Source organism: Semicossyphus pulcher, unplaced genomic scaffold, assembly GCF_022749685.1.
Source record: "Semicossyphus pulcher isolate SPU_LCO1_2020_fin unplaced genomic scaffold, fSemPul1.0.p SCAF_6, whole genome shotgun sequence".
Taxonomy (NCBI): Eukaryota; Metazoa; Chordata; class Actinopteri; order Labriformes; family Labridae; genus Semicossyphus; species Semicossyphus pulcher.
Genome location: NW_027211737.1, coordinates 25515369 through 25648841, shown reverse-complemented (window position 1 = coordinate 25648841; position 133473 = coordinate 25515369). Strand labels below are relative to the sequence as shown.

Genomic DNA, 133473 nt, shown 5'->3' with positions numbered 1-133473 from the left:
TTGTGGCATCCTGATTCCCAGGAAATTACAGCACTCAAGTGTTGACACACGAGTCGATTTGAGGGGCTCTTCTAAACAGTCAATGTTTTAAAAGTCTCTTTCTGAGGTCAAATTCAGTGTGCTGTCTCTGTGTGCATTATTTAGGGGGGAAGTCTGGGATCACGACACATTTCATAAGTTCTTGTAGTGTTGAATAAATCAGTGATGTGTCTGCTAACTTGGTGTTAAACAGCATTGTGAGGGAAAAACAGTTCAAGCCTAAGTTTCTACATAGACAGGAGGACGTAGCCTTTTAGTTTATAAAGTGAAGGCAAAACGCAAGTGCCTAAATCTGCATTATTTCTTATAGCCAGCAGGGGGCGACTCTGCTGGTTGCAAAACAAAGTCTGACCATATGAAACCAAATGAGAAAATTACTGTTTTTTAACCTCAGTAAACAATAGTTTAAAGCTTTCCTCAACACAGCATGATGTTTATTTAGCAAATCTTGCTCCAATTTAGAGTTACATTGAGGATAAAGCAGGGTAAGCTTTAAGGCATGGCTACCTGTGATTGACAAGTCACTAACATAGAGTCACTGAGAGCCGCCAAAATGCCAAACTTGAGGCTTCAAAATAGGAGTTCAAAAACAACCAGATGACCTCACAGTTGCTACGTCTACTTTTTATATACAGTCAATGAGTTTCACTTATGTGACTCATAAATAGAATATATCAAATATAGAAAAAACAAACAGAGGGTGTTTTTTGCTGTCAGGCTCATTTTATCTTTGAGAATAATGTCGGGAGGTCAAACGCAGAATATTTCTTGCAGAAAGCCAAACTTGTTTTCGACTCTTGACAGCCTCTCACACAACCTACCAAACTGTTCTCCAAGGGCAGCTCGGCCCCTCAGAGTGCTCTCAGAGATCCTTGTCCACATAATTGACGGTGTTTCTTCCGCTGCCTTGGTCTGAAATGACCAAAGCACACTGTCAGTCCCCTCTTTCACTAAAACATCCTTCCTCTCACCTGTCAATGCTTTTAAAAACGCCCCTGAATGAAGAAGAAGTGTTCATTCTGTTTCAAAGAAAGGACCTCAGAGGCCGGAGGTGCTGTCGTACTCCAGCTCCTCGACAATGGGTGGCACTTAAATGATTGTACATTGTTAGATTTAACTGTTAGGGGTCCACGGGCACATTACTGCACTATGAAATGAAGCTCAGCTGAAGACAAACACATATAAATGAGGGCCAGACTCTCCTGTGGAGCAGTTCCACAAACATTAGCATCTTGGCTCTCTGCATTTTAATTTAGAGATTCACATACAAGCTCCAGATCACAGGAACAACATGAACCACGTAGCCAGCCAGAGCTGGCCCCAAGCTGTTGTGTTGAGCATTAAGATCCACATTTTGCCTGCATTAATACTGTACAAAGGACATAAAATACATCATGTTTTGTGATGTTCCCATGTAGTAATAACACTAGCTTAAAATGCTTTTTGTTGCTTTGTCCCTGATGAATTTCTCCTCCCTGCCAACGCTTTTAAAATGAGGCTTCCAAATGTTAAAAGACAGAGTACACTTTAAATGTGTATACTGTGCCCTATTATCGATATGTTACAAAATGAATTTCCAGTTAAATCGTTACACGCAATGATGCGAGACAAAGTCATCGGCCTCGTGCCCCTCAGGTCCCTTGTGAGAAGGAACTAATCTTTTTGTTTTGGCAGATGAAAAGGTCAGAGGGAGGGAGACGGCTGCCTCTGGAATCCTAATCGTGGCATTATACATACTAACATCTGTAGGTCGCTGTGAACCAACAGGCCGCTCATCTGAGGGTCAAACACAGAGATCGGGTCAGTCGATACTTCCACGATCTCTTATCTTTAAATTCAATTGTCCCAATGGTTCTGCCTCGAATAGGGCGCTTCCTTCCTCGCATCTGTGAGGGAGGGTTTATGTCAGGGAGCGTTTCCTGGTTTTATCTATTTATTAGTTTGGATATCGTAAAAGCATAAATGTTGTGTTCATGACACAAACCTGTGTTACACATTTAATCCTCTAAAGAGAATTCGAAGTGAAACATTTCTGCGTTTCACAGCTTTTGAATTAAATCTAGAAATATTAATTTTATTCAGCAAGATATTTCAGGGCCTCAATTTCCTGTGTCTTCTCTATAATACACACACACACACACACACGCAGAATTTTGGCTTGCATAACAGGCAGACTTGACTGCCGGGAATAGAAACCCCCTGATTAGTGTCGGCAAGTTTTTCCTCAGGATTAGTTTTGTTGTTGCATCCATGTGCAGTCTTTACGAACGATAGATAGATAGATAGATGGATAGATGGATAGATGGATGGAGAGATAGATGGAGAGATAGATGGAGAAATAGATGGATAGATAGATAGAAAGATAGATGAGCAAGGATTTTTTTAATCTCTGTAATCTCGCCCTGACAATTTAGGATTCGGCCTCTGCGTCTGACCCTCAATTTCCTTCGGTCAGGAGGAAAAAAGGAAAGACCACAGCCGGCTTTTGTTGCCTGGTTACAGCTTCCTCGGGGGTTTCAATGGGTTTCCTTCGAGCTGCCACAGAGCACCGAGCTATTAGAGGCACTTTATTAAACACTGACAGAGGGGCTGAAGCTGCCCGCTCCATTAGATGGTTCTCTACCTCAAAAAAGAGGAAGACAAAGAAAGTGAGAGATAATATTTACTGCTGGGGATCCTTGTTGACACATGCAGTATGTTTCTTTTTAGCCTGATTATCAAGGTGGTGCAATTGAGCAATAAAGTCAGAGGCTTCTTTAGAGGGTCACAGGAGGAAAAGCACAGGTGTAACAAATAACCTTAATTATGGCTGTATGCCATTCAGGTGTGCAGGGGCCATTTAACCATGCATGTTGATTCCCCAGTACGTTAGCTTCTGTACGCTACACAATGGCAAGTGCTGATATAGGGGTAATTCAGCCATACATGTTCGAACCGGAAAGTGTTTCAGAAGAAGAAGAGGAGCAAATTTGACAGGGTCGCATACAAGTGGACGTATCAGAATGGTAATGTATTTTATGTATCGCTCTCTAACTTGTTACGTTACCAATGCAAAATGCAACGGCGCAACTACGTTATCAGTAGCTTGAAATGTAGTAATTAATAGTAGTAACGTTAAAAAAATGCAAAAATTACGTTCACGGTTACAGCTGGCTCGTGCATTGCCGAAGTGGTTGCCATAGGTTACACATAATGATATGCACAGCGTCGCCCCCGTCCATTAACGGGATTGGCTCCTTAGGTTTGTGACGTCTCAAACCTGCCAATCTGAAAACGTGTTGTTCAGCCTGTCCTTGGTACACTGCAGTTTAAAAGCAGACAGGCCCAGCCATGGAGACGACTGCTCATGTTGTCCCTGATATTTCTTGTTGCACTTGAAAAACACCACATGGAGATGTTGTTTTCACAGGAGGGGGGCGTAAGGCTAAAAATTAACTTGCATGATAAAACTCAGTTGTTTAGGTTGTAGATGAACGTAGTGTAAAAACAACAACTTCGCTGACCCGCTTTTTACAGGGTGTGTTATGTTGGCTACAGAGAGTATGTCTTGACAGGGACGGATGCTAGGTAACGTGTGGAGACTTTTCAAGACTTAGAAAGTAAAATGTAAACAAATTATTTTAAACATGTTAATTACTGAGCTTTATAGGTACTGGTTTCCTCTCTTTATGCTCAGCTAACCAGCCACTTATGGCAGCCTCATCTTCTGAATGGTACCTTTATTAAGCTTCAAATTATCAAAAAGAAGAGGTTGGCGCTAACCAGCTGCCGATGACAGCTTCATCTTTATCGTTCAGACTTAAGGTTTCATTCTACTCATGTAACTAACTGTGTCTTTAAGCAAAAAAATAACTACACTTACCAGAAAGTAGAACTATTACTTTGATTAAAGTTGCCACACACGTGGTTTGACAAGTATAAATATCAGCTGTTAAAAAGCTTGAACGTTAATTTATCCTCTTGAGTCTTGAAATATTGAGCGCGAAACATTTATTACGCCTCCACTGCTGGGCTCTACTTGGTTCATAGCCCCATGTCCTCTTTCATTCCTTCACTCTGTGTCCGCCTGGTCTCCGTGAGACTAATTAGATGTGACCTGGTGGACCGACAGCTGACAGTGTCAGCAGGGTCGGTGCCTCCAACAGGTATTTTCTTTATTAAAGAGCCTGTTTGAAACCTCCACAACCCCACTACGCTCCTTCTTAAAATATCTCCTGTAATGACACAAGGGAAGGACTGCTTTGATGTTTCCACTTGTTAATGTTAATAATGCTCCCTGCTGTTGTTTCTAATCTTTGGTTTTAAAATGGAGAGCAGATGGGACAGAGAGCTACTGTTCCTGATGGTATTGATCCTGAGCAAATATTGTATGTCCTGCTCGGCTATTGCCTTTATTTATAGCTTATCAAATAACTCTCAATAAAGGACCATACTTGACCCATATGGTAGTAGTTGCAATCTCATGATCGAGGTGAAACCCAACAAGGTTATTTTCTGGCGCGTGTGTTTGCTGAGTGACAGCAGAGTGGCGGACAGATTGAACCACCTCCAAAAACACTCTCCATTAATGATAAGGGCAAGGCCACACCATATGGTCATTATCAGGATATTACAGGCTGCTGTAAAACTGCCAAGACCCTATGATAAATGTTCTTCGATTGGTTAGTCAGTGTGTTTAAACTTCATTCACTGTTGGCAAACACACACGTGTGTCTTCTGGTCATTTTAATGTTGCTTATCAAACCACGAATAAGCACTTTAATTATCTAAACAAGATTGTGTAGTGTGCGAGAAGCTAACAAAGAGCCATAACAATATAATACATTTGATACATTTCCTCAATGTGTACACAAAAGTACAGTTAAGGAGAGTTTTTAAATGTTGTGATCAACATTGATGGAAAAAAATTGCTGATAAAATATCGGCAGCACTGAGAGAGTCTGACGAGGTTCTTCAAACTTTGTTATTAAATGTATCAGTAAAATACTGAAGTCATGAAGGAGTAGAAACGTTCTGCTGTTTTGTGGTGCCATCTGGTGGCCAAACACCAAACTACTGTTCATGTAACCTTTATCTGCTGTTTGGCTCCTTTTCAGATTTCACTACAAGAAAACCTGAAGTTATGTATTGTCCCGAAGGCCCACACATATTAAACACAAACGTTATTCCTTCCTCTGGTGTTAGGCGGGTCAGTTTGACTGAAGCAGACAATTTGTACACGTCACAACAGGAGGAAAAAGAAAAAGCAAGGATGTAATTACAGCATTTACATGTGCTCTGTTTGAATGGAAAGAATCCAGAAATGTTTATGTTTGTTAAATGTTTAATCATTTTTATCTGTGGAGTCATGTACAACAAAAAATAAATAAATCTAAGTGCCAACTTTTAAACTTTTGAATTGGAGATGCAAAATTAGCGATATACCTGAATCAAAGGGACAAACTGCAAGCTGGGCCTAAACTTGATGTTGGCCACTGGCAAGGCCACTGGGAACCTGAAAAAGTTGCTGCTGCTGAGGGGATATTATGCCGTGTGTCAGTACTTGTCTTGGCTGAGTGTTATTTGTCTGAATATAACATCAATCTGGAAATGGCTTTTACCAAAAATCTTACAGAGGTCGCACTCTTGTGATCAATAATCTAGTGTCTTCTGCTCTGTGGCACCGGTTATCCTGCGTCGATCCCCCAGTTTCTCTACTGTCACAAATAGAGTTCTGGTTGATTTCTTCCGGGTCAGACTGTCCACCCCCCAGGCTGTCCCCCCACATTTTAGGTGTCTCTGGAGGATGCCTCCAGAAAGACCCTGTATAAAATGTTGGTCAAAATGTTGAATCAAAGCAAGCTGGACGGGCGCAGTGACACGGTATGGAGGACTCACCAGGGGCCTCATTTACAAAACCTGCAGACGGATCAAACACAGGAAGTGCTTGTTTACAAAAATATTCTGATTTACAAAACAGTGCTAATGCATGTCCTACACCTGTTTCCCTTTATAAATCACCAACTTGAAATGCGGCGCAGCTTTTGCGGTCTTCATGTGACACCCATTGTTGCATACATAGTCAGTGAGACAATCCTATTTAATATTCATTCACACTGACAGCATGCGGACATCATCAAAAGACAAAGATAATACATTTCACCCAGTGTGCAGTTGAAGTTGAGGTCAGGAAGAAAATGTTTTGAGGACACAGTGTGGGCAACACCAACGGCAAAAAGTGGATAAAGTGGCAGCATGTGGCGGACGGTGTTCGCCTCAGAGGGTCGGACCGTGGCTGAAATAAAAAAAAGGGGTCTGACATAAAAGTGGAGGCAAAAATCAAATGCTGCACATCGGAGGAAAGGGGACCCCAGAGCTGACACCCCTTGATGAAAAGCTGGCAGCAATTATTGGGGAATCCATCCTGAGTGGCATGGTGACAGAGGCGTAGGGTGACTAAGGTACGTTGTTTGTATTCCATTTTTTTAAAATGAGTATTCTTTAACCAAATGCATAAAGCTGAACACATAAATGTACAAAATAATTCACTTTAATCACAAAATTCTCAATTCATTTTTAGTAGCTGAATCTTCAAGCGGGGTCAGTGGTACTGCAGATGAGGAGCTGTGTGGGTCCAGCGTCTCAACTGCACGTCGTGCGTCGAAGCCCTCAACCAGCAGCCGTGTCCTCACTGATGCAGTCCTGTAAATGCAGGGAGACACAAATGTTCTATCTGACATTAACTCCACAATGAAACAACAGTTAAATAGTTATTTGTTTCCAAACCGCTCTTGTTTTTACGATGCATCCCATCCACATGCTGGTGCACGGCAGCAGCTTGTTGTGTTTGGTGATAGGGGTTTTGGGTCGGGGTCAGGGCCACCACAACCATCATGAGGAAGTAATGCCACGTTTCTGATCTGTGCCACATTGTGTAGCACAGCACACGCCCTTACAATTTGGCACACCATTTCAGGCTTGTAGGATAGCCTTCCTCATGTGGCATCAGGAAACGCCATCTACCCTTAAGAAGCCTGATGGTACGTGTGACCGAATCAATGCTACTTTGTTGTCTGACAACACCACCTAGTTTTAGCCTAGGAACCCTTGTATAAATTACATGTTTATACAAATTTTTTGGTTCAACAAGGGAGAGCAGTGTTGCAGCCCAAGAACAGGGACCAGAGCAGAGTGGAGGAAAAAAGAACAATGTATTTTTTCACAAAAAAAACCCTTCCACATTACAGAGGAAAAAAACAAACAAAAAAAACACTTGGCAGGCGAATAGTTAATTAAAACTAATCTATGTATGAAATAAAAACAAATAAATACACTAAGATGGGAACCCCAATTAAAACTAATTAAAATTGAAACACAGTTTAAAATAAATATAATAATAATAATAATAAAAAAGTCCAGAAGAAGAGGGCCAAATCTACTATAATGAATGCAATCAGTGCCAAGCTATGCTACCTCAGTCCATCGCAATACACCTTTCTTGTTAGCAATCGTGTCAGTCTTTCAGTGGATATCTACTGTCGCCCCCAAGTTTAATGAACAGTTTAGATAGTGTGGTAAAGAAAAAAAAAACAATTTATTTAAGATTTCTAAATACACTGAACAAAAATATAAACGCAACACTTTTGTTTTTGCTACCATTATTCATGAGCTCATGTTTCATGTTTGGGATGCTCTGGATCGGCGTATATGACAGCGTGTTCCAGTTCCTGCCAATATCCAGCAACTTGGCACAGCCATTGAAATGGAGTGGACCAACATTCCACAGGCCACAATAAACAACTTGATCAACTCTATGCGAAAGAGATGCGTTGCACAGCTTGAGGCAAATGGTGGTCACACCGGATACTGACTGGTTTTCTGACCCTCCCGGACCCCCCCAATACAGTAAAACTGCACATTTTAGAGGGGCCTTTTATTGTGGCCAGCCTAAGGCACACCTGTGCAATAATCATGGTGTCTAAACAGCATCTTGATATGCCACACCTGTGAGGTGGATGGATTATCTCAGCAAAGGAGAAGTGCTCACTAACACAGATTAAGATACATTTGTGAACAATATTTGAGAGAAATAGGCCTTTTGTGTACATAGACAAAGTCTTAGATCCTTGAGTTCAGCTCATGAAAAATGGGAGCAAAAACACACTGACATACTGACAACACAGCCAAATACACACAATACAATCAAACATGCAGACAATACAACCAAATACACACAACACAACAAATACACACAACACACTCAAACATATTGACAACACAGCCAAATACACAAAGCACAATCAAATACACAAAACACAACCAAATACACACAACACAACAAATACACACAACACACTCAAACATACTGACAACACAGCAAAATACACACAACACAATCAAATACACACAACACAATCAAATACACACAACACACTCAAACATACTGACAACACAACCAAATACACAAAACACAATTAAATACACACAACACTGCCAAATACACACAACACAATCAAATACACACAAGACAACAAATACACACAACACACTCAAACATACTGACAACACAGCCAAATACACATAACACAATCAACTACACATAACACATTCAAACGTACAGACAACACAGCCAAATACACACAACACAATCAAATACTCACAACACACTCAAACATACTGACAACACAGCCAAATACACACAATACAATCAAACATGCAGACAACACAGCCAAATACACACAACACAATCAAACATGCAGACAACACAACCAAATACTCACAACACAACAAATACACACAACACACTCAAACATACTGACAACACAGCAAATTACACAAAACACAATCAAATACACAAAACACAACCAAATACACACAACACATCAAATATACAGCATGTTTGATTGCATGTTTGATTGTATTGTGTGTATTTGAGTGTGTTGTGTGTATTTGTTGTGTTGTATGTATTTGATTGTGTTGTGTGTATTTGGCTGTGTTGTCTGCATGTTTGATTGTGTTGTGTGTATTTGGTTGTGTTGTGTTTATTTGATTGTGTTGTGTGTATTTGGCTGTGTTGTCTGCATGTTTGAGTGTGTTGTGTGTATCTGATTGTGTTGTGTGTATTTGGCTGTGTTGTCAGTATGTTTGTGTGTGTGTTGTGTGTATTTGTTGTGCTGTGTGTATTTGGTTGTGTTGTGTGTATTTGATTGTGTTTTGTGTATTTTGCTGTGCTGTCTGTATGTTTGAATGTGTTATGTGTAGATGATTTTGTTGTGTGTATTTGGTTGTGTTGTCAGTATGTTTGAGTGTGTTGTGTGTATTTGTTGTGCTGTGTGTATTTGGTTGTGTTGTGTGTATTTGATTGTGTTTTGTGTATTTTGCTGTGTTGTCTGTATGTTTGAATGTGTTATGTGTAGTTGATTGTGTTGTGTGTATTTGGTTGTGTTGTGTGTATTTGATTGTGTTTTGTGTATTTTGCTGTGTTGTCTGTATGTTTGAATATGTTATGTGTAGTTCATTGTGTTGTGTGTATTTGGCTGTGTTGTCTGTATGTTTGAGTGTGTTGTGTGTATTTGTTGTGCTGTGTGTATTTGGTTGTGTTGTGAGTATTTCATTGTGTTTTGTGTATTTTGCTGTGTTGTCTGTATGTTTGAATGTGTCATGTGTAGTTGATTGTGTTGTGTGTATTTGGCTGTGTTGTCAGTATGTTTGAGTGTGTTGTGTGTATTTGTTGTCTTGTGTGTATTTGATTGTGTTGTGTGTATTTGGCAGTGTTGTGTGTATTTGTTGTCTTGTGTGTATTTGATTGTGTTGTGTGTATTTGGCAGTGTTGTGTGTATTTGGCTGTGTTGTCAGTATGTTTGAGTGTGTTGTGTGTATTTGTTGTGTTGTGTGTATTTGGTTGTGTTGTGTATATTTGATTGTGTTTTGTGGATTTGGCTGTGTTGTCAGTATGTTTGAGTGTGTTGTGTGTATTTGGTTGTGTTGTCTGCACGTTTGATTGTATTGTGTGTATTTGGCTGTGTTGTCTGCATGTTTGATTGTATTGTGTGTATTTGGCTGTGTTGTCAGGATGTTTGAGTGTGTTTTGTGTATTTGGTTGTGTTGTGTGTATTTGATTGTGTTGTGTGTATTTGTTGTCTTGTGTATATTTGATTGTGTTGTGTGTATTTGGTTGTGTTGTCTGCATGTTTGATTGTATTGTGTGTATTTGACTGTGTTGTCAGTATGTTTGAGTGTGTTGTGTGTATTTGGTTGTGTTGTGTATATTTTATTGTGTTTTGTGGATTTGGCTGTGTTGTCAGTATGTTTGAGTGTATTGTGTGTATTTGGCTGTGTTGTCAGTATGTTTGAGTGTGTTGTGTGTATTTGTTGTGTTGTGTGTATTTGGCTGTGTTGTCAGTATGTTTGAGTGTGTTGTGTGTATTTGTTGTGTTGTGTGTATTTGGCTGTGTTGTCAGTATGTTTGAGTGTGTTGTGTGTATTTGGCTGTGTTGTCAGTATGTTTGAGTGTGTTGTGTGTAGTTGATTGTGTTGTGTGTATTTGGCTGTGTTCTGTGTATTTGATTGTGTTTTGTGTATACACACAATACAATAAAACATGCAATCAAACATGCTATATATTTGATTGGGTTTTGTGTATTTGGCTGTGTTGTCAGTATGTTTGAGTGTGTTGTGTGTATTTGTTGTGTTGTATGTATTTGATTGTGTTGTGTGTATTTGGCTGTGTTGTCTGCATGTTTGATTGTGTTGTGTGTATTTGGTTGTGTTGTGTTTATTTGATTGTGTTGTGTGTATGTTGCTGTATTGTCCGTATGTTTGATTGTGTTCTGTGTATTTGATTGTGTTGTGTGTATTTGGCTGTGTTGTGTGTATTTGGCTGTGTTGTCTGTATGTTTGAATGTGTTATGTGTAGTTGATTGTGTTATGTGTATTTGGCTGTGTTGTCAGTATGTTTGAGTGTGTTGTGTGTATTTGTTGTCTTGTGTGTATTTGATTGTGTTGTGTGTATTTGGTTGTGTTGTCAGTATGTTTGAGTGTGTTGTGTGTATTTGTTGTGTTGTGTGTATTTGATTGTGTTGTGTGTATTTTGCTGTGTTGTCAGTATGTTTGAGTGTGTTGTGTGTATTTGTTGTGTTGTGTGTATTTGGTTGTGTTTTGTGTATTTGATTGTGTTGTGTGTAATTTGCTGTGTTGTCAGTATGTTTGAGTGTGTTGTGTGTATTTGTTGTGTTGTGAGTATTTGGTTGTGTTGTCAGTATGTTTGAGTGTGTTGTGTGTATTTTGCTGTGTTGTCAGTATGTTTGAGTGTGTTGTGTGTATTTGTTGTGTTGTGTGTATTTGATTGTGTTGTGTGTATTTTGCTGTGTTGTCAGTATGTTTGAGTGTGTTGTGTGTATTTGTTGTGTTGTGTGTATTTGGTTGTGTTTTGTGTATTTGATTGTGTTGTGTGTAATTTGCTGTGTTGTCAGTATGTTTGAGTGTGTTGTGTGTATTTGTTGTGTTGTGAGTATTTGGTTGTGTTGTCAGTATGTTTGAGTGTGTTGTGTGTATTTTGCTGTGTTGTCAGTATGTTTGAGTGTGTTTTGTGTATTTTGCTGTGTTGTCTGTATGTTTGAATGTGTTATGTGTAGTTGATTGTGTTGTGTGTATTTGGTTGTGTTGTGTGTATTTGATTGTGTTTTGTGTATTTTGCTGTGTTGTCTGTATGTTTGAATATGTTATGTGTAGTTCATTGTGTTGTGTGTATTTGGCTGTGTTGTCTGTATGTTTGAGTGTGTTGTGTGTATTTGTTGTGCTGTGTGTATTTGGTTGTGTTGTGAGTATTTCATTGTGTTTTGTGTATTTTGCTGTGTTGTCTGTATGTTTGAATGTGTCATGTGTATTTGTTGTGTTGTGTGTATTTGGTTGTGTTGTCTGCATGTTTGAGTGTATTGTGTGTATTTGGCTGTGTTGTCAGTATGTTTGAGTGTGTTGTGTGTATTTGGTTGTCTTGTCTGCATGTTTGATTGTGTTTTGTGTATTTGGCTGTGTTGTCAGTATGTTTGAGTGTGTTGTGAGTATTTGTTGTGTTGTGTGTATTTGGTTGTGTTGTGTGTATTTGGCTGTGTTGTCAGTATGTTTGAGTGTGTTGTGTGTATTTGTTGTCTTGTGTGTATTTGATTGTGTTGTGTGTATTTGGCAGTGTTGTGTGTATTTGTTGTCTTGTGTGTATTTGATTGTGTTGTGTGTATTTGGCAGTGTTGTGTGTATTTGGCTGTGTTGTCAGTATGTTTGAGTGTGTTGTGTGTATTTGTTGTGTTGTGTGTATTTGGTTGTGTTGTGTATATTTGATTGTGTTTTGTGGATTTGGCTGTGTTGTCAGTATGTTTGAGTGTGTTGTGTGTATTTGGTTGTGTTGTCTGCACGTTTGATTGTATTGTGTGTATTTGGCTGTGTTGTCTGCATGTTTGATTGTATTGTGTGTATTTGGCTGTGTTGTCAGGATGTTTGAGTGTGTTTTGTGTATTTGGTTGTGTTGTGTGTATTTGATTGTGTTGTGTGTATTTGTTGTCTTGTGTATATTTGATTGTGTTGTGTGTATTTGGTTGTGTTGTCTGCATGTTTGATTGTATTGTGTGTATTTGACTGTGTTGTCAGTATGTTTGAGTGTGTTGTGTGTATTTGGTTGTGTTGTGTATATTTGATTGTGTTTTGTGGATTTGGCTGTGTTGTCAGTATGTTTGAGTGTATTGTGTGTATTTGGCTGTGTTGTCAGTATGTTTGAGTGTGTTGTGTGTATTTGTTGTGTTGTGTGTATTTGGCTGTGTTGTCAGTATGTTTGAGTGTGTTGTGTGTATTTGTTGTGTTGTGTGTATTTGGCTGTGTTGTCAGTATGTTTGAGTGTGTTGTGTGTATTTGGCTGTGTTGTCAGTATGTTTGAGTGTGTTGTGTGTAGTTGATTGTGTTGTGTGTATTTGGCTGTGTTCTGTGTATTTGATTGTGTTTTGTGTATACACACAATACAATAAAACATGCAATCAAACATGCTATATATTTGATTGGGTTTTGTGTATTTGGCTGTGTTGTCAGTATGTTTGAGTGTGTTGTGTGTATTTGTTGTGTTGTATGTATTTGATTGTGTTGTGTGTATTTGGCTGTGTTGTCTGCATGTTTGATTGTGTTGTGTGTATTTGGTTGTGTTGTGTTTATTTGATTGTGTTGTGTGTATGTTGCTGTATTGTCCGTATGTTTGATTGTGTTCTGTGTATTTGATTGTGTTGTGTGTATTTGGCTGTGTTGTGTGTATTTGGCTGTGTTGTCTGTATGTTTGAATGTGTTATGTGTAGTTGATTGTGTTATGTGTATTTGGCTGTGTTGTCAGTATGTTTGAGTGTGTTGTGTGTATTTGTTGTCTTGTGTGTATTTGATTGTGTTGTGTGTATTTGGTTGTGTTGTCAGTATGTTTGAGTGTGTTGTGTGTATTTGTTGTGTTGTGTGTATTTGATTGTGTTGTGTGTATTTTGCTGTGTTGTCAGTATGTTTGAGTGTGTTGTGTGTATTTGTTGTGTTGTGTGTATTTGGTTGTGTTTTGTGTATTTGATTGTGTTGTGTGTAATTTGCTGTGTTGTCAGTATGTTTGAGTGTGTTGTGTGTATTTGTTGTGTTGTGAGTATTTGGTTGTGTTGTCAGTATGTTTGAGTGTGTTGTGTGTATTTTGCTGTGTTGTCAGTATGTTTGAGTGTGTTGTGTGTATTTGTTGTGTTGTGTGTATTTGGTTGTGTTTTGTGTATTTGATTGTGTTTTGTGTAATTTGCTGTGTTGTCAGTATGTTTGAGTGTGTTGTGTGTATTTGTTGTGTTGTGAGTATTTGGTTGTGTTGTCTGCATGTTTGATTGTATTGTGTGTATTTGGCTGTGTTGTCAGTATGTTTGAGTGTGTTGTGAGTATTTGTTGTGTTATGTGTATTTAGTTGTGTTGTCTGCATGTTTGATTGTATTGTGTGTATTTGGCTGTGTTGTCAGTATGTTTGAGTGTGTTGTGTGTATTTGTTGTGTTGTGTGTATTTGGTTGTGTTGTCTGCATGTTTGATTGTGTTTTGTGTAGTTGTTGTCTTGTCTGTATTTGACTGTGTTGTGTGTATTTGGCAGTGTTGTGTTCATTTGATTGTGTTGTGTGTATACACACAATACAATCAAACATGCAATCAAACATGCTGTATATTTGATTGTGTTTTGTGTATTTGGCTGTGTTGTCAGTATGTTTGAGTGTGTTGTGTGTATTTGTTGTGTTGTGTGTATTTGGTTGTGTTGTGTGTATTTGATTGTGTTTTGTGTAATTTGCTGTGTTGTCTGTTTGTTTGAATGTCTTATGTGTAGTTGATTGTGTTGTGTGTATTTGGCTGTGTTGTCAGTATGTTTGAGTGTGTTGTGTGTATTTGTTGTCTTGTGTGTATTTGATTGTGTTGTGTGTATTTGGCAGTGTTGTGTGTATTTGATTGTGTTCTGTGTATTTGGTTGTGTTGTCTGCATGTTTGATTGTATTGTGTGTATTTGGATGTGTTGTCAGTATGTTTGAGTGTGTTGTGTGTATTTGATTGTGTTGTCAGTATGTTTGAGTGTGTTGCGTGTATTTGTTGTGTTGTGTGTATTTGGTTGTGTTGTGTATATTTGATTGTGTTTTGTGTATTTGGTTGTGTTGTGTGTATTTGGCTGTGTTGTCAGTATGTTTGAGTGTGTTGTGAGTATTTGTTGTGTTGTGTGTATTTGGTTGTGTTGTGTATATTTGATTGTGTTTTGTGTATTTGGCTGTGTTTTGTGTATTTGGCTGTGTTGTGTGTATTTGGTTGTGTTGTCTGCATGTTTGATTGTATTGTGTGTATTTGGTTGTGTTGTCAGTATGTTTGAGTGTGTTGTGTGTATTTGTTGTCTTGTTTGTATTTGATTGTGTTGTGTGTATTTGGCAGTGTTGTGTGTATTTGATTGTGTTTTGTGTATTTGGTTGTGTTGTCTGCATGTTTGATTGTATTGTTTGTATTTGGCTGTGTTGTCAGTATGTTTGAGTGTGGTGTGTGTATTTGTTATGTTGTGTGTATTTGATTGTGTTGTGTGTCATCAATCAAACATACTGACAACACAGCCAAATACACACAATACAATCAAACATGCAGACAACACAACCAGATACACACAACACAACAAATACACACAACACACTCAAACATACTGACAACACAGCAAATTACACAAAACACAATCAAATACAAAAAACACAATCAAATATACAGCATGTTTGATTGCATGTTTGATTGTATTGTGTGTATTTGGTTGTGTTGTCTGCATGTTTGATTGTGTTTTGTGTATTTGGTTGTGTTGTCTGCATGTTTGAGTGTATTGTGTGTATTTGGCTGTGTTGTCAGTATGTTTGAGTGTGTTGTGTGTATTTGTTGTGTTGTGTGTATTTGGTTGTGTTGTCTACATGTTTGATTGTATTGTGTGTATTTGGCTGTGTTGTCAGTATGTTTGAGTGTGTTGTGTGTATTTGGTTGTGTTGTCTGCATGTTTGAGTGTATTGTGTGTATTTGGCTGTGTTGTCTGCATGTTTGATTGTGTTTTGTGTATTTGGTTGTGTTGTCTGCATGTTTGAGTGTATTGTGTGTATTTGGCTGTGTTGTCAGTATGTTTGAGTGTGTTGTGTGTATTTGTTGTGTTGTGTGTATTTGGTTGTGTTGTCTACATGTTTGATTGTATTGTGTGTATTTGGCTGTGTTGTCAGTATGTTTGAGTGTGTTGTGAGTATTTGTTGTGTTGTGTATATTTGGTTGTGTTGTGTGTATTTGGCTGTGTCAGAGACAGACAGCCTTTCGCACTCACTCCCACAGCTATTTAGAGTCACCAATTAACCTGACGAGCATGTCTTTAGACTGTGGGAGGAAGCCGGAGACCCCGGAGAGAACCCACGCATGCACGGGGAGAACATGCAAACTCCACACAGAAAGGCTAAGGTTGTCCAAACCAGGGTTTGAACCAGTAACCTTCTAGCTGTGAGGCAACAGCACTAACCACTGTACCACCGTGTAGCCCTGTCTTATAATGTGTTGTCTGTATTTGACTGTGTTGTGTGTGGGCTACATGTTGGATGGATTGTGTGTATTTGGCTGTGTTGTGTGTATTTGGTTGTGTCGTCTGCATGTTTGATTGTATTGTGTGTATCTGGCTGTGTTGTCAGTATGTTTGAGTGTGTTGTGTGTATTTGTTGTGTTGTGTGTCATCAATCAAACATACTGACAACACAGCCAAATACACAAAATACAATCAAACATGCAGACAATACAACCAAATACACACAACACAACAAATACACACAACACACTCAAACATACTGACAACACAGCCAAATACACAAAACACAATCAAATATACAGCATGTTTGATTGCATGTTTGATTGTATTGTGTTTATTTGTTGTGTTGTATGTATTTGATTGTGTTGTGTGTATTTGGCTGTGTTGTCTACATGTTTGATTGTGTTGTGTGTATTTGGCTGTGTTGTCAGTATGTTTGAGTGTGTTGTGAGTATTTGTTGTGTTGTGTGTATTTGGTTGTGTTGTGTGTATTTGGCTGTGTTGTCAGTATGTTTGAGTGTGTTGTGAGTATTTGTTGTGTTGTGTGTATTTGGTTGTGTTGTGTGTATTTGGCTGTGTTGTGTGTAATTTGCTGTGTTGTCTGTATGTTTGAATGTGTTATGTGTAGTTGATTGTGTTGTGTGTATTTGTTGTCTTGTGTTTATTTGATTGTGTTGTGTGTATTTGGCAGTGTTGTGTGTATTTGATTGTGTTTTGTGTATTTGGCTGTGTTGTCAGTATGTTTGAGTGTGTTGTGTGTATTTGTTGTGTTGTGTGTATTTGATTGTGTTGTGTGTCATCAATCAAACATACTGACAACACAGCCAAATACACACAACACACTCAAACATACTGACAACAAAGCCAAATACACAAAACACAATCAAATATACAGCATGTTTGATTGCATGTTTGATTGTATTGTGTGTATTTGGCTGTGTTGTCAGTATGTTTGAGTGTGTTGTGTGTATTTGTTGTGTTGTGTGTATTTGGTTGTGTTGTCTGCATGTTTGATTGTATTGTGTGTATCTGGCTGTGTTGTCAGTATGTTTGAGTGTGTTGTGTGTATTTGTTGTGTTGTGTGTCATCAATCAAACATACTGACAACACAGCCAAATACACACAATACAATCAAACATGCAATCAAAGATGCAGTATATTTGATTGTGTTTTGTGTATTTGTCTGTGTTGTCAGTATGTTTGAGTGTGTTGTGTGTATTTGTTGTGTTGTGTGTATTTGGTTGTGTTGTCTGCATGTTTGATTGTATTGTGTGTATTTGGCTGTGTTGTCAGTATGTTTGAGTGTGTTGTGTGTATTTGTTGTGTTGTGTGTATTTGGTTGTGTTGTCTGCATGTTTGAGTATATTGTGTTTATTTGGCTGTGTTGTCAGTATGTTTGAGTGTGTTGGGTGTATTTGTTGTGTTGTGTGTATTTGGTTGTGTTGTCTGCATGTTTGATTGTGTTGTGTGTATTTGGTTGTGTTGTCTGCATGTTTGAGTGTGTTGTTAGTATTTGTTGTGTTGTGTGTATTTGGTTGTGTTGTGTGTATTTGGCTGTGTTGTCTGCATGTTTGATTGTATTGTGTGTATTTGGCTGTGTTGTCAGTATGTTTGAGTGTGTTGTGTGTATTTGTTGTGTTGTGTGTATTTGGTTGTGTTGTCTGCATGTTTGAGTGTATTGTGTGTATTTGGCTGTGTTGTCAGTATGTTTGAGTGTGTTGTGTGTATTTGTTGTGTGTATTTGGTTGTGTTGTCTGCATGTTTGATTGTGTTGTGTGTATTTGGTTGTGTTGTGTGTATTTGGCTGTGTTGTGTGTAATTTGCTGTGTTGTCTGTATGTTTGAATGTGTTATGTGTAGTTGATTGTGTTGTGTGTATTTGTTGTCTTGTGTTTATTTGATTGTGTTGTGTGTATTTGGCAGTGTTGTGTGTATTTGATTGTGTTTTGTGTATTTGGCTGTGTTGTCAGTATGTTTGAGTGTGTTGTGTGTATTTGTTGTGTTGTGTGTATTTGATTGTGTTGTGTGTCATCAATCAAACATACTAACAACACAGCCAAATACACACAACACACTCAAACATACTGACAACAAAGCCAAATACACAAAACACAATCAAATATACAGCATGTTTGATTGCATGTTTGATTGTATTGTGTGTATTTGGCTGTGTTGTCAGTATGTTTGAGTGTGTTGTGTGTATTTGTTGTGTTGTGTGTATTTGGTTGTGTTGTCTGCATGTTTGATTGTATTGTGTGTATCTGGCTGTGTTGTCAGTATGTTTGAGTGTGTTGTGTGTATTTGTTGTGTTGTGTGTCATCAATCAAACATACTGACAACACAGCCAAATACACACAATACAATCAAACATGCAATCAAAGATGCAGTATATTTGATTGTGTTTTGTGTATTTGTCTGTGTTGTCAGTATGTTTGAGTGTGTTGTGTGTATTTGTTGTGTTGTGTGTATTTGGTTGTGTTGTCTGCATGTTTGATTGTATTGTGTGTATTTGGCTGTGTTGTCAGTATGTTTGAGTGTGTTGTGTGTATTTGTTGTGTTGTGTGTAGTATTTGGTTGTGTTGTCTGCATGTTTGAGTGTATTGTGTTTATTTGGCTGTGTTGTCAGTATGTTTGAGTGTGTTGTGTGTATTTGTTGTGTTGTGTGTATTTGGTTGTGTTGTCTGCATGTTTGATTGTGTTGTGTGTATTTGGTTGTGTTGTCTGCATGTTTGAGTGTGTTGTTAGTATTTGTTGTGTTGTGTGTATTTGGTTGTGTTGTGTGTATTTGGCTGTGTTGTCTGCATGTTTGATTGTATTGTGTGTATTTGGCTGTGTTGTCAGTATGTTTGAGTGTGTTGTGTGTATTTGTTGTGTTGTGTGTATTTGGTTGTGTTGTCTGCATGTTTGAGTGTATTGTGTGTATTTGGCTGTGTTGTCAGTATGTTTGAGTGTGTTGTGTGTATTTGTTGTGTTGTGTGTATTTGGTTGTGTTGTCTGCATGTTTGATTGTGTTGTGTGTATTTGGTTGTGTTGTGTGTATTTGGCTGTGTTGTGTGTAATTTGCTGTGTTGTCTGTATGTTTGAATGTGTTATGTGTAGTTGATTGTGTTGTGTGTATTTGTTGTCTTGTGTTTATTTGATTGTGTTGTGTGTATTTGGCAGTGTTGTGTGTATTTGATTGTGTTTTGTGTATTTGGCTGTGTTGTCAGTATGTTTGAGTGTGTTGTGTGTATTTGTTGTGTTGTGTGTATTTGATTGTGTTGTGTGTCATCAATCAAACATACTGACAACACAGCCAAATACACACAACACACTCAAACATACTGACAACAAAGCCAAATACACAAAACACAATCAAAAATACAGCATGTTTGATTGCATGTTTGATTGTATTGTGTGTATTTGGCTGTGTTGTCAGTATGTTTGAGTGTGTTGTGTGTATTTGTTGTGTTGTGTGTATTTGGTTGTGTTGTCTGCATGTTTGATTGTATTGTGTGTATCTGGCTGTGTTGTCAGTATGTTTGAGTGTGTTGTGTGTATTTTTTGTGTTGTGTGTCATCAATCAAACATACTGACAACACAGCCAAATACACACAATACAATCAAACATGCAATCAAAGATGCAGTATATTTGATTGTGTTTTGTGTATTTGTCTGTGTTGTCAGTATGTTTGAGTGTGTTGTGTGTATTTGTTGTGTTGTGTGTATTTGGTTGTGTTGTCTGCATGTTTGATTGTATTGTGTGTATTTGGCTGTGTTGTCAGTATGTTTGAGTGTGTTGTGTGTATTTGTTGTGTTGTGTGTATTTGGTTGTGTTGTCTGCATGTTTGAGTGTATTGTGTTTATTTGGCTGTGTTGTCAGTATGTTTGAGTGTGTTGTCTGCATGTTTGATTGTGTTTTGTGTATTTGGCTGTTTTGTCAGTATGTTTGAGTGTGTTGTGTGTATTTGGTTGTGTTGTCTGCATGTTTGAGTGTGTTGTTAGTATTTGTTGTGTTGTGTGTATTTGGTTGTGTTGTGTGTATTTGGCTGTGTTGTCTGCATGTTTGATTGTATTGTGTGTATTTGGCTGTGTTGTCAGTATGTTTGAGTGTGTTGTGTGTATTTGTTGTGTTGTGTGTATTTGGTTGTGTTGTCTGCATGTTTGATTGTATTGTGTGTATCTGGCTGTGTTGTCAGTATGTTTGAGTGTGTTGTGTGTATTTGTTGTGTTGTGTGTCATCAATCAAACATACTGACAACACAGCCAAATACACACAATACAATCAAACATGCAATCAAAGATGCAGTATATTTGATTGTGTTTTGTGTATTTGTCTGTGTTGTCAGTATGTTTGAGTGTGTTGTGTGTATTTGTTGTGTTGTGTGTATTTGGTTGTGTTGTCTGCATGTTTGATTGTATTGTGTGTATTTGGCTGTGTTGTCAGTATGTTTGAGTGTGTTGTGTGTATTTGTTGTGTTGTGTGTATTTGGTTGTGTTGTCTGCATGTTTGAGTATATTGTGTTTATTTGGCTGTGTTGTCAGTATGTTTGAGTGTGTTGTGTGTATTTGTTGTGTTGTGTGTATTTGGTTGTGTTGTCTGCATGTTTGATTGTGTTGTGTGTATTTGGTTGTGTTGTCTGCATGTTTGAGTGTGTTGTTAGTATTTGTTGTGTTGTGTGTATTTGGTTGTGTTGTGTGTATTTGGCTGTGTTGTCTGCATGTTTGATTGTATTGTGTGTATTTGGCTGTGTTGTCAGTATGTTTGAGTGTGTTGTGTGTATTTGTTGTGTTGTGTGTATTTGGTTGTGTTGTCTGCATGTTTGAGTGTATTGTGTGTATTTGGCTGTGTTGTCAGTATGTTTGAGTGTGTTGTGTGTATTTGTTGTGTTGTGTGTATTTGGTTGTGTTGTCTGCATGTTTGATTGTGTTGTGTGTATTTGGTTGTGTTGTGTGTATTTGGCTGTGTTGTGTGTAATTTGCTGTGTTGTCTGTATGTTTGAATGTGTTATGTGTAGTTGATTGTGTTGTGTGTATTTGTTGTCTTGTGTTTATTTGATTGTGTTGTGTGTATTTGGCAGTGTTGTGTGTATTTGATTGTGTTTTGTGTATTTGGCTGTGTTGTCAGTATGTTTGAGTGTGTTGTGTGTATTTGTTGTGTTGTGTGTATTTGATTGTGTTGTGTGTCATCAATCAAACATACTAACAACACAGCCAAATACACACAACACACTCAAACATACTGACAACAAAGCCAAATACACAAAACACAATCAAATATACAGCATGTTTGATTGCATGTTTGATTGTATTGTGTGTATTTGGCTGTGTTGTCAGTATGTTTGAGTGTGTTGTGTGTATTTGTTGTGTTGTGTGTATTTGGTTGTGTTGTCTGCATGTTTGATTGTATTGTGTGTATCTGGCTGTGTTGTCAGTATGTTTGAGTGTGTTGTGTGTATTTGTTGTGTTGTGTGTCATCAATCAAACATACTGACAACACAGCCAAATACACACAATACAATCAAACATGCAATCAAAGATGCAGTATATTTGATTGTGTTTTGTGTATTTGTCTGTGTTGTCAGTATGTTTGAGTGTGTTGTGTGTATTTGTTGTGTTGTGTGTATTTGGTTGTGTTGTCTGCATGTTTGATTGTATTGTGTGTATTTGGCTGTGTTGTCAGTATGTTTGAGTGTGTTGTGTGTATTTGTTGTGTTGTGTGTAGTATTTGGTTGTGTTGTCTGCATGTTTGAGTGTATTGTGTTTATTTGGCTGTGTTGTCAGTATGTTTGAGTGTGTTGTGTGTATTTGTTGTGTTGTGTGTATTTGGTTGTGTTGTCTGCATGTTTGATTGTGTTGTGTGTATTTGGTTGTGTTGTCTGCATGTTTGAGTGTGTTGTTAGTATTTGTTGTGTTGTGTGTATTTGGTTGTGTTGTGTGTATTTGGCTGTGTTGTCTGCATGTTTGATTGTATTGTGTGTATTTGGCTGTGTTGTCAGTATGTTTGAGTGTGTTGTGTGTATTTGTTGTGTTGTGTGTATTTGGTTGTGTTGTCTGCATGTTTGAGTGTATTGTGTGTATTTGGCTGTGTTGTCAGTATGTTTGAGTGTGTTGTGTGTATTTGTTGTGTTGTGTGTATTTGGTTGTGTTGTCTGCATGTTTGATTGTGTTGTGTGTATTTGGTTGTGTTGTGTGTATTTGGCTGTGTTGTGTGTAATTTGCTGTGTTGTCTGTATGTTTGAATGTGTTATGTGTAGTTGATTGTGTTGTGTGTATTTGTTGTCTTGTGTTTATTTGATTGTGTTGTGTGTATTTGGCAGTGTTGTGTGTATTTGATTGTGTTTTGTGTATTTGGCTGTGTTGTCTGCATGTTTTAGTGTATTGTGTTTATTTGGCTGTGTTGTCAGTATGTTTGAGTGTGTTGTCTGCATGTTTGATTGTGTTTTGTGTATTTGGCTGTTTTGTCAGTATGTTTGAGTGTGTTGTGTGTATTTGGTTGTGTTGTCTGCATGTTTGAGTGTGTTGTTAGTATTTGTTGTGTTGTGTGTATTTGGTTGTGTTGTGTGTATTTGGCTGTGTTGTCTGCATGTTTGATTGTATTGTGTGTATTTGGCTGTGTTGTCAGTATGTTTGAGTGTGTTGTGTGTATTTGTTGTGTTGTGTGTATTTGGTTGTGTTGTCTGCATGTTTGAGTGTATTGTGTGTATTTGGCTGTGTTGTCAGTATGTTTGAGTGTGTTGTGTGTATTTGTTGTGTTGTGTGTATTTGGTTGTGTTGTCTGCATGTTTGATTGTGTTTTGTGTATTTGGTTGTGTTGTCTGCATGTTTGAGTGTATTGTGTGTATTTGGCTGTGTTGTCAGTATGTTTGAGTGTGTTGTGTGTATTTGGTTGTGTTGTCTGCATGTTTGATTGTGTTGTGTGTATTTGGTTGTGTTGTCTGCATGTTTGAGTGTGTTGTGTGTATTTGTTGTGTTGTATGTATTTGATTGTGTTGTGTGTATTTTGGTTGCGTTGTCTGCATGTTTGATTGTGTTGTGTGTATTTGGTTGTGTTGTGTTTATTTGATTGTGTTGTGTGTATTTTGCTGTGTTGTTTGTATGTTTGATTGTGTTGTGTGTAGTTGATTGTGTTGTGTGTATTTGGCTGTGTTGTCAGTATGTTTGAGTGTGTTGTGTGTATTTGTTGTGTTGTGTGTATTTGATTGTGTTGTCTGCATGTTTGATTGTATTGTGTGTATCTGGCTGTGTTGTCAGTATGTTTGAGTGTGTTGTGTGTATTTGTTGTGTTGTATGTATTTGATTGTGTTGTGTGTATTTGGCTGTGTTGTCTGCATGTTTGATTGTGTTGTGTGTATTTGGCTGTGTTGTCAGTATGTTTGAGTGTGTTGTGAGTATTTGTTGTGTTGTGTGTATTTGGTTGTGTTGTGTATATTTGATTGTGCTTTGTGTATTTGGCTGTGTTGTCAGTATGTTTGAGTGTGTTGTGTGTATTTGTTGTGTTGTGTGTATTTGGTTGTGTTGTCTGCATGTTTGATTGTATTGTGTGTATTTGGCTGTGTTGTCAGTATGTTTGAGTGTGTTGTGTGTATTTGGTTGTGTTGTCTGCATGTTTGAGTGTGTTGTGAGTATTTGTTGTGTTGTGTGTATTTGGTTGTGTTGTGTGTATTTGGCTGTGTTGTCTGCATGTTTGATTGTATTGTGTGTATTTGGCTGTGTTGTCAGTATGTTTGAGTGTGTTGTGTGTATTTGTTGTGTTGTGTGTATTTGGTTGTGTTGTCTGCATGTTTGAGTGCATTGTGTGTATTTGGCTGTGTTGTCAGTATGTTTGAGTGTGTTGTGTGTATTTGGTTGTCTTGTCTGCATGTTTGATTGTGTTTTGTGTATTTGGCTGTGTTGTCAGTATGTTTGAGTGTGTTGTGAGTATTTGTTGTGTTGTGTGTATTTGGTTGTGTTGTGTGTATTTGGCTGTGTTGTCAGTATGTTTGAGTGTGTTGTGAGTATTTGTTGTGTTGTGTGAATTTGGTTGTGTTGTGTATATTTGATTGTGTTTTGTGTATTTGGCTGTGTTGTCAGTATGTTTGAGTGTGTTGTGTGTATTTGTTGTGTTGTGTGTATTTGGTTGTGTTGTCTGCATGTTTGAGTGTATTGTGTGTATTTGGCTGTGTTGTCAGTATGTTTGAGTGTGTTGTGTGTATTTGGTTGTCTTGTCTGCATGTTTGATTGTGTTTTGTGTATTTGGCTGTGTTGTCAGTATGTTTGAGTGTGTTGTGAGTATTTGTTGTGTTGTGTGTATTTGGTTGTGTTGTGTGTATTTGGCTGTGTTGTCAGTATGTTTGAGTGTGTTGTGTGTATTTGTTGTGTTGTGTGTCATCAATCAAACATACTGACAACACAGCCAAATACACACAATACAATCAAACATGCAGACAATACAACCAAATACACACAACACAACAAATACACACAACAAACTCAAACATACTGACAACACAGCCAAATACACAAAACACAATCAAATATACAGCATGTTTGATTGCATGTTTGATTGTATTGTGTGTATTTGGCTGTGTTGTCAGTATGTTTGAGTGTGTTGTGTGTATTTGTTGTGTTGTGTGTATTTGGTTGTGTTGTCTGCATGTTTGAGTGTATTGTCTGTATTTGGCTGTGTTGTCAGTATGTTTGAGTGTGTTGTGTGTATTTGGTTGTCTTGTCTGCATGTTTGATTGTGTTTTGTGTATTTGGCTGTGTTGTCAGTATGTTTGAGTGTGTTGTGAGTATTTGTTGTGTTGTGTGTATTTGGTTGTGTTGTGTGTATTTGGCTGTGTTGTCAGTATGTTTGAGTGTGTTGTGAGTATTTGTTGTGTTGTGTGTATTTGGTTGTGTTGTGTATATTTGATTGTGTTTTGTGTATTTGGCTGTGTTGTCAGTATGTTTGAGTGTGTTGTGTGTATTTGTTGTGTTGTGTGTATTTGGTTGTGTTGTCTGCATGTTTGAGTGTATTGTGTGTATTTGGCTGTGTTGTCAGTATGTTTGAGTGTGTTGTGTGTATTTGGTTGTCTTGTCTGCATGTTTGATTGTGTTTTGTGTATTTGGCTGTGTTGTCAGTATGTTTGAGTGTGTTGTGAGTATTTGTTGTGTTGTGTGTATTTGGTTGTGTTGTGTGTATTTGGCTGTGTTGTCAGTATGTTTGAGTGTGTTGTGTGTATTTGTTGTGTTGTGTGTCATCAATCAAACATACTGACAACACAGCCAAATACACACAATACAATCAAACATGCAGACAATACAACCAAATACACACAACACAACAAATACACACAACAAACTCAAACATACTGACAACACAGCCAAATACACAAAACACAATCAAATATACAGCATGTTTGATTGCATGTGTGATTGTATTGTGTGTATTTGGCTGTGTTGTCAGTATGTTTGAGTGTGTTGTGTGTATTTGTTGTGTTGTATGTATTTGATTGTGTTGTGTGTATTTGGCTGTGTTGTCTGCATGTTTGATTGTGTTGTGTGTATTTGGCTGTGTTGTCAGTATGTTTGAGTGTGTTGTGAGTATTTGTTGTGTTGTGTGTATTTGGTTGTGTTGTGTGTATTTGGCTGTGTTGTCAGTATGTTTGAGTGTGTTGTGTGTATTTGTTGTCTTGTGTGTATTTGATTGTGTTGTGTGTCATCAATCAAACATACTGACAACACAGCCAAATACACACAATACAATCCAACATGCAATCAAACATGCTGTATATTTGATTGTGTTTTGTGTATTTGGCATTGTTGTCAGTATGTTTGAGCGTGTTGTGTGTATTTGTTGTGTTGTGTGTATTTGGTTGTGTTGTCTACATGTTTGATTGTATTGTGTGTATCTGGCTGTGTTGTCAGTATGTTTGATTGTATTGTGTGTATTTGGCTGTGTTGTCAGTATGTTTGAGTGTGTTGTGTGTATTTGGTTGTGTTGTGTTTATTTGATTGTGTTGTGTGTATTTTGCTGTGTTGTCTGTATGTTTGATTGTGTTGTGTGTAGTTGATTGTGTTGTGTGTATTTGGCTGTGTTGTGTGTATTTGATTGTGTTGTGTGTATTTGGCTGTGTTGTCTGCATGTTTGAGTGTGTTGTGTGTATTTGATTGTGTTGTGTGTATTTGGCTGTGTTCTGTGTATTTGATTGTTTTGTGTGTATTTGGCTGTGTTGTCTGCATGTTTGAGTGTGTTGTGTGTATTTGATTGTGTTGTGTGTATTTTGGCTGTGTTGTCTGCATGTTTGATTGTGTTGTGTGTATTTGGTTGCGTTGTGTTTATTTGATTGTGTTGTGTGTATTTTGCTGTGTTGTCTGTATGTTTGATTGTGTTGTGTGTAGTTGATTGTGTTGTGTGTATTTGGTTGTGTTGTGTGTATTTGGCTGTGTTGTCAGTATGTTTGAGTGTGTTGTGAGTATTTGTTGTGTTGTGTGTATTTGGTTGTGTTGTGTGTATTTGGCTGTGTTGTGTGTAATTTGCTGTGTTGTCTGTACGTTTGAATGTGTTATGTGTAGTTGATTGTGTTATGTGTATTTGGCTGTGTTGTCAGTATGTTTGAGTGTGTTGTGTGTATTTGTTGTCTTGTGTGTATTTGATTGTGTTGTGTGTATTTGGCAGTGTTGTGTGTATTTGATTGTGTTTTGTGTATTTGGTTGTGTTGTCTGCATGTTTGATTGTATTGTGTGTATTTGGCTGTGTTGTCAGTATGTTTGAGTGTGTTGTGAGTATTTGTTGTGTTGTGTGAATTTGGTTGTGTTGTGTATATTTGATTGTGTTTTGTGCATTTGGCTGTGTTGTCAGTATGTTTGAGTGTGTTGTGTGTATTTGTTGTGTTGTGTGTATTTGGTTGTGTTGTCTGCATGTTTGAGTGTATTGTGTGTATTTGGCTGTGTTGTCAGTATGTTTGAGTGTGTTGTGTGTATTTGGTTGTCTTGTCTGCATGTTTGATTGTGTTGTGTGTATTTGGTTGTGTTGTCTGCATGTTTGAGTGCATTGTGTGTATTTGGCTGTGTTGTCAGTATGTTTGAGTGTGTTGTGTGTATTTGGTTGTCTTGTCTGCATGTTTGATTGTGTTTTGTGTATTTGGCTGTGTTGTCAGTATGTTTGAGTGTGTTGTGAGTATTTGTTGTGTTGTGTGTATTTGGTTGTGTTGTGTGTATTTGGCTGTGTTGTCAGTATGTTTGAGTGTGTTGTGAGTATTTGTTGTGTTGTGTGAATTTGGTTGTGTTGTGTATATTTGATTGTGTTTTGTGCATTTGGCTGTGTTGTCAGTATGTTTGAGTGTGTTGTGTGTATTTGTTGTGTTGTGTGTATTTGGTTGTGTTGTCTGCATGTTTGAGTGTATTGTGTGTATTTGGCTGTGTTGTCAGTATGTTTGAGTGTGTTGTGTGTATTTGGTTGTCTTGTCTGCATGTTTGATTGTGTTTTGTGTATTTGGCTGTGTTGTCAGTATGTTTGAGTGTGTTGTGAGTATTTGTTGTGTTGTGTGTATTTGGTTGTGTTGTGTGTATTTGGCTGTGTTGTCAGTATGTTTGAGTGTGTTGTGTGTATTTGTTGTGTTGTGTGTCATCAATCAAACATACTGACAACACAGCCAAATACACAAAACACAATCAAATATACAGCATGTTTGATTGCATGTTTGATTGTATTGTGTGTATTTGGCTGTGTTGTCAGTATGTTTGAGTGTGTTGTGTGTATTTGTTGTGTTGTATGTATTTGATTGTGTTGTGTGTATTTGGCTGTGTTGTCTGCATGTTTGATTGTGTTGTGTGTTTTTGGCTGTGTTGTCAGTATGTTTGAGTGTGTTGTGAGTATTTGTTGTGTTGTGTGTATTTGGTTGTGTTGTGTGTATTTGGCTGTGTTGTCAGTATGTTTGAGTGTGTTGTGAGTATTTGTTGTGTTGTGTGTATTTGGTTGTGTTGTGTGTATTTGGCTGTGTTGTGTGTAATTTGCTGTGTTGTCTGTATGTTTGAATGTGTTATGTGTAGTTGATTGTGTTGTGTGTATTTGGCTGTGTTGTCAGTATGTTTGAGTGTGTTGTGTGTATTTGTTGTGTTGTGTGTATTTGATTGTGTTGTGTGTCATCAATCAAACATACTTACAACACAGCCAAATACACACAATACAATCAAACATGCAGACAACACAACCAAATACACACAACACAACAAATACACACAACACGCTCAAACATACTGACAACAATGCCAAATACACAAAACACAATCAAATATACAGCATGTTTGATTGCATGTTGGATTGTGTTGTGTGTATTTGGTTGCGTTGTGTTTATTTGATTGTGTTGTGTGTATTTTGCTGTGTTGTCTGTATGTTTGATTGTGTTGTGTGTAGTTGATTGTGTTGTGTGTATTTGGCTGTGTTGTGTGTATTTGATTGTGTTGTGTGTATTTGGCTGTGTTGTCTGCATGTTTGAGTGTGTTGTGTGTATTTGATTGTGTTGTGTGTATTTGGCTGTGTTGTCTGCATGTTTGAGTGTGTTGTGTGTATTTGATTGTCTTGTGTGTATTTGGCTGTTTTCTTGTAATTCTTGTGCTGAAAAAGGCCGACATGTTGCTCCTTCAGGTGTCTGATGTTCTGACCTGTGTCCTCTCTCACTCTCTCCTCAGTGTCCTAATCCGCTGCAGGCCTCCTGTTACATCCTTCAGTAGCATCACAATCCTGCACTCTCCTCCTAAAAGACAGAAATGTGCAGTAAATGTACTTTTACATGCAATGTCAAATAAAACAGTCAATGAATGCAGCTTCTTAAAGACACACACACACACACACACACACATACACACACACACACACACACACACACACACACACAATGTGGCTTCAAATCTTTCACTCTTTTCATCTTTTGTCAGAGAAATTCAGCTTTACACTATAAGCTGTACTCAAGTTGTGGAGGAGTCAAGGTCATACTGTACACGTCTCTATCCTGCAAACTTGTGGTCAAACTGTCAGAAAGTTCTGTCTTTTCTCTGCACATGGAGTCTGTTATCGGGTTTTTGAATTGAACTGAGTAACGTGTCCTCAGGAGGAGCTTTAAGAGAAACTGCACGTTTCCTTCACAGTACATCAAACCCTACAAACTATCACACCACTCTGACACACGTCAAGGTCGACTGAATTTGTTATTGTTTAATTTGAAAATTAAACCACAACACTGTCTTTGTACAATTCAGCCAGAACAATGAATTCATTTCCATGAATCTCGGTACAAATTGCAATAAAAAGTGCAGAAACATGATCAGAACTACTGTGAATCAGCCTTCACAATAACCTCTACAGTGCAAACAACTTTAAGCAAATTGTTCAGAGTAAGACAGCATCAGTTTGGATTCTCAAAGAAAATAAATGTCAAATGTATCTTAAATCTGAAGAATAAACCCTCCTGTAGTCCTAAAATCATTAACTTATTCAGATACGTCTTAAATTCTCACTGTAGACAAGACAAAACATTTTAAAAAGTACATCTGTGGAGATAATTGCAGAGCTGAACAACTTAAGTTTACTTTCAGGTTTAACTTGGTCAAATGAGAAAGTCTTACCTTGTTTCCTCTTCTGTCTCTGCTCTCCACGTCACAGATATCTCCGAAGATAAAGAAAGACGTCCTGTATCTGCACAGGATCTGGTTTTAAACCTCCTCTGGAGACAGCACTGCTCCTCTGTCCATGCTCTGGGTTCAAGTGATCTGTCTGTGTGCAGCCTGGAACTCTTGTAAGTGGTTCTAGAATGAAAGAAGAAAGGAATAAAGGATGAAAGGAAGAAAGGAATAAAGGATGAAAGGAAGAAAGTCATGACATCACTCTGAGGCTTCTTTGTGATGATTTAAAACCACTGGTTTCCATGGCAACATAATGCTGTATTAGAAATCATATAACACAGAAACCCAGCCACAGAAATGCTATTTAATTTATAATTGAAAAGGTAAAAGATGAATGAAGCTAACTCCTGAACAGCCGAGGGACTGAGTCAGTGTTTCACAGGTCAAAAGTGAAGTCTGGGCCCTCCAGCCATTACACACAAGTTCCCAAAATCAGGAGGGCACAAAAGTATACTGTCCATTCATATTCCTTTAATTTAGTATTACACCAGAGGTCCGTTTCACAAAGAAGGTTCAACAAACTCTGAGTTTTCGGTTCCAGAACAGCTGATCAGAGTTAGTTCAATCAACTCTGAGTAGGTTCAGCCGGAGTTAAGTGCGTGCACGCTGACTGTAAAAAGTCAGCATTAATGGAACCCCGATACCACGATTCACCATGGCAACGGTACACAAAAAGAGGTCCTCCTACGTCACACCAGTGGAGCTCGAAATCCTCACGCGGACGTTCAGCGAATACGAGCGTGTTTTTAGAAAAATAAAGTAACACGGCTGCAGCTGCAAAAGAGAGAGAAGCGGCGTGGGAAGAAACTGCTGCTCGAGTAAATGCGCAAGTTTAAACTGGTCTATTTATTTTATACTTAATCACGACCGGAAGCTAAAATTTATATGAATTTAGGAGCAATCCAGCGGGAGAAAAAAACTTACATGGAAGCACTTCAATCATATTTTAAATATTAAACAGATTAAATATCATTCAGTGGCTGTTTTAATGTGCATTAGCTTTATCCCTAACATGATGCTGACTTCACATACATTATAATTCATGTTTATTAAATGAATGTGTTAGTTTAAAAAAAAAAATCCAATAATTTAAGGTGTCTTATCTGAGTGCTCTCGGCAGTGGTGGTGGAAAATCTACAAATGATGACTTTGACACAGATTTGTCTCTTGATTTTTTTAATCATAATTATAAAAGACTTTTGCAAAGCGGTCAGAGCAGCACAGAGAGGCAACGTTTCTTCTTTTAATTCGGTAACCGCTCAAACACACGCGTGAGACGGGCTGAATGAATGAGGAAGTCGAATGAGGGTTTTATCTTCTAGAGGGAGGAGACGGAGCGAAACTCTGAGTTTCCTGAAGAAAACCTGCTCGCGACCAGGTTAGGTTCATAGAGTCTGTTACTACGGTAACTGACCGAGAGCTTAAGTTACCTCCCTTTGTGAAACGGAAAACTCAGAGTTTCCCTCATTTCAGGGTTAACAGACTCAGAGTTTTCAATAAACCTGCTTTGTGAAACGGACCCCAGGTGTATACAAAAGCTTAGACTGATCAGAGTGATGGTAAATGGTAAATGGACTGTACTTATATAGAGCTTTTCCAGTCTTTGCGACCACTCAAAGCTGCTTTAACACTACATGATGTGATGATAATCCCTTATTTATAAGTCACAACCATAGGGGGGAAACTGCTGATCGCTGTCAAACAGCCCAAAAAGGACTAAAATGATTTCTCCTTTTGACTTTAAGTATCATCTTAGTTTTGTTATTTTACTGTTTTTTGTGCTGCTGGATTAAAATAAAACTTAGCCACCAAAGTCTTGCAATTCGTGAAAAATGAGAAAAGACTCACAGTTTAAGTAAATAAGTTAAAATTAAAACACACAACTAAAGCTGTGCTGTCACACTCAGGGCCCGATCAGGCAGAGCACGTTTTGCAGGCTGTAAAACGTGAGGCGCACCCCACTGCCACTTTTCTGTTGAAGCAACGCAAAAGCAGTGCACAAAAAGCGTCCCTCTGACTGAAAACAATGACAAAAAGCCGCCCCTGCTGCTAAAATGCATTCTGTCTGATCGGGCCCTGAAGATGTTTCAGATGTTTCAAGCAAGCAGCCTACTTGAAGCAGTTATGTCGACAAAGCCATTTTACCAAATAAAACCCATTCTTCTTAATCACATGGCGGCCATTTTCCTCTGACATCATGCTCAGGTTGGGAAGCTCAAGTGCTGTTACCATGTCGCACTACTGCATATATATTAAGTCATATCTATTAAGGAAACCTGACAAATTATTATAATTTCAGAACTTCAAGATTAATGAGCAGCCGAAAAGACAATGGGTCTCATTCATGAAACGTGAGCAGAACGAATTTGTGTGTAAACTGTTCGCAGACGGAAATTTACGTGTATCTCCGCATTCATCAATATTTTAGTAGCTCTTATCTTTTCGTAGCTACTAACAAAATCTACACATGCTGCTGACCACGCGTAGTGCTTGTGTAAATTTAAGAATGGACATAAATAATGCTTGTCACTATTGGAAATTACAATTTTAATTCATATTGCGCTCTTTTATGTACACAATACGCAGATGCCTTTGAAACACGTGATATAGCCTAAACATGACAAACGATTAAAAATATAACACTTTTAGTTATATTAGTTGGCAATTGGCAGGTTTAAGATCCAGATTAGGTTCATGATTGTGAATTATCAATGTAAATCGACTCAATGGATTACACGTTCTTTCTACATGTTGAATGATGATGATAAAAGTATAGGCTAATAATAAAATCACAGACATCACACAATACTGACAAGATAAGACTTTATTTTTGAGGGCGCAAGAGTGCCTCGCAGATTCCCTTCAAGCTGGTGTTAATTTCTTGGAGGGATGTGTTAATTTGGTTAACTGCTGTAAGTAAAGCCTCTTGATTCCTCAGGACCTCATCCGTAAGGACAGCCGGATATGGCCGTGGGTGCGCAGGGGGAGAATCGTCATCCTTCTCAGCCATAGCCATCATTACCACCACTAAATGAACGGCCTGATCCGAGTGACGTTTGCTCTACATTCAACCACGTTTAACCACTTATTCAAACCACACGCAGAACTACACAAACACAGTTTATTGTCTTTCAGATTTTAGAAAAGAAAAGAAAATTAATGAGCTGACTTCAGAGCAAAAGTAACGAGAACATTCATAGAAATGTAGTGGAGTCAAAAGTACAATAATACTCAAGTAAAGTACAGTGTACAAAAATGTACTTAAGTAAATTTACCTGGTCACTGTCCACCCCTGATGACTACAGATAGAACTTCAAAAATAAGTGAAAATCCAAAGAAAAAGAAACAAATTGGACGCAGATGAAGGCAAACAGTCTGAAAAGGAAAGCGACCGTCAGAGAGGAAAATCAAGAGTTACAACCGGAGCCAACCGTGGACGTCCGGTTATCTGAAGAAATGTTTGCCCTGGAAGATGTAAACAAAGGTAGGGTGCACTTATTTGTTTTGTCTTCCACTTACAGAGCCCGTGCTGTTGTCTGCACACTACATTACCTGTCACACATTGTAGTGAATTTATCTTTTAAAGTTATGTATTGTAGATTTGATCTTTAGCCTTAAACCAAATCAGATTTTTAATTCTGCAACAGACAAAGGGCGATCTTTAGAGCCAGTTTGAATATAATCTGCTCAGTGATACTATTTCTTCCATGCCCTCAGGAAGCTTGAAGCTGCTGGGACGTACATCAAAATCAAGTTCTCTAAGACATTGAGGTAGAGGTGAAAAAATACAATGTTCCTTAAAATAGCACAGAGAGAATGAGAGACAGAGGAGAGAACTTTAGGTAAAGTGAAAGAGTGATCTGGATATGAAGCTTATCAAGCAATAACCACAACAGCTGTGACATGCTAACATAACCATTTATTGTAGAAGCAAATCATCATCATTGTTTGTATTTTCTGTGTCCTTCTTCCCTCTCACTGACGCTTCCCTGAAAGAGAACAGGGGATCCATTTGTGAGAATGAATATTTCATCAAAACCACGGCAGTATCGACAGATGCAACCGCAGAATAAAAATGTACAAAGAATTACAAAAGAGCAAAACTTACGAGAAATCCTTTCATTCTGCACGGTTTGACAACAGGATCCTCCTCACAACCCAGAACACTGCACGGCCTGTCCACGTGTGGGAACCCCTCGACTATCTGTCGAAGTAAAAACATCACAGTGAATATGTGCAAAAGAAAAGAGCATCAACTAATGCTTGGGAAAGTGTGAGCAGCAAAGAGACAGTTTGTACATCGTCCAGAGTGTCTGAGAGGGTGTCCAGCTCCCTCTTCCCTCCTGGGCTCAGTCCATACGACCAGTGCTGACAGCAGCCCGATGACAACACAGCACCCAGGAGAAGCAGCCACAGTGCTAACGTTTGTGGAGCCATGCTGAGGAAGAAAAAAAGTCTTATATTAAACATTTTATATATTTGTAATACAAAGTTCTCAGCCCAAACCAACACTAAAAGATTTAAAGCGTTTACCTTGTGTGCATAGAGCAGGCAGGCTTCTCTGCTTTGCTCTTCTCTGCTGTCCTTTGTGAATCCTTCTGCACACTATTTTCCAGGGTTTATATAAGCCTGTGCTGCTTTCTTTCCTGTAAACCCAACACTTCACTACTGGGGGTCACAAAGTGGGATTAAGAAACACTTACAAGGCGACCTGCAGAGCTGTTTCAAAGATTAGTGGGTGATTTTTGCTCCTCCACAAACACAAAGTTAAACGTGGGAGGATTTGGCCCCAAACTGTCAATAATTTCACCGATTTTTGTCATTTTCTTTTACAAAAGATTTACAACTAAAATGCAACAAGTCAATAAAAACCAGGAGACTTCACTTCTTCATAGCAGTTTATTTATAACAGTCATTTATGGAAATATATTTTTCCACGGTCGAGTGCAATATTCATAAATAGGGACACATTTCCAACTCCCTGCCTCAAACCCAAACCAGCCTTTGTCCCATATTGCATTTAGTGAGATGTACTAAAATAAATAACCATAGCTCTTCCATTGATTTCACACAACATGATTGCCTTCATCATTCATTCTCACAGGCTGGGTACCTACTGTTGTACTGAGTGAATAGTATTGCATCAGAGCAGCTTTGAGCTACGGCGAGAGAAGACGAGTAAAGCTCTTCACACATGCAAACGGACTGAGGTGAGATCCTCGACAGGACAGCTGACGACACCTTCCTAATCTAAGAACAATTCTTTTGGAAGTTTTTTGGAAACACTGGGTTTGATTTACATAAGATAACAAGCACCAAACATTTTTGGTGAGAAGGTATAACATGTTACGAGTTAACATATATTTGTGCAAAGAAGTTCAAAGCATGAGTAAGTGATATACGTCGATACATGGTGCAGGTTTTCAGGCGAACCCGCTTTGACAACACGTGTCCTCCTGTTAAAGCACAGCGAGATGGATCATTTTCTCATAATGGGAATCGCAAGAATAATGAATGTCATCATACATAAACATTACATTAAATGCATGCAATAGTGGATCACTCACACAACGGATTAAAAAAAGAGGTAGATTCACATCGAGCAAAACAAGGGAAAGCTTTGTAAGAACAGGAGAAACCTCACAGCTGTAAATCACGTATTGCATACCCAAGCTGTGTGTAAAACTAGCCGGTCGCATAGTTTTATGTTGCACTAACAGCACGTTTAGCCTTTCAGACTGTGCTATTGCTATGGCTTTGGCTTGCATTGCTTTCTTAAGAATATGTCGAATCCAGCAAAATTAAGTTACACACTTAAACAGGAACAAACATCGACACAGGTATTTGTGAGTGACCCCTTCTGGTTCTGCTACAGCAGCATCAGTGAAGTTCTGAACTTCACCCCACACAGATTATCTGATTCAGACTCCCAATAACATGTCAAGTAATACAAAGAGAATATAAATTATGTCAAACATGAAATGTGTGTAGTCATTGGATCGCATCCTGACACATCTACATACACGAGGAACATTATTTTGTTTTGGTGATATACGCAGCTGAACATTTAAAAACATGATCCTACCATACAAACATACATGGACAACCCTGAATAACTTCTAGTGCAAGATATTTAAAGCTAACATAAGATAGGTGGAATGCCAGGGATGTGCATACAGGTACCTGTGCTGCAGACAGGTACAGAGAGATTGAAAGTAGGAGAATATATTGGAGGAAAAGAGCATAAAGCAGCCAGCTGTGGCCCACAGTGGACCTGCAGGTGTGTAGTGATTTATCTGACACTCTGCGACATGTGCAGAGGGGTCAGCATCTCTTCAAAAATGGCTCCTTTCACATTGGACCCTCTCAGGTTGGCTTCTTGTAGGTCACAGCCGGACAGGTCACAGTTCTGCAGAGACAGGAGGGTTAAATAATTTCATTCATGTCAAAGTGCAATGTAAGGCTGCAGCTGATGAATATTTCTATTATTGCTAATTAGTTTAGTTTCAAAACAGGTAATCGTGTCCCAAATCTTAAATTGAAATTATCGATTTTTATCCAAATAACCTGAAGATATTGACTTTAAAACTTTAAATATTCACATAGGCAAAGCTGGAAGCACTTATGTATATGAGCACAAAATTCCCAGACCTGACTTAAACAACTTTTAAATTTGTTGGGATGCTAGTTTAGCTCAGTTGGTGGAGCAGGCGCCCCATGTGCAGAGGCTACAGTCTTCATCGCACTGATTGCAGACTCGACTCCCGGTCTGCCGATCTATTTGGTGCATGTCAACCTCTACTCTCTCCTCCCAACATTTCCTTTCCATCTTCAGCTGTCCTATCTAATAGATATAACACCATTTAGCAGACACTATTCAGATAAAAAATGTTATCTACTTTGAGCACAAGTCCCATAAAATATGTGCTCAAATTAATGTTGAATAAAATCGCAGTGATATCACTAGTTAGAACTTCAGTCTGAAACAACGTGAGGCAGAAAAACCATTTCATTCCAATAAAGACGAGAAAGACTGAAGTCATTGAATCCAATGTGTTCAGTGCTTATTGATTAACAGGAAGGTAAACCATTAATAGTGTAAAATGTGGGAATCCTGCTGCTGAGCTGTGTGATGAATCCGTTAAGCAAAAGCTCTGGGATGCACCACAAACATACAGTCTACTAAAAAACTATATACAAAACAATTTATTCAAATCTGCATCTTCTTCCTTTTTGTAACTGAGTTACAACGTCAGTCAGATGGCCAGTTGAGTCAACAAGAGTGTTTTAATAATCCCTCCTGATGGCTCAAACTCACCTCCAGGTCGGTCCCTGCTAAAGTGGCTCCCCGCAGGTTACAATTCTTCAGCTTTGCATTTTTCAGAGTGGCCACACGCAGGTTGATCCCGGTCATTTGGCTTCCTTCCATGTCGACTCCTTTCAGGTTGGCACCTGATCACAAAAACATTTGGTTAAAACATATTTTCAAATGTGAAGCTCATTTCTGATTAAAGGAGAAATTTGCCCCTGGAAAAAGCCACTGTCAGTCAAAGCTGGTGTTCTCTGTAATCGATAGAAGCAATAATATTTGAAATTGGTGCCATAGCTGTGGAGAAAGTTGTACAAACAACTTGTGGTTTCGCCCATTCTACATTCCTACAACACCCAGCATGCATTGCACTCCTCCCTCTGAAAAGGAGCGGCCCAGCGAGAGACGCTGGAGTGAAACACTACTTTTTCACCGCAGGCAATGGCTCAGAGCGGTACAGAATCTGAACTATGACGAGAATATACCGGTGGATCGTCTAAAAAATCTTCAGGTCTGCAGTCTACATTTCAAACCTGACGATTTTGAACGAGACATGACATCAGAGGCGTCCTAGATTGAGGAAGTGTAGTTTAGCGAGCTCCCTGGCCTCCGCCAGATAACGCGTCTTACGTAGTCTGCCGGAGGTTTTCCAGGGCCCATTGGAGAAGCGGATAGCGTCCTCCAAAGGCACAGAGAGAAATTGCATTTCTTCCTACCAAAATGGCATTAGCTCCCCATAATAGCACGATAGGACTGAGGTTAAATTTGGCAAACTGGCCCTTTAAGAGTCATGATGGTTCACCTTCTAGGTTGGCCTTCAGTCCAGATGGATCTTCAAAGTTGCATCCCTTGAGAGAAGCTCCCTCTGCATTGGAACAGAGCATCTTCACCCCTTGTAAGTTTGCACCCTTTAAAACAAGAGTTTTCATAATGTTCATGTGAGATCAAACTGAGTGAAGCCCTCCAGGAAAGGCATGTAAAGTTAACAGATAAGGAAAAACAGTCTTATCACTACTTTGTTATTGAGGTGAATGAGTAGGTTGAGTAGGTGTGTGTCATTGGCAAACATGTTAAAGAGCAGAATGGCCCTTCCTCCACAAAGCTGAGGGGGCAGCAGGTGTGAAGCGCCCAAACACAAAGAGACAGGTTCAATGTTTACCAGCAGGAAGGCCAACCATTTAAAATAACTCAAAAATGACACATAATTAAGACAGAAGGAGGAAATGTTTTCTTCCCCACTGAGAGTGCATTCTGCGCCGACACAGTATGAGCACATGAACCATGCAGTGGTGACATTTTTCAGACTTACATCCAGGTTTGCTCCAGAAAGATCAGCCCGCTCCAGGTTGGAACAGCACAGGTTCGCATGCGTCAGATTGCAGCGGCTCAGATTAGCCATCTTGAAATTGATGTAACGCAAATCAAGCCGAGACAGATCGGCTCCACTGAAATTAAGACCCTGAAGACAGTCAAGAGACAAAGAGTCAAATATCAACCTGATATGGTAATCTGATGATGTATAAGGAAACATTTCCGCTTAGTTGTACCTGACAGCGGAGCTCTGACTTGGTCGGTGTTGCCAGAAGGAAACGAACAAACTCCTTGCGGGAAATGGGAGAGTGGTCCTCGGGTGGCTGTGAGTTCTGTTAGGAAAGTGAGCGATGCATTCAGGGAAGTAATCAGATAACTAAATGTCAACACTTTACTTTCCAAACTTTACATTACCTTGATTGCTACTTCCAGCTGTTCAGCAAGCTGCTCAATTCCAAAGAAGCGAGCCTCTTCAAGGACACCTGGAGGACATTTAGGAAAAACAAATCATCTGAAATTGTTGTAGGAATTTTATCCAACGGACCTCTTTGGAGTGGTTCAGGTAGTCTGGGTTATTAAAAACTTGTCAAAAGCGTACCTCTTATATTTATGCCTTCATTGATAATGAGCTGTCCATGCCTCAGGTAGTTGAGAATAGGCTCGAAGTATTCAGGGCTGCGGTCGATTAGGTAAGCTCCATGCTCGTCCTGCTTGTTCCCCCACACATCTGGATCGAACACAGAGAGATGGACAAAACTCATTCAAAAAGACGGCTCAAATAAAACACAACACTTACTGATCAGGTGGAGCTATAATTTACCTTTCTCTCGAAACATGTGAGCGAGCATACTCTCTGGCTCTTTGCTGACTAAGGTGCTCCTGAACACAAAACAGAAATAATCAGGACAGAAGACAATGAATAAAAATGCAGCATTGACAGAGAGACGTACATAACAGACACTGTGATGCAGACATATCAAGTCGTTTGTGACGTGTTTAGTACTAGTGCAATCTGCATTATGACCACAGCTACCTGGTGGTGGTGAAGGGACGACCACCAATATTAAGGGTCAACCAATCAGTGTGAGCGCCATGCTGATCAGATGCAACCTTTGCTTCATTCTGAGGGTCTGTGATGTAAAAGGAAGAAGAAGATGAAGTATCTGAGAGCACATTAAGACTTTAATGACAGTGGATGAGACATGACAGCACTCACCAATAAATGGATCTCCTTCTGACACATACAACACGTCGTCATCTCTGCCAGAAACACAACACAACACACACACAGGTTACACTAAGACTTTACATGCTTACGATCAACTCAGCAACATATTGATCATTAACTTACCTTATAAGGGCAATGTCATCTATGAGACCACCCTTTCCATTGTACAAACAGGAGGCTTTGATTCCTAACTTATTGCTTGCTACGGATAATAAGTCGGACAAGGTCCCGTACACTGCTACAACCTGAAAAGAAAGATTAAATATCTGTGAGATGTTCGGGATTAAAGCCTCAAACAAAATGGGTCAGTCCTGTCAAATACAAGATTAATGAGTCCCAGTCACAGAGGCTGAGCTAACGTTAACGTTTAAAAAAAAAAAGAGTGCATAAAGAATATTATAAAAACGAACGTTTACACTGGCTTCAACTGACTGTTGTTAACAATGTGTATCTACAGTGGGTACAATACAAAGCTATAATGAAACACGTATGTTCAGTGGAAAAACAGAGTCATTCTACGGCCCAACCTCCTATGTTAAACACATTATTACCCACCTTGCCATTTTTAGACGTCCCGTTAATAAATAAGGTAACTCTTCTCATTCTTTAGCTTCTTTGGTTACAAGGACTTTGTTACAATTGCTACAATAATGTGGCGTTTGCTAGCTAACACTTGCCTGCCGATTCAAGCTGGCTAGCTAGCAACATCAGACAACAACACGAGACAAAAGAGACGTTCATGAACTGTCGGAAAAAACACAAGTATGAGTTTGCACACACTTGTGTACTGTACTCCTAAGCTCAGAAGTTTACTACCTCCTCAACCTCTGGGTCAAATGTACCATCAGGGTCTCAGTTATTATAAATATATAAATTAAGTCTCAAATATACAAATTACATTAATGGCAATGTAGGACATTGAGGGCAGGAAAAAAAGATCAATATCACCAATTAACAACAAAACTGATGAGTTGTCAGTGGCTGTATGCAACTAGTTGGAAAGATCTGTGGCAGTATGACAATACTTTTAATAGACATTATGCAGCTACAACACTACGTTATGTGCCGCTGTTTGATTGCAACCGTTTTCAACCAGGGTTGACAAACCCACCAACTCACCTACTCTTCTGATATATACATTATCACTACATCAAAGGTCAATTCACATTCTCTGTAAATACTACAAACCATCTACCTCTCATGCATAACAACCTGATTCATAACCATCTTTATCTCAGCATCTTTGCACTCTCAATGTTGCACCAGTCAATTTGCGTGTCTGGTCTGTACTTTGAGAGTTAAGGAAAACCGGGGTCAAATTACTTGTATGTGCCCACATAACTGGCCAATTAAACTGATTCTGATTCTGAAACCAGGGCGGTCGGGATCAATAAAGATTATACGTATTTTTCAAGAGGGACCCTGAAGGGTACCTCCTGACTGCAGCTCTGCTATTGGTCGGGGCGTCCATACGTAAGAACGTTTGTTTAATTCGGTGCGACTGCTGCAAACGTTTAGCGAGTTTATCCCATTTCAAGTAGTTGCGATTCACGTTGTTTCAATCTCACAAAATTCTGAAATAACATTTTCTTTTTTTATTTGGTTAAACCTTTATTGGGTTCTTAACCTCGTTTTGGAGCTTGTGTGTTTAAAAGCTTTTCCTGTTGGTGGTGGTAAAGCACCACAAAGTAAACGACATCTAAACATAGAAGAAGAAACGCGGAACTGTTAAACATCACAATGTTTACTCATACATCTTATTTAAGAGGCAGTGTTCATCTTAAGTTTTGAAATAATCAGGTCAACTATTTTTATCCTGTCTAACCAATAACACAATGGCGTCTGATAGACACCAGTGTTCGTGTTGCTCCCATCCAGTCTCCTCTCCCAGTGTTTACCAGACGCTGACTGAAATGGATTTTGAAAGAGGTTTGCATTCATGTGTCATGCATATGGTAGTTAAGTTATAGATCATACAAATGATTTGTATTTTCTTTTGCTGGAGGTTTTCACCTACAAATGAAAACGGTTCCATAGTTTACTTTTCATTATATCTCTTGCTCACATATATTTTCTTTCCTGATGTGCCTGCTCTGTCCCTAAAGTACAGTATTGTGATGTGTGTCATTCTCTTATGCAGGTATCTGGTCTGCTGCAATGGATGGAGACCTGGAGAGGGTCAAGTCCTTGGTCCAGAAAGGCACAGACCCTAACCTGAGAGACAGAGCTGGATACACAGCTCTGGTGGGTCTGCAGGGTCATGTTTGGCTGTGAATTCTGTAATGTCCACGGTTCTGTGTATCTAGATCCCTGCCTCATTTGTGTGTGTTTTATTCCAGCACTATGCAAGTCGCAGTGGTCATCATGCTGTATGCAAATTCCTTCTTGAGAATGGTGCTTGTGCATCTCCCCAGACACCAGGCGGTGCCACGCCGCTCCATCGATCTACTTACTGCGGTCATCTGGATGTGGTTAAACTCCTGCTGCACCACAGAGCAGATCCTATGCTGTGTGATGATGACGGCGCATCCCCTTTACATAAGGTACAGAATACCATAATAATAACAAAATTAAACAGTTCAAGAAAGACAGTTGAATAATTATTTATCCAGGGCCTGTATTTTTTGCTTTGTTAAATGTTGGAGCAGGCTGCAGAACGGGGTCATGAGGAGGTGTGTCAGCTGCTTCTTGAGCACAGTCCAGCGCTCTGCAGCCAGGTCAACAAGAGGCTCCAGCTCCCCTACCAGCTGGCACCCCAAGGAGACCTGCAGGAGCTCTTAAAACCACCTGGGTGATATCAGGGACACGGCATCTGGGGCACTAAGAGTTGCTGAGAACACACAAATCATTTAAGTTCAGAAGAAGGTGAGGATCGCTTCAGTCAGGATTACATTCACCTTGACCTGGATCCACTACATTTGTCTGCTTTTCTCAACTGAACATCAGCAAAGAGCCACTGGAGGAAACAATAAGTTTCTACCTTGATACCTCAAACGTCACACAAATAATGAAATAGACGCTATAATAAAAGAGTTGATTCAAAAAGTTCCTGCAGCATGTTACAAGCAGTTATAAAAAGAGGTGGCAAAAGTACGCCCATTCTCTTATTTCATTTTTTGGGGATTTTTTTTGCCTGAATTTGATAGGACAGCTTAAGAGAGAAATGCACCAAATGATCGGCAGACTGGGAGACGAACCAGCGGAGGACTGTAGCTTCTTTATCTCTATTTACAGATTCTACATAGTAAAATAGTCTACACAGTAGAATCTGTAGGCAGGGACGTGGATTTCTGGTAAGGCAAGTGTGCAAGAAAAACAGTCCGTGTGGAGAGCAAAAGCAGGCGGAACATAATCCGTTCTAGATCTAAAATTTAACTTGAGGTAAATTCCCTTGATGCTGTGTCACGAAAGCCGTTCAGATTTCCTGACTTCCTTGAATGCATCAGATCCTCTCTATCCTGCATCTCCTTCTATCCCATTTTCGGCCCATCCAGTCGAGGCAGATGGCTGTTCAACATGAGTCTGGTTCTGCTCGAGGTTTCTGCCTGTTAAAAGGAAGTTTTTCTGCCAATGTGCCGGATATTGCTAAGTGCTACTCATGGTGATTCATGTTGGGCCTCTCTTTAAATAACATAACAAAGAGTCCGTCTAGACCTGCTCTTTTTGTAAAGTGTCTCGAGATAACCCTGGTTATGATTTGGTGCTATACAAATAAAATTTGGTTTTCTTCTCCTCTTGAGAACAGACCTGACAAAGCTTGAATTTTTACTTTTTACTAATCTGCATAATGATGTTGAAATTTCAGCAACGGTAAGACCCGTTAATAACAAGTAAATCACAAGAAACGGTTTCTCTCTCTGTAACAGAGCAGCACACGGAAAAGGAAGTCTTTACGGGAAGTCGTTTATCACTTACCGCCCGGCATGTTCACCAGTGATCCCAGAGGCTATATCGTCTCCGACTATAGCTGATGGGTCCGAGATTGGTAGCTTCTGAACACAGGGCGCCTGCTCTTTACTAATCAAAGAGGACTTGTTTGAAAAAGACTGGCTTAAGTAGTAATACTTATTCAACAAGCAAAACAAACAAGTACAGTCTTTGAAATACACTCACTGTAAAACACAAAAAGTAGTCCCCTGAAGGACATTTTATTCAGCTGATCTTTATGTGACATTTAACTTAAATTATTACAACTACAAATAACACACACACAAAAACACAGATATAATAAAAATAGTGAACATTAACCATGCTCCAATGTGGAAATTAGTCGGATGGGGATGTCTTCCTGCTCTGAATTTGGATTCCCCGAAATTAATTAAAATAAAAAGCTGCTTTTGAAAATCCAATGGATAGATACTTTATTATTCCCTGAGGGGAAATTCATTTTTTTCACTCTGTTAGTACAAACATGCTACACACACACAGAGAGAAAGGCCTGAAATACACATGCATAAACAGAACCAATGGACATGCATGAATGGAGAGATGTCTGAGTGAGGGGGCTGCACATGGATGAGGATGCCCTTGAGCAAGGCATCGAATCACCAACTGCTCGGGGTGAATGTTCAAGTTCACTTCAGCAGTGCTCAGGAAAGGAACTGGCTCCTCTCCAGCTACCAGCCCCGATTCCATGCTTGGTCCTTTAGCGGGACTTGACCCAGCCACCCTCCCAAGCCAAGTCCTTACAGACTGAGCTGCTGTCTATCCCAAAAAACTCTACTTAAGTATTAGTACTTTGTTACCCCCCAACACTGCTTGTAAATGGCCGAAGCATGATGGTTGGAGTCACTTAACTCACATACTGAATGCAATGCGATCACCATTAAATCTCATGGAAGCGTCATTAATCGGAATCACGTTTGACAAAGCAGTTTAAAAACTGGAGGCCAACACCTCGCCTGTGTTTGGTTATCTGTTAAACTTTCTGTGAAATTATACTTGCTGGGAGTTTGATATCAGTGGCAGCAGGGGGAGCTATTGTCTTATAACAGCATGTGTTGTTCCCCAGTGGACCATGTGAATTATCTGGCAGCGTACTCACAGTGACCTCATTCGATCCTCCCAGCACCCTGTTGGAAAACTGAACAGGGTACGTGTTGGAAAGAGAGTAAAGTATGAGTGTAGCTGCTACAGCTGATAGTAAGACATCATGGATGGACTTCGCTGTTCAGCCAAGTTATGTCCATGCCACTGTGCCTGGTTATGTACAATGTGTTCATGCAGTTAATCTTCAGTCACAGCAACAGATTTTTTTGTCTTTAGGAACTCAGTGTACATATCTTCACTTGGCCTGTTGGTAGTTTAGCAACATGTTTGAATTCCTCTTGTATGTGTTAGCCGAAACTTCAGGAACTGCTGCTTGTAGCGTAAAGCTTTCACCCTTTTCCACACAAGGAGAAAAGACAGAAAGTCTTTGTATTTTTGGCAAAGTAATAATAACCTCAAACCACTCAGTGTTTCTCCAGCCTGGAAACTGGCTGCTTATTAGTTATACCCACTATGTCTTTTATATTGTTGTGACCTTCAGTGGAAGATTATGCAGAATTATGAATAGATTCACTATCCAATTGGTGTCTTTTGAAAGAAAATAAATTAATAACTTTTGTCATACCACTCTCACTGAGAGGATTTGTCCTTTCTAACACATTACTGAGTGATTTTATGAATCAGTATTTGTATCTTAAAGATCCCCTCAAGTGAAAATCAAGTGTTTAACCTTGTAAACATCTCCATGTGATGTTCTTCATGTGCTACAAGACATATCAGGGACAACATAAGCAGTCATCTGCACGGCTGGGCCTGTCTGCTTTTAAACTGCAGTGTACCAAGGACAGGCTGAACAACACGTTTTCAGATTGGCAGGTTTGAGACGTCACAAACCTAAGGAGCCAATCCCGTTAATGGATGGGGTGACGATATGCATATCATTATGTGTAACCTATGGCAACCACTTCGCGAGCCAGCTGTAACTGTCATCGTAATTTTTGCAAACTCACTGTTGACTACTTGTATCTGTAGTCATCGATCTTTTCTTTGTTTGTTCAGCCATAGTAGATTACTGTTTACTCGCAACACTTGCAGAGAGCGGAAAAGCAGCCACTTAGCTCCGCCTACCCTCTCTGGCAGACCAACCACTGCTGGGTGATGGAAAACGCGTCACTAACTGGGCGCTGCTTGTGAAATTTTCCCACGAATGTCGCCACAGACACCCAGTCTGTAATACTGCAAATGCAAAGACTTTCATCAGTGGGCCATAGGCTCAATCACCATTGTGTTACCTCATTCGGCGATAGAGACTTGACAGACATTTATTTAAATTAAAATCTTCGAGATTATTACTTTCACGTTACTACTACTAATAACTTCATTACAAGCTAGCTAAGTTTCAACAAGTTGCCACTGAACGATGGCAGAGACGTGGTTTGTTTTTGTGACGAGGTGGCAGTTGGAAATGTGCGTAGTGGGCGGGGACTCTGCAGATTCTGAGCTTTTAATGAGGGAGAAGGAGGAGATGCCTTGTTAGGATTTTAAATTATAATAATAAGGTAATTAAACGTTTTTTGCAGAAAAAAATGATCAGACGCAATTTATTATTTCAAGCAGAGCATTTTATATGTGTTAACACATGACTGGAGCTGCTCTTTAAGGGAACAGAGGATGGAAGCCTGGAGGTGAATAAAGGATGTTGAGATTTTCATGTTCACAGAAACAGATGGAAATACTTGAAACGATTGTCTAATATACTAACTTATTCAAAGCACGTTCAATCAGTACCACATGCACATACAGGAGGAGCAGAGCAGCCCTGCACTTCTTCTGCGCTCCTGCAGGCCGCACAAACACAAACCAGCGACAGGAAACCTCTCGCAGCAGTCTGAGGAACTTTCATTGGGTCCGCTGGTGGGTGGTGTTTCCAAACTACCTTCAAACCACATCCAGTGCCGTGACTGGAGGGGTGCCAGGCCACATCTGGAGCTCATTGCAGCTGACGCCACACAGCACAAGGAGATGGGGTGTTTTGGGGGGTTAGATGGAGGGGGGGGGTATTTAAGCTGGGAGAACTAAGCCAAGAGAGCTGTTTACGCTCAGTGACAAGTTCCTCCCTCCGCACAGCTGAGCGGCCGTAAAGAGGATCACCCATTTTGAGCGCCACATGTCGGTAATAGCAGGGGTTTGCTCAGCCTTTTTTCTCTGCTCACTGAGGAGAAGACATCCCTGCTTTTTTTAGTCTTTTTTTTTTTTTTAATCAGACCACAAATTCTGACTGGCACACAGACGATCACAGCCGCCCACAGCACCTCCTGATTGTTCCCCTGCCAGGTTCTATGTAGCACAATCAAAGTTGATGTCTCAGATTTGCAAGCAGTGAGCGAGGTAATGAAAACCCTCTGTGTCACTCCGTAAAAGCGGAGGAATATTAAAGGGCCTCATTCTTTTTTGATACATTTTCATGAGCTGGTTTGAATTTGAGCTTTCCCCCGTAACGTGGAAACAATCAGAAACTGGCCCGAGCAGCCGTCAGAAACGCATTTTTCAAACGTTTCTTTCAATTAACTCTGCTTATAAACTCAGTTTGGTCAGAGCAGACTTCCCAGTCGGTGCTATCTAGAAGGATACGGTGTGATTTTTTTTTTAAGGCTTTGCTTTTGAGAGCTTTCCTGTAATGTGAGGACTCGAGGAGGACTCCACAAGACGAGGAATTTGGATTACAGCTCTGTTTAGCGAGATTTATTTGGAAAGCAATGAAACTTCCTGGCCCTGGAACCCACTTCCACCATAATGAGGCCGAGTTAAACCAGGACTGGATGTTATTTTCTTCAGAAATAGAAGGTAGTCTGTGTGCCATGCTCACATGGACCATTTGAAGTGCTCGGACTTTATTTTAAACAGCACTTCGGCCTGAGCGTGCATGATGAGAACAGCTTGTCCTGTGTGTGTAGTTTCCAGTTTGAGGATAATTTTTAAGCTGCAGAATTTGTAGTTATCTGGCTACTAATAACGGTGCAGCTCAGTACTAAAAGTTTGTGCTTCATAATTATATTGTCATTGTGCCTGAGGTCAGTTTTTCCTCTATTTCGGTGACATGCGGATGCTTGTTTTCACAGATAAAAGGGTCATCTGGTCCTTATCTCTCCTGTGTCCACCTGTATAAAATTAATGCCACTTTCTGGCCTCCCAGCTGCCCCAGCAGAGCCCGACCTGTCTGAGCTTTCCTGAAGTAATCAGGTAAATGGCTGGCAGATGGGCACACATGAAGAAGTGGAGTACCAGGGTCTTGCATGGAGGACCGCCCCGTGTCGTCTCATCTGCATCTGGGGGGAAGCAGGAGTGTCGGTGTCGGATGAGGAGGGCGTGTGTAATCAAATCTGCGGGAGCTGCTGCTCTGAGATGCTGCGTAATCCAATTTAGGTCCACTCCCACTTCAAAGCAGCATGTTGTCTGCTGCTTGAAGTGATGTTGCAGATCTTACGCTCCCACTTTCCAGGTCAGCAGGTGATAAGAGCCATGAGTCCAGATCAGCTCTTCCCGGCAATCAGCACAGTGACTGTCAGGCTTATCAGGTGATCCGCACATGGTGTGATTCGTGTTATTGTTGATCTGAAAGACATTTTTTACCCACATTATGAATCTTATATTCATTTTAATACAGGGCACAGAGGCCTTATTGGTATCATTTGTGGCCCTGCAGCCACACTTGGACTTAAATGCAGCTAACACATCTGGTCGATGCCATAAAGTCCCGACCAGCAATCATAATCATGTCAGAGTTTCCCCAGGAAATTGTGCTCCGTGCACACACTGTGATTTTGCTCTTATTACGGGTATATTTCAGAGGAAAGTTTATTTTCCCAGATGTTTTTTTTCCGACTCTGGTGGTGGATGGTTAGGCTTCTTTATATTGATTATGGAGATGTAATCTTCTCAAAAGCAGGGCCAGACAAACAACCCATAAGCTGTACCATATGAGTCAGAGGACGATTAATGAAGCTTTTGGGATCATATATCTGGGTCCCATCATACGGGACTGTTGTACAAATTAGATTATTATGTACCATCGGCCAAACGAGCAGAGGAACCCCACAAATCTACTGTGTGTGCCCCCCTTTCTGTGTTCACTGAAACTGAGCTCATGCAGCAAGTCGTGCACAGTTTTTAAAGCACATATCTAAACAGTGTACATACAACTGCTGTTATAATACACACAAGTTTCAGACAATATACTTCAATGTACTCATTAATATGCTCACTGATAATATAGTAAGATGGGTTTACGTGGGGTGGAGTGTTTGAAGTCTCTCTGAGAGATCACACACCTGAACACTTAAAGTTGTAATCTTGATGTTCTCAGTTTCGTTCTCTTTGGCGGCACCTTATGGCGATAAAAGGCGAACGTGGGTGCATTTTTTATTTTACTGCAAAAAAGCACTAAAAACCAACTGCACAAAACCTTCCCACCACTTTACATTACCTGCTCACCTACCTGCTCAACCTGTGGACATAGTGCAGCTTTGAGCAGCTAAAAAGGAGTCATGTTTTTTCAGGAGTGGACACCACGAACAGCTTAAAAGAGAGAAAATATTAAACTTAGAAACACAGCGTCTAATGTAGGATGCTTGTGTCCGCTGCACCCACAGAGGACAAACAAATCTTTGTAAATAGATATGCTGATGTGTGGTTACGGTCCGTTAGACACACCAGCGCTGCTACCAGCATGTTTTAAAATCGTTCGACTCCACCATGTTTTCATTAGTTTAAAAGCACTAATAAAAACATTTTGTAATAGTCACATAAAACTGATCAGCTCATACAAACGAAACATTTAAAATGCTTCTTCTGTCCATTATCTGTCCTGCTTGTTACGCCCCACACTAAGGCAGCTCTATGTGGCTAACAACTATCCACAGTCTGACCCAGAAGAAGTGTGGCAAACACCTTAAAACACTTAAATACATGGGATTTATTAAAAGACACACAAACAACCAAATCATTAACTGAAGACCAACAAAATCAACAACAACATAAAACCCCTGTCTGAGAGGCAGAACCACAGCAGTCCTCACTCCAGAAGCCTCTCTGTGTGGATGCAGTGCTGGTGTCTTGCTCCGAGGCCAGGTGCACCTCGTCAACAATCACATTCACCTGCAGTGGTGAGGACAACAGAAGGGGAACACACACAGCCGTAACACAGCTTATCCTGTTCACGGTCGCAGGGTGGCTGGAGCCAATTTCAGCTGTTAGTGGGCGAGAGGCAGGGACTGTGAGTGGTTGTCAGCAACTTATGTTGTGTGCAGTGTGCCAAAAATACCCGGTTGTTGTACTGATTCAGAAAAAATCTCCAGGATGCATTGGACCAGTCTGCCTCACCTACTGTATCCCACAATGCAAAGCGCTGGAACGTCACAGCAGAGCAGCAGAAGAGCAGAAGGTGGCGCTATAGCTAAAGAAGCAGCTTTTTGCTAGTGGCGGGCTGTTTTTTCCTTCCGCTTTCCAAAACCAGAAACTGGCGCCTGGCGTAGCACACTGCAGAATACATTTGAACAGCTCCGTACTACATACTACCGCCAAACACAGTATGCAGTATGTAGTACGTACACTGTAAAATAAACACTAGTTGTTTGAACTTAAAAAAGTTAGTCTGGGCTGCCTCAAATTTTTAAGTTGACTTAACTTGAGAAGATAAGCTAAGATAAAGTTGTATCACCTCAAAACTAAAAAGCTTTCTTTGTTAACCTTTAGTTTACTCAACTTGTAACTACAATTTAGTTGTTTTTGCTGCATAAAATACTTTCAGCACATTATACGATAAGTTACATTTGAAATCCTGCTGATGTTTTTACGCAGTGCTTTTGTTACCTTTACTTGAGTAAAGGATCTGAATCTTCCTCCGTCTTCAAGAACAAGAAATAAAAGAAAAATACCAAACTTGTTTCAAATAAGAAATAAATTGTCATACAAGGACTGTGGTGAACCGGATTGGGGTTGTATGTCTGCTTTCATTCAGCCTTTGTCAGAAATGAAGCATAAAAGTAAGACCTCAGAGATCCTGCAGGCCCTCGTTTTTTAGAAATCCGTCCAGATAAATCAGATTCCTCAAAGCATCATGGGACATCCAGTTTGAGAGCAGAACTAAAGAGCTGCATTTGGTTACGATTATCCACAACTAAAACAATGCAGCTGACACCAAGCTAGTTTTGAATCTCTCAACAATACCAAACAGCAGAACGCTCACAACTGCAGTGACAATACTCCCTTTGAATGTGAATGAGCAGGGAACGCAACACCGCGCTGCACGTGTAATTGAACAAGATGGTTACGCTGATGAACTAACGCCGTCTCTCTGTCAGCAGGTGCCCGGCACACACTGGCCCATTCATATGCGCATTCCTGTCTCTCCTCTCGCAGCCCAGCAGGTTCCTCCCGGGCCACTCAGGACAGGGGCTGACGCACACAAAGGGTCTTCAATCTGCCTCAGACAACAGGCAGCATAAAGGCCCGGAAAGCCACAACAGCGTCATGTCAAAGAGTGGGCTGGGGGTGGTGAGCGGAGCTTGGGGGGCCGTGTGCAGAACAGGGGCGCTGCTGACGGATGGATGAGGGCTGGGCTCGGGAAGGCCGGTCTGAGGTTTTTGTGCATAAAGGAGGATATTTGTACTTGCCAGGTAACAATGGAATGCAAACAGTAAAAAGCTGGGACAATAAAACAGCACTTTGGGGGCGATGAAGAGGCTGCTAGGGAAATCATCATGCAAAGCGTCCCCGGGGCAGATATTGTTCACTCTGGGGATTGCATGACTCCCTGTTTGTTCTCGTGCTGATGCGTGGCTTAGCCTGCCTTCAGTTTACCTTTGCATAAGGTACTCCTGGCTTTAACAGTGTCCGGCACATTTCCTTACGCTGAAAGGAAGTGAGGAGTGATAAGAGATGCCCCACCTCAACTTGAAACAGACGGTGATCAGGATGAGCCTTTGTCAGCCGGATTTGAACTAAAGTTCAACTCAGTTTAAAGCCTATGAAGGTCCTGTCCAAGACAATGTACACTGCACTGTGTAATTATTAATACAAATCATAAACTTTATGCCTTCATTTTATAGTCCTCTGGGCCTGCCTATATGTTTCTTTAGCTACCATGGCATGTACACATCACAGCGACGGGTTAATGATTAGAGCTCTTTCAAGTTAGCCTCACAAAATACAAGTTCTGCTTTCATTCTCAGTGTGTGCCAGTGATCAGGTATAGAAATAAACACACGTCTAAACAACCAAATACCATCTTTAATTGCTTTTTTAAATGATGTCTCATCTGTTTTGCACACATTTTACCACCCTCAGCTTTCACTGTTCAGGCTGAGGGGGAGATCTCCAGAGTTCCTCGTATATGACTCATCTCTTATCAGAAGAAGAAAACTATAATGAATAAACATTCGCCATATGTTAGGACTTCTGCCAACGCTTTGTGTCTTGTGTGTAACTTATTATTAACAGCTTGACGTGAATCTCAAGGGAACCCTTTATCAGCGACCAAACAGAAAAAGAAATGTCTATAAAATGTCTGGTTCCAGACTGCTGTTGCATCAAAGATCTCTGTCGTGTTTTGATGCTCTGAGGTCGTAAGATGTGGCTGATGGCAGCACATGCACGTTTAACTCTCACTATTAGTTAACCTAATAAACATGCGTGCTTTTTCTCTGGTATGTCAGCGGTTTTCAGATTCACACTCCATCTGCTACGCAGTTAGCAGCTCTCTTTGAAGCTGCAAGTTAATTTGAACTTAAGTGTGTTTAAAGAAAAAGGCACAATTGTAAAAAGAAAAAGTCCAACCACAAACCATTTATCTGAAAGTGTCACATAAAGACAGTCAGTCAATATAACTTAGAAATAGTCTGCAATTAAGATAAATGCGTATTAACTTTCTCGCCAAAGGTTCAAAGAGAAGATGGATACCACTCCAGTGCACAATATATATGAAGCTAAAACTATTAGCTAGTTAGCCTAGCATAAAGACTGAAAACAGAGAAAAGGCTAGCCTGGCTGTGTCCAAAGGTAGCAATATTAACAAACACATGTATGTGTACTATCTATCGCTGAATAGGTAACACAATGGTGATTGAACCTATGGCCCACTGATGAAAGCCTTTGCATTTGCAGTATAAAGTATTATTACAGACTGGCTGTCTGGTGCGACTTTCGCGGAAAAAATCACAAGCAGCGCCCAGTTAGTGACATGTTTTCCATCACCCAGCAGTGGTTGGTCTGCCAGAGAGGGTAGGCGGAGCTAAGTGGCTGCATCTCCGCCCTCTGCAAGAGTTGTGAGTAAACAGTAATCTACTATGACTGAACAAACAAAGAAAAGATGGATGACTACAGATACAACTTCAACAATAAGTGAAAATCCAAAGAAAAAAGAAACAAATTTGACGCTCAGATGAAGGCAAACAGTCTAAAAAGGAAAGCGACCGTCAGCGAGGAAAATCAAGAGTTACAACTGGAGCCAACCGTGGACGTCACACATGCAACACTGTCTGGATATCTGGGAAGTGTGCTCCTGCAATTATTGTTTATCGCCATAGGTGCCGCCAAAGAGAACGAAACTGAAATATTCAAGATTAGCACTTTAATATCGTTTTTTAAATCCATAAAGACCTACAACCGCAAAAAAGTGTAAAAAACTTTGTTCTTGTGTGTAACGAGCCAGACTGTTTCTTGGTCACTTCCTGCCAGGAAGTTCCTGGACTCTCTGCTAGATGTTTTGTAACATCATAGAAAAGTAAGACATTGAGAAAGTAGCTGCAGCCATTTCCAAATGCAGTCTTATTGCTAGGCTAAGCTAACTGGCCATGAGTGTAGCTTCATAGTTTGCAAACAGAATTGAGAGTCGAGAGAGGCAGCAAGCTAACTCATCTCACTCTCGGCTACTGTTGCACTATTCTGTTAATCCACCAGCTTAACAAATCTTGTTTCAGACTAAACACAATTATTACAAACTAACCAAAGATTTTGTCTGTTTTATGTTACAAATTCTTCTTTCTCCGCAAAACCTGCTTCATATATTATCCCATATTCAACTCAAGCACAGGCAGTTTGATTTAAGATTCGGTTGTGTATTATGCTAGCAGTAGCTAATGTAGCTTCGAGCTGCTAGCCTCAATGAGAGATGGGAAGTGTGCTGCAGAGGTCTGGTAACCTCACTTCTGTCAAACTCTACACAACCAGATTTATTTGATATTGTCCTCAGAGTTAAGACATCTGATAAATTACATCAAGCGATGCCTTTCAGGATTTTTTATTAGACTTCACGCAGCTCCATCTGGTGCCCCTAAAGGCTTAATAGGCCTACAACTATTTCACAAATGTAGTTGTATTTCCAAATCCTGAAACAGACGTTGATGTGTAAAATAGGTGGACATAAGCTTTGAGAAAAGTTATTGAGACTAAAAGAGATTTAAAACTAATGATAAAACGAGTGACAACGTTATATCACAAGTATGTGACATCTTAAATTTGCACCTACATGTGAAGTGCATTTAATTATGCTGCTCTGACAACGTGTGATATATATTTACAATACAGCACTTATTAGATAGACTAGATACTGGACTCTGAGGCAGTTTGTATCTTCTCAAAGGAGGACAGTAGTAATGTAAATTATAAATTCCCCTAATTCTGTGGATGCCCTTTCCACCACACGAGGTTAGCATTGCATGTGAGATGAAAGGCAAACACATGTTGAAACACAAATCTGCCTCTTTGTCGTCCCCGTCTTTAATCTCTCTACCAAGCTGGGCTTCATGTGTCTCTGCAGCTTCAGTCGTCAATCACCGTCAATCGTGACACGAAATCAAAGACCATATGAACTCTACGGATATGAGCTATGTGTTTGATCAGGCAGAGCTAACGTGTGTTTGTGCTGAGTTGACAGATACATCTGAAATTCTGATGCGCTTTGAAATGCTGCCAAACCATATGATCTTTACGCCAGAACATAAAGCTATTTTATAGTTAGCTTGAACGGGAAGTTGATGAAAGTGCTCACTTTCTGTCAAAGAATTTGCATTCATGTTAGTTATCTGAAATCCTGCCTAGAACCCCCCCTTAGAAACATACTCTTATTATGACCCAAATACTCCATAAACATCTCTTTACTCTGTTTACACTGATAAACCTAAGTGTTCTCATGCCTCGATCACTTTGTGCTATCTAGGTGTTAACACAATGTTTTCATACTATATAGACTTTAATTAGAAAAGTGAAACGGTCCAAGTTGTCAACTAGGGATCAGCTTCTCACTGAAGTACAACAAACACTAATATTGTTGTTTTATGTCAATACGGGACTTTTTTTCTCCCACATTTTTTTGTCTTTCCAAAGTAAAAGTGTTTGTGTTCTAATATGTTCTAATCTATGGCCTACCTGAAGACATCATATATTGTTGAACTCTATCATTTTAAAATTAATTGATGTTTTAAATAGGCCACTATGTTCACTGTGATCAGGACTGAGTTTGAAGTGAGTTTACATAGTCTATAGTCCTACCCGTTATGGCAGAACAAATGTAACGCAGGAGTACTTTAACTATTTCTAACCAAAGTATTAGCCTGTGTGTTGTTTATGTCTTCAATCCCACAATGCAAAGAGCGCGGTGTGTGGCGAGTCGGTGGAGCTCTGAAGAGGTGCCGTGGATGGCAGGGGGAGCCAGGTTTCTACCAGCCCCGGCAAACCTGCGTCAAGTTAAAAAGTGAACATCCCGGAATTCCGGTTGTTTGACATTCAAAAATAAAAGTCGAACAAGTTACAGAGGAAAAGAAAAATAAGCAGCTGTGTGAAGCTCAAAGACAAACAACATATAAATAGACAATGTATTCAGAAAGCAGTGAATGTATTTTGAAAGAAATGTTCACATTGTAGTGTACTGCACTTTCTGATGAGGCGGGCTGTATGATCATGAAATAAAGTTAAATGAACTTTAAATAGGACCAATTAATTCTGACGTATGCTCGGCTAAATGTAAAGTAAAACATAAAAAACGTATGTTGCCACAGTTTGTCTGGAATAAGTGACAATACAATGGTAACGTTTGCCCTCTGTTTTGGTTAAGTGATGCTTTTTTTGATAAAGATTTACATTTACTTGGCTACTAACTCATTCAACATATCCTTGATAAATCCGCAATTATTTCCCCAAGCCATTTCCCCTTTAATGTAACCAAATGTCCAATAACCTTTCTAAAAATGTTTTACCTTCACAGGTAGCACAATTAGGTGCTATAGAATAGGAACTAAAGATAACCCGGGGCTTGTCTTACAAAGTAGAAATAATAGTCAAGTGAGTGAAGCCACTGGGCTTTCATCAGGCACACTCGCACCAAGCCAAGGATTTAATTTAAAATGCCTTTATTAAATCAGGGAATCCCTGAAAAAAGAAAAAGCAATATCACGGAAATACGAGAGAAGCCGTGATTTAATAAAGGTATTTTAAACTAAATCTTCGAAATAATTGTCAGCTGGGTGAAAGCAGGTATTTACTTGTATTTATTCGTCAGTCAGGGAAGTTATCCAGCAACTACAGTTTGCTGGGCGTTGTTTATGTCGGCTTTTATTTTGTAATCAGAGACCGGAAGTTGTTTATGTCACTGACTCGGTCCTTACAACGGTCCGGAGGATGCGCATACTCTCAGATTTAAGGGGGAGGTTTGGAGCGGCCCGGACTCTCGTTGTTTAACAGCATTTCTCCGCCAGGAATGGTCCAAATACTTTCTAGGATTCATTTTACAACCACCTTTCTCTAAGCATATAACAGTGAACGACATTTTGCTTACGGATATTTTATCAGAGAGAGTTGAACAACTTTAAGATCCAGTTTTCGGAGGTGCGGGGGACTTGATTTCATCGCGAGCGAAACGTTTGGGATAAAGGGACTACAAAAAACCACCGCATAGGCTGCACTCGCGGTGTTTCTCCGGATCTGTTCAGGTTAGCTAGGTAAGATAAAAGAAACTTGTTGAAGAGGGAAGCAAAACCCAACGTTAACGTTTAAAAAAGCAAAGTTAATGCTTGTGTAGTAAGTTTTTTTCTGCTCCGTTGATTATTTGGGTGTTTCGGAGTGGGGCACGCGCATTCTTTTCCTCTGTCGCACAAGTTTGGCTACAATATGCGCAAACTTGTTACCGAAACGTCGATAGCTTGGAGTGAGTGAGCTACGTTCACGGTCCAAACGGTTACATCTGGATATACAGTTTTTCTCCACATCAAATCTCAGCTCGGGAGTCTTCTTATCTGACTAACACTGGCTGTTTCTCAGCCCCCCGGCAGTAAGGTGAGTGTGTGTCTTACTACTCCTCCACGCTTTGATTTAGCTTCACTTAACTGTGTGTTTGCGTGCTACAGGGGTTAGCCTGAAAAAGAGAAAAAAAAAGAAAAACTGTTTTAATGTTGTTATTTTGCTCTCCCCGGAGTTTGTTTCCTGCGTAGTAACACCTCAGTGTCCTCCATGCTTGTAAATGAAAGGGTACAAACAGCAACCTTTAAGGACAAGGCCAAAATGTTGCCTGCAGTCCTGTTAAAAACTGCTTTGGGTTCCTGCCTGAAGTCACAGCAGGCGCCGGTTATCAGATTAGATAATTTACTTTGAAGAAAATATTGCCACATCACGGCTGAATCCTTTGTAGCAAATGTTTTAAACTACACATAGTAGCTTATTTCTGAAAAACAATGACGTTTTGAGATCTGTGTCACTTTTCTGAACGTTGTTGTTGTCCTGTGATACATGTTTCTAATTAGTAAGTGCTCTCAATTGTGTGTGCAAAAATCTTTTTTGTCACCGTATCCATCCTTATTTGTGTCTTCAGCCCAGCAGCATTTATGTTTCAAAAAGGCGCATTCAAAACTATCAAACAAAAAAAGTAAAGTTTACTCCATAACATTTCCTTTTCTCTTCTTCAAATCGTGGCCTGAATTACATATTGAGAAATGTATTTGGGTTAAACCACATGTTGAAATCCTCGGAGGACGGCCATTATAACTTCATCTGTCATGAAGTCTGGGTCTGGAGAGGCCAGCCTGATGTTATGTAAAGCTCTAAATGTTATGATATAAAGGAAGAGGGAGAAGATGGATGGTTTAGGAAAGCAGTGTTTCCACAGGGAGTTCACCGGGAGGGGAAAAAAGTTTTCCTGTAACATATAATGGGAAGAGAGGAATAGTCCTGCCTATTAATTTACTTAGCTGCTCATGTGGCGCAGAAAAATAGTTGTATTTATGTTATAAATATTTCAGGAAATGTGGTGTGGTATTAAATGTTTCCTTGCAAGCTTTGGGTTAGGTTAATTTTACGAGAAAGAAAAGTTACACATCCTTCAAACTGATGTTTAACTTGTTTTCAAGAGATTTAGGATTTTATTCGATTTCTTTGAGTGTTTTTTATGCTGATTTAATTCACACACATTTTCTGAGCATGCAAGTAACATCTTTAGGGCTGGATTTTGCTTCTTTAATCAACCCCCTTTGGGAAAACCTTTCACATTAATGCTGTATGTGAATGCACTGAAACATCACTTGAGATTAAAGTGTCAACCAAATGGGGAAGTGTCAGACGGCTCGCGATTAATTATCTTTACATTGGAGTGTAATCTCTTGACACCTGAGCTCCCTCCGTATCACGCTGGTGGTGAACCACAGGTTCAGATTGTCAGGCTGCAGAGGGGAAAAAAAGCAGAAGTGTCTGTTTTTGTGAAAACAGTAGCCTTAGGGGAATGGTCTGATGCTCTTGTGTCCGCTGAACTGCAGCCGTGTGCAGACCGGCCTGTTGCTGGCTCGGAGTGCAGAGTTTAAAGGGGAGGGGGGCTGCAGGATTTGGGAGCTGAGGAATTTTATGCATGGATGGCAGTGAACAGTAATTATGGTGCAGGCCATGTTATGGGTTAGGCCTGTAACCTTTGTCTTTGTATAATGAGAGAAGCTAAATGTGTGTTGTGTGTCCTAATCTGTTTAGTTTAACCCCTTTTATTTGCCAGATTTTCAGTGCGTGTTACCCTCTCTTAAGAAGCTACTAAACAAGTGACATTTTAACAAACCTGTGTTTTTATACGACTCTCATTAAAGCAGAGTGTCTAAATCATTTCAAACTCAGGGTTTCTTTTATTTTCTAAGCATTTATGTTTTTTTCATATCTCACCAACGAAATTGACCTAAGGGGGTTTCACAATAGAAAAGCAGCGTAACACAAGAATATGTAGGGATGGGTGTTTGTCCTGACATTTAAGCATTAGTCTACCGTTGCAAAGGGGTTAAGACTTTCCTTACAGCCAGTCACAAGAAAAGTGTTTAAAGCAAACACAGATCATTTTATCCACCAGAACCAGCAGATAAGTGGCTCTTGTGTTTTAACAAACTGTATGTGCATGTGAGCAAGACACATAGCCCAAGTTCACTGCTGCCATTATTTCATTACTATAATGAACAATGTAAGTGTAATGATATTTTTCATAGAAGTATATCCCCTGGCCTTGCCTGTGCATTTATAGTTTTCAGAACTCACTGAACAAATATGAGGCCTCTCTGCCAAATATCATGCCTGAAGCTGTATGTTTTATATTGAACAAACTAAACTACAGTAAACAGTAAATGTTGATGACTTAATCTCATTGTATTTAATTATTTTACATAGTAGACTTGCTAATAAAGTAATAAGATAAATGGGGTTTCAACTGTAAACTGTGGTATGAAAATCGACGGATATCGTGCCTTGTGTGTTTAATAACACACAGAATTAAATCCCCATTAAAGTGCTAAAAGAAAATTACAATTCCTCTGTGTAAGAAGTGAACATAAGATTTTGTTACATTTTAATCAAGCTTTTGTTCAACTTCTTTCATTGTAACTCATGTTGATAGCTAAAATAATTATTGAACATAGTGTGTGCCTGACCTGTAGGCTGCAATCTCTTACTTATCGACTGATAGAGCTACCAATACAATGCACTGTATCAGCAGTACTCTAACATTGGCCTGTGTGATTTATCTGTCTAGCTAATTTAAACAATAAAAATGCACCTCATGCATTCATAGTGATTTCTTTTGCTAAAGGTAGTATCTGAGATCACCAATATCGGCCTGCTCGGTATTGGTCATCCTCTCCTCAGAACTACTCATGAGTTCAGGATGAGTGTGCGCTGTGTGTGAGTATAGTAACACATGCTGTATGTTTGACTGTTGCTCCCACGGGAGAAGATGACAAAGTCTTGTGTCACACTTTGAAAAAAAGCTACTTCCGCCTCTTTCAATTACTGAGCTGTGACGAGGGTCGAGGGAACGTGGTCGTCCGCTCTCTGCGGTTCCTTCTGTGTGGCAGCAGAAGCACTTTCTTGGAGCGCTCCCAAAACACTGACTCACTGCTTACAGAGCGCCGATGACCAAGCTTCTTTATCCCCCTCGGACCCCCCTGGCCCCGCTCAGCTGCTGGAACACTGGACCATTCTTGGAAAGTGAAATCGAATTGGTTTTGAGGCGAACACAATGAGTGTTTCAGTGACGGACATTCACACAAGCGGTTACCTCTTAAAGGAAACCGCAGCTGCATCCAAACACAACTTAAACCATGCTGGGGTTTCTCTGACCCAGATGTGACACTGTTGTTGTTTTACAGAATACTTGGGTATTTTTGGATTCATTTGACTCCGTTCCTTTCTAGATTTGTCATTGACCTGACTTAAGTAAAAAGCAGCCTTGGTTTGACCCTCCTTGACAACTCGTGGGAGCAAATGGCTGCAGGGGGGTCATTTTGGGCTCCAAAACCAACTGTTAGGTGATAGATCTCTCAGCGTGGAAATGATGGCCCGGCGGTCTCCCTCTACAAGGGTGTCACATAACAGGCTGTAGTTTTTTGGTCTTAAACAAATTCCTCAAGGGGGGTTATGGGGGCTCGGGCCAAGTGTTAATCTCTGCAGCCAGATGCTGCAGAGGTGATGATGCGAGCAGATGTGCGTGTGAGGGTCAGCCACTGGTACAGCACTGTGCCCAGTTTTTGGAGGGTACAGTTCATCCTTTAGATCCCTACAGTGGATGTAAACTCTGTACAGCATTTTTTTTTGAGAGTCACGACACTGTTTATGAGGTCAGGCCTCAATAGTTGCTTTGAAGTATCCAAAACAAAACATTAAATTCCTCAGGAGAGAGCGGAGCGTCTCAGTGTTTGTTTGCTTGAGCTATCAGAGCGTTCCCGGTGCTCTGCAGTTTCTTTATCAGTGCTTTTGTACAAGACGGCCTGAAAGCTGAAGTTCCCACCTTGAACCTCGTGGACAGAATATTCTCTTCTTCCTTTTTTCAAGTGTGAGGAATTTCCTTGTTTACCAAAGTACAGATGCCATTTATAAAAAATGTACATCATTAAAGAGAGTTAACTCTTTCGGTTGCAGCTCTGAAGCCGTTGTGGATTTAATTGGCCGTGTTTCGTACTTGTATATTAGAGTTCAATTTCCTCTAACATATTTGAAGTTCCATCTAAAAATCTTGTATCCTGAATTAGTTTTCTCTTATGTTGTTTCTAACTCCACACAGAACAGTTAAAGCTCATGCAATCATTTGTTGTCTTGTTTTTGTGTGCTTTTAGTTGAGCTCTGTGAATGCCCCGCTGCTGATGCCCCACCGGTCTGAATGGAGTTCCAGTCGCAGAAAACCCACCAGTTGTAGCTTCCTCAGCAGGATGCTGATGAGGCCAAGTTTACTTCTGTTTCTGGCTTTATTTGCCCAAGTTCTCAGGACGCAGTGCCGGCCTACCAACACTGATGAAGGTAAGACGGCTTAATAACATCAAGCTACTTATGATTCTTTTGTAAACTGCTTTTCTTCTTATTCTGGCTGCAGTGTTATTAGATATCATTTAACTGTTTGAAGCTATAAACCTATTAAGTCTGACTTATCTTGACTCCTGTCTTGATAATCAAAGCTTTGTTCTTTGTGGAGGAATATACCCTAACGCAGTCCAGGCTTTGGTGGAGTCTGTGCTTTGTAGCGTCAGTGTTTCCTCCACCACCCCCATTTCAGTCTGATGCTGTGTGAGTGAACTTTACTGTGTCAGATGTAGCACAAGCTTCGGTAACACCTTTTTCAGTTTTTCCTGGCTAACTGAACAAATTCACAGTCAAAGCTCTATTAATTTGAACCAGTTCTTCAGCTGGGGTGTACAACTTTAAGGTTTTCTATAAGGAATTTGTCCCGGTCCGGCTCTTACACAAGTAAAGTTCTGAAAAGGGGAAAGAGGCACTGAAATCGAATCCTTAAAAATGTGTCTCTTGGATGCAGTCCAGCAGCGTAATAGCTGCCTGGACTTGTGGGTAGATGGGTTTGGATGTTTACACTCTACAGTCGGAAGTGGAAAGCAGCAAAAGAATATGATAAAGCTCAGCATTATAATTAGAGTAATTAAGCAAGAGGGTCTCTCTTGGGCTGTAAGCCCTAAAATAAACTTGTGCGGCTGTGTTTAAGCCGACAGTGGAACAGGGAGGAGTAAATGACTCCCATCTGTAGCCCAGGGGCAGCTAACTACCTCGCAGTCCCTGCTCCTCTCCTCCTTTGTAATGAAAAGGTATTTGTTGTCACTGAGAGGGGAGTTAACTGCCAGGGAAACTATAAATTAGCCCGTTTCTTGAAAAAAGGAAAGAAGATGCTCCTATAAGCCCTCCCTTATCCTCCAGGATTGAGTTTCTGAAGGGAATGTTTGTCTTCTAAGGTGAGCCATAAATTTCCCCCCGGGGTGGGGGAAGTCTGATGCAGTTACACTCCACCCTGTTCTTAATCACCAAATGGCCAGGTACTATCTATGCGCCTCTGTGCCTTTTCCCTCCGCTCCCCCACCGACTTCTGCTTGGGAATGCTTCACTTTCCCCCCGCATCCCTGCTGGGTGACGGACGGCTTCAGCTGTCGACAAACAACCAGAGCAGAAGCATTTGGTTGCATTCCTTTTGTCTCAGTTAGGGAAACAAAATGCTCATGTGGAAGTGGTCATGTTTTATGCAAGCTTCTTTGTTTGTCTTAAGGAGTGTTTTTTGTTATGTGTTGTTCACATAAGAAAAGAATATTCGCCTAACAAATTAATTTAATTGAATGTCTTCATGCAGAGAAACTTTACTTTTTGTCTCCATACTTCACTGTGTTTTTGGGGTGTGACAGGAAAATGTCAGAAAGTTATTTAAATGGTGATCCCAGAGGATTTGTCTGGCTCGATGCTCTGCTGTCAGTCAAAGACGAGCCTCTGACCCGTCAGTGGAGCTGCCTCAGTCCTGAGAAAAACCCTTTGCAAACAGCGACGGAGGCCCAGAGGAGCCCGGCTCTGCTGACGCTCTGAGAGAGGGAAAAAATGAGACCGACTTTATTGTTGAGTATAAACATTGTGTTAGCAGGAAAGAACATCCAAAGTTACAACATAGGTGCACAACAAATGGTTAAAGCCATATACCCTGCATGTACTTTCATGCAAAGAATAAGGCTATTTTTGCATCACTTGACTAATATCCAACTGAAGAATGAGGAACAATAACTTTTAGCTGTTTTAAAAAAAACAAAAACTAATCGTCATGTAATCTCTATTTACAGATTCTACATAGAAATGTAGAATCTGTAGGCAAGGATGTGGATTTCCAGAGCGTTCTAGTTTCTGTTTGTTGTATGCTTGTAGTCCGGGTGATATTGACCAATCACGTATCAGCAGGCTGCAGCGTATGCAGGGAAAACAGTCAGTGTGGAGAGCAAATGCAGGCGGAACGTAATGCGCTGTAATGATATCCCGGCTCCCATCAGCGGCTATTTTACGATGATTTCGCTCCTTATTAATCTGTATAAACAGACATCTGCATGCTAACAGCTAACTATCTGCTCTAGATCTGAAATTCAACTTGAGATAAATTCCCTGACACGGTGCCAAACGAGCATTTTAAAAGTAGTTTTCTTCTCCTCTTGAGGACAGACCTGACAAAGCTTCATTTTTACTTTTTACTAATCTGCATCAAGATGTTTGAATTTTGGCAAAGGTAAGACCCGTTAATTAAAGCAAATCACAAGAAAAACTGTTTATTTTTCTATAAACAATGCAGCATGCGGAAAAGTAAGCCGTTTCTCCCTTACCGCCGGCTACATGCCCCGGCATGTTCACCGTTTGCCCCAGAGGCTATAACGTCGTCAGACTGTAGCCGTTTGGATCAGAGACTGATCCTCCACCAATGTGAATACTTCTACGTACTTGGTAATGGGCAACATCACGTTGTATTTTGAGCGATATATCACAAACAATCTGCTCCTGTATTGCAAACATCATCGTTTTCCTTTAGTCTGTTCCATATTTCTTGGTGAATGTGTTAGACGTGGAAATAAGCAAGCAAATAGGGAGAGCATTTCCCCCACAATGTTGTTAATGGAGTTTGAGCAGTGAACAGGATTACAAACTGAACTTGTAAATATAAAAACGATTTTGAAAAAATATCTAGTTGCGATTATTTTTGGTTAAATTGCGATTTCGATATAATTTGCGATATTAAAGGGAATTATAATTTTCACATCATTATTCTAATTTTCATTGAAAAATTAGTGATTATGGTGTGATTTTTGCAGGGATCTGCACCTAGCGAAGATATTTGATACTTTCGTCTGTGTATGATGTGTAGGCCAGAGCATCTCTGCAGCACAATATTTACATTAAAATGTTTCATCCTTAAAAAATATTGTGTTATTACAGAAAGGAAGCTTTTCCAGTTAGTCTGCAACTCTTAACAACATACACTTTATTGTTGGATTTGCAGCTTTGAAAGATTAAAATGGTTTATTATTTATGTTGAAAAATACATGTAGTAATTCGGGTAGTGATGGAACTAGTTTAATGAATTCTTTTAGGAGGTCCTGGTTTTCCTGTTTGTCCATTAGAGCCGTAATGTGAGGCTAAATGTAGCTGAACTCATTTGAATGACACTGGAACAACTCTGCTCTGCACAGTAATCCTTGTAGCTCCCAAGTGTTAATCCATGCTGATTGTCAGCGGCTCATTTAGGAATGAAAAGCTCCTCCACTGGAGTGCTTTCAGGGGGGACACTCACTCGGTGCATTTTTTTGGGCTTGCTAATAGGCATTGTCCTATTCTTCCTGCCAGTCCTGCCTTTTGTCTCTTATCAATCCCCCCCTACACGTCACCCACCCCTCACTCTGCTGTGGTCAAACCAGTATGAGGAACCAGCCACAAACATCCCCCCCCCCCTGCCCTCCCCGCGTGTGTGTGTGTGCCACCGCAGAGCCTGAACCAGCCGGACTTCACTGCATTCAACCATCACTGCAGCGAGAGCAGGAAATCCCAGAAGTCATTCACGCGGCATATTGCTTCCTATCTTGTAGCCAGAGAAGGTTTCTGAGTCTGGCGCCAACTCTTCCTCTTTGTTGGTCCTGAGTTTACAGACTGGTGAACTTTCTCTCCTGTATTTTACCTCTCAGTGCTTCTTCTGCACTGAATTCCTTTCATGATTTATGTAATTAGGCTGATTTTGAGCTACGTCAATCAATTTTTCCAAGTGGTTGGAAGAACACACGAGAGACCGTTCCAGATGGGTTGCTTTCTGAAAATATGCTCCTTAATCCATCTTAATCCAATCATAGCGGCAGGAGGATTAATTTAGATGAAACGTCCTCAGATGCAGAAAACCTGGCTCTTACCTCAGTGTGAAGAGTTAAAAATACATTACTATGAGTTATACAAGTGCGTTGCTGTTTGTTCGCGTCATTTCTACACTTGGTCGATCTGGGAAATAGTTGTTTTGTCTATTTTTTTAGACAGTAGTTGAGTTGATTTGACTAAATGGAGTTTTATCGGCCTGTGGTTTAAAGTAGGTTGTCACAGAAGCACAAATGGTCCCGACTGTGGCCGACAATAAAGCAACAAGCACATTTAACAGCTTTTATGGGCGTTTTATGATGTCTGCAGCCAGATTAACAGCTGGGATGTTGACACAGTCTTATCAGTGGCATCTGCATTTAGAGGGCAGGGACACACTGTCAGGCCCCCACACACAGCGCAGAGAGAGACCTTGTGTGTAAGGCCATGCGCAGGCTGGATCTCTGCAGCCCATCTCTGCATGCCTCCTCTGCTTTCCCCCCTTTGGTTCTGTTTTTGAGGAGAAAGTTGATCCTACCCCCTGGCCCCTTTTCCTGCTGGGATTAAGGGCCTGTCAGACACATGTGATCCAGGAAATACCTTTACTAGGCCCAAGTGGGGTCACCATAGCAACTGGCACTCGAACCTGCCGCTGCAGGCCCTGGCCCGGCTCTCGCTCCTGTGCACATGCTCAGTGCGCCCTCTTCCCCTTTATTGTTAGGAGGCCTTTGTTGTGATGGAGGGAGGGATTAGTCCGGTCTGCTGATGTTGTCCTGAGGTTATGCTGTATAGATCTGCTTCCTGTTGGGAGGAAGTGCATTTACAATCACAGTGTGCTTAGAGCATGATTCAGAATTTATCGTGGAGGGATCGCTTACAGCTAGGCATTTGATTATGTTGTGTAAGTTTTGTTGTTATAATGCCGGAGGGACTTTGTAGGAAAGGAGTGAAGTCATGTTATTTATAAAGCACAATAGTTGACCCAAAGTGCTTTACAGATTGAAGAAATAATACAATAAAGCTTCTAAGCTTAATCCAAAAGGCAACTGGACTTGGTTGAAGCTCTTGAAGACGTTTTGACTCTAATCCAAAAGGCTTCTTCAGTTCTAACTGACGGGGGGACGGAGCTAGAAATATAAGCCTCTGCAGGTCTGTAGAAGCCTTTCGGATGACAGGTGAAACGTCGTCAAGAACTTGTCCGGTTGCCTTTTGGATTAAGCTTAGAATTACTATGATCTGGATGACTAAGAACCTTCTCAGACAATAGAATAAAGCAATTATACATAATGTATTAAAACAGTAATAATATCTTTAACAATTATAATGATGAGGATTCAGATTTTATATCACAGTGCTGCCGCAGGTGGTGACTTTATGGGGTGAATTTACTGAAACAGAAATACTACAACCAGAGCTGAAACAATTAGTTGATCAATCCATTTGTCAGGCAACAAAATTTTATCTGTATCTGTTTTGGTAATCCAACAGGTATTCTAGTTATTTGCGGCTTGCCTCTGCTTGCCTTAAATCATTGTAAACTTAATATCTGAGTGTAGTCACATTCACCCATTCACACACTCGTTCACACACTGATGGCAGAGGGCTACGTGCCAATCTCCAATCAGGATCTACGCCCATTCATACACCGTAGGCTATGCCTTTGTGAGCAATTTTGGGTTCAGGATCTTGCCGAAGGACTCTCGACATGTAGACTGAGGGAGCTGGGGATCGAACCCCCAACCTTCCAATTGAGAATTGACCGACTCTACCACTGAATCTGTAGTCCAAGGGTTATTGACCAATCATGTTTGAGTTAGCTTTAGTTGCATGCAGGCGAGCAGAAGAGACAGAAGTTTGATTTTTTAAAATTATTTTAGCTTCTTTCTTTAGCATTTAGCATCTTTTAGCGTCGTCATATCCAGACGTTGGTTGATGGTGATTTGCAGATATGTTGTCTCGATCTGAAATCCCTACAAAAAGTAGCACACAATACAATGACCAGCATGGAAAAGATTTGGTCTCATAATACGTTAACTGTACGTAACCGCAGGCTTCACTACTGGCCCTGAAGTTTTAGCTGTTGTTCCCTGGGGCTAAATCGCTGTCACTTACTTGTGGTTGCGTCTCTTATGTCCACAAACTGTTGTTGCTAATTGAAACAGTGTCCTGTTTGCCTTCTTGGCGTGGATGTGTGATCCTAAAGCAAGAATGTCGAGTAAGTTGGCCGGTGACAATCTCTACCTTTGTAACTAGACAAACAACACCATTGTGATGGACAACGTGTCAGCATAATCGGGTTACCCCCTCCCCCTCGCGGACTCTGTAGTCATTTAGAACAGGGGGGCTCAGGTGTCTGGCTCGGCGACACCTCCCCTTTCTTCAATCCTCTAATTGAATTTCACCTTCCTCTCCAAAGTAGCTCCTTGCTGCCTGACGATGGGGCCTTGACTAATTTGGGATGTGATTTAATTTGTGGGAGAGGTGAGGCTGGCGCTCAGCAGGGAGGAAATCAAGGAAGGACTGTTCTGTTTTGTGATTGAAGCACTTTTTGTCGTGTCTACACTTCAGATACAGCCTTGTTTTGTGTGAGAGCTCTCTGTCAGAGACTTTCGGCAGTTTAGTGAAGTAGGAACAGCTTTGTTGTTTATCTTATTGTGAATGACTTGCTGTATGCAATATATAGTTAGTTCAAACCAGAGATCACAGAGCCTTTCTAGTGTTTATAATTACATAAATAACTGAACCATGTCTTGTTATTTTCCTCGGTAGTCTCAGTGGAAACGCAGGCAGAGCTGTTCACGCTCTACCCCGGGGATCGTCTGGATCTGAGTTGCTCTCCCAAGGGCTCCCTCCATGCGGTCAACTGGACCAAAGACCATGTGGCAGTAGTGGACGGAGAACACACGCGCATACGCATCGGCCAGCTGGAGATCGAGACTGTGGAGCTGACGGACTCCGGTCTGTACGCGTGCACCACCTTCGGCAACCACAGCGTCTTCTTCAACGTCACGGGTAGAGCCAAAGAAACAGTTTTATGTTTTTGTTAGTGATACGTCATGTATTGCTGAATATTTGGATCTGTTTAAATGGGATGGTATTTGGCCTCACAATGACTTCCTGTTTCTTCAGTTGATACCCTGGCCTCGAGTGAGGATGACGATGAAGATGAAGAGTCCTCCTCGGAGGAAGCCAAACTGTTGGGCAGTCAGAAGCTGCTGCGTAAGTGTGCTGATCTCCTCACGTTACTAATGCTACTGTAACAAATGGTCATTACCCGCTCGCCCAGAGTCACAGGGTTATGAGTAATTGTCACGCTCAGTGATTTGAGAGCTTTATGATTCAATTATGGGTCTGCCGTGTGTGTGCGGGTCACATTTGGGTGAATGATTTCACTCTGAATCAGAGGGTTTTCACTACCTCAGTGACAGCTTTTACATGAGGAATGTCCCTGCGGTGACTCGCTGTGGTTAACCTTAGACGTCTTATAATTTGTCTATTGAGCAATTAAGACACTCGCGCCTCATCATCCTGCTACTGCTGCCCACTCTGCCCACAAAAATCCAGCAGCCGTTCAGCTTCTTCTCTGACTCCTACGATTTTATTTCCCCCTGACATTTACACAAAGCGACTTTTCTTTACTTGGGCAATGTTGAAGCCGCAGCGTGTTTTATTTAAAGAAACGTAGGGCTCTGCAGTGCTGCATGGGTGAGGAGCTCATGGCTATAATTTAGACATCTTTTATGGGTAAACATGTATTATGTAATCATTCATGTTCTGCTGCTTAGCTAAGGCATGCTTAGCGTGGCAGCAGGCTAAGCAAGGTCTCCAGACCAGACCAGGTAGTCCATTTCCAAAGCAATGTTTTCCAGCTCCTCCTGGGATCTTGACACATTCCCAAGCAAGTAAAGTGTATCTCTACAGCATGTTGTGGGTCTGCTTCGGGGTCTCCAACTACCCTTTGTGTTCTGGCTCCCAAATGGGGCTCCTGTCATTTTAATTTCAGTGTTTCTGCTACTTCTTGGCTGATACATGCGCACTCTATACTCCCTCTCTAGCCGCTTTCCCACTGGTCAAAAAACCCGCTAACACTCTGCTTTTTTGCTTAATGGGAAACTTTACAATTGGCATTCAGACCAGGGTCAAATGACTCTGCAGTAGACCCGGGTAATTAATTATCAACAAGCTAATCTCTGCCGCCTCTCCGGCGTGATGCTATGCTCAGTCGGTAACTTCTGCGTCTCCTTGTCTCCTTGCAACAAATTCCGCCCGTCTCCGTCCAAGCAGTGCTTGGTTACAAATTTGTCGGCGCCGAGTTTGACAAACAGACTGAGCAATAGATACAATAAAGACCTAACCACCGTAACATCTTCGCTGTTTACTAACCCTGTTTCGGGCACGGTACTGACGTCAAACAGTGACACATCGGCATCTATAGACGGGTCTTTCCGGATCTGAAAAAACCTGCGTCAACGCGCTAATCTTGGTGGGAAAGGGGTATTAGTTTGGGTGCTCATCTGGGACCCCACCATGAGCTTTTGTCCCCAACATCACAGATCCCCCCCTCTACTACATCATGGTGTTGAGTCTTGTAGAGGGCATTGTCTTATGTCCTTTATAAAAATAGTTTCAGGTAGAGATGACTAGAATATTGGTTCCTTTCTCTTCTTTTAGTTTCTGAAAATAAAATGTTTTATTCATTTATATCAAATTGTACTTGTCGCTCTTTTGCTATAACTTTTATTTCTGTTTTATTGTGTAGCCATGGCCCCACAATGGGCTCATCCAGAAAAAATGGAGAAGAAGCTTCACGCTGTTCCAGCCAGTAAGACCGTGAAGTTTCGATGCCAAGCCAACGGCAACCCAATTCCCACTCTGAAGTGGTACAAGAACGGCAAGGAGTTCAAGAGGGACCATCGCATTGGAGGCTTCAAGGTAAATGATAAAAATATTCAGCACTTACGTTCCCCCTCTTCTTCTTCTTAGTGACGGGACAGCCTCCTTAGCATTTCTTATTGAATCACTTCAAACTCATTCACTACGAGTGGAGATGTGTCAGTGATCTCATCCCCACATTAGATCACCACCCCCTCCCCTGAAGTAAGAAACGCTTCCTGCATGTGAGAAGCAGAGGCAAGTTTCACGGTGAACCTGAGAAACAAAGCAAGATGAAACCCAAAGCCTTAAAGGAACGTTGTGCCATAAAAATCGTACCTCCAGGTGGGCAATCCTAGCCATCCGTTCTGAGGGAGATAACATTGGCTGTCCTCATTCTGGGTATCAGGGCATCGTCTGTTCTGTAATTATATAGCCACACAACTGTGATACCTGCTGTATCTGAGATATGATGTGTGGTGTGTGATAACTCTTTGTCCATACTTCCTATTTCCAGGCAGGTCGCTTTTTAAACGTGGCGATAACGGCTTATAAACTGTGAGGTTATGATCGTTGATAAGACAGTTTACTGCCCTCCGGATTTACTCAGCAGAGGTGTGCACCGGATGTTAACCAGTTTCGATCATCGCCATGTACTGTAAATGACATCATGACCCCACAGAGATAAACATAATTAATGTGTGTCAAAGATTTGGTCAGAGGTTGAATGTCATTATTTCATTTGGTCACAGCCAGCCACTGTTAAAATCCACAATGTTATTAAATGACCTATAATATATAGGGCTTAATGATATCTGTTATTATTACTTACAGATTCAGTTTTATTTTCTCATAAATCAGGGTTTCTGTTTCAGTTTAACTGAATTCTGATTCATGATTTAATCACATTTAGTCATCTGAAAGACGGTCTAATGATGTGCTGGATGATTCAATAAAAAGTACCAAAATATTATTTATGAATTTGAGGAGTACATTAGCCTGTGTGTAGTATATTTTTTATGTCAATAATTTATCTCTACTTAATTCTCAATATTATTAAAGGGCTGGTATTATGCTAGTTTCAAGCTTCATATTTCACTCTGTGATACCTGTGGAGTAGCTTAGCATAATTTACTATTTAAAAAAAAAACTCTCACACTGGTGCTCTGTGCAGGCCCTCATACAGCCTCTGCCTGAAACGAGATCTGTCCCCCGCCCCTACAAGCCCACTTTCTTCTGATTGGCCAGCTCTCTGAAGCATGCTGAGGTTGCACTTTGTGACGTCACAAAATGCAGCGTGTAGAAAAAACTGTGTGAAACATGGCGTTCACAGCAGCCTGCAGACTGAGCTGAGAAGCCTGGGGATTACTCCAACACACTTTTACCTACAGTTTGAAACTTCACCCACGTTTAGTCTGGACATCAAACATTGTAACATCATATATGTCTTAAAATGTGAAACAGCATAATACCCCCTCTTTAACTTATTAACTTTTTAGGCCTGCTATACTTTCTTATCCTTTTAGTTCTCCTTTCCTTATTGTATTGTATTGATGATTGTATGTGCTGTAACACTGACTTGTGTGTGTGAATATCTGCGTTCAGTGGCACAGTTGCCTCACAGGTGCGGGATGTGTATGCATGTTCACAGACACTTCCTCCTCCTTCTTCCCCACATCTGCTCGTCCCATCAAGGTGTAGGCCGATCTATAGCCTTGTCTCGTGCTTCCCGGCCCATCTTTCTCTCCAGCTGGGACACATTTAGGAGTTTCCTCTCAGCTGCCTGCTCCTTTCCCCCCCCCCCACCCGAACCCCCCACCCAGCCAGCCAGCCAGGCAGCACACTTCACCATCTGGCTGCTGCTTTTTCAGTCAAGGTGCAGAGGTCTGCATCAGCGGCCGTGGACGTCTCTCATCCCTCCCACACTTTTGCTTTTATGGCCGGGCTTCTATTGTTCATAACGTCTGCATGGAGACGTGCAGGAGGGAGGGAATAATGTAGACCATATGTATATGAAGCCATGCACAACACATCTGGCAGCAGGCAGCTGGACTCCTTCATCACGTTTTTAGCTAAATGAGGGAAACCGTATGGCTGGGTCTCTGTATATGCATGTTTGATGTTACTATTGCCTTAGAGGTCTGTTGGTTAATCACACACTGCCGGTCCTGGCAGATTTATGGAAGAAAAACTATAACATGAAAAAAAGAGCCAGACATCAGTCGGTGCTAATAAGACAGGTTGGGGCAGATTTATATAAAACATATACACATTTTTCCTGTGGCCTCTGTGTGGTGGAACAAAGATCCGCCATTTAAAACATGGGGTGGTGTCACAGGAAGAGGGAGTAGTGAGTTATCTTGTTATCAACACATCATTGACCTTGTTAGCCATTGCTTTAAATTGAGTGAAATTTGATTTACGGCAATTTAAAGTATGAGAAAGCAGATGGAGACAAACGAGTTCTTTCAAGTTTTAGTTGTAAAACGCAGAGCTGCAGTCTCTGATGCCACGACTGGTTTCCTTCTGGACTTATTTCCGTTAATTAGATTTGACAGATCACATTTTAGCTTTGAACTCAGGAACTGACGCTACATTTCTCAAGAGCTATTTAGTTTTGAGTTGTTTATTCATTCCTTTTTATATTTTGGAGGGGGGATAAAATGACCTGCAGTGAAAGATAGTGAAGAGATAATCTCCTCCATCTATAAAAACAGCATATTACACAAAGCAGAATTTCTATTTTAACTGCAACTCTGAGTTAACCTTTTTTTTGGTTCCCAAACCTTTTAGGTGCGTGATCACGTGTGGACCATCATCATGGAGTCTGTAGTCCCCTCTGACAAGGGAAACTACACCTGTGTGGTGGAAAACCAGTACGGCAGCATCAATCACACCTACCAGCTTGATGTAGTCGGTGAGTGTTGTCTGTTATCATGTTGTTGGTGTAAATGAATCCTGCCAGACATGCTTGAACTTTGATTTGATGCCTTGTTCAATATCCACAAGGGTTTTGGTGTCATATTGGAAGCATTCACAAATTTCCCTCACCAGGAAACTTGAGTAACGAAACCAAATCATATCAAATGCGATCTCAGATCCCATCGGCTGTAGTCTGACGACGATATAGCCTCTGGGGACAACAGTGAACATGGCGGGAAGTGTAGAGCAGCTTTTTCCGCATGCTGCATTGTTTACAGAACAAGAAACAGATTTTCTTGTGATTTACATGTATGCTGAAGTTTCAACATCATGATGCAGATTAGTAAAAAGTAAAAATTAAGCTTTGTCAGGTCTGTCCTCAAGAGGAGAAGAAAACTACTTTTAAAATGCTCATTTGTTGAACAGAGGTTGTATCAATCATTTCTGATGCATTTGAGGAAGTCGGGAAATCTGAACGCTGAACGGCTTTCGTGACACAGCGTCAAGGGAATTTTAGATCTAGAACAGATTGTTAGCTGTTAGCATGCAGGTTTATAGAGATTGATAAGAAGCTAAATCATTGTCAGATAGCCGCTGATGGGAGCCGGGATGTCATTACGGCGCATTACGTTCCGCCTGCTTTTGCTCTCCACAAGGACTGTTTTTCCTGTGTACGCCGCAGCCTGCTGATATCTGATTGGTCAATATCACTCTGACTACAAGCGTAGTACAAATGGAAACCAGAACACTTGCCATCCCTAAAATCCATGTCCCTGCTCACATAGAAATGTAGAATCTGTAACTAGAGATGATATCAAATGTACTTCTTCTAAAAGCACCCAGTCTGAGAGGCTGAACTGGGTCTTTTATTGGTTGATATTTGATGGATAGAGCCTGTTTACTTGTGTTTGAATGATCGATCCATGCAGAGGAGAGAAGTGATTACTCCTCTGGGACCTGTTCTGTGACACCATGGCTTCTATAAATCACAGTCCCACTTCCTCCGTCGCTGTTGTCCCCTGGGCTTCCCCTGACCTCAGCAGAGGTCTGGACCCTGGTTTTTTTCGCTAGCTGAGTCCCCAGGGACCTTTTGCTCAGACAATCCTCGACAGTTGACATGTTGCCAGATCGTTGGCTTGTGAGTTTACTTTGGAGAGTTATCAGTCTCTTAAATGGTGCCGCAGGAACATTTCATTTCACAGTAGCGGCTCAGGATACAACGCTTAACTTTCTTGCCGATCTTCTGCGGCCAACTCTTAATGATTACACAAGCAGCATGTATCAGGAGAAATAACTACTTTAACTCTCCTTATGCATAATTACAGTCTGTAACCTACAAAATGACACAGTATCAGATCAAATTATACAGCCTGCCTTGTTGACCATCTGCCCCAGCCATTTCCAGTAACCAAGCTATTGACGTGACGGAGGTTTTATTTGGCTCGTGTTTGAAAATCAGTCAGCCGTGTGTACTTTTGAACGATTGCACGTGTTTATCTGTGATATCGCGCACTCGCTTCACTGCTCGCTAAACTTCTACAAAAATATTTGTTTGCTTTCGTGGCTTTGCAGAGCGCTCCCCTCACAGGCCGATCCTGCAGGCCGGCCTGCCCGCTAATCGCACAGCGGTGGTGGGCAGTGACGTGGAGTTTGAGTGCAAGGTGTTCAGCGACCCCCAGCCTCACATCCAGTGGCTGAAGCACATCGAGGTCAACGGGAGCCGAGTTGGTCCTGATGGTTTGCCGTACGTCCGTGTCCTTAAGGTAAGAGCTCGGTGTTACCAATCCTGCTGCAACAAGAGAGTTTAAGTAATGCTTGGAGAAGATATTGTCGTTTGATGTCAATGCTGTCAGTTAAAGAGATTCAAAGTGCATCCTTTCATTTGCTATTATAACATATTAAGAAGTGCTGTTATTATTTGTTTACTCTCGTTTGTTCCTGAGTCTGCTTTATTTTTCCTGTGATGCACATGCCATGTTTTTATTTCCAGCATTCTGGGGTCAATAGCTCGGACGCTCAGGTGCTGACCCTCTACAATGTGACTGAGGAGGAGAGCGGAGAGTATATATGTAAAGTGTCCAATTATATAGGAGAGGCCAATCAGTCGGCCTGGCTGATTGTCACCAGATATGAGCCCACAGGTAACCGACACGCAGCCGCACAAGGACGACACAGCGGAGACGCTTCCAGCACCTCCTGGAAAAAACTAGGGCCCGTATAACTCGAGACAACCTCAGCTGTTTCTCTCCTCCCTCCCTCCGTTTCTCCCTCCCTCTCTCCTGCCTCAGTGCTCCTGACTGTAAATGACGCTATGGAAAATTCCCAGCAGAACAGTTGAAAGTGTTTAGTCTCAGGTTTATGTTGGACCCGCTCTCATTCCTGCCCCATGCCTGCGCTGTGCCCTCCTAATAAGGGCCTCTCTTGCCATCTTCTTCCATTACTTTTGCTCCCTTGCCCTTCAAAGTCGTCCTCACACGCCTCACAGGCTCTCCCCCCCTCTTTGTGTTTTTCCTCCTCTGCTCACCTATCGCAGACCTCCTGTTGTTTCTCTAACGCTCACATAGTTTTCAGAAGTGTGTTTGTGTGTGCGAGTGTGCCCTGTTCTGCTGCCGAGTTTTCCATGTTGCCCATCTCTTGCATGTAGAGATGAGACTGAGGTATTTGATGTGGTGATGGGGTGGCCCAGTTTGGGGTCCAGCAGCGCAGACTCAACCTAACCAGCTCCTCCACTAACAGATACTGGGGGGCTCTCTCTGACAGAGTCCTCTGCAGGGGCTCTCGGTGGTGTTGGATGGCGGAGGAGAACGCTCCTCCATCCCCTTTTCTCTTTCAGAATCCTTTTACTCATGGTTCCTTTTCCCTTCTTGGGCCTCTTGTCGGGTCTGCTTCCTTTTGTTATTTTCTAGACCGCTGGCCTTAACACCACGGACAAGGAAATGGAAGTCCTCCAACTGAGAAATGTGTCTTTTGATGACGCTGGGGAGTATACCTGCTTGGCGGGCAATTCTATCGGGTTCTCTCATCACTCTGCATGGTTGACCGTTTTTGAAGGTATCAGTGGTTCTGTCTCTCTCCTATGTTTCCATTATTTTTCTTTACTAACTACAGCCTGGCTGTCCACCCTCACATTCAGCACAAAAGGGTCTCTGGACTCTATTTCTGTTTAAGAATGCGAGAGGAAGCCAGGGCAAATTTCAAAGTACTAAAACTCCTCCTCTGTCTGTCCTCAGCATGGCTCCTGCTCCATCTAAACCCTTTAGATGGAGAGTTTGGGCCATGCTCTGATATTTCTTACATGAAATCATCAAATGACAAACAACCAAAGAGCTGTCTATTACCTAGTCTACCATGACAAAAATGGAAATCTAAAACAAGGCCATTTGTTGTTAAAAAGAAGCAGACTTAATGGCCTCAGCCAGGTCGACCTTACATTAATAGACGGGTTGTTTGGCAACTGTGATCAGATTTCACTTTGAACTGTCTCGACCCTTCTGCTCTTTAACTGCTGTTTGCATTTGATTCGGTGTGAAGCTGATTTTCTTTGACAAGCTCCACAAATGACATGTATTCCTGATGTCATTTCCTGCTGTGAGCACAGCGGCTGGCTTTGATAATTGGCTCTCCGTGGTGGATGTGTCTCATTCCTCAGGGTCGGAATGGGCATTTGTCCAATTATCAAGCAGCTTGTCAGTCAGCCTCTTCACACAAGTGCAGCTCACTTGTGCTGCTGGTGTTGGTCAGGGGTGTAATGGTACACTGCAGTCCGTATGGCTCCTTGGTTTGGGATGCATTGTTCTACATGTGTTCAGCACAGACTAGTTGTTTGTAGCCAACAAACATCATGCAGAAAAATGCCATAAGTATTGTTTTACTCCTAATACTTGTATATTTATTATGATTGCAAAAGCGCATCTTCAGTTTTAACTCAAGTTCAGAAAAAGCAGAAAAACTTTTTGCACTCCACTTTATCAGTAAAGCTCTGCTCTTGGTCTAATAATAAAATTGCCTAAATTGTGCCTTTTAACAAAGCACATGCCAGTTTTATGGATTTAGAAAGCATTGCATACATTTCAAAAATGGCATAATGCCTTATACAAAACACAAAATCATTTTAAAAGAACTGTGTCATTACTGACTTTACCAGGAGTTAAGGTCATTGGTAGACTAATTTATGAACAGGAAACATATTTAAAGATATAATCTCGAAGATCTCCGTTTCGTTCTCTTTAGCGGCACCTATGGCGATAAACTGTAATTGCGGGAGCACACTTCCCAGATATCCAGACAGTGTTGCATGTGTGACATCCACGGTTGGCTCCGGTTGTAACTCTTTATTTTCCTCGCTGAAGGTTTAGACTGTTTGCCTTCATCTAAGCGTCCAGTTTGTTTCTTTTTCTTTGGATTTTCGCTTATTTTTGAAGTTGTATCTGTAGTCATCGATAGACCGGAAAAGCAGCCGCTTAGCCCCGCCTACCCTCTCTGGCAGACCAACCACTAACTGGGCGCCACTTGTGATCTTTTCCACGAAAGTCACCACAGACACCCAGTTTATAATAATATTATATCCTGCAAATGCAAAGGCTTTCATCACCATTGCGTTACCTCATTCAGCGATAGATAGAGACTTAACAAACATTTATTCAAATGAAAATCTTCGAGATTATATCTTTAAAGTGTTCATTAGGCGTATATGTTTACAGGTGTATTTTTAGCACATGCCAGGTATATAGATTTAGAAGGTATTACTGGTATTGTTCAAGAATAACAAAATGACAAAATAATGTAAAAAGAACTGCATCCTTACTGACTTTGACAGGAGTTAAGGCCATGTGTCGACTCATTTATGAACAAGAAACTTATTAAAAACTGATTTGTAGCTCCTGTGCATTAAGCCACATCCCAAACCAAGGTATGCATCAATCTAGAATCCTTTACACCCCTAGAATTGGTATAAATAAATGTTGGTGTTTTCACTGAATGGGAGGAAAAAAACAAGATCTGAATTGGACAATCTCTTTTCTTTATGCAATTTAGCACATTAACATATTGTGTCCTTAAGAAACAATGTTTACCAGCACCAACACACAACTTGTTAAAAAATATATGTTTGATAATGTATTGTAAAAGTTAAGCCTTTAAAGTACTATATTGAGCTCATGCTTAGTATGCTGCTTTTAGACATTACAAGTAGACGTGAAATGTGAAAGGCATTATTTTTTTAAAGTAAAATGATGTGAAGTTTGAAGTGTTGATAGTCTGTTTAAAAATCAGATCCTTTGCACACTCTTACACGAAATACATCCATTGACAAAATAATTACTGCTATAGTAAAGTCTTTTTATTTCACTGAGTAAAGACACTGTGACCATATTTGATAAAAAACAGAGTGAATCTTTGCCTCGAAGAAAAACTTTGCTATAATACTAGTAATTATCCTGTATGTGTGTGTGAGTCAAAGGCTCTGGTTTTTAGACAGCTGTGTGTGTTTGTGTGTGTTCAGTGTTTTGTGTTGCTGTGTACTTGAAAGCATGTGTATGTCTGGTGTGACTGGGTGTAAAAAAGTAAGACTATCTGTCGTAGTTTGATTTCATGTATGACACCTGACCCCTTCCCTCCCTGCCCCCTGCGCCCCCTCCTCCTCCATCTAGCTGTCCCGCACTATCCTCCAGCCAACCACACCTACCTGGAGGTGGTCATCTACTGCGTGGGCTTCTTCTTCATCGCCGTCATGATCGCCATCGTGATCATTGTGAAGATTCGCACCTCCTCGAAGAAGAGCGACTTCAACAGCCAGCTGGCCGTCCACAAGCTGGCCAAAAGCATCCCCCTGCGCAGACAGGTAACAGAAAGTAGATAGGGGGTTTGGAACATTTACACCTTTCCATCTCTTCTCTCTCTCTCTCTCTCTCTCTCTCTCTCTCTCTCTCTCTCTCTCTCTCTCTCTGCATGCCGTATTTTATGTCTATTACAGTTATAAAGCTTTTAAGTCTTTGAGCTGTTTGGCTCCTTTGTAAATCTACACAGAGTTTTATGTACTAACAGAAATGTAAAAGCATGCATTCAAAAAGCTTTCAGGTTATTTTTAGCTCCTTGAAGCCTTGTGCATCAGGTAAGTATGAGTATTCCAGCAGTATTATGTCTCCATGGGTAATACACACATGTAGTTTTATTCTTATTCGACCACTTTTGACTGCATAGGTTCTTGCTGCTGGTGTCTGTTCCACTATGAGGGGAGTAATGTCAGTGTTCTTTACCTCAGGTGTCTGTGGACTCTAGCTCCTCCATCCACTCTGGAGTGATGCTGGTTCGTCCCTCCCGCCTCTCCTCCAGCGGATCCCCGATGCTGTCGGGGGTGTCTGAGTATGAACTTCCACAGGATCCCCGCTGGGAGCTATCCCGGGAGAGGTAAGACCTGGAATCAAACAGTAACAGAAGTCTAAGAGCTAGAAATATAAGGACCGTAAAATCCAGAGTACAATTCGCACCGGAATAGAAGTCGCAGTCTGTTTTGGGGGTATCCCAGAGCGAAAAAGGTTTTCTACAGCTATTTATTAATAAAAACTTGTATACAAGTTATTTCAACACTATGTCAATTTATTTTGATTTAAAACACATTCAACACACACACACAAATTACAGCCTACCATCTGTTTCTGCCATGCTGAGTTTGTAATCCTGCTAGCTGTGGTTGCTGTAGCTAGCGGTAGCTGGCAGCCTACAGTAACGTTGATAGTTGTGAGGGTGGCGGCTGCAACGGTGATCATGACAGTGCATGTGCGTGACGAAGCGTTAGCAACACTCAAGCTTAAAACAGCGAGGACAACAGCACTGCAGCATATTGTAAATAGTAGACGTTGTAGCAGCTGTGAGATGTGACGTCGCCACTTAGAAACTTTAGCTACCTTAACACAATAACATACCTCTCTGCATTTTGTACAGGTATATTGGTTGAACCTGCATATAGCCCACTTTTTAGATGAGGAAAAAAAATATTAAAATTAACTGGTTTGGAATAGTCGGTCCACTGGGAGAGGAACCAGCTGCAAAGGAAAGTTTCTCTCATTCTTACTCAACATACTGATGTTGAAGTTCCCTCCCACCAGCCCCTAAAACTGCACACCTATAATGTGGCTGTACAGAGCTAAACAGCATGTCTAAAATTGATGAAAACATACATTTGAAATCAACTTAAAAATATTAAGTCAGTCACAAGATGATCCAGATTTTGGGTTCACAATCCTGTTCATGTCTCATGTGTCTTGTCCTCCTCAGACTGGTTCTTGGGAAGCCTCTGGGTGAAGGCTGCTTCGGTCAGGTGGTGATGGGAGAGGCGCTGGGCCTCGACAAGGAGAAGCCGAACCGTGTCACCAAGGTGGCCGTCAAAATGTTGAAATGTAAGTTCGCTGTTCTTTATCTCCATAATGAGGGTTTACAGTAGATCTACCAGAGTAAGTCAGAGCTCGTCAGAGTAAAGTAATGGATTTAACACAACCCATAAGACTGGACTCCAGGGATGAGAAACACCAAAGCTGTAATGAAGAGATACTAAGAGACATCTGCCATTGGATCCCAGCCACAGTGCAAATGGGAGGTCAGAGTAAAAATTTATGAGAACCCTTGACATCCCATATAAAACAGTGTTCATTAAACTGCACAGAGGAGTGAGGATGGAGGGAAAGTAGCATTTATTGTCTGGTGCTTTAAGTGCTTTTCCCCAGGAAGCTCTCTGCAGGACAAACGGCAGACAAACTTTTAAGAAGTAGTTGGTTTTTAAACCTTGTGAGGTCATTATTTTAAGGCCGTTTTGGGCCTTTTCACTAACAGAACATCGACTAATTGCCCTGATGTGATTTTTTTTTCTTCTCCCTCCAGCTGACGCTACAGAGAAAGACCTGTCAGACCTGATTTCAGAGATGGAGATGATGAAGATCATCGGGAAGCACAAGAACATCATTAATCTGCTGGGAGCCTGCACGCAGGATGGTGAGACCAGACAGACGGGGGTCTGCTACTGACCTGCCATGGCCTCTCATGGGCCAACACACACACACACACACACACTGTTGTCCCTCAGAGAACCCTGAACCTTACTTTGAGAGATGTGTAGAAGCTCATGATTAAGCGATTCTGACACCAGCTTCCGAGCTCGCAGTTTGAATCGGACCACAGCTGCTGCCATTTCTGTCCAATCATCCCTGACCAAAACTAAAGGAAGCTAACCCCTCATGACCCCGCTGTGCACATCGCTCTGCTGCCTCCACACTCGAACACAAAGCTCTTTGTTCTTTGTTATTTTCCAACTGTATCTTATCTCGATCTGGAGCAGCTCATTTCATTTTATCTTTTGGAGTATATGTAGGTGAAGGTTATTAACTTACCTACCCAAGGATCAGAGGATAATCTCTACCCAATAAAAAACAGCCCTGTGTCTTCACTTAAAATTGCATGATAGTTACATGATGATTTATTCTTGTATTTCTTACACTTGTTTTTAGGTCCTCTGTATGTGATAGTAGAGTACGCATCCAAGGGGAATTTGCGGGAGTACTTGCGAGCTCGGCGCCCTCCGGGCATGGAGTACTGCTACAACCCCGACCAGGTTCCTGTGGAGAACATGTCCATCAAAGACCTGGTGTCCTGTGCTTACCAAGTGGCCCGAGGCATGGAGTATCTGGCCTCCAAAAAGGTAACCACAAAGTACAAACAGCCATCGTAAACAAAATAGGTGTGAGTAAGACTGATTCACACTAGTTTCCTGGAACTGTGTTCAGTTCTAGTAACGTGTTTTTCTTCTTGCAGTGCATCCACAGAGATCTTGCCGCTCGCAATGTTTTGGTTACAGAGGACAATGTGATGAAAATCGCTGACTTCGGCCTGGCAAGGGATATCCACCACATTGATTACTATAAGAAGACCACCAATGTGAGTATTCTTATCATTGTTAGATGATCTGAAATCACAGAAATAATGTGTCTCCTGCAGCCCTTTTCAGCTCACTGTGGACTTTTCTGTTTGTTATATTCCTCCTCGATCGGCTGTCCTCTTAGCACAGAATATTTCTTCATCTGGTTGATTAACATGTTGCATTTGCTGTAACTTCACCTGGTCAATGCACTACTGTAGACAGCCCTAACATGCATACCTTCTCCACAGGGTCGTTTACCAGTCAAGTGGATGGCTCCCGAGGCTCTGTTTGACCGGATATACACGCACCAAAGCGATGTGTGAGTAACATGCGTCATTACTTTTTCTATCCAGTCTTGATGGAATGTGAGGAGAACATTTCGTCTTGCAGGAATCTAAACACGCAGCTCTGTCTCTGTCTGCAGCTGGTCATTCGGGGTGCTGCTTTGGGAGATCTTCACTCTGGGAGGTTCTCCATATCCCGGCGTCCCCGTGGAAGAGCTGTTCAAGCTACTGAAGGAAGGACACCGTATGGACAAGCCCACAACGTGCACTCATGAGCTGTAAGGAAACGCATGCTGCATCTTCATCAGGCTCTACATCTTCTGCTTTAGCTCTTAATACTTCAGCATTTCTTTATTTTGTAAGGTACAAATTACGTCACTAGTTAAGTCACTATCTATCACCCAATGTGGTAACACAATGGTGATTGAGCCTATGGCCCACTGATGATGCCTTTGCATTTGCAGTATTACAGACTGGGTGTCTGTGGCGACACTTGTGGAAAAAATAACAAGCTGTGCCCAGTTAGTGACGCATTTTCCATCACCCAGCAGTGGTTGGTCTGCCAGAGAGGGTAGGCGGAGCTAAGCAGCTGTTTTCTGGTCTCTGCAAGTATTGCAAGTAAACAGTAATCTAGGGCTGCAACAACTAATCGTTTAAATTGATTATCAAAATAGTTGCCAACAAATTTCATCACCGATTAGTTGGGTCTTTGTTATGATGCACGGCATGCGCTGTGAAAACATCTTGTATAGACTTGTGTAGCTCACAAGTTAAAACATCTCCGGTCTCCTCTGGGATTAACATGTTTCAATGAGGAGTATCAGTTTGTTGTGCAGTGCTGATGATGTGTCCGCCTCCAGTAGATTAGTGTCCGTTTGCACAGACAAAGGTACGATTACGGTTTCTAATGATCATTTAAAAACAAGCGTAACGGACTGAAACTCCTCTCTGTTTTGTGGCAGGCTGATGTAGCCGAGCCACTGATAAAGCAGTGGAGGACAGTATACCGTGGTAATGAAGCTGTTAATAAGCTAACAACACTGGTAAAGCTAATTTAACGCTAACTCTTGATAAAGCTAATCCCCGGCTTCATTAAACCGTCTGACGAAAAATAGAAAACTGACGGAACGCGTTTCTGTCCGTCAGGTTGTGTTTAAATTAACTTGTAATCGTGTGTTTGTTGGAACGGTCACATATCTGCCGGAGACAGCAGATTGAGCTGGCTGCATTCTTTCAGAGAGACACTGGAGTATAACATAACGTTATGGACTTTTTGAATACTTCATGCCATTAGTCAGAGACCGACTAGAGTGAATCTTTTATTTAATCACAACAGGAACTTGAGCAGTGTCTGATTAAATATATATTGGTTAGTTACATTTCCTTGTTATAGTCAGTTCATGGCTGCATCCCCAATGTCTTTTTGTATTGTAGTGGCCTTGTCCGTGCTTAACCCTTTTGTGGGAAAAAATCAACAAGATATTAATTGAGTTACTTAATTGATATATTAACATTACATTGTACAAGAAAACAAGATATCATTTTTTTTGTGTTTTGAATACAATGCTGGAAATACTACTTTTTTTTTTTTTTGGTCCAATAATTAATTTATTCGTCAAGGTAATATAGTAGGCGACAGATTAATCAATTATCAAAATAATTGTTAGTTGCAGCCCTAGAGTAAAGAAAGAAAAGATCGATGACTACAGATACAACTTCAAAAATAAGTGAAAATCCAAAGAAAAAGAAACAAATTTGACGCTCAGATGAAGCAAACAGTCTAAAGAGGAAAGCGAGGAAAAGCGAGAGTTATAACCGGAGCCAACCGTGGACGTCACACATGCAACACTGTCTGGATGTCTTGGAAGTGTGCTCCAGCAATTACCATTTATCGCCATAGGTGCCGCCAAAGAGAGCGAAACTGAAAGCTTCAAGATGACAACTTTAAAATGCAAAATAGACTCAAGTATTTCACATAAAACTTCAGGTCACTACATGATCAAAGCCCTGACATTCTGGCACAGCTTTATTGTTGGTTGTTGCGACCACAGCGGTTGCAACAACCATCATAAGGATGATTTTCCAGCATGTGATTCTCACAATGTTGCCGATGTAATTCTGAGATTGGATCCAAATGTGTGTCCCACTTTGTTGCAGATATTCTGGCTCGTTAACCGAATAAAAGTAAAGTCTGTGGTTTTCTGTTTACAAATTGTTCGGTCGCAATCAGAACCAGATGTCGCCTCCTTTAATAACAAAGTCGTCGAAGGAGTGTGTGAGGAGATTTGTTATTGCCAAAGACATTTTACAGTCGGTACATGTCAAGTAAAAATGGACTTAAAGCAACAGACGATCTGCAAAGCTTTCAAACAGTCTCTGCTGTGTGTCATGCTTGGCATAAACAGTTGGTACTGTTAGTCACTTTACCCATGTTGTTGTATATCAGACGAATCCAAGTGCTTAGCAACATAGTAATGATCCCTGCCACTGTTTATGTGAAGACCAATAGAATATGATGCTCAAAGGTTAAGTTAGCTTCTGTTTCAGTGAGCTCACAAGAATGAAACAATCTGTAACATAAAGGAACAGAGGCATGATGATCTCTTTCTCTCTGCAGGTACATGATGATGAGGGACTGCTGGCATGCCGTGCCCTCTCATAGACCCACGTTCAAACAGCTGGTGGAGGACTTAGATCGCTGCCTGGCCATGACATCCAACCAGGTGAGTCCTCCTCTCCTCATCACACGAGGAAGAAGCAGAAATGTCTGTTGTAAGAGTGATATGTTAATTGTTTCCTTTCCCTTTGTTTCCCACAGGAGTATCTGGAGCTGTCAGTGCCTCTGGACCAATACTCCCCCAGCTACCCGGACACCCGCAGCTCCACCTGCTCCTCGGGCGAGGACTCGGTCTTCTCCCACGACGCCGGAGCCGAGGAGCCGTGCCTGCCAAAGTTCCCTCCCCACTCCAATGGGGCAGCCATTAAGAAACGCTGATACCTCATCTCCATGCAGACAAACTTTGACACTTCCTCCGCTCCCTGCCTCATGGGGTCGGACTCTTCCCCACATTCCCAGAGATGAAGCTAAAAAACACTGGTGCTCTGTGTGAAAGGAGCTCGGAGGACGCATTGAGAACTTGTCGGATCACGTGGACTGAAGAGAGCAGCCGTTTCCCGGTTCTCGGTGGTGACGATGTTTTTATGGGGCACTTTGTATTAACGGGAGTGGCAGTTTGTCACGGTGTCAGAAAAAAAGAGAGCGGACCCCCGCTCCTCTCTCCACTTTGGGCATTCCTCGGGTCAGGAGAATCAAAGGACTGACTGTGATGGTGTCAGGTTTATGTTTGTTTTGTTGTTTTTCTCCCTCCGTGGCTGCTTCATCAGTAGTGAAGGACGATGTTTTCAGACCAAATCCAGAGAAAATTCTACCAAGGGACATGCAGCACCGTGCGCCACTGCTTCACTCAGTCTCTCCTTGTAAATACAGTTAGAAAATTATAAATATGAATATATATTTACATTGTACTCTTATTTTTATTACCATAATTGATTTATTTTCTTTTGTACAAGGACGCTTTTGTTTGATCTATTTTTTAATATAGTCTGTAGGGGCAGTTGTTACATGAGAATATCTTATCATTGCTGAGGATTACATGGCCAGTTTGCTTTTGCTTCCCCTAAATTTCCTGCATAATCATGGATGGAGAAATATATATTGGGTTTTCTATTTTTTAACTGTAAGTGCTTTTCATGACACAACCTGCAGCACAACGTGAGTCGGTGTTTCTCCGTCAGAAGAAATGGATCTATGAAAATATGCGTTGACTGTGTGTCTGTGAGTGTGTATGTGAGTGTGCAGCGTGTGTGTGTGTGGATAAATTTCTATCTTGTCTCATTCAAGATTTCCTTCGAGGATGGTCACAACTGTAAATATCCCAGGTTGTTCGCCATGCTTGTTAACATCCAGAGTAATTTGCTTCAGTCAACATCATGCACTTCCACTGTGCATGCTTCCATGTGATGAACTTTATCTTCTACTGTAAATGCTTTAACAGGAGTTACACTTGCTGCCATAACTTCTGATGAAGGGTTGCAGAACACGTATGTCATCGTAAAAGGATTACATTAAATAAAATGCTATCGAAAAACAAACCGCCGAAGCTTTCAGAGTTTGAACTCGACTCTATAAACGGCTCTATAAATATCCAGATCTTCATGTTTGTGATGTAAATCATGTTTACAGGGATGAAATGATGGCTACTTCAATCTCCCGCACATTTAGCGCAGGTTGCTGGGGGCTGATTAGATATGAAAATGTGCTGCTGACATCAGAAGAAATGTTGGCGAGCGCAGAGAGCCACCGGCGGCAGTAAACATGTGATTTATGGTCGTGGGAATGGCTTGGCAAGTGCTGGTGCTACTCTTTCATCCATCAGCCGCACCAACCTTGGTGCCCGTGTCTGACTCTGGCTTCCTGCCACTGGCTGATGCATCACCTGGATTGCAGTCTCCACGCAACAGGCTAAAACGAGCCACACGGCAGGACCGGCTCTCGACCTTTTTTTAAAAGCCAGCTCTTACAGCTCGGGTCAATGCAGTTAGCCTTCTGCGCATACTGTATTACAGCAGAGGGAGAGAACAGTTTATACGTTAATAGCGGAAAGATCCTTGTTACTTTTATCCCAACAATTATGTAAATTCAAGCTGCCAGGATTTGTAAATGAACACCAAAAACATGTCATGGCCTTCAAGGATACACGCCTCCTGGTCCGCACACAGTTCCAGGATTCAGACAAACAAATGACCGTATTGTTTTTGGGAGAAATATCATCCACTCCTGGAAACGGGCGGTAATAAAAAAGTGCCGTGGTGATGATGAAGAGCTCTATTTAAGCAGCGAAAGGACAGGACAGGCCTCGCTTTATTACCTGCTAATGGTGCCATTAGGTGGAGGGTGTTATCACTTTTGACAGATGGCACAGCAAGAGTTTGGTAGAGCTAAGTTCATCATCTTTTGTCCGGTATAGAAACGGTTAAATTGTAATGTCTTAGCTCTGATTGAGGTATTTATCATTAGAATATACAAGCTACCCAATCACTGTGATTTAAGAAGGGTCTCTTTTGTTTATCTTCTCACATAAATAACAACCTGACGCCTGATTGAAGAACGTAAATTGATCTGGGAATACTATAATTCCAAGCTTCACCCACTAATTGCTATGTTAAGCTCCAGCAACACCCCTCAGTCGGCCTAATATAAAGTTTTATACCAGCTACTTATTTCATAAACATTGTCCGGCTTATGATGATGTACAAAAGATCATGAAATGTGTTGATGATGCTGAGGGATTTGTAAGTAGATGGATTTTTGTGGGCTGACGTCTGCAATGAAATATTTGCTTTCTGTTTCCCACAACAAAACAAAACAATTCAAAAACACTCATTGATTTATATTATATGCCTGAGACATTGTTGAATGTCTGAGTGGGTAAAAACAATTGGCTAGGTTTTTTGGCTGCTGAGGCTTCTTCACAACAACCAAAACCGAGCTATGGTTTGGAATTTCAAAACACATCTTACAGCAAAATAGACAAAACATTGTGACACACGTATTGTTTACAGCTTCATCATTGTTTTCCAAGTAACCAAAACATTTTCTTTGCTCAATCTGCACAAAAGTACGGAAGCCCTAAGCGGACATGCATCCATAGATGTTATTTACTCTGTTTTCATTTGCGGTTGACAACAACAATGCACCACTGTAGCCTCACATGATCATAACTCCAGAGTTGCAAAAGCACAAAACAAACAGAAACAGGCTTAGCTTACCTTATTAGCGTTGGCAGTGACAGGCAGCATGGCATGTGCTAGGCTGTAATATCACAGTGACCAGACTATTGATTTGTTTTCTAGATTGCCAGAAACTTATCCCGTTATCACGAGTAAACCAGCTTTGTTATCTTGAAATAACAAGAAAAGAAAAAGAATAATTCTTTCTTACAGGAAAACTGAGTGAATAAAATGTATGGATGCATGTCCGCTTCGGGGCTTCCGTACAAAAGCGATAATACAGCACAACTAGGTAGTCTTCATTTTACACCCCTACAGTGTAGTTCAGTCAGGAACATGGTGTCCTATTAGAAAATACCAATCAGCTGCACTTTGTATAGAGCTTCAAATGTTAGCATGCTAACGTACTAAGCTAGGATGTTCAAACATTAGACTTATTGTTCTGCTTGTGGTACCAAAAGTCTCTAAGAGTTGTATGGTAGTTGGATCCTTTAATTATCAGCCCCCCTCCTTTTTAATAATCAACCAGTCAGGGTCCGGGAGGCAGACACCATCTCTACTTTTAAGAGTGAAACTTTCCTTTTGATAAAGCTTATAGTTAGGACTGGCTCAGGCTTGGACCAGCCCCTGCTGTAGGCTAAGACTGCTGGGGGACCTGACAGCACCGAGCTCCTCTATCTTCCTGTCTTTGTAACTTTGTGTCTTCCTGTGAGGTTTTGTCTCTTCTGACAGATTTATGTGGATTGTAGTTGTAGACTTCCTGCCGCCATCGGCCTGCATGACTCACACTGCTAATATCACTATACTTAGCGGTCTTAATTCTGTCATTACTATAGTTATTATTTCTTCCTTTAGTAGTATCACTATTATTATCAAAGTCTCTCTATCTGTTTGGCTCTCTCTCTGTCTGTCTGACTCTCTCATGGTCAGGCCAAAGCAGATAGCCGTCCGCCTGGAGTCCTTCTATGCCTGAGTTTTCTCTTTCTCTCTGCAGGTCCATGATGATGAGAGACTGCTGGCATGCCGTGCCCTCGCATAGACCCACATTCAAACAGCTGGTGGAGGATCGCTGCCGGGCCATGACATCCAACCAGGTCAGTGAGTGAGAAGGAGTGAGCTCTTAACTTGCCCTTTATGTAAAGTTTAATGAGATAATTTTGGTTGTGATTTAAATGTGACTTAAATAAAATCTGATTGATTGAAGTTAGCAAGTTAGCATCGCCCTGTGAGCATTTTAGCATGCTGACTAGCATTTACCTTATAGCATCGCTGTGCCTGAATACAGCCTCAAAGAGCAGCTAGCATACCTGTAGACTTATTTAAAAGTGACTCTTTTGAGTCACCCAGCGTTAGAAGGTAAAATGTGAAATGTAATGACACTTTAAATTTTAAACATCATATATTTTAAAATAAACTATAATAGGGTCTTAACAGACTCTCACGCTTCGTTGGGTCTTCATGTGGCTTTCATCCTGAGTTAACTGAATTTTACTAAATTTTCATCAAAGTTGTTCAATTGAATAATTCAGCTAATTGCATCCAGATACAAGAGTTGGTTGTCTTTTTTAGGGGGAATCCAACATCACATTTTAAAGATATAAATCACTAAAAACTAACACACCATCTGCAGTCTGTACATCTTTTCTCACAGTCAGTAATACGAGCAATATGAGACCCATGCATATTTCCTTGGTGGCCTGTTAGATGAATTGCTTTGTGTTCTTGTTTACCAGAGATGGTTTGATTTATTCCAGTTTAGGATGATCATCTCCAGGTCTGGAGAAAAGCCCCGAGCCTCGCCAACATTAATCTCCACCACGTGTGTTTCCTGTCGGTGCTGACGGACGACCTGCCCTTCAACTCTCTGCCACCCTGAGTGGGAGACACGTCGTCAATCAGAGATCACTTCTTAGCCGCAGTTAGGAGAGGGGAGGTCCTGGGAGGGTGACGCCAATGGTGATGATGGTGCTCGGGATGGTGTGTGAGTGTGTGTGTGTGTGTGTGTGTGTGTGTGTTACTGCCTCCAGAAAACAAGGAGTGGTGACATCAGCCTGTTTTTGTGCACCCCTGTCTCCTCACAAATGAACTGATTATTTATGATATGGAGGGAGGAGAGTTTAGTGCAGGGACGCTGTCAGTGCATAAAAGGAGCAGAGCAATACTGGAAGTCATGAATCTCATTTTGGCCAGCGTCCATCTGCAAGGTGAAGGAGACATGTCTCTTGTCCTGGCGTTGCTCCCTATAGACGACTACATAAACCTCAGACAGTTCAGGCATTGCGCGTGTGGGTTACCGCAGCAGACAGGCTGAGCTGTGCTGCACAAGATAGTTGATTTCAAAACAGACGAGGAATTTTAATTTTGTGTTGTTTGATGGTTGTGACAGATTCCCCTCCCTCGACAACAATAGCGAAGATGACGAAAAAACTGTTTTGTTTGAAATGTAGCCGTTGTGGTTTAGGGTGTAGTCCACTCTTGAGGATGTATTTAGCAGCGTAAAACATGCAATACATTTAATGATGTTTCAAATATTCCGCTGCTGTTGTCTTCATGCAGTAGAAATGACAGACGAAGGCAGTCGGTGTCGTCTCCTCGTCTGTGCTCTTTGGTTGTTGATGTGCCCGTCTCCACAGAGGGCCCGGGCCCCTGCTTGTGAGAAGCTGTCTGTGTGACGGCTCCCTGGTGCCCCTGCCGCTCTGTGGGACAGACATAAGAGAAGGGGTGAGCCTGGGGCACGGCCTGTCACTCACCACATGTCTCACTATTGTTTTTGAGCTGCTGCCCTTTTCCTTCTGTCCTCCACATCACAAAAACCATAAGCATGTAAGAATGTGCAGAAGCATCGTGTTAAAGAGTTGAATTTAAATGTGGCTAAGCTTAAGGTTAAATACACATTTAATCTTCTGTTTATTGAGTGATTACTGTAAATTTCAGCCAAAAATATAAACATGGACTAGCTTTATTAGAGGACACGTTTGTGATGTGAATGTCCTGCAGCTGCACTTCTTATAGAAATATACAAAATACTGAGCTTGTCCTCACTGCAGCTAACAATATCACAATCTGATGTGTTTCAATGAGAAGCCCGTTCTCTATGCTGACACTTTTCTTGATACAATTCATATTATATCCAAAATATTGAAATATATTAAGCTTATAATACCATGAAGGTAAAATGTGAAAGGGCTCCCTCCTAGTTAGAAAGCAACAGATCTAAAATAATGTTAATCTACAGCTCTTCTCAACTTAATAAAGAAACTTTACTGATCTTGTTCACTCTAAATACTTACACTGAATCGTATTCAGCTCACCAGTAGGCTGTTTTAAGCTTTAATCTACCTGTTGAGCTAGCTGATAGCTGGCTACATAGCTAGCTATTAATTTAGCCACAAAAGATGCTGATTTCAACCAATAGAAGTTAGGAAGAAAAAAGCACAGCTGCACTATTTTTGCATTATTTTTTTGCATTTTAAAAGCAGGAAATTATAATTATATTTCTGCTGGAGTAATGGACTTTACTTTTTAATTGTAGTAGCCTATACTTCAAATAGATTAAGAAAATCTATTCCTGTCCGTATGAAGTGTCTTTGTCACTGTACATCACCTGTATTTCAATCTAACTGTAGTTTAGGTGATTTATATTATTGTATTCTGTCCCAGTTATGATCCTGCAACAATTAAAAACACACATCAATCCAACAGTTACCATAAAGTTACCAAGTATATAAAATAAAGCGATCTATTGTTCACTATAAATTTCTATGTATATTACGACATATAAGATGAATCTTTTGCTCCCTAAATATATTTATTGTTGGGTAACTTGGGTAGCATTATTTATTTTAAGGTTACCACTAAACACTACCTTGTTACCACCTTTGTCCTGGTTTCCCCTTTTAACTGCAGAGAGGTACTCTGTGAGTATTTTAACCTGTATGTGGAAATAACACTGTAATTTGTGGTCTGCAATATTCAGCGCTACCAGTTATAGTCAGAAAAATGTCACAGACAGACTGAAAATGAGCCATTTTGAGGCAGAACTTCTGCATATTGTCTGGCAGCTGAACGCACTTGTGTCCTGATTTGTGGAGAGTATTTATGGCGTCTGGAGGCCCGGGTGTGGTCAGGTAAATGAGATGGGTGAGGGTGTTTGTTTGGTGTCGAGCTAGCAGTGGGGTGGAGGTAGAGGTGTCTGCCCGACAAGGTGTGTGTTGGCGTCCATACAAAACCTGACGCCTACAGGCACGGCCCCGCCTCTTTCCCACCAGATCGACTTTCTTCAGCGCAGGAATGAGACACAGACACCTCCTCCAGGCTGAGACATATAATCTGGGCCTGTCAGGGCCTTTATCAAACAGGATCAACTGGTGCGCTGGGCCTTTCTCCACCGTCCCCACAGGCAGCGGGATACCTGCACACGCATTCCTCCGACACATCCCTGTCCCAGGAGGCGTATCACCTGTCTTTTATGGCAGCTCGGCCCAAGGATGAGGGGGGAGGGTTAGGATACAGTTGCTGCTCTGCATTGTTCTGATTGAAAACCAAGATAGCAGCATGGCCTTCGGTTTGGAGGATTTATTTGATCCCCTGAGTCTCAAAATGTCAGAATGCAGATCAACAGAAAATCCTTATCTTAGAAAGAGCAGATTTTGTTTTCTTGTTTCCTGACTACAGTCTTTACTGTACAAAAATAATGACTTAATTATCTATTCATCTACCTTTGATAGCCCCTTGAGGATGCAGCAGTCCACCTTAGGGAGCCCTCTTGGACTCAGGCTCGTCTCTGTGAGGGACCAGATAAGAGCGGGTATGAATCAAAGCAGCAGCGTCGTCGTGCACAGGACTCTAATCATATCACTCGCCCCTGAGCCATATGTCTTTGTACTCTCTTTAATTGAATTGAGGCCGGGATGAGATTGGCTGACATACCTTCCAGTCACTGAGCCGCACTTTGGGATGGTTGTTTTCTTGGCACAGTTTGGTATAAAATCTTAAAGGTATCTTACCTCCTTTCTCAGGTTTCATTAAATGTTTATAGACCTGTCCGTTGCTTTAACCTTTGTTGTCTCATAAGAAATAATTGAGGATTTTACTGGCATGTTTGCAACCCTTCGATCGCGCATTAACTACCGACTCATCAAACATGACAGATTTGCACACAGCAGAGCTTGTTGTTTCGAACACTTACCTTATTGAATTTCTCTGTCACGTGTGAATGTGTCATTTGCTTCGGCCTCACCAGTGAGGACATCTGACGTCAAATTGTCGTCAGTCTTGACCAGCTGAATTACTCACATCTATCAGACTGTGGCCCTGTGGAGACACATGAAGATTAAGGTAATGATTTAATGCCTCAGAATCGCCTGTTTATTCGTGCCCTTGTCCACCTCTGTTAATCACTTTGTGTGAAGAATAGCAGAGGCGATGCAGACATATTGCTTTCAAACAGTACAGAATCCACAGCATAACGTGTGCGTACATGTCTGACTGAAGCCTCTGCACCTTTGTGGCTCCTGTATGAAGCATGTTGCCTGGAGCAGCAGGGATTTTCCCTGAAAAGAACTGAGGTGAAACTCATTTCTTCTTTCTTCCTATTTTGTTTTTCCTGCTTCCTGTGCAGCCAGGAGGCCAAACCATGAAAACCAAACAGAAATGGAAACAGACAGACATACAGAGAGGTCTTTTCAGGCTCCTTGGCCCGTAATCAGAATGGGATGTGGGTTTGAAACTGCAGTGAACAAAGTCAGTGTTAAACCTGCCTGTGACGTCGACTTCGACTTGTCCAAACATGGTGGATTCCCGGTAGAGCAGGGCTGGCCGACGAAGAGGTGAAAAGCTCTGATTTTAGAAAACACACACATGCCAGAAAGCAGAGGATATAATGAGATGGTGAGAGTCTGGCACAGGAGGTAGACACTATGTGATGTTTGATGACTAATTTTGGCCAAACCCAGCACGGCCAAGTTTTGAGCTCTCAGAGTGAGTGTTAACTTGGCTGAACTTTCCTTTATTACTTAAAAAGTTGATATAAAACAGGGCTGCTCAAAAGGCACAGCTGTTAAAGCTATACAGTACCTGACTGTGAATGTGCTGAGGCTGCACTGCTTGTAGTAACACACAAAATACCTACTCAAAGTTTGTCCTCACTGCTACCGATCATAATCTAATGTGTTTCAATGAGAAGTCCTTTACCTAAAAGGCTACTGACATTTTTGTTAATACAATTCATATTATATCAAAAATATTAAAATATACAAACTGCTATCAGCTTTTTAGCTACTATAATGCATATTTATATTAAAAACATGTATCAAATGACCAAGTAACAATAATGTGACAATGTGGAAGGCCTACCTCTGAGTTAGAAAGCTACAGAAAACATCTTAATAATAATCTTCATCGGCTACTCTTCTTAACTTAATAAAGTAACTTTACTTTCCTTGCTCACTCTTAATTCTGTCATGGTGCTGTATTCAGCTCACCAGAAGGCTGTTTTAAGATTTAATCTACCTGTTGACAGGCGCATGTCCACACTTTTTTGACTGGGGTGGCCAAACTAGGGCACTGATTTATGCAGGGGGGGCATGAAGTTTGGGTGCTCGCACACATTTCCAAATAGCTTTTGTTAATCTTTTTTGTCTCCACTTATAATATCTAACTATTTATATTAAGATATCATTTAGTCGTATGTTCCTTTGTATAGGCTTTTTATTTAAAAAATGACACAACAGTGTGGCATCATAAAAATCTTGCATACTCAAAAACAAGATGTATCTCCAAAAGTCAAAGTATTAAGTATCGACAAATCACTTCTAGCAACAGGCTGCTAGTCACTTAACCTACTAGCAACCTGTTGCTACACTGACCAATAAGTTGACTTGAACTTAAGTCCCACCTCTTACCAGATAGACAATCATAGTTTTGGATTATAGGGTGGAATTTAACCACCAAAGAGGCAGATTTCAACCAGAAGAAGGTGCGTACAAAAAGAGAACGCACAGCTAAAAGATTTGCTCACAAGTTTACTATAACGACCTGTGTCAATGTTGTGTTCATAACTGTTTCTGCCACCCAGAAGTTGTTAGTACATTTTAAAAAAACTTTAAATAAAGAAAAATAGATGAAGTATCTTTAAACAATAGTTGAACATTTTTGAAAATATGATTACTCACTGTCACTTGTAAACTAAATATAGGCAGCTAAGGTTAGCAGCAGGTGCTAGCTCAGCAGAGGACCAGGAAAAGGTCAAAACAGCTAGTTTAGCTCTGTCTAAAGGTTCAGAACTTTGATTAATAAGTGTTATTTAGAGTTTTAGTTGTTTTTATAGGAAGGCTAGCTGTTTTCTACGATTTTGCTAACCTGCTACTTGCTCTTGTTTCATATTTACCTTCCAGAATTGAGAAATGTGATATCTAACTCTAGTAGTTAAGTATATTTCCCAAACTTCCCTTAAGTTAATCTTTATTTAGATAATTTAAATCAATGCATCTTCTCATCTAACTCTTTACAAATGTGAATATCATATTAACCAAAATGGCCAGCCACTCTTTTCAGAGTTACCACCTAAGTCCTTTAAAACACAAAATAGTTGCTTCTTAAGATGAAATCATGGCTTCTTTGATGTGATTACTGGTTTATGTCACACAGCACATTTCCCAAAACAGTATTTAAGTCTGTAACCTGTGATTTAGTGAGTATACTTGTATGCAGAGAATTCTGAGGATTAATCTGTGCAGCATCTCAGATTCCTCGGCCTCAAACAGGGCATGTTGGGGCTCCCAGCTGCTGTTTCATGCTCTGTTTTCTATGCCATGCAATTATGCTGGTTCCCACCGGAGGTTTGGATTGGGTGGAGCTCAGCAAGGAGTTAGCCGAGGCATTATCTTCTCCTTACTGAGCATAACTAATATAAATCCACAAACACAGTTAGAAGAAAAAGAGCAAAGTCGCACGCAAACACAGTGCACCAAAGCACAAAAGAAAATGAACCATAAAAATAACTGCTGCACAGGAAATGGCATTGCTTAAGTGGATAAGGCACAAAGGGACACCACCCATAATTCTGTTACTGATTCACGTGAGAAATGAAAAATGTCTGTGAGACTTCAGCTGAGAGACAGATTTCAGCTCGGAAACACAATTCTCTTTGAAGCCTTCAGAGATAAACATCAAACTGTCCCAAGGCGGAGAAAACATCACAACGTTTTGAGCTTTTTTTCCTCTTTATCCATCAAGATAATGCTTTTTGTTACATTTCAATAACAACAGAGAAAATGGGACTGAAAGAAAGATGAAAGAAAAAAGGAAAGAGAGTAAAAACAAAGTCAAATGTTTTGTTATTATGTTAAATCTGCTGCTGTGTGTCGTATTTGAAGATGCTGTATCTTTGCCGCCTGTCTGGTTGGAAACAATGCTGTGAGACGTGATCAGACAGCATGTTTCAGGGTCTCTTCTGGTGACAACAGAGTGTTTGTGAGTGCAGGCTGGTGATGCCTGGCACTGAGCTGCAGCTCTGCCAGGGCCTGTCATATCCACTCTGTGCACGGTCGCCTGCCATGGAGGGACTTTATTTAGTGGTGTAGAGCGCCCTCTGGTGGGTGAGTCATGAGGTGAATGTTTCCAACCCAGTTTCTCATCTCTTCTCTGTAAATGAAATAATTAAACTAAAAGACAATCAATAATTCTTAATCTGCAAACAATATGTCAAATATTTCAAAAATTAAAGGAGCTTTACGTGGATTTTACACATCGGATTACACATCATGAGGAGTCAGCTTGCAGCAGTTATAAATCATCTTCTGTGACTCTGACTGAGAAATTAACCCTTATGATGTCCTCACAGCTGGAAGGTTCCTGGTTCGAATCCCGGTTCGGGCGAAGTGGGCCTTTCTGTGTGGAGTTTGGATGTTCTCTCTTTGCATGCGAGGGTTCCCTCCGGGTACTCCGGCTTCCTCCCACAGTCCAAAGACATTCTCGTCAGGTTCACTGGTGACTCTGAAATCACCCGTAGGTGTGAGAGTGAGCATGAAAGGTTGTCTGTCTCCATGTGTCAGCCCTGTGATTGACTGGCAATCAGTCCAGGGTGTAACCCCGCCTCTCGCCCAAGGGCAGCTGGGATTGGCTCGAGCCCCCTGCGACCCTGAACAGGATGAGCGGTATAGATGATGGATGGATGGTTGGATGGATGTCATCAGGGTTCATTCAAATTGGACTTGATCTTTATGGACTCCACAAACTGGAGGCAGAAGTTTCAGGCATGACGGTCAAGACACTATTTAGTTGCATTGTGGGAATTGTAGGCCACAGGGGAGCTTGACCCACACTACAAAATAAACCTCAGAGTATCTTGGCTTTCGGTGCATTAATTTACATCATTCCTTTTTCATCAATGTCTCAAAAGTGCCCCTTTAAAGGTGACGTTTTCTGAGTCATGTGAAAAATGTTTTTTAAATTGTTATGATATTTAACTCCCAGATTGAACGATTTTTTGATCATGTTCAGGATTTGGAATTCAAATTGACTTCATCTATTGGTCGTATCTCCCTTCTCTTTCTTCTCCTTTTTCTTGGCCCTTGTATATTGGAGATTTTCTTTGCACTGGTTGCTGTTTAGAAACTGCCAGAACATAAACACCTCCCACACAAACACAGCCACTTACATACACACACACACACACACACACACACATTTCTCCCTGCATCTTTTCCCTGATTCCTCCTCGGCTGCTCTCCTGGCTGCAGCACCCTGACATGACTTCACACCTGATAAGAGCTCTGCAGAACATGTCAGCATAATCTTCCATCAGGACTGATGTGAGCCTTTGCTCCTGCACCTCCTCACCCCACTCTCCCTCTCCTCTCTCTCTCTCTCTCTCTCTCTCTCCTTCCTCCCTCTCTTGTTTTAAGCTTTTCTGCTTGTGCAATAGTCAATAATTCATTGTCAGCGACGCAGCCTACAGGTCCTGGTGCGGAGAAAGCAGCTCGTCATTCCTGCAGTGTGCACTCTGCCAGCAGCTCCTGGGAGACACAGAGCGAGAGAGATCGCAGAGATCCAAGGAAGCTGCAGAGCACACACACCCACCCAGGACACACTGGACTACCCGAACTCCCCCTCCCCTCCTTTCTCTCTCATGCTCTCTCCCTCAACTCTGCGCTCAGCATTATCAGAAGTGCTGGGCTTGTAGGCAGGCTGATCATCGCCTCTCAACAAAACTCTTTCCACATCTGAGAAACCCCAAGAAGCTAAAGGATGCTGGATCCTGGGCAGAGATGGATGATCTGCTTGTCGCTTCTGTGCCTGTGTCTCTTCCTGCCGAGGGAATCGGACGCCAGGCGAGCCCCCAAGATCCCCCGCTGTCCTTCGACCTGCTCCTGCACCAAAGACAGTGCCTTCTGTGTGGACACCAAGGCCATCCCCAAGAGCTTCCCCCCAGGAATCATCTCTCTGTGAGTACAACGTCTATGTGTGTGTGCATGTACCTTGTGTTATAGCATCTTTTTATAACCTGTGTGAGGTCTCAGCAACATGCAGGCTGGTACAGATGGCTACATCCCTGATGTCACCCTCCATTATGTAATGATGCATGGATCCCTACTCTTCTTTAAACCACCTAAAAGTGATGATAGGTATCTTTCCTTCTGGTGTTTTCTTGCTGCCATCTGTTTTTAAAGAATTACACACTGAGAATAATTAAAAAGCACCTTTACTGTGCCATTTGTTGAACTTAGTTGAGGGAGTTAAATCCTGTCGAGCTCCAGGGAGAAGCACTAACAATAGACTCCCTATCTCACTGCAGGAGACCTGCTTCTCCTCTGAGGGATTTAATCTTAAAGAGCGTGCACAGATACGTTGAATAAGTGGAGCACATAGAAGGAAATATAAAGGAAGGTTATGTTACGCTGAGAGGGTTACTAGGTTCTCCTTTTTGCCCGATATTGGATTGAATTGAAGTCAGGGGACTTCCAGAGCCCGAGCTGGTTGAGGTGCCCTCATTTTACAATGGAGAAGAGGTGAAGAAGGAACTTTAGTGCCCTAGTTTTAAAAGATTTAGCCTCCTATGTGTTCAAACTGTGAGGGCGGACGTGTCCTGAGAAAGGACGGGCTTCAGAAGACATAAAGTAACCCTGTCAGTGTTGTGAATAAGACATGAACACATGACGTCACACCTCCAAGCTTTGAACGGCCTCTCTCATAAGAAGAAACCACTACTGATTATGATGTCGTTTTTCTGAACAGGACGATGGTGAACGCAGCCTTCACTACGATCCCAGAGGGAGCTTTCTCGCACCTTCACCTGCTGCAGTTCCTGTGAGTGTCCCGACCCACAACACGGCACTTTCACAACTTTTAAACATCCGAAACCTTTCATTTGTTCCCATTTGAAAACAGTCTCAACGCTTGATGTCACACAGCCGATGTTGCAGACGTCTCTTGTTTTGCAATGGCAGTGAAAGTGACTTCAGCCACTAGAAATGAATGGTTATTGAAAACAGTGGTGACATAGCAGTAATAAGAGTAGAGTGGCTCTGTATCAGTGTCATTGCCCATCACTGACTCCCTTCAGTTCTGCTCTGACGGACAAAGAGCCGTTTATCTTCTCAGATGCAATCATGAGTGTGTGTTCATGTCCTCAGCGTGTGTGTTTGTGAATGCGCCAGTACAAATTGCAAATGTATTTATCTGTTTATATTAGATTAGCTTCTTACAGTATATACTATGAAGGTTTTATGTCATTTAGACAATGAGACTTTAAAAAAAGGAAATAAATTCACTTTATAAAAACAACAGGAAGAGTTATGTTTAGTTATGACAAAAGTTGTTTTACATGTTATCCTCTAGTTTCAGCTGATATGACTTGGTAATTTTTGCCTCCCATTTGCAGGTTGTTGAACTCCAACACATTCACCATGATTGCTGATGATGCCTTTGCTGGTCTGTCTCACCTGCAGTACCTGTAAGTGTCTCTCTCACACATTAGCGGCTGCTGCTTCAAAAATTGATGCTTTTAATCACTGTGTTTTGGCGAACCTGATTTTAAAGATAATGATAAAATGTACTACTGTGCATGGACTGAAAAAAAAAGCTGTTGCTGAACATTTTTAAAGTGAGACTATATTAGCATTAAAGTGATAATCTCGAAGATCTAAGTTTCGTTCTATTTGGCGGCACCTATGGTGATAAACGGTAATTGCGGGCGCACACCTCCCAGATATCCAGACAGTGTTGCATGTGTGACGTCCACGGTTGGCTCCGGTTGTAACTCTTGATTTTCCTCGCTGAAGGTCGCTTTCCTTTTTAGACTGTTTGCCTTCATCTGAGCGTCGAGTTTGTGTCTTTTTCTTTGGATTTTCACTTCTTGTTGAAGTTGTATCTGTAGTCATCCATCTTTTCTTTGTTTGTTCAGCCATAGTAGATTACTGTTTACTCACCAACACTTGCAGAGACCGGAAAAGCAGCCGCTTAGCTCCGCCTACCCTCTCTGGCACACCAACCACTGCTGGGTGATGGGAAACGCGTCACTAACTGGGCGCTGCTTGTGATTTTTTCCACATAAGTCGCACCAGACAGCCAGTCTGTAATACTGCAAATGCAAAGGCTTTCATCAGTGAGCCCTAGGCTCAGTCACCATTGTGTTACCTCATTCGGCGATAGATAGTGACTTAACAGACATTTATTTACATGAAAATCACAGAGATTATTACTGTAAAAAGAGGAATAACACATACTTGTCTTTTATAAATGGAAAACTCACAGTCAGTAAAACACACTCCTGCTCAGGTCAGTGCGCTCAGGGGTTGAAGTGTTACAGCCTTACTTGGTCTGGAATGACCAGACGCTTAAGGAGATTTTTGTGTGCTGTTGTAAGCGAACTCTAAAGAAACACTGCTGTGTGACTGACAGTTTGCTCACTTTGACTGGCTTAAATTACATTAGTATTATTCTATAAATGTTAAGCAGAAGTATTTTTAGCTTTAAGCTTAAGTTTCCTGCAGATTTTTAATTCAGCACTTCTTGTTGTCTGTCGTGACCTGCTTACTTTTTTGCCTGTCTTAGTCTAAGTAGGTTTATTTCTCAGTGGAGTAGACTTGACCTGACTCGAGCTCGAGGCTGCACTGTAGGATTTCAGGATCTGCAGTATGGCGAAGAGTGCCAGAAGAAAAACTGAGAATAAATCGTCCTCTGACAGCGAGCATACTGCCTCTGTAGTGTGATAAAGCTGAATCTGCCATTCTGTGAATTGATGGCTTTAGAAAGTAGTTAGCTGATGGCTTGTGCAGCTCTCTGTGATGGCCGTACCTCAGGCTGCTCGCTGTGTGGCTCTTGGCAGCAGACCAGCCTTCAGGCCTCTCTGCATCGCTGCCACTATCATCGCTACCCGCTGTGCATGCTAATAAAGTCATGTTTTCATATCCAGACGCGTCCAAAGAGGCTGCACGTGCAGGGCGTCCCGCACTATCTATAAAAACGCAGACAGGGCAGCATCCAATGACGCTGACGCCTTTGTAAAAGCCGTTGCACTCCGTGTCGTATTCTTATCACATTAGCTTTCACCATCATCATTTAATTTTTTACTCCCTCTTTGCACTGATTTACCTTCTGCTTGGTAATCTGCCAGGTGCAGACTGTGCGATTACTGAAATACTTCCTGCTTACAGTCATGCTCCTGTCGTCCTGCACTGACAACAAACCTGCAAGGACGACATTATATAACACTGCTTTAATTTCAGCGTCTGTCATCAGTGTGTGACATACGAGCTGTCTGTTCTTTTCCCAGGTTCATTGAGAATAACGACATCCAGGCTCTCTCAAAGTACACCTTCAGAGGACTCAAATCCCTGACTCACCTGTAAGTGCTCTGTCAAGCTTATAAGACTGAGAAACCTTGTGTACTGTTTGTCACTTGATCTATCAGGTGAAGCTACAAGCCTGTGAGAAGGCTGAAAATAAGATGAAACGCACAAGACGAGCCAGGAGGACATCATGATAATAACTATTTCTTCTGGTGGATTTATTTCAGATCTCTCTCGAACAACAACCTGCAGCAGCTGCCGAGAGATCTCTTCAAACATCTCGACATCCTCACAGATTTGTAAGTGTAGAAGTGTCTGACATCCAGGGAGATTTGAACCCACAATCTGTCACTACAATACCCGGTTAGCTGCAGTTCCCTTTCGGTTGAGTGGACTCCCACACTCGTCTGTGAAACTATTCAACTCTGCTGCCTTTTTTTTTTGTGTGTTGCTTCTTTCCTCAAAGGTTCGGAGGATTATTTTCTAAACACTTCAGATATAAACTGACATACTTGTCTCCCTTTCTGTTACTCAGGGACCTGCGTGGGAACTCTTTCCGCTGTGACTGTAAAATCAAGTGGCTGGTGGACTGGATGGAGAAGACCAACACGTCTGTTCCTGCCATCTACTGTGCCAGCCCCTTTGAATTCCAGGGACGCAGGATCCACGACCTTGCGCCTCGAGACTTCAACTGCATCAGCGCAGGTTTTTACCTCTTCTTTTTTAAACTGTTCTCCAAAGGTGGTGTCACAGCAGAACTTCTTCCTTAATACGTTTTGTAATTTCGTGTTGTTTCTTATAGATTTTGCTGTTTATGAGACGTTCCCTTTCCACTCGGTGTCCGTGGAGTCCTATGAGTTCAATGGGGATCAGTTTGTGGCCTTTGCTCAGCCTGACTCAGGGTTCTGCACACTGTATGTTTGGGATCATGTGGAGATGGTGTTCAGGAAGTTTCATAACATTACCTGTAAGTTGCTGGTTACATAAGCACACATATTGTACCATTGTATGTTTAAAAAAAGAGTCCTAATGTATTTTTGGCTTCTGTGTTTCTTTCTCGCAGCTCGCTCTGCTGTGTACTGCAAACCAGTGGTGATAACCAACAGCCTTTACATGGTTGTGGCTCAACTGTTTGGTGGATCTCATATCTACAAGTAAGGCTTGCAATTTAATCTTGTATTTAAAGAGACTTTCATCCAGAGAATTCATCCAGCATATTTTAAAAAACTATGACCTCAAAGGGATGGCAGGAAATGTTTGTAAACCTTATTAGCCTTTGAGTTCTGAGTTAGATGTAAAGATCACTCTCACATATGTGTTGTAAGTATGTTGCTGGATAAAGCAGACAATTAGCTTAGACTTAGCAAGACTGAAAACAGGGGAGCACAGGAAGTCGGGCTCTGTCCAAAGGTGAAAACATCCAACCAGCATTTCCAAAGATCAGAAATGTATTTTATTTTGGGGAGACTTTCTTAGCTAAGACACATTCCCCCGTGTCTGCAACAACTTGAAGCTGCATCCCGCCAGAAATATTCCAGCACATAACCCTGCATAAAATGGCAGTTTGTCCTTTTCAAACTAAGATTTTTGCCCCCTTTTTTTCAGTTCAAAGTTTTTAAATTTCAAGACTGTAGCTTCATATTTACTGTTAAAAAGTAAAGTGAAAGCTGAAGTGGTAACAATCACTCCCTAATATGTCCTTCTTAAAGTGATAATCTCAAAGTTCTCAGTTTCATTCTATGTGGCGCCACCTAATGGCGATAAAAAGGTATTACGGGCACATATGTCCCAGGTAACCAGACATCCACCGTTGGCTCCCTTTGTAACAGTTGTAACTCTTGATTTTCCTCGCTGACGGTCGCTTTCCTTTTTGGACTGTTTGCCTTCATCTGAGCGTCGAGTTTGTTTCTTTTTCTTTGGATTTTCAATTATTTTTGAAGTTGTATCTGTAGTCATCCATCTTTTCTTTGTTTGTTCAGCCATAGTAGATTACTTTTTACTCCCAACACTTGCAGAGACCAGAAAAGCAGCTGCTTATCTCCGCCTACCCTCTGTGGCAGACCAACCACTGCTGGCTGATGGAAAACGCGTCACTAACTGGGCGCTGCTTGTGATTTTTTCTGTGAATGTCACCACAGACACCCAGTCTGTAATAATACTATATACTGCAAATGCAAAGGCTTTCATCAGTGGGCCATAGGCTCAATCACCATTGTGTTATCTCATTCAGTCATAGATAGTGACTTATTTACATGAAAATCTTGGAGATTATATCTTTAAACTATGAAAAAGCTTTAAAAAAACTATAACAACCTTTTTGTCCTCACAGGTGGGAGGAGGACCCACAGCGCTTTGTAAAGATCCAAGACATCGACACCACTCGCGTGAGGAAACCCAACTATGTGGACACCTTTCAGCTGGATGGAGAGTGGTACTTTGTGGTGGCCGACAGCTCCAAGGCAGGCTCCACCAGCATTTATCGCTGGAACAGCAACGGCTTCTACTCCCACCAGTCCCTCCACCCCTGGCATCGGGACACCCATGTGGAGTTCCTTGATGTCGCGGGAAAGCCTCACCTCATCCTCTCCAGCGCCTCTCAGCCTCCAGTGGTTTACCAGTGGAACCGAAACCAGCGGCAGTTCGCTTTCTTCTCTCAGATAACTGAGCTCGCCGACGTGCAGATGGTGAAGCACTTCTGGGTGAGGAAAGTTCTCTACCTCTGCCTCACCCGCTTCATCGGCGACTCAAAGATCCTCCGCTGGGAAGGGCAGCGTTTCGTGGAGATCCAGACTCTTCCCTCTCGGGGCTCGATGGCGGTGTATCCCTTCACCGTGGGCCTCCGCCAGTACCTCATCCTGGGGAGTGATTTCTCCTTCTCCAGAGTTTATCTGTGGGATGACCTCACTCAGCGCTTTCAGCCCTTCCAGGAGCTCAACATGAGAGCCCCGCGGGCGTTCAGCTTGGTCTCAGTCGACAACAAGGACATGCTGCTGGCTGCCAGCTTCAAAGGCAACACCCTGGCCTACCAGCACCTGGTGGTGGATCTCAGTGCAAAGTAGACATGTTAGAGTGTCAGGAGGTGTTTCTGTGCCAAATAAAAGACTGCAAAATGTTTAAGCCATGTAACTAAAGGTTTGCTGTTTCACGCGTGTTTCAAGCGAGGCAACTAATTAAATGATTAATCTATTTTTATGCACTATCCCGTAACATCTGAATGAAATGATTTGATAATACACAGCATCAGTAACATGCCAACATAAGTGTCTTGTCACTGCCGCATCACTGCTTCTGTTGTGCCTGACATTTATATAAGCCAATAATTTTTCAATATTATATAATATACCGTGCTTTACTAATGTGAAAATGATGTGCATGTGCGTCTTCCTGATTATTCACTGGATGAGACAGGATATTGGAAATGACTGAAGAATTTATATGCAACACAGTATTGGTTATCCGTGTAGAATTGTGCATGACATGTGTAAGTTATATAACTATGTGAAACAAGCAATACTTTCCATTGCAATAATTTAAATCCTTGATTTATTTATTTCTTTATGACAAAGGTTGAATCTGTTTTGGATTTAATGTTCATTCTGCAGTAATAACATGGGATCAGAGCCAGTCTGAGGCAAGTGAGGGTCCCCGAAATGAACTGAAAATGTAAGCCTGATTAATTTCTCTGCATATTTACTTTATTTAAACTTTAAAGACATATTCCTTGATTTTGTTATAGTGTTTGAATCCCAAAATATCCCCCCATTTCATGACAGAGGGATTTTTGGGAGGTTGCAGGAAATATATGAACTAATAACCAATTTGTGAGGCAATATATGCAATTGGGGGAATTGTTGGGGCTATAACAATATCAGAGAATGTAAAATGTTGTACAAGTTTTAATCCTGTTATATTGTTTAATGTAGAGTCACAAACTGTATTTATTTGTTGCTGTGTATATTTGCACATGGAAAGCTTGGTGGGAGTGGGGTATGATTAAATTTGTTTATGTCCCTTTAATGTCCTGTTTCTTTATTCATATAGGATTGCAGTTTACTTATCAATAACTATGATATCCCCCAAAACACATTTACTGCAGCCACCATTTTAATCCTTTTAGATCACATCCCCAGTAATATTGTGCATCTATTTGACAATATAGGCCAAAAAAATTACAGAAAAAACATTTCTACATATTCTTACATCAAAATCCGATTATTTTTTCTTCCGGTAAAACTAAATTTCACGCGTGCTTACATAAGTTAGCACCAAACAATTTCAACCAATCAATCTGCAACATTTAGCCACAGAGCACCAAGAACGCTCGGTCAGTTAGCTAGCTACTGCGCTGTGGAGAACGTCTGTCTATGTTTACTTCTCAACGATCAAATCAAATCCCTCTAATGATATGTCCCGCCTGCACGTCCTGTTTCACTCGGAAATACGTCACGATACGGAAGCTAGATACTCTCGAAATGCTGTTTCAGCTCGACTTTAAAGCTCCTGTGAGGAGTTTTTCACTGGTTATGAAACTGACTGAAATGAATTCTGATTACTCTATATGACCTACAAAAGCAAACCAGACTATCAGCAACATGACTGATTATTTCTATAAAGTAATTTTAAATGCCTGAAACTGCTGGCGTTAGGTAGTTACCAGACGAAGTGATTACCTGCACGTTGCCTTTGTTTACATTTTCCAGTTCAATACAACAGCACTGCCATGGATTCTGCTTTTATGACATTTAGTTTTTGTTGACTTTTGTTTTGTTGAGTTGGAAATGTGTAAATTCAATTATGTTTATTACTGAGGCCATAGTTAAAGGTGGTGTTGTACTGAACTAAATTATATTGAGATGTGTCTCTAATTTTTTGTGCTCCCTATTTCCATACATGAGGGGGGCAGAGTATTAGAAAACATCTCTCTCAGCTCAGTACAGCCCCACCACCAATTATGACCTTGATGCAAATCGTATGGCTGAGCTGGTGTATTGGATTATATTACATTTTTCAGGTGTACCTAATGAAGTGGCCGGTGAGTGTATGACTGTTAAAGAAAGCAGAATGAGATTTTTTGTTAAAAACCACCACTTCAGCATGTACAGGACAAAAATCCGCCAAGAAATAAGAGGTACAGTTTTGTCCACAGGGGGCGCCGAAATCAACACAAACCAAAAGTTCCTCACAGGAGCTTTGCTAATAAAGTCATTAAACAAATGTATTTTATGGTACTACAAGCATTAAGTTCTCACATAATCACACAAATGAGCTGAAACTCAAATTAAATTTGAACCACACATGTACTCTGGGAAGAAACGGTCACTTTTCTTGCGCATAAACGGCGCAAATGCGTTGTTCCCGAGCAGACCGCAGAGCAAGTTCCGGGTACGCTTGCTTTGTTTTTAAACCTCACTGCGTGCCTTGCGTGGACGGAGTTACCGCGTTTGCTCTTTAAAACAGATATCACCGCCTTTTCGAAAGGTCCTGGGTTCTTAAACGCGCGCGACCATATGTTGTTGTTGATATCTGAAACCTTAGCTCGTGTTAGCCAAATTTCAACGCATCATGATTAAGTGAGGGTTTTTTCGATGTCCGGCAGCGACATGCGGGCCACTGCTCTGAGTTTTCCCTCAACAGACGATATTTTAGCTTAAATGTTACTTTACGCTTAGTGTTGATATTTGTTTCTGATAAAAATGAGGGCGAAGCTGGCAGTTACTAGCTAAGCTAACGGTAAGTTGGTTCTAACTTAGCTAACGTCTGGTGAGCGAGTGAAGACAGCGGGTCACGCTCACGTTTAGACTTTAGTGTTTAAAATGTCAAACTCCCCTAAAATGACGCTGCCACCTGAATGGGACGACGACGAGCGGATGAATTTCATGTTCTCCGACTTCAAGGAGAACCGAGAAGTCAACACGACGGACTGGGACAGTAAGACGGACTTCTGGACGGCTCTGATCGTAAAGGGCTGTAGGGACCGTGGCACCGTGTGTGTCAGCCTGCAGGAGCTGAACAAGACCTTCAGGAGGAAAGAGAAATCCCCGCTGGGCTTAGGGACTGTCATCCAGTCCATGGCCAGGTAACTGTGACTGTGTCCTGTCTGTCAATCCCTCTCTGATTCAGCCTGCTGACATTGCCTGTGTTTCAACTTGTGCCAGATGTGGGAAGATCCAGAGGGAGTCTGAGTTCGCTGCCAATGTGGACTGCGGCTGGCTGTCATGGGGTGTTGGCCTGCTGCTGGTGAAGCCTCTGAAATGGACCTTCTCCACTCTTCTAGGAAGCAGCCGGGTGCCTTTGGAGGAGTCCTTTGTTATTATTGAACTAGTCAAGGTTTGTCAAATATATGTGTTTATTTATCTGTATTTTCAATATATTTATTTTTATGCAGTTTTTGTATTGCATTCAATCTCAATTACATCACTTAGCTTATTCAAAGAAAATGCATCTGAACAGAAACGGAAACTTCGTGAGCTTAGTCTGATGTGTCACTGTCTAACATGTTACCGCGCTGAATTGCTTCGCTTTTACTTCCTCTAGCATTTCAATCCAGGGCCGTGCACATTTTTTGGTGCAGGGGCTTAAGCAAAAAAGGGCACATGCCTCACCAACATGCACCAATTCCCACCCTGATGTTTTCACACTTATGCCATCCATAATCACACATAATGTTGATAACATGGGAACTGTTTATATTTTACTGAACCACATTATTCCACAAAGAAACCACAGATTTGTTTTGTTTTCATGAAAGTAATGTAGTCAGTCAGTGTTCAGTTGTTTAGACTAATTCAGTCTCCTTAGTGGTTTCTTTGAGAAAGGCAGTTAGGAAGGATGCAATTTAATGGCTTTCAAACAGATCAGACCTTTCCATTATGGACACTTCCTAAATGGATCATGCTCTACAGATGTTCTGTGTACAACAGAAATTCACACAGACATACTTAAAACAGTCCCTACCTGAGTGATATCATTCACTGTAACTGAAGTCAAGACACGTTGAAAAATGAATTGATTGAGACAAATCACTTGGGTGGGGGTGGGGAATGCAGAGTACTTCCTAAATTGATACGGCATATTTTTCATGGATACTACTTAATAATTACGTCTTTATATTTGATAGAATTAAATTAATTGCCCGTAATTTAATTTATTTTAAAATTAAGGGCAATTTGACACTGTGGGGCACAAGGGCAGGGGCTCAAGCTCCCCTTGGGTCCTATCTGTGCATGTGCCTGTTTCCGTCATTCAACAAAGGTTATTATGGCCGCGTACAGATGTTCAATGTGTTTTCATTTGTCTTCCAGGAAAAAGCAGCAGAATTACTCGAGGCGTACCGGAGCAGTGACTTTGCAAGCAGCTCCATCCTGTCTTTTCAAGAGCTCTGCACTCTCTCCTCTGACGTCTGTGCTGATGAGAGCACTCTGTGCATGGCTCTCCTGCAGCTGCAGAGGGACAAACAAGTGACGGTTTCATTGCACGAAGGCGAGAAGGTAAAGTGTGAGTTAACATTCCACAAACAGTCCATTGAAAGAGGGATCTATCTTCTAGGACAAAACCTGCTGATGTTTTGTTTTTAATCTGTCGACATGTGTCTTCTTTACAGATTGTTAAGTTTTGTCAGCCCGGGCAGGATCGAGTCTCACCGGTCAGTGATGTGGATATAGGCATCTACCAGCTGCAGCGCAGTGAGAAGCTGCTGGGAGAGCGGGTGGAGAAACTGGGCTTCGAGGCTGACAAGTACACAAACTCAAATACGTAGTAGAATCAGAATTATAATTGACTGATGATGTGTATAAATGTCAAATCTAGTAAACTTCTGTAAGCAAGGCAATCTATCTGGCCAAACAATGTGTTGCCATTATACAGTTTTTATTGGGTCTGGATGAGCTTACGATACTTAAGTCAGCTTTTCTTCCTGAGTGTCAGTAGGACTTAAAAATGTTTGAAATATCTCTAAAAATCAAAGTTAATTTGTGATTACTTCTGAAGCTGCTCTGCTTTATCTAAGTGCAGGTGCAAAGAAGAAGCAAGGATGCTTCTCCGGGAGGGAAAGAAATCACAGGTGCTTATAAACTTTTACGGCAAAAAGTAAAAATAAAAATTGTATGCAACCAAATGTCATTCATAGCACTGGTTTCGGTGGTAATATTAATGACCTTTCCCACAGGCACTGAGGTGTTTAAGAGGCCGCAAAAGGGTAGAAAAGAGATCAGACAACTTGTTCGCCCAGCTGGAGTCCATCAGAGGAATCCTGGACAGAATCGCCCAGTCACAGACTGATAAGATGGTAAGCACAGAAACATAAACTCTCTTTCTGCACAGCTGTCTATAACCATGTTTACTTTTGGTAGAGTCTAAGTTTGTTGAACATGTTTGTAGGTTATGCAGGCGTATCAGGCTGGAGTGGCCGCCCTGAGACTGTCTTTCAAGGATGTGACCGTGGAACGTGCCGAGAACCTCGTGGATCAAATCCAGGAGGTAACTCTTTACTTCAAAATAATTATTAATATATTTTATTATTCAAATTGAACCATACACTTAAACATCTTACTGTCTATTTTCCATGATTTTAACAGTTATGTGACACTCAAGATGAGGTGAACCAAACTATATCCAGTGGCGTGACCGGCGTAGGTGTGTATACACAATATCTTAAATTTATGGTATGTATGAATATTAAGGAGATCTAAGTCTTCATGTCTTTTGTAGATGAAGACATGGATGAGTTGGAGCAGGAACTCAAATCTTTGTTGGACGAGTCTAAGCTGGATTCGATCTCAGATTTCCCTGAAGTTCCAACAAACGGTCTGCGACCCTCCGGGGAGGCGGGACTCGCAGGTAACGAGCTGCTCAGCTCTCTGCCTGCTGTTCCTTACAGCACCTTGAATATTACCACTGAGCAGCTGGAGGAAGAGTTGAATCAATTAACGCTTACAGATTCAGGTTTGCACTTTCAGGTTTCTATTTTTTCTTGTCTTTTTGACTGAAATATAAATGTTTTGAAGTAACACATGGTCACCTCTCTGTCCAGGCTTTCAACAGAAGAAAATGACATCACCAGCCCGGAGACTAGAGCCAGCACAGTGATCGCACAACCCAAATATGGCGAGTCTGAAGCTCTGCGTCAACATATCAAACTTAAAAGGTTCTGTGATACGGTGAACGCAAGTACTAGTACGCAAGTACTAAAAACTAAATCAACGACTGCTATAGTAATAATATTGGTTATAAAATCAGTTTCAGGATGAAAACGAGGCACTTTCCTTCTTGTAATTAAAATAAAAATGCCTTTGCTGTGGACGCCTGCCAAAAGGATGTTTAAAACTTCATCAGGATCTGAAGGATCTCAAGTCAAAAGTGAACACTTAAAACAGTTTAAAATGTCCTCTTTGGTAAGCCGCCGCCAGTAATGCTTTTATTTTTGTGGTATTTTTGACATATAGAGAACAGTCGTATTAGTGGTTTATCATCTGTTTATTCATGTTTGTAAATGACCTGTAAGTGTGGTGGGTGGCCTTTTGAACTGTAAATATGAAAGTAAAAGTAAAGAGAGTGTTATGCCAAATGAAAAAGAATAAATGAAATGAATTATTAGAACCATATATCAACTCACACTGCATCATACTGCGTGTGTGAGGACTGACAAGCCTTCACTCAGTGAGTTCAACCAAATATCTTTCTCAAAATAAAATTTATTTTAATCACTTTTCTCTAGTTGTATATCAGTGTCAATCCCTCCTTTACTCTTACCTCATTCTTTACAATATTTGTGTGTGAATGATTCATTTTAACTCGTTGCATTCAGCAGTCATGGTTACTTTGAAAACTTAACTAAAGTAAAGCCTATTTTATTCGATTATTTTGAAAGGGTATGAAATCAAAGCTCAAAAGGCATAGGGTAAAATCCGTGAGAGTTATTTTCAACCTGCCAATAAGATTCTTGTAGATGTACTGCAGCCTGTTGTGTTTATGAAAACCATGAAAAATGTTTTAATCCTAAAAGGTCACCTGGACCAAGCAAGTGACTGAGGTGAGCAGTGAAACTTGTCATTATGTCACAATTAAAATCATTAAATTATGATAATTTTATATGCTTTTTAAAATGCACCAATAAGTCAGCAGCTTGTGGTTTATAAAAGTGATGGTTGGTAGCATGATGTAAGAGTAGTGGAAGAGCAGCACCACTGCATGTTTTACTCAAGTGTATACATTACTTTGGCCACCAGGGGGCACTGTCACTCATGATATTTTGACTCCACCAACTGGTTGCAATTAAGTAGAACAAAGGCACGTTTATGGACAGTTTTAGTCAAAGCCTCATCATTTGACCATCCACTGAAATGAAGTAGTACAAATATCATTCCTGTACAAGCGTTGTACTGTAAATGTCCTCTAAATGTGTTTGTTTTATTGAAGTAGTAGTAATGTAGTACTTGTAGCAGATGCAACACAAGAGGATGAATTGAAACATGCATTTGAGATTCTTGCTCAGGGAAAAAAAATGACTGGGTGTTGGGAGACCATTAAAGACCACTTATTGCAATCTGATACAGAAAACTGCTTTGAAATGATTAAGGTTTGGCATTGTGATGTGCCCAAAAACACCAGGGAAAATATTGTAACAAGGGACTTATCTTAAGATTCATTTAGCCAGTTTAATAGTACCTCTTTAGCAGTTATAAAATAATGTTTACATGAAGACCAGATCCAAAGAGTAATGGCAGTTGTTTTAAAATCAGACTCAGCAGGTTCTAGGCCCGAAGGAGAGTGTGTGAGACTCTTAAGCAATGCAAAGTCTACAACTGTTGGTATGGATACTGGTGGTATGTCCTGTTTCCCATTAACTCAGCTCATCAGCTTTAACTGAGATTCAAGTAGGACACCTTGTGGCCTATTGGTGTAACTGCACACACAAAACAGGATCACCTCTTTTCCAATCAGTGTCACATCTCTCTGTTTGACATGAAGTTTGTGTTGCTGTGACACTGATATGTTATTAATGATGGTTTTGGTGCAGACAGATAATCCTTAACTCATACGATCCTTCTCCCTTCCTTGGTAATCAGTTCTGAAGTGCACTTTAACAAGACACTTCACTCCCAACTGAATTAGTGAACCAGCTCTGTGCTCGCAGGATTATGCTTTCATGTATAATATCATTACTGACCCCATTACACCCAGGATCAAAGGCTAATTACCCTATCAGTTACAGGGCACGAGTGGACACTTGATGGTCTAACGAGGCTGAACATGATGTGAATCATATGCTTTGACCTTTAAAATACACAGACCTCAACCAACCCAAACAGCTACGGGAGATTGTGAACCGATGTGTTAGACAGTTCTCTCCACCACCATCATCAAAACACGAAATAATAAGGGTATATGTTTTTATAGAAGGCTTGTAAAATCTATTCCAAGGAGGACAGGAGTTGTTATACCTTAAGACACTGAATATCATCGTTTCAAATAAAAAAACACAAGTATCCAAAACAAAAACAGAATTGCTTTATTGTATTTTGATTTATACGTATACTTCAAGGACAAGTGATATTACTGTGAAAAGCAGGTTATTAGGTGATTATAATTACCGTCATGTTGTTGGTGCAGTGACTAGCGTCAATATCCGAGGTGCTTTTGTGTTCTCTAATAAACAATAAATTAAAAAAGAATTCCTTACAAATGTGCAGCCTTTATAAAGTACAGTTAGTTATATCACAAAATCCTATTACAGCAGTGTTTTCAAAAATGCCCTTTTATCACAAATAACATCGACAGATATTGTTCAAGCCAAAACGTAACTCTCTCATGGGCCTTCGTTGTCGCTCTCTGAAACACGCACCCTCTTTCTCTCTCTCTCTCTCTCACACACACACACACACACACACACACAAATATTCGCCTTGTTCGCCATCGCTTCATACTGCATTTACACATGTGCACCACTGCTGCTTTTGCCAGTCAGGTGAAGTTACAGCACTTTCACCTTTCACCAGCAAATCTTAATTGCACATTTTGCAGCTCGTACCTACAGAAACATTAGCCTACAGTTATTATACTGATATGACAAGAAGATGAAAGACATTTGGAGAGTATGAGTTTAATAGTTTCAGTTCTACCCTACGCAGCTGCAGATATCTTGTTATATAGTTTGTGGATATGTCCGGGCTATTGTTGAGAAGACGGAGCAGACAGAGATATGTAAAGGTAACAATGAGCCAAGACTACACTACAGCGTGTGTATGGTTGAACTGATCGTGCAGGCACTGATGCAGATATTTGGCTGAGGATTTGTTTTATGCACCACATGAGAACGAGTGACGTGAAAGTCTAAGCAAAAAGTCAGGATGTGTATAATACAAGATCTCATTGGGTGGTGAATAAGAAACATTTGGCATGCTTTATCGTCGTCCTTTTCTAATGTATGTTAAGAAAAACAAGTCTTTATGGGATACCATGAACAAAATGATCTTTTGTTTTTTTTTCATATTGCAGTGTTGCGTAAAAAGCAGGCTACACAGTGGGTCAGGCTCCTTCCTGCTCTTGCAGTGTTGTGTGTTTACAGTAGATGTGTGTGCGTTTATGTGCATGTTAGCATTGCAGTGTTAAACTGTCCTGTCGGCTCCCGAGCGTTTCCGCACCACCTTCTCCTCATTCACCTGGTCCACTGCCAGTGTCTCCAGCTCTGCCTGCGGGGGAGCCAGGGGAGGGGTGCCGTGAGGGATGCGGTGTGCCACGCCCACATGAGCCCTGTACTGGCGGTCCCGAGCGGGGCTGTGACGAGGGCTGGCTGTAGCACCCAGGGGAGAGGCCGAGGGGCGCTCAGAGGCAATAGGAGGGATGACGGCAGGTCGTTCTCGCACCACCTGCGGTTCAGGAGAGTCTCTCCCAGCCTGCAAGAAGGGTGTGGGGTCAGGCATGGCCTCAACCGTCTCCCGCAGAACCAGCCGCCTACCGTCCGGGCCGAGCCGATACACCTCTGTTAACTCGGGATGAAGAGGCTGGGAGAGACTCTTCTTCATGCGACGCCGCGGGGTTTCAGGCTGCCTGTCCTTGGCAGGAGGAGGCGTGGGCTTGTATGAGGTAACCGGACTGACGTTGGGGCTGGCCTCAGACGAGCTGCCGGCTAACAGCTTCTTCTTGGTGGCGTGAAGCTGTGAGGTGAGGTAAGCGATAGTGCTCGCCCTCTGCTCTAACTCTCCAGACAAAACAGCCAGTTTGTGGCTCTTCATCTTGAGCTCCTCTAGATACTTCTTCTCCCTCTCCTTAATGGTGTTTTCCAGAACCGAGATCATGGCGTTCTTCTGCTCGAGGTCCCTGAGCAGCTCCGTGTTCTCCTCTTCTTTCTTCTTCAGCTGGGCCTCCAGCTCCTCACACCTCCTTTGCAGCTCCTTGCATCGGGCCTCGCTGCTGTCTGCACACACCATAAAAACAGGTAAGAGCATAAGTACTCATAAATGAGCGCAAACAAGAAATACGCACCCAGACATCCCAAGACCTGAGCAATCATTAGTGCATTAGGTGCAGACACTGAGTATGGACAGTCTGTCAGCTGACGGAGACAGTTTGATCCTATAGAGACTCATCTGCAGTGAGCAGGGAGCTCCAGTTTCACATTACAGCTCTGTTCGACAGTGAGTGCTCTGCTCTGACCTTCAGCACTGCTGCTGCCACCTGACCTGCCCCGCCCAGTCACAGCCGATACAGCCTGGTTTATGTATATACAAAAACCAATACAATTATATAATACAATATAATATCATACAGTTTTTTAATTATATGTCTAAAAGTGCATGTTGTGGATATCTAGTAAACATTTCCTAATCTCAGTCTCCTGTTAGACACAGGGAGGGGGTGTGAGACAGATGACAGTTGTGAATTTTCACCCCAGTTGGAGCAGCTGGGCTCTGCTGCACTAAGCAGGTTGCAGGCTGTGCATTAGCCCTGTGACAGATAATCTGATTTCCTGCACTCCAATCTCTGAGATGTCCCACACTAACATTATAGGGCCTCTAACTGAAGGCAATACTGATCTGAGAGAGCTATGTTCAAAGGCTGTGGATCCTGGTGATCTGAAACATGTTTCAGTAACACACATCAGTGGGGTCATCAGCAGCCTGTAAGTACATTAAACTGTATGCAGCCTGCTGGAGCCTCCCTCACTGCACTGTTCTGTACTTGAAGCCAGCATACAGACAGTGGAGCTGGTTCTGAATCAGACCAGCGTTGGGACTCCATGTCACGGATATGGAAAAGTCGGGGGAGGGGCAGCTGGCAATGAGCAGTGGGAGCTCTAATGAACAGCAGGGAGTCCCACAATGCAATGCTTCCAGGGTGGGAATGTGTGTTACCAGGAAACGGAGAGAGCCCTCTGCTCTCAGGCCCGTCCACTGACACAGATTTACAGCCTTGACTTTTGTAAAGTTTAGCCTGTTCCTGCTGCTGCTGTGAACTTCTACTGAGGTTTAACCAGAGTGAATATCATTATCAAACCATGTGGGAGAAATAAAGACTTTAAAAAGTACCTGAGGCTAAGTCAATGTTACAGTTTACTTATTTACTTTAAAGTCACACATGCACATGAGAACATGCAAACTCCACACAGAAAGGCCCACTTCGTCTGAACCGGGATTCAAACCAGGAACCTTCTAGTTGTGAGGCGACAGCCAAACCACTTTACCACCGAGCAGCCCACAATTGAAATGCAACATTGGACAACAGACGTCAGTGTTAAAACAGATGTAGGTGTGTACTGTACAGGACGATGGAAGCTTACCTGAGGGATCAGAGCTTCTCACGGTGAGCTCGTATGTCAGATCTGTGAAAAAAGAAAAGGGTTACTTACATGTTCTCATTACATCAAACAGCATGCTCCTCACACAGACGCACCAGCCGCGATGCATGTCAGCGCTTTCCATATGGTGAGTGTTAATTTAATTAGATTAGTGAGAGTTTCAGGTCAGCTTCAGTGATAGGTAAGCCAAGGATAGGTTCAATCAGGCTCAAAGCGTAGTATGCTCAATACAGGCTTTGCTGTGAGTGCATGCTTGAGTGCATTTCCAATAAGTCATCCTGTTCCCTCTAAAAGCTTTAAAAGTGGCACCACAGCGTCTTTTTGTCTTTAGGTCTCAAACATCCATTAAGGTATCACATCTGCCCTGTTATGAATTCAGAGATACAAGTAGGATCATTATTGACATTTATTGTTATTGCTTTTCTGTTTTCACAAGTGCCATCTGCTCTCATGAAATATCCTCTATAAGTTCTTTAATGTGCGTGTTCTAAAGAGAAGGGAGGCGGCTGCTCGTGGTCGTGCTCACCTGTGCATTGCTGTTGTAACCTGCGGATCTCTGAGTGAAGCCCCTTCAGTGTGGTGGCGTGGTCCTGCTGGAGGAAGAGCAGGTTTTTCTGTGCGCTGTGCAGCTGATTCTCCAGGGTAACATTTGCTGAAGCCATGGCTGATTATGTTCACAGACACACCAGCTTTGCAACCTCCAGACACGGGAGAGAAAGAAAAAAGGAGAGAAAAAGGAGAACAAATAAACTAAAGTCAACCCATTTGTCAAACAGACTGTTCATTCTCACCCTCTCTCCCGTAAACATCTGGATTTTTTGGATGCGCTCCAACTTTGTTTTGCCTGCCAACAGGCCGAGACAATCTGATTTATATGACAACTCAAACTAATCACTATTAGATAATACCATCAAATGCGTTTGGAATTGAGGGGATGTGTAAAAACCGTATCCCTTTTCAGTGAGGAAAAAGAGCAGCAATAAGACAAAGTAAAGTTCTAATCTATGAATACGCAGAGTGGGTGTGTAGGCTATCATCATAAATAAGGCTGGGTTAATGCTGCGGTGAGACTGGAGCAGAGAAAGGCTAAGCGACCATAAATAGGCACACTCTGTTTTGCTTTCAACCAATCCCTGAAATGAAGTTATCGATTGAAAACCTGAGAGTGAGCAGCATGAGCCCTTAAAAGTCGGACATCTGAAAGATAAAACTAATGTAATCTACACTAATCTGATCTACACTGTATGTTGTAATTTCATTAGGACAAACAATGGAAATACTCTTTCTACAACTCCTCTACTTCCTCAGCATAGAGGAAAGGTAAACAAATTGTTACGCTATGTGGAATTAAATTAACAAATACGAACATTTTTAAAATTAGATAATATTTCAATACAAGCTCCTGCAGCACAGGATCTCTTTACTTGGTACTTAATCAATAACACAGATGGCAGGGAGAACATCTCTTTCTGCTAGAAAATATTCTTTTCAGTGACCATAATAAAGTCAAAAACAAACAAAAACCAAAAGAAAAAATCCAAGCTGAACATCTGCAATTAAGTTTTTAACCAATGCATATTGTATTTTATAGTTGGCATTATTCCAGGCTGCATCTGACAAAGGTACTGCATCGGCTAACTGTTGTACTTACATCTGTGGGGTGTGATATCGATAAATGTTTTGAGAAAAAATGACTCATGGATAGTCATCACAGTAGCTCTGGGTGTGGCATGGAGGCTGCTTGTCTTAAGCATGCTTCTTCCTTGTTTCCCTGCCTTGCCCCACCTTTTCCTCCTCCTCCTCCTCCTCCCTCCCTGGATGTCCTTGTCTCCAGAGCCAGAGGCAGAGAAACAATCACTCAGCCCCAACATCTCCACCCTCTGCCAGACAACTGTGCTCTGCTGAGAGTTGAGAGCACATTGATCCCTGCAACAGCCCTCCCGAGTGCGGAGAAAGCCTCTCCCTGCATACATAAGTGTGCTTCAATAAAACATCCCAGAGCTTCTCGCTCTTACATCATCAGCTCACTTACATGAATAATATATCCTATCACACCTAGCTGGACACACTCCACAGCTTCAGCAGTTCTCTGTGTAAGTTTGCATGATGGCTTACAGAGGGAAAGAAGAGACAAGGAAAGGAAACAAAAACACAGACTAGTAATCACAAATAGAGCCAGCGGTGTGTCATAAAGGCTGGAGAGATAATCTATTATTGATGAGTAATGTGGAGTCCTTCCGGTAAACCCTGTGCTGCAAGCATATGTCTCATCCCAGCACTTTCCTAGAATAGCTTTCCATTTACAAAGACATAACCTCAACCAACTACAATGCATGGCTCATGCCATAACATAAAGGTGATGGTGCTACAAAGGTATATAGACCTTGATTGAATTCATGAGCGACAAAGTTTACCTGTCTTTGTTCAGAGACAATGTAGGTGCTAAATGCAAATGTCTATATGTGTTTTAAAAGGCAGAGATGACGGTAAAAGCATGACTCGTCTTTCTACTTTCTTTTCCTAATAAACAAACCAGCATTTCCTCATACAGAGAACATATATAATCAATGAACTGCAGCAGCATGAAACATTAGCTAGTAGCTACCATCCTTACCACAACAAGAGTCATAGCAGTCACTGGTTCCTATGAAGGAGATGTTTCTTTGCACACACATGTCCTTACTTCATCTTGGTTTTTTCTGTGTTTTCTTCCTAAAGTTGTTGCTTTACTATCTAGGGTTAGGCTTTTAAAGGGAATTAAAGATAGTCTAAGATGGTCTACATAGTCCACCACATGCTTATGTATTGGATAACTTCAGCAGCTACACACCTACCACTGCAACAATAATAATGGCATAAATGACAATAACAGGTTTAAACTATGAGCAAACGTAAATCAATTGTGAAAAATATTTTCTACGGATTTAACAAGACATAAGCTACTTGTAAGCTAATGAGAGGACGCCTGCTACTTTCCACGGCACTTTAAATTTCAGCACCTGCATTGCGGACAGCACCCCAAACCCCCATTCACATAAAACCGCTGCTGGTCCTGGTTGTATAGCTGCCAGGGGATCATAACGCTACACAAAAGCTATTACCAAGCTTCAAACAGCGATATCATTCAGGACATGACCTTCTTCATCATTATCAAACAAAACATTAGTGGTCGTAAACCACGGAATGACGAACAGTGCTTGTGAACGACTTCAAAACACCTCTCTTTGCTTGTTTTATGACCTGGTGTGATGTCGGATGCCATCACTGCATTTCGTCCGGTCATCACAAAGGCTGTCCTTGCAGCTAATCCTTGCTGTCCAGGGAGGAGCTGTCCAGTTTCAGGAACCGCAAACAAGCTAGCAACGATACGTGCTATTCTTTACTGAATGGGGAAAACGTCACACCAAACCTCATTTACAATCCGCCAACCAAATAAAATCCTGGTCTTCACAACAAGAAATTAATCAATCATTGAACATAAACAACGACTTCTGTCATTTTGAGGGTGTTCTGGTAAATTCGGCATTTACTGAATGCACCAAATAGGTCTTTATTTCAGTAAAATATAGGGCTAAGCAAAACAGGGCATACATCAGAAGCTGCCATTCTATTATTCAATGATTTCTGATTTTACTGACAAAGAAAAAGGCAGGAATAACAGGCAAAGACAGTGTAACGGTTAAAATGTCAATAAAGTCAGTCTGCTTGGATGATTGCCGAATTGAAAAACGCCCTAAAACGCAAACAAAACCTGTATTGCGTTAGCAGATAAGCAAAGTGATAGCGAAATATTACATTTTTGAAATGTCTTTGAATGCAACACTATCTCAATACAGAGGAAGTACGTATGAGGCGTTAATTATGCTAACCTAGCTGAACAGCTAACGAGGCTAGCAACAGCACATTATCTGGTGCAGAGCTTACCTTATGGCTAAAAATACTTGGCCGTCGAATATCTCGTAAAAGCTTGTATTTTGTCGTTGAACAGACCGGCCACACCGGCTAAGTGCGTTCAGCCTTGCGGGGCATGTCGGTGATGCTGTCAGGGGCTCGCCTTGGTCGGGTGAGAGGGGAGGGTGGCTGTGTCAGTTTCCTATCATCTCCCAGAGCTACTAGACAAAATAAAGCGATGCATTATGGGAAACCAAGGGAAATTATATCGAGTCTGAAGGCATTCAATCACAGTTATTCAAAAACTTCAGACAACATTAGTTATTCGAATAACATGTTAAATTCAAATGTACGAGAAAAGCCGCAATATATGTATTACTAACCTTAAGACATAAAATATTGAAGTAACGGTTGTCACAGACGAGCCTCGGTTTTTAGTCACCAGCGTCATCACCATAGCAACAGAATCTGTCACCTGTTCAGCCGTGATGCGTTCACGCCATCTAGTGATAGCACCGGAGTATAGTACCACTCCAAGAAGAGGGATATCTGATCATTTCTTTTCGCTTTCATCACTGTATTTAGGCGTTGGGATTAATGTCCATCGTGTGAAGTAAATGAATGATAACAGATTAAAGGTGTTGGACAGAGTACAGCTGGTGGACAGCAGAGGGGGGTGTTACCCTTCAGTGGCAGATTGGGGATACTAGAGCAGCAAACTGTGATCACGCTAACGGTGATTTGTTTTAGGATATTTAATGCTTTAATTTTTCATGATAATCTTAATTTTTGTCACAAACATTTATGCATATTAGAAATTCATCAATGCAAAAGTCAAACTTTTGATCCTCAAGTGGTCATTGTCAAACATTGGTCTGAACTTAACACAGTTTATTTTTTAAAAACAATTAGACACCTAGCAATACATGCTAAAAAAGACGTTTGTCTTGTATAATAGCTAAAAGAATGATGTTAAGCTTGCCATTTAAGCCCCTCAATTGATTTTTGTTAATGCAAAATGATTGCAGCTATTCAAGAGGATATGCATTAATTTGAATTGGCAAAACTTTGTTTATATCAGATGCCAGACAGAAAAAAGTGTTTCTGTGGGCTTATCATTAATTATATCACGTACATTTACATTATGTTAGAGGAATAAGATTGGCTGCAGATAGTTAATAAACCATAGAGTAATAAATTAAGAACCTTATCAGACAGGCAGCCATCATGTAATGTCAGGAAAGCATCGGCATCAAAGGGCATTTGTCAAATATAAGCTGGATATAACAGTAACATATGTTTTTATATTATTTTTTTTATACTGCAAAAGGGTTACTGTTTATTTGTCCCATAATTTTTTGTCCCAATGCTGTTTTCCAGAGAAATAATTAAACCTTATCTAGCTTTTTAATCTAAAGTCCTACCAGCACTCTTGATTCTGAGCTCTATAGTATGAAAACTTGGGAAACAGTAGCCTTTTCATACTGACCCTTAATATCACCTTAAATTATTCCTGGCAAGAGAATTTCCTCTGTGACATAGCTACTGCGTAAAACGATACAAACCAAAAACAAAAGCATCAATTTTTATTCCCAACCTGAGACAGAGTCTCATATGTATAAAGAAAATATCTGGTGGAATAAATGGAATTATTGTCCAGCGTTCAGAAATGTTATTTTTTGGAAGCAGCCTTTAATCTCTCACTGGCTTTGGCATGTTTGTGATAGGGATTAAATTCTTCTCATTTCTGTATTTTTAGTGTTTCTGGCACACTTCCCAGCTGTGGAGAGGGTAAGTTATCCTTGCCCCTGCAACAGTGAGGTGAAAAATAACTCCCCAACAGAGACCCCTACCTTCTCTGTGATTTGTTTTACTTACGCGCTGCTAGAGATCTCCATATATTATAACAGGTAGTAAAGCAGCTCAATGAGAGAAATCAACCAAATAAAACAAGGCGGACTAACCTTTGACCCCTCCTGTGACTCTAACAGGCTCACAGTTGGTGTTTTTCTGGCCTTTGCCTGTAGGTGATCCGGTGCTGGAAAGGATCCAGCTGAGAAATGTCCGACATAGAAGCTGACCAAAGCCTCTCTCCCACCTGAGGGGTCCACGGTGGGATTTCCGTTAACAATCTAGCCGGCCTCATAAATGTTTCTGTGATTTACAGCCAAGTGTGTTTCTAGATTTATATACTTTATTTTGTATAAAGAAAGCGAGGAAATGCATTCTTTCAAACTCAGCCAGGCTCTCAGAAATGTTCCAAGTGGTGCCGTACAGACGGTGGCGAGGCTGCTGGACATGAGCCCGAAACTTCACACTGCTGGAAAAGTAATACAAGTGAACTGTTCAGCTTTTGTTACAACTTCTGGGCCGTGGTCACACATCAATGACTGTGAAAAATCCAACTTATAGAATATCTGAATGTGTCTCTTTGGTATAATTGCTGGATTGTGAGCAGATAGTGCAGATCCTTGTCGTATTTATTGAATTGAAAATTAAATGTGAGCACATGGCAGCCAGGCTCTGGCACTGTTTTACTGCCCCTGCTCTGACAGGCAGCCAATACCAACACTTCTCAGGTTGTAATAGTTTTACAGTTATTATATTGAGTTTGGCAAGGGAAAATGGCTCTAAAACTATGAAAACCTAATTTAATTTTCCAAGAGGTTTTTTATTTGTCCGTCCAAAGAAAGTCATAATCGCCTGACTGTTGAACTGAATGTGTCATTTATGTGAAAACTTCAAAGTAAAGTACTGACAGCGCAATGGCAATAACTTAATGCTGCTTTATAATAGTGCATTTAATCGTGGATATACAATATCAGAATTTGATATACAATTTGGCACAAATTGGGATAATTTGACATCTCAGTAAGTCCTTTTAATGTCAGACAGTGTAGGCAGTAAGTGAACATGCTAATATGTGTTGCTACAGCGCTGCTCATTATGTTTAAAGGAGCAGTTCGTCCCTGGAAAAAGCCACTGTCAGTCAAAGCTGGTGTTCTCTGTAATCAATAGAAGCAATAATATTTGAAAGTGGCGCCATAGCTGTGGAGAAAGTTGTACAAACCGCTCGTGGTTTCGCCCATTCTACATTCCTACAACACCCAGCATGCATTGCGTCCTCCCTCTGAAACGGCCCAGCAAGAGACGCTGGAGTGGAATATAAAAACGATAATAAACCGGTGGATTGTCTAAAAAATCTTTGGGTCTGCAGTCTACTCTTCAAACCTGACGATTTTGAATGAGACATGACATCGGAGGCGGGCGTCCTAGATTGAGGAAGTGAAGTTTAAGCAAGCTCCCCGGCCTTTACGTAGTCTGGCGGAGGTTTTCCAGGGTCCATTGGAGAAGCGGATAGCATGGCCCTTTAAGCCTTTTGAATCTTCTCTCTGTCCAAAGGTAAACTGACCCATAGACTTTTCTGTTTTGATTCACTCTGTGCCTGTAAAGTATGGAAAGTATTTGTCCTTGTCCATAGTATCTATAGTTTGAACGCCAGTAGCATCTGGACTTTATATGAGGCCCTTTCAAAATAAAGAGGCCAGAAAATGTGAAGTAAAGGTTGTTTCAACAGCAATCAGCTTCTCTGACACAGTTTTGTACCTGCCAATTAATTCATGACAAATTTATGAGCTGACAAAACGTAGGTGAAAACAGAGAGGAAATTACAGCCAGCATGTTACATAGGGCCCACATGGAAAGCCCTGCTATGGAATCACTTCACGGCCACTGCCAACATGCCTCTGCCTTTATTCTGGTAATGAGGGTGGACTGCAGGAAACCATGCTTTCTATGGACCTTTTTTTTTTCCTTTTAACAATTTTTTTTACAGTCCAGGGAGAGCCCTGAGCTTGTTGCCATTTAAAGTGACACTTTAATTACTAGTGGTTAATGGACCACTAACACAAGACTTTGAAGTGGCTGTAACTCAAGGTGCCCGCACAGCCGGCCTCAGCAGGAAAAATGTGTGCCACAGTTTAATCCTTCCAAATGGACCGGTTTAAGACACGCTGATAAGATGCATCACTCAGTTAGCATGAGCTTATGAAATAGAAACATGAGGACTCAAACACAGCTCAAAAGACAGATATTTCAATAACTAGAATAAACATCTATTTAGTACTTTGGAGACTCTCTTCCTTCTTTTCGACAGTCTCCTTCTTTTTGAATAAGACATGATTGATCCAGCAATAGCCTTTGTTAGTTTTACAGCTGCTGCCTTGGATTTTTTAACAGTTCCATCTGCATACATCTGCAAATCTATCCCATGACATTGTTGTGGGAGATCATCCTTCCATGTAATCTATATCTATCTATCCAGGTGTCATTGGGCGAGAGGTTGGGTACACTCTGGACTGATCGCCAGTCAATCACAGGGCTGACACATAGAGACAGACAACTTTTCACACTAGCAACATTCACACCTACGGGCAATTTTAGAGTCATCAATGAACTCCAACGACCCAGGAACCTTCTAGCTGTGAGACGACAGAGCTAACCACTACACCAACATGCAGCCTGAGATCATACACTTAAAGACTAAATACTAGGAGGCCTAGCACTGATCCTTGAGGAAAACCTGTGTACATTTAATTAGGTTAGGTTCTAATCAGCTCTTTCAGTGGATGTTAAAGTGCATAAACTTTACTGCTGTTTAGCCTTAGGAACGGTAGTATTCTGAACACACTCATGCTTAGGGCTAACTTGTGTGGTATGGCTCTGTGCAAACCTTTGTGTGGTTTGTGGTTGACACTCTGCTCTCCGATTATCACAGTTTGGTTGACAACCTGAAGAGAAGCAGAAGCAGACATGCCTTGCCTGGATTCAGAGCGGTCATAAAATCCCCCAGGCTCCTATTTCGACCACCTCAGCCATCCACCGAGCACCACCATAATCACTGGTCTGAGATGCACAACTAAGAATCTCTGTTTTTCCAGAGAAATAAGAGACTGGTTGTAGATTTTTTTCTGTTTTCAATATAAATATTTCACTCTGGTGTCTGGTCACAATAAGGATGGGAATTTTGCTGACTTCTTCTTTTCGCGTGCCCATGTTTATACATCTACAAACCACTGGTTGGGGATGCAAAGAGGGACTCTTTAAACACTGGATGTTCAAAAGCAAAGAGAGCATGTCTCTGAAATATAATCCATAGAAGTTTAGCCAAGAGCAGGGCCAAATATTGCATGTGCAGACTAAGATCTTACTTTCATATACTCCATGGAAATGTCAAAGAAGCTCTAAAACACTTTCTGCTGTTTTGTAAGTGTTTGAAATGTCCTTGTGCTTGTTTTAGTCCTTGAAGAAACAAATCCATCCTTGTACATGAGATCTGTGTACTATGGCTGTGACTTGGGACAAAGGCATTGGCACAATAATGTGAAATATCTCAATGTCAGTATCCTGAATAACTGTGTCTTTAAAACTGTACTAAGAGTGCCAGAATTTGGAGCCATTTCTCCTGGGGGTCTGAGCAGTCCCAGTTTATTCTTATGAGTGACAGTAGCCTTTAGACCTAAGCCTAACCAGAGTTTAAAGATAGGTATCTCTCCAAAGAAGATTACTTTTTTGGCTTTTGCCTTTCTTCATAAGACAGCGAAAGAGAGACAGGAAACATGGGGAGTAGAGAGTAGGGTATAACATGCACCAAATGATCAGCAGACCGGGAGTTAAACCTGTGATCAGTGCGTTGATAACTGTGGTCTCTGTATATGAGGCACCTGCTCTACCAACTGAGCCAAACAAGCCCCCTAAAATACTTCCCCAATACCAAGGGGTGGAAGAGTAATGAGTAAATTTACTTGAGTATAGTAAATTAATTGAGTACCTGTACTTGAGTATTATTTTTTAGGGAAACGTTTCAGTTACTCCACTACATTTGAAAGACTCTCGCTACTTTTGCTCTAAAGTCAGCCGATTAATTTTCTTTTCTTTTCTAAAATCTGAAAGACAATAAACTGTGTTCGTGTAGTTCTGCGTATGTTTTGCCTACGTGGTTGAACGCAGAGCAAACGTCATTGAGATCAGGCCGTTCGTTTAGTGGTGGTAATGATGGCTACGGCTGAGAAGGATGATGATTCTCCACCTGAGCACACATGGCCATTTCTTAAGCCAGAGTTTTAGGTTCATGAAATGAAAAATGATTCATATGGTTATAAATGTTCGCTTTACCATGCACAAACTTTATCATGGCCTACAAAAGAAGTAGTTTGAATACTTCAGTATTTTAAAGCAAGTAATCCAGTACTTTAACTCAAGTAATACATTCACTGAGCAACTTTCACTTGTATTGGAGAAATATTTGACCAGGAGTATCTTTACTTTGACTCAAGTAATGAAGTTGGACTTTGTCTAACGCTACCAATACCTCAATAGTTATATGACATTTTGAGAAATGTACAGACTGCTTCTTGCTACAGCTAGCAGTGTGTTAGCTTCAGGCTTAGCTTAGTAATAATGTAAAGAGTGAGACAGCTAGCTACTGGTGTCTTTAAAGCTTATAAATGAACATAATTAGTTTTTGTTTAATCTATCAAAAACTTGGTGTAAAAATTAAATTTAGCGTCTTAGGGGTCCTTATGTGGATTCTGTTACTTGTGGAGGGAGTCAGACTAAATGTTTTTCAGTGTTTCTGCTAGGCTAGGCTAGGCTAGCTGCTTGCTGTGGCACAGTATTTAGCTAACAGAGGTAAGAGTGGTAACAATATTCTCATCATATTCTTGAATAGAAAGTTTACAAAAATGTTTGAACTATTCCGTGAACCTAGATGGAAGCTGATAAAGGTGAAGATGAGCCTCCTTTAATCCTCAGCTGCCAAATCTTCAACAACAACAAAAAAATACTGTAGCGCTCGCGGCTCCGCTGCATGGCAGGCTAGCTGACAGCACGGTGGCTGAAGCTTAACCGGAGGACCGGGCTTTATTGCCCTGAAATACAGGCTAACAACGGGTTGGAAGCATGCCCAAAAACAACAAAAGGTTGGCAGCGGAACTAGCTAACTCTCGAACCGGTGTCCCACTGTATCCCTCCGCTCCCCCCTTTTCCCCTTCACTTCTGTTCCTACGCTTCTGAACGAGGGCAACATCTTTCCCCCAATACACTCCTCATGAGTCTCTCCCATATTAGTCCTGTAGGGTTGCTACAATAAATTGCATTGACAGAGATGTTCGTGGAACTGGCTTCTGTTTCTGTTTACTGTATTTGCTTATTGCCCCTACACAACCCATGTATGTTAGACTTCAGCTCGTCTTCTCAGTTTGCAGCTAGCTAGCACTGGATACATGCTGAGGGATCGCATGCTGTAAATAAACACTGGCTGCTGTTTATACGTCTCACATATGGATTTTAGTGCCTGTGTGATCTCCAAAGGCCTTGGGCCTGCTCCAGTCAAACTGGGCGACTCATCCTTAGGCGCAAGACTCCAAGTAAAACAGAGCTGTCGAGCCAAGCAAAACCAACTACAGAGCTATTTTCCACCATCTGTGTGGCCAGGCAAAATACAAGGAAACCATTTCAGCCCTGAGGCCTTCCCAGATCAAGAAACACAAGATCAGTCAGATTGACGAAAAGGCCCCATCAACACACTGTCAAGGCCTTTCCTAAAGTTGTCCACTTCCTCTGCGGGGGTACGCAAAAAGCTTCACCCAGCAGGAGAGCAGCTTCACGAGCTCGCCCCACCCTGTCTGAGGAACCTTCCTGAACTGAAAACATTTGCTTTTTAAACCAGCGACTTTTATTTCTCCACATTTCACCCGTATTGACGACATCCTGAGTTCCCACATTGGTTCAAGTCCTTCCAAGTCACTTGCCAGCTCTTCTCCTTCACACTGGAGCTGTGTTCACCTGTTGCCAACGTCTCGCAGAGCCTTCCAGCTGCTCTCTGCCGGCCTGTTGTCTCTTTAAACGTCTGCTACAGGGACGTCTCTCCTCAGTGTGGCAGGGTCCTCAGGGCCTCACGGAGGGACTCTTCTCGACTATCCTCTTTCAAAGACGACTGAAGAGGACCACAGAACACCATAGCCCAGCTGCTTGGATGGAAACCCAACACCAGCTGGGCTCTGTGCACAGGAAAGCCACGGATTATGGCCTCCACTGCCACACCGTCTTCAGTAACGCCACTGTCGTCCTTGGCTGACACTCCACCTGGACTTCTACTCTGAGGACTAAAGTCAGAACATTTTAAGGTCTGAGCGGGAAGAAGCTGTGAAGAGGAGAGTGTTCTTAGTATTAGACATTATGTCCTTATTGTTTGATCCACAGAACTTTCCCTTTCACGGAGCTTTAGCATGATTTTTTCCCCGCTTAAGTCGATTGATTGACTACTGTTCTATAAATGTAAAGTGCTGCAGCAACTCAAACCCAAGCCGATGCTAATGATTCCTCCAGTGCATATTCTGCTGTTTAGTGGCAAATGAGATTGAGTTTCTTCTCAGGAAATTCTTTCCACGCTGTATTTTCATTCAGGCAGGGGCACGGCTCTGCCTTGAAACTCTCTGACAGGCCCGCTCCTGTGTGTGTGCATGCAATGAAAAGAGTCTTTATCTGCCACTCACTCAAACTCATTACCATGAATTACACCTTGCCAGGAACACTTAGAGTTTAGATTACTCAAACAAAGAGTCAACAATTTGAATGGGGTGTGAATCCACCTGCTTGATTGACAAAATATATGCCTTTCCATGTCTAGCCTGTGTGACTTTTCTTTCATTTGTGGCAAACTGCTGTGGTTTTCAATCTTCTCATGCAAAAAGCTTGAAAATTCCACTTAATTTTCCCGGAGCAATGTCTCTGATCAAGACAACTCGGCATAAATCACTCCTTTGACTGTTTTGTTTTCGCTCAGAGAATCAAGTGCTTGGCAGCGCTCGCAGACTTTAATAACAGCAACAGAAGATGACACAGTGTTCTGACTTGCTCCTCTAAACACCCTGCAGGAATGTAATAAATGCAGCATAAGAATTTACCTGTGTGACACTGCTGCAGAATCATGAGTGCAGAGAGGTCAGGCTGACACAAGGACAACAGGAAATACCACACGGTGTGAAGCAGCGCTGTGAGACAAGCTGTGCACTTTAAAGTACACGTCAAGTCTAACGCTGTGTAAAGATTACTTGAGCGGCGCGTAATGAAGAAATTAAACTGATGAGGGTGACATGCATGAAATAAAGTGCACAGACTTGATGGAGGGAAAAATTGGAAGTGGGGACTGTGTAAACTGTGCTGCTGTCTGCGCTGTCGACTGACTGCTGAGCGAGCAGCTGGTGAGCCGTCAAGGTGAAGTGAACAGAGCAGGAACAACAACATCACAGCTTCTGCTCCTAAAGGTAATTACTTAGTCGACAGGACAAGGGGAGCAAAGCTACAGACCAAAAGTTTGATTTGTTGTCCACATTTGTGATGATTTGCTTTTTTGCCTGGACATAAAAACATGCTGGGTCGGAGAAAACTGTACATAATTATAGATGTTATAATTAATAATTATATGTTTTTTCAAAGGAAAAGTTTTACAAATTAAACTTTGACCTTCATTATGAATCAGATGAGATACCACTCTGTAGGGCAACAGCCAGCTGTGAGTTAGCTTAGGTTAGCATATAGTCTGGAAACAGGAGGAACCAGCTCGCCTTGCTTGTCTTAAAGGGAGCAAAATTTGCCTACGAGCACGTCTAAAGTTAACCATATTTACATGTTATATATAAGTGGCTTCCTCTGGGGCTGAACAATGAAGCCAACACTAAAGAGCGCCAAAAGGCATCTCCTCGACGGGCCACGTAAGGCTGGCTCCAAATGTGAGACACTCCTCATAGACCATCTAAAAATAACCAACTTTAAATTAGAAATAAACATATTTACAGCCTGATACATAAACTGGTCTTGGTGTCTATCATTTCCCCGTTCTTGTAGGAGGAGAGAACTTCTGGCTTAAAAAAACAAAGATGGCGATGGCTAAAATGTCAAACTCTAGGCTCCATCACAGTGTCTACATTTACATCTTTTAAAGAGTCAACGATTATATCTTTAATGAAGAAGATTTGAAGGTGCTGGTATGTGGATTTTGTTACCTCAGAAGGGAGCCAGACTTTCACTGGTTTCAGTCTTTATGCAAAGCAGCTGCTTTCTGCAGCCTTATATTTAACCCATATGAGACTGACAACAATCTTCTGATCATATTCCATCCATCCATTATCTAGACCGCTTATCCTGTTCAGGGTTACGGGGGGCTGGAGCCTATCCCAGCTGTCATTGGGTGAAGGGCAGGGTACACCCTGGACTGGTTGCCGGAGACCCCGGAGGGAACCCACGCATGCACGAGGAGAACATGAAAACTCCCCACAGAAAGGCCCACCTTGCCCAAACCAGTGACCTTCTAGCTGTGAGGTAACAGCGCTAATCACTGCACCACCATGCAGCCCCTTCTGATTATATTCTTATTTGAAAATATGCTAATAGGGTCTTAGACTGTTCCTTAAAGTCATAATGACAAAAGGTCAAAAGTAAACTATATTGGCGTATAAAAATATTTGCATTCAGAAGTTTTTTTATCTAAAAAATATCAGCATAACTTTAACAGTAGCATGTGAGACGTGCAGAAAGAGAAAATGGGAGCACAGATGATACGCGGCTCTGAGGGTAATAGAGAGGCGGTGTGTTTGTGCACATTCCTGGAAGCCCGCTCCTGTTGGCAGGTCGTCCTCCTGTGCCTGTTAGCTCTCCCAGCTCCACGTGTTTATGTCTTGGGTTTCTCTGCTTCTCCCTCCCTCTCCAAATATTTTCTAATGCCACTGAAGAATGTTTGAATGTTGTTGAAGAAGTGGGGCGGTCAGACCCAATGAGCGGGATCGTTGTTTTTTCTTCCAGCTGATACTTTATGAAGAGGCCGTGCTCAGCAGAAACGTCTCCTCTTAATCGAACCAAATATTCAGTGAGGATTCACATTGTTCCAGCGAATGAAGGCAGCACGTTAGCATAAATATAAATAAATGCCACGACTTATTTGAGTGACTCCTTACGATTTTTGATTCTGGATGAACTTGAATGACTTCTTTGTTGGCTAAAAATAAAGCTGTGGTAAAAGCTGGTTGTCCTGCCGGTGGGCTCAGAGTGGGTCTGCAGGGCCTCTGACTCTCTCAGCCCACATATATTCCTGTGTTTCTCATACATAAATAAACACAAACCAAACAGTCTGGCCACAACGTGACAGGGAAGGTGTAAACTACACAACCGCAATGTTGAGACCAAAACCACACAAAGCTCTGGCATATTAATCAAGTGAGATGAGGACTCACTGATAGCCAAGGGTGTGAGACACGGTGAAATAAATAGTTTGACATTTTGTGGGATAAGCTGTTTGTTAGCCGAGAGTTAGAAGAAATGATTTATTACCCTGACATGTCTTTTTGTTACCTATGGAGGTGAAGCAAGGAGGTAAATAGCATTAGCTTAGCATGAAGACTGGAAGCATGGGAAAAAGCTCAAAGTGTGGTCTCCTGAAGTCGGTTGTCACCATTAGCTAGGTTTCAAGCTAACAGGGAGTGATTGCACCTACTTGCACATAATACTCATATAACAAAAATGTGCTGTTTGGTGTGTATTACTGAGCTTTAGAAGTAGCCTGGTTTTGTCACCTTTGGACAGTATTTATGCTAGCTGTTTGCCCTTCTTCCTGCTAGCTAGGCTAACCATCTTCTGACTCCAGTTTCATTCTTAACCCAGTCGATTGTTAGCGTATGCAGTAGAGCCACTTCTCCTCCACATGTAAGGAAGCCAGTTGAGGTGGTACGGACATCTGATTAGGATGCCTCCTTGCGCCTCTCTTTGGATGTTTTCTGGGTGCGGCCAACCAGAAGTTAGACCCCAGGGCAGACCCAGAGCTTGCTGGAGGGATGATATATCCCATCAAGGTTATATGTCCCCCCTGGAGAAGCTGGAGAACATTGCTGGGGAGAGGGACGTCTGTGTCAACTTGATTAGCCTGCTGCCACCGCGACCTGGTCCTGGATAAGCGGAAGAAAAAAGGATGGACATAAAATATGAGAGTTACATTATAATACTCAGAAATACAAATACATGCAGATATGTGTTTCATCTAAAAGTAAGCCTGTAAATTTAGTGATCCTCGTTCATTTTGACTTTTACAAGTAGCACAAGATTTGAAATATTTGAAAATATTTCTATATTCTATATTTCTTGTGTTGAACGTTTCTAAGTCTGAGAGTCTTGATTTAAAAGACTCAGCAGATTTCTTCTCCTCAGACACTTTTCCGTCTTTCCCACAGTAAGTCTGTCTCCTCTGAACCACGCGGGGCGGAGAGGACACATCTGCTGCAGCCGAGCAGACGCATTGCTGATGATTACTGCAGGTAAACTCGCTTATTACTGCACTGAAAATGAAGGGCTGCGGCTGCCAACAGAGACAACAAAATTTCAGCAGTGTACACAAAGCACGGCACGCTGCACGAAGGCTTCCACAGGAGACAGTATTTAAGACCTGAGGAAGTGCGCAAACTGTGAATCTGAGGGTGATTTGTGTGCACAGCTGGCACTTTCAGTATATTTACAAGCGGATATTGGCCTTATTTCTGGTTGCATTAAACAGATCGAGGATTAAAAGGTGCCTGCTCTGGACTGTTTCAGGTGCCACTAAAATCCCAGAGTGGGTTATTTACCTTTCGCTTTAAAACAAGGGAAGGGGAAACCAATATCCAACACCAAGCTGTGTACTCAGCAGCTGTTTGCTCAGGTGAGCAGGCCCTAATTGAGGCTTTTTTGTGCTTATTCAGGATTTACTGGCAACATTATAGAGCTATCATGCTGTAAAAGCTGTGATTCAGAGTTAACAGCTCACAGGACACGGACCCTGCAGAGAAAATCACACTCCACATGTGCTGTAGATGTAGGAAACATTGATAGTTCGAGCTCTAAGTCTCTAACCTCTATTGAGCATGCAAAGTTTGATAGTAAGCTCACTCTTGTATTCTTTGTTGATGCAACATAATGATCTGTATTTCTTATATAAAA

General features: G+C 41.3%; 7 protein-coding genes across 7 annotated transcripts; 4 read left to right on the top strand and 3 right to left on the bottom strand.

Moving 5' to 3' along the window:
* Positions 1 to 33647: 33647 nt before the first annotated feature.
* On the bottom strand, positions 33648 to 34323 carry LOC138610397 (progonadoliberin-1-like). Its single transcript, XM_069683152.1, has 4 exons — positions 34274 to 34323; positions 34040 to 34178; positions 33849 to 33944; positions 33648 to 33729 (listed from the first exon to the last, which is right to left on the bottom strand). Exons 1-4 carry the CDS (start codon positions 34282 to 34284, stop codon positions 33682 to 33684), a joined length of 294 nt encoding a protein of 97 aa, XP_069539253.1. The 5' UTR covers positions 34285 to 34323; the 3' UTR covers positions 33648 to 33681.
* Positions 34324 to 34633: 310 nt separating this feature from the next.
* Positions 34634 to 40260, bottom strand: kctd9a (potassium channel tetramerization domain containing 9a). Its single transcript, XM_069683112.1, has 12 exons — positions 40144 to 40260; positions 39712 to 39833; positions 39577 to 39620; positions 39394 to 39490; positions 39181 to 39239; positions 38959 to 39087; positions 38775 to 38842; positions 38597 to 38692; positions 38359 to 38508; positions 37852 to 37957; positions 37059 to 37192; positions 34634 to 36149 (listed from the first exon to the last, which is right to left on the bottom strand). Exons 1-12 carry the CDS (start codon positions 40189 to 40191, stop codon positions 36033 to 36035), a joined length of 1170 nt encoding a protein of 389 aa, XP_069539213.1. The 5' UTR covers positions 40192 to 40260; the 3' UTR covers positions 34634 to 36032.
* A 958-nt stretch (positions 40261 to 41218) lies between these two features.
* On the top strand, positions 41219 to 43491 carry ankrd39 (ankyrin repeat domain 39). The gene is made up of 4 exons (XM_069683649.1): positions 41219 to 41517; positions 41729 to 41832; positions 41928 to 42131; positions 42237 to 43491. Exons 1-4 carry the CDS (start codon positions 41424 to 41426, stop codon positions 42381 to 42383), a joined length of 549 nt encoding a protein of 182 aa, XP_069539750.1. The 5' UTR covers positions 41219 to 41423; the 3' UTR covers positions 42384 to 43491.
* Positions 43492 to 56283: 12792 nt separating this feature from the next.
* Positions 56284 to 85926, top strand: fgfr1a (fibroblast growth factor receptor 1a). Its single transcript, XM_069683707.1, has 18 exons — positions 56284 to 56901; positions 61191 to 61371; positions 67978 to 68220; positions 68338 to 68427; positions 69968 to 70140; positions 72874 to 72997; positions 74575 to 74765; positions 74993 to 75143; positions 78651 to 78841; positions 79262 to 79407; positions 80275 to 80396; positions 80875 to 80985; positions 81498 to 81688; positions 81802 to 81924; positions 82156 to 82226; positions 82332 to 82469; positions 84809 to 84914; positions 85010 to 85926. Exons 2-18 carry the CDS (start codon positions 61218 to 61220, stop codon positions 85184 to 85186), a joined length of 2502 nt encoding a protein of 833 aa, XP_069539808.1. The 5' UTR covers positions 56284 to 56901; positions 61191 to 61217; the 3' UTR covers positions 85187 to 85926.
* Positions 85927 to 98118: 12192 nt separating this feature from the next.
* lgi3 (leucine-rich repeat LGI family, member 3) lies at positions 98119 to 105786 on the top strand. The gene is made up of 9 exons (XM_069682786.1): positions 98119 to 98426; positions 99217 to 99288; positions 99863 to 99934; positions 101756 to 101827; positions 101999 to 102070; positions 102307 to 102476; positions 102574 to 102738; positions 102835 to 102925; positions 104101 to 105786. Exons 1-9 carry the CDS (start codon positions 98230 to 98232, stop codon positions 104828 to 104830), a joined length of 1641 nt encoding a protein of 546 aa, XP_069538887.1. The 5' UTR covers positions 98119 to 98229; the 3' UTR covers positions 104831 to 105786.
* A 1506-nt stretch (positions 105787 to 107292) lies between these two features.
* On the top strand, positions 107293 to 111474 carry chmp7 (charged multivesicular body protein 7). The gene is made up of 10 exons (XM_069683316.1): positions 107293 to 107847; positions 107927 to 108098; positions 109073 to 109258; positions 109372 to 109505; positions 109782 to 109830; positions 109936 to 110055; positions 110148 to 110246; positions 110345 to 110402; positions 110478 to 110711; positions 110800 to 111474. The coding sequence occupies exons 1-10, from the start codon at positions 107585 to 107587 to the stop codon at positions 110853 to 110855; spliced, it is 1371 nt and encodes a 456-aa protein (XP_069539417.1). The 5' UTR covers positions 107293 to 107584; the 3' UTR covers positions 110856 to 111474.
* A 1806-nt stretch (positions 111475 to 113280) lies between these two features.
* On the bottom strand, positions 113281 to 120612 carry ccdc92 (coiled-coil domain containing 92). Its single transcript, XM_069683317.1, has 4 exons — positions 120487 to 120612; positions 117089 to 117260; positions 116545 to 116586; positions 113281 to 115182 (listed from the first exon to the last, which is right to left on the bottom strand). Exons 2-4 carry the CDS (start codon positions 117222 to 117224, stop codon positions 114374 to 114376), a joined length of 987 nt encoding a protein of 328 aa, XP_069539418.1. The 5' UTR covers positions 117225 to 117260; positions 120487 to 120612; the 3' UTR covers positions 113281 to 114373.
* Positions 120613 to 133473: the final 12861 nt, after the last annotated feature.

Excerpts from the sequence above, each read along its gene's own strand:
- chmp7 (XM_069683316.1), top strand. The coding sequence starts at position 107,585 with ATGTCAAACTCCCCTAAAATGACGCTGCCACCTGAATGGGACGACGAC. Across the intron at positions 108,099-109,072 it reads TTATTATTGAACTAGTCAAG|GAAAAAGCAGCAGAATTACT; the intron begins GTTTGTCAAATA and ends TTTGTCTTCCAG. Across the intron at positions 109,831-109,935 it reads GGGAGGGAAAGAAATCACAG|GCACTGAGGTGTTTAAGAGG; the intron begins GTGCTTATAAAC and ends CCTTTCCCACAG.
- ccdc92 (XM_069683317.1), bottom strand. The coding sequence starts at position 117,224 with ATGGCTTCAGCAAATGTTACCCTGGAGAATCAGCTGCACAGCGCACAG. Across the intron at positions 116,587-117,088 it reads GTTACAACAGCAATGCACAG|ATCTGACATACGAGCTCACC; the intron begins GTGAGCACGACC and ends CTTTTTTCACAG. Across the intron at positions 115,183-116,544 it reads GAGAAGCTCTGATCCCTCAG|ACAGCAGCGAGGCCCGATGC; the intron begins GTAAGCTTCCAT and ends TGGTGTGTGCAG.
- LOC138610397 (XM_069683152.1), bottom strand. Across the intron at positions 33,945-34,039 it reads TCTCAGACACTCTGGACGAT|ATAGTCGAGGGGTTCCCACA; the intron begins GTACAAACTGTC and ends TTACTTCGACAG. Across the intron at positions 33,730-33,848 it reads GCAGAATGAAAGGATTTCTC|GGAAGCGTCAGTGAGAGGGA; the intron begins GTAAGTTTTGCT and ends GTTCTCTTTCAG.
- lgi3 (XM_069682786.1), top strand. The coding sequence starts at position 98,230 with ATGCTGGATCCTGGGCAGAGATGGATGATCTGCTTGTCGCTTCTGTGC. Across the intron at positions 99,935-101,755 it reads CTGTCTCACCTGCAGTACCT|GTTCATTGAGAATAACGACA; the intron begins GTAAGTGTCTCT and ends TTCTTTTCCCAG. Across the intron at positions 102,926-104,100 it reads GGTGGATCTCATATCTACAA|GTGGGAGGAGGACCCACAGC; the intron begins GTAAGGCTTGCA and ends TTGTCCTCACAG.
- kctd9a (XM_069683112.1), bottom strand. The coding sequence starts at position 40,191 with ATGAGAAGAGTTACCTTATTTATTAACGGGACGTCTAAAAATGGCAAG. Across the intron at positions 38,693-38,774 it reads AGCTGGAAGTAGCAATCAAG|AACTCACAGCCACCCGAGGA; the intron begins GTAATGTAAAGT and ends CTTTCCTAACAG. Across the intron at positions 36,150-37,058 it reads TAGCAGGGACCGACCTGGAG|AACTGTGACCTGTCCGGCTG; the intron begins GTGAGTTTGAGC and ends CTGTCTCTGCAG.
- ankrd39 (XM_069683649.1), top strand. The coding sequence starts at position 41,424 with ATGGCGTCTGATAGACACCAGTGTTCGTGTTGCTCCCATCCAGTCTCC. Across the intron at positions 41,833-41,927 it reads GAGCTGGATACACAGCTCTG|CACTATGCAAGTCGCAGTGG; the intron begins GTGGGTCTGCAG and ends GTTTTATTCCAG. Across the intron at positions 42,132-42,236 it reads GCGCATCCCCTTTACATAAG|GCTGCAGAACGGGGTCATGA; the intron begins GTACAGAATACC and ends ATGTTGGAGCAG.
- fgfr1a (XM_069683707.1), top strand. The coding sequence starts at position 61,218 with ATGCCCCACCGGTCTGAATGGAGTTCCAGTCGCAGAAAACCCACCAGT. Across the intron at positions 61,372-67,977 it reads GCCTACCAACACTGATGAAG|TCTCAGTGGAAACGCAGGCA; the intron begins GTAAGACGGCTT and ends TTTCCTCGGTAG. Across the intron at positions 82,470-84,808 it reads ACAACGTGCACTCATGAGCT|GTACATGATGATGAGGGACT; the intron begins GTAAGGAAACGC and ends TTCTCTCTGCAG.